At 33.8% G+C, this 128,467-nt stretch overlaps 4 protein-coding genes across 5 annotated transcripts; 1 reads left to right on the top strand and 3 right to left on the bottom strand.

The window, feature by feature from the left end:
* Positions 1-1,841: 1,841 nt before the first annotated feature.
* LOC124537067 lies at positions 1,842-5,370 on the bottom strand. Its single transcript, XM_047113780.1, has 4 exons — positions 5,253-5,370; positions 4,383-4,578; positions 3,264-3,481; positions 1,842-2,577 (listed from the first exon to the last, which is right to left on the bottom strand). Exons 1-4 carry the CDS (start codon positions 5,368-5,370, stop codon positions 1,868-1,870), a joined length of 1,242 nt encoding a protein of 413 aa, XP_046969736.1. The 3' UTR covers positions 1,842-1,867.
* A 5,779-nt stretch (positions 5,371-11,149) lies between these two features.
* On the top strand, positions 11,150-13,599 carry LOC124537065. Its single transcript, XM_047113778.1, has 4 exons — positions 11,150-11,270; positions 12,014-12,206; positions 12,588-12,805; positions 12,888-13,599. The coding sequence occupies exons 1-4, from the start codon at positions 11,150-11,152 to the stop codon at positions 13,586-13,588; spliced, it is 1,233 nt and encodes a 410-aa protein (XP_046969734.1). The 3' UTR covers positions 13,589-13,599.
* Positions 13,600-18,943: 5,344 nt separating this feature from the next.
* Positions 18,944-22,869, bottom strand: LOC124537064. Its single transcript, XM_047113777.1, has 4 exons — positions 22,749-22,869; positions 21,570-21,762; positions 20,048-20,265; positions 18,944-19,644 (listed from the first exon to the last, which is right to left on the bottom strand). Exons 1-4 carry the CDS (start codon positions 22,867-22,869, stop codon positions 18,944-18,946), a joined length of 1,233 nt encoding a protein of 410 aa, XP_046969733.1.
* Positions 22,870-27,257: 4,388 nt separating this feature from the next.
* On the bottom strand, positions 27,258-89,731 carry LOC124536634 (Ig-like and fibronectin type-III domain-containing protein 2). Of its 2 annotated transcripts, none has more exons than XM_047113159.1 (27): positions 89,669-89,731; positions 73,298-73,364; positions 46,490-46,741; positions 45,735-45,881; positions 44,718-44,934; positions 44,195-44,367; positions 43,576-43,909; positions 42,143-42,296; positions 41,442-41,602; positions 40,884-41,097; positions 40,631-40,756; positions 39,985-40,165; positions 38,862-38,996; positions 38,283-38,461; positions 37,657-37,795; positions 36,850-36,985; positions 36,380-36,581; positions 35,946-36,051; positions 35,609-35,749; positions 34,200-34,378; positions 32,533-32,700; positions 30,210-30,333; positions 29,815-30,016; positions 29,297-29,469; positions 28,888-29,060; positions 28,719-28,802; positions 27,258-28,638 (listed from the first exon to the last, which is right to left on the bottom strand). In XM_047113159.1, exons 2-27 carry the CDS (start codon positions 73,362-73,364, stop codon positions 28,447-28,449), a joined length of 4,359 nt encoding a protein of 1,452 aa, XP_046969115.1. In that variant the 5' UTR covers positions 89,669-89,731; the 3' UTR covers positions 27,258-28,446. The 2 variants fall into 2 exon arrangements, with proteins under 2 accessions (XP_046969115.1, XP_046969114.1); XM_047113158.1 differs by having other exon boundaries at positions 41,442-41,608; positions 89,669-89,729.
* Positions 89,732-128,467: the final 38,736 nt, after the last annotated feature.

Genomic DNA, 128,467 nt, shown 5'->3' with positions numbered 1-128,467 from the left:
AAGACTGCATCGAAATTGTCAAGAGGAAGCTACAGACACACAACATGCCTATTGAATATGCAGAGCTGTTACATCACTGCCTCACATCTGGTTATTTATTGTGGAATGATGAATTCTATGTACAAGTTGACGGGGTAGCCATGGGTTCTCCAGTATCCCCCGTGGTCGCCGATTTGTTCATGGAAGACCTGGAGGAGAGGGCTCTTCGCTCCGGACCTATAACACCTAGGTTTTACAAACGGTACGTAGATGACACTTTCACAATATTACCTAGTGATCTGACATCTGCATTTTTAGTACATCTTAATTCTATAAACAATAACATTCAATTTACTATGGAATTAGAGGCAAATAATTCTTTAGCTTTCCTTGACATCCTTATTGTCAGGAATCCTGACAATACATTAAGTCACACAGTTTATAGGAAACCCACACACACCAACAAATACCTCAATGGTGACTCGCACCACCACCCTAGCCAGTTAGCTACCGTTGGCAAATCTTTGTTTCAGAGAGCCCACCATCTCTGCGATGCTGAACACCTAGAGGACGAGCTACGTCAGGTCAAGCTTGCACTCCACCAGAACAAGCTGCCCGTGCCTCGCCAGCATCGCAGAAGCCGTATCAAGCCACCCACAGTTGAGCGACAACCTGCATTTCTACCATATGTGAAGGGAGTTACAGACAGGATTGGCAACATCTTGAAGCGAGCTTCAATTAAAACCGTGTACAAGCCTCATAAGAAAGTGAGCCAGTTCTTGAGACCTATCAAGAGTAATATTCCCTTACAAACTGCAGGAGTATATAAACTCGAATGTGAGTGTGGTTTATCTTACATAGGCCAAACAAAGAGAAGTATCGGTACCAGGGTCAAGGAACATATAGGAGATGTCAAAAATAGGCGTTCTTCTAAGTCTGCAGTCTGTGAACATGCTCTGGATAAACCTAACCATTTTATCCGATTTGATAAACCACAGATCCTCGCTAGAGAACACAGATTCATTCCTAGAATGATACGCGAGGCTATTGAAATTCAAAAACATCCGAACTTCAATAGAGAAGATGGTTGGAGACTTTCTAACACCTGGGATCCACTTATTAAAAATTTGAAATCCCAAATCCAACAGACTGCAAGACCTAAAGATACAGTTAGTGCCTTCTGCGTGCAACCGGAACGTTACTCAAGATATCAATTGAGAAATCGTTGGCGGTAGTTGTTAATAATATTTCCTTTGTTCTTCAAATAGACGAATGTCATCTTAGTCTACCCGTGACCACGAACACTGCAAAGTGCTCGAAACGTCGGGATGTTTTAAAAATAATTAATATACGCGATTCATCCGTTATAATTAGTTTTATTTAAATGTGTAATAATCGCGAAAATTTAAGACAACATTATATTTGGATCATGTTTAGGACAAGGAAATAAAATAAACTGATGTACATATTTTTAATATTTGAAATTAATTGTTTTTCAAATAACATCATCAAAATATTTTTATTCAACTAAACTAGCAGGTACATAATTATTTTGCTATACAATATTTTATTTCATATTTAACTGTGCATATATACTATACTTTATTGCAAAATTTCAACATAATACTATCCATAATAATAATTTAGCTGTTTCTAATTCATGATTATTATTAGATATGCGATGAATGGTATGACGATCACTTTTTTATTTGTTTGTTGTCTTCTTCATCATTTTAACATGAGTCCATGTTGTTTTGGCAATTTAGACATTTTTTTAAAAATATTTATCAATCTTTTCTCTTCATAACCTTACAGTTGCTTTATGTACTTCTTCTGCGTGCTGTTTTGGGTTTAAGAATTAAATTAGAGGTTGTTTATGAGGTTGCTTTCAGTCAACAGTCGATTTCAGTGTCGTATAGAACGAGAACGTGGATTTGACTACGGACATTAGACAGACGAAGTCCAGCGTGGTCAATCCTCCGGCAGTCAGCTTTAGCGGTTTTTGTGCATTTTTTAGTATAAACAAAACAATTTTCATATTCGAATTATCGAAATTTTCCCATTTGCAACTGTATACAGCATTCTCGAAAACATTACTTGCGTTGATCATCTTTTGGCCGATTAAACAACTGACGAACAATTGAATGAATGTGTAAGGTAGTTCCATAAAAGTATTTTCTACTCGCCCCAGCAGTACCGCGACTATACCAATTATTATAAGACCAAATTCAACCGCCATGGTAACTCTGAATAGTCTCTCGAAGTCATTTAGAAGATTTATGTTAGTTGTATGAAAAGTTATAATTTGTTTTAAATGATCTGCTACGTGTTCATTGATAATCTTCGTTCTCAAATAATCTTTTTGTGTCTTGGAAATCATCAATATTGATTGGTCAGTGTCATTATAATGTTTTTCAGCATCATCCCAAACGCTCAGTATTTCCCCGCTGAGCGCAAGCATCTGAGCTTCGATATATCCGATTACTATTATAATAAACGCACTAACATCTGCTAATGTGTAATTACATACCAAGACTATTAATAATTCTGCGATCAGTATGATTTCGTAGTTAGGAGTTTCGAACATGGGCTCCAGACCTGTTAAAAAATGTTGCCATTTATAAAATTGTTTATTTACAAGTTAAAAATTACACAATTGAAGATGGTGTAAATATTTATTTTGAATTGAGAAGCTTACAAGAAAATATCACAGGCGGAAGCTTTGATAAACCTGACCCTAGATAGTTTTGCTCAAAGGCAACGACCGATCTGTTATTGAACCGTCAAATATGAATACTTTGAATTTGGGCGGTTAGGTTTGCTCAAAGCTCTTCCGCCTAACTGAAATGGTTTTGCATAAAGGCGACTCAACCCATCAGTTATTCAACCGCCAAATATCAATACTTTGAATCTGGACAATTTGAACTCCACAAATATATTCAAGAGCGATTGTATAATATATTCAGCCGTCTACAAAATTGGATACTCTTTCTACATCGATAATAATAATTATCGATCATCATTAGAGTAATACTGCACGTTATGGCGTAAATAAAAATAACCATTTCCAACAGTAACAATGTATATGGGCATAAGTGTTAACTATTAGATGACCACTTAATATATATTTTATTTTTTATTTTAGAGGGGGCAAACGAGTAGGAATCTCATCTGATGGAAAGTGTAACCACCACCCATGGACACTGCAACAACGGGGGTATTGCAGGTGCGTTGCTGGCCTTTAAATGTCTTAAAAAAATTGGGCGTATTGTTGAAAATCTTACCATACACAACAAACAAGTCTTCTGGAAAATGTCTTCCCGGTAGTACTAAAGGCAGCGCAGCGTACGATATGGCAAGTGTTACGAAGAACGTCCACGTCAGCATGACTCTTTTTTTAATCTTAAGGAGACTCTTTTGCAGATTGTCATACAAACGACTTCCTGGTGTAACTTTCCTGTCACATTCCAGATATCTTTGGACTATATCTTGCACGCTTTTTCTAAAATAATAGAATGTTATGATAGATGGATAAAATAAATCAAGTTGATATGTTCAAGATCTAAATATAGAGATAAGAAAGCAAGGCTAGAATTGTCACGCGAATATGTCTCTTGTTTAATGTAAGATTAGATATTGAAGGGGATTTTCAAACCTTCCGTCGTCTTTAAAGTGTGGCATTGTATAATGAGTTATATAATAGAACTTAAAGTTTAAATGTCAACACCAACGAATGGCATTGTTTGTTGTACTGTGCGCTAGTTATTTTTCGCTGTACAGTTATCATATCGCACATCTGCTTTTATTGAAAAACAAAATAAATACAAATGTTTTGTCAAAAGCAGTTAACTTTGGATTAAGAGAAAGAATAGAGAGTAAAAATATTTTAAGCAGAAATGTTACATGACTGTATCTGAAAAGGATGAGGACCCCAAAAATTATAAAATTTGTATAATCTATAATAATCTTTTCTGCCCAGAGGATCGGAATTGCGATTCAACGGGGAAATGCCCATTCCACGTGGTCAAGATTTATACAGTAACTAGTTTTAGTTCACATTTGTATATATTTAAGCATTTAATGTTATTAATTCTTATGTTAATAAATGATCATTAATGTATGGTCTCTGATGCGCATTGTCATCAGAATTGAAGATAATAACTTTTCAGATGTCAGAACCAACGGATCAACAAATGAATGTGACCATATTTATGTATGTCAAATAAACTGTACCAGACTAAAAATTTTAGTGGTGTTCTCGTTAGTGCTTAATTTTAATTTAGTAAAGAGTAATTTTACTAATGATTATAACGGTTTTCAAAACTTTTCCGATTCCATTGCGATCCAAGTTAGTCCGAACCGAACCGTTGCAATAAATAGAACATTATTTAGACTAGAATTACTTGTAAATTGTCATGAATATAAACTTTGTGATGCAAGTCTCGCTGACAGTTCCGAGCGAGAAGACCACAGCTGCCGCTGTGAAGTCACCGGTCTGCCTGCAGCGGATGAAGACGAACCAGAACATGGAGAATATGTATATGTAGATAAAGCAGACCGCAGTTACAATCACCACTATGTAGCTCACGAATGATATACCTTGAACAATAATATTCTGGATTGAAAGGCGGTTGTTAAAGAGTTAGTTCTTATGGTACTAAAGTATTGTAGTTTCTTATGCTTTTTCAAATGTATAAGAAAAATACAAGACTACAAGTCACAACACTTCAACATCAGTTCTAATTAAACAATACTGTTGTTTATCCGGAACTTATTCGATCTATTTCGGGTCTATTTTCAAAAAACGAATAGCGGAAATTAAAAAGAATACGTTATAATCTATATTATATTTGTGGCTTTTGTTTGGTTAACATCGCATCTTATAACATCTCGAATTATTTTTAATGGTAGCGGTATGAGAACAGTTTGATCATGATCAGTTTGATATGAAGAACATCTTGCCTATACGCACTTTCTTTTACATTCATTCTATGGCCTCCTGTCTTGGTAGCAGTTCTTCCAAATAGTCTATTTCTTCCATTAATAATATTTTTAAGGATTTGTTGTGAATTAAGTATAATTTGAAATAAATTGCTATTTATTATATTGTAACACATAAATATTGTAATTTTTATTAATTTATGTTCTTCTAGCAAAGGCTTTCTGGAAGACAACACTTCTAAGCGCCGATTTTTTAGTATTATACTAAAATTTATACTTTATTTCATAAAGGTTTTTTTCATATGATGTCTGAACAATATACCACGACTTACGTTTACTATCGTTCTTATGGATGTTGATGGTTACGAGGCGTAGGAAAAATGCGACATTCGAAAACATCGTCGGCAGGTCGCAATGCTTCAGTCCAAATTCGCCGAGAGTGAATTTCATCTTTCTAAAACTTCTATATTTTAATTGGATTTAGAAATAATCTTCGTTAACTTTAATTAGTTAGTCAAATACATATAGATAATGTTCATTATTTGGTCATGACTTGGTATAGTCTTTACGGTTGTGTCTGAAATGACACAATATGTAGTTGCTCCAATTGCCCCAAGTCAACCATTAGCGATGTTTAATTATTTCATGTTAAATTGCTTCGTCCAATCATATGAATGTTATATTAGACATTTAAAAATAATTCATATAAAAATAACGGCGGATCGAAGCTATATTTACTGGATAAAACCAGTGAGGAAGATTCATAATTGTATGGTCTTAAAATATATTACATATCAAGAGCCTTGAAAGGTAAATTACACTTTATTACAAAATATTTTTATAACAATTGAAAAAATATTATCCTTAGTTTGACGACTCATAAGCCTCTTTTTATCCCACTTAAATCTGATTTATTTTATAATAATAGTAAATGAGACCTGTCAAATATTATTAGTACATTTCTAATTGAAATAAATACAGGTGGTAATTAATATGAAGAGCTAGTAGTGTAGTAAAATTATATGAAAAGGCTATGAAATTTAACACAATGATTCTGATTATTACGAAGTTCAATCACATATTTTCCACAGTCCTCTAGATTCAACGGAACTATTGCCACTGATTTTAAAAACAGATAAATGTTTGTTTGAATAACTGGTGACATGCGACCGGAGAGCCTTTAGTGACGATAAAATGTAGGAAGATTAAAAATAATTCTGATTTTTTCAATAAAAGCTTTTTATCGGAATAAATATAAATAGAAACGGATTTACAAATAAATATCAACCTAGGTGGTTTTTTGACGATGTAGTATTTGGTATAAATAAATTAAAAAAAATGGTAACTTTCTGATTGTCTTCTATCGTGAACACTCATAATTTTATATATCCGACAAATGTCAATTTAATGATTTTTAGAACATTTTTTTAAAGTATGAGCTCTGTCTGTCTGTCTTTTCATCTTTAAATCACTTTTTCGAATTTGATAAATTTTGCTTTTAAGCAAGCTTGAAGCCCAAGGTAGGACAAAGGTTTCTTTTTTACACCTAAAGCTTCTGCAATTCCGAGCAAAACCGAGGGCGAATCTAATATTATATGTATAAGCTAGCGAATTTGAATTTGAGGCGACGTTAAATGATATAGTAATAGTTTATATCGTGACTCCGTTTTCTAAGATAGTATAAATTTATTTATTTGGAATTATAAGTTATATAAACATAACATTCTTATAAACAAAACAGAATGCCTTTTTAAATACACGAAGAGGGAAAACTATTCTAATGTTCTATTTGAAAGTGAGGCCATATTTGTTTTGTAGTGACGTCATAATTAAAGTAGTATTTGATCGTGAATTTGAAAACGTACTATTTGTTCGACTGGTAATAAAGTCATTCGTCTTGTCATCGTCCTGTCGCTGATATTATAGTGAGTCAGTTAGTCAGTTTGCAATACTAGATAATAGTAAATATGTAAAAGTCTGTTTGTTACGTTTTCGCGTAATAACTACTTAATAGATTGACATTATATTTTTGGGTACTTGTTGAGAGTACGGAGGACGACTTAAGTACTACGAGTACATCCGATAACGGTGTCAGTCACGGTGATAGAGAAATAACTTAGCAGTAAATACAGCGTATTAGTGCCGTGAGGAATGGTCAGACTTATGCGTTGGTGATCACGTATAATCGGGTGGCCTTAAGTGTCAACGCTTGGTGATCCATGTGGGCTGTTTGGTGAATCACTATCGGGACTGTTTGTTGTCATTAATGGGACTGATTGGTGATCCTTGCTGTTAGCTGTCTGATAAATCATCATTGAGGCCGGTTGGTGAACCTTGCTGTGGGCTGTCTAATGAGTCATCATTATACAAATAGTCATAGGATAATACAAATTTCCAGCTTCTAGATATAGGGCTGTTACTGAGATTCTTTTATCTAAAAATCCAATAAGTTTTAATCGGCCTGATCTGGAGCTAAAGTCTCGAGATCTGCTGCCTTATATCTTGCCCAATGTATGTATGTATGTATGTAGTCCAACGAGACAATGTAATTCCGTCAGAATCTCCTGTGAAAATGGCTTAAATTAACTGTGAAAATGGCAATGCAGTCACCGTACTTAAAAAAATAAATTAAAGATAAGATCATATCTTGAAGAGATTCTTTAGAGCGTATACGAGAAATAAGAAATGCTCTCTGCATTTCTTAAAATAAACGTACAGCTGAAGACAAATTATGCGAGGAAGTATATTTTTATCATATATTTCATTTCATATTCGCATGAAATATTTTACATTGAAATACGTATATTTTTGAAGATTTTAATTTCAAGTTCTTTAAATAGTTGAAACGAAGAATGACATAGATTAATTTATAATAATTGCTTGTATTATACAAACAAAAAGAGTACACAATAGGGCATTTATCGTGCAGCGTTATTATGAAACCCTACAGACTTAATTATATTTGTGAATTTTTTTTTCTTTCGTTCCATTTAGTTTATATGTTAAAGATAAAACTGACATAAGTCGAATACAAATGTAACAACATTCGTGCAATAAATTAAGCTGGTATATAATTTCTAATATAGTATTAAAATTAGAAATGGAAAAATATTTTATTGAGACATAAATATGGCTTAAAACCTATTGCCAAGGGTCTGGGTATCAAACAAAATGTAGACCGCACTTGCCTTTACAAAGATTAAATGTACGAAATTTTCGCAAATATGAAATTCAATAGAAGCAAACATGTAAGTATGCATATGTATGTATGTGTGCATTGGTCGTGTATGCTTAACACACATTGAAGTTAAATGATGTTTGTCCATTTCTATAACATTTCAGGTCACACGGTATTTGTTAAAAGCTGTTGGACCTGTTGTAGAGGGTGACTCTTTGTAAGAATATCATTAATATTTTGAACCTAACTTTACATTTACATTCATCATATCATTAATTGCTTAATGATGATTTTTCGAGTATTATTTGCCAAATCCGATAAGGCTTTTGTTATTGAGTTTTTTTTTATAGCATAGGGAGGCAAAACTTATGCCTATGCCTATGTGGGCGTATTGATGGTCAGTGACCATCAACTTCCAAAGACTATAAGAAATATTAGCCATTATCTACACTGCCAATGTGCCACCAACAATGGAACAGTTGGAAACCAAGATGTTACGTCTTTTGTGCCTGTAGTGACACTGGATCATTCGCCCTTTTAATTTGAGCACAATAACACTAAGTGTAGCTTGGTGGTAGAACATCTGACGAGTCAATGGTCCCCAGAAATGATTTTAAAAACCCCTTACCGATAAAAGGAATCCATGAAATATATAATAAAAGTCATTAATTATTTACTTTCTGCCAAGCTGCTCCAATGAGGTTTGGTGAATTGGCTTTAGCGTGTGGACATTAAAAAGTAAGTTATGATAAGTATTTAAAATTATATGATCTCAGTTTGACAGCTTTTTGTTCTGGTTACTTTTACCGAGCAAACTGCACTAATATTATAGTCAAGAAATGTATACGCAAGCATAGAAGCATTTATTCCTTCCATATCATAATCCGATGTAACAGCATCCTCACCCTGAAAGAGTTTAAACGCATGATAAAGTAAATAAAAAATATAAAGGCTCTACCTGCCTCCCGAAGCAAAGGAGTATAAACTGCCACCTACATACTTCCAAGCTCTAAGATAAATGAATAATGCCATATAGAGCAAAACCCAATATTTTCTGATATCATATACAACCTTATTTGGATAGCTATCCACTTGATCAATTAGGTTTATTTATATTAAATATAGAGTATTTCTAATCTGAATATTTCTCATCTGTGGTGAGGAATTTAAAAAAAAACCTTCACTATTTATTCATCATAACGTCGATTTTTCTTTAAAAATCGTTGCCATCAAGTGCTATAAGTCCTATAAAATCATGATTATTAGAATAATTAGTAATTGAATAAAAGCAATGACTAATTATGCAGTAAAATATATAGAGGCATAGCGTGTGAATCAAATATACGCTTCTTATTATTATAATAATACATAGCAACAAGGTGTTATAGAATATGTCACCCATATGTCTAAATCAAAATCAAATCAAAATATACTTTATTCAAGTGGGCTTTTACAAGCACTTTTCGATTGTCATTTAACAACGATATTGAGACCACGATGTCTTACCCATTACTTCTCCTTCATGTCTTCTGCCCTGAATACAAACGGCAGTGTTTATCAATTTCTATACAAATTATTTAAAATTTAATAAAACAACCATATTTGTATAATCAAAACATAGGGATGTTTTCCGTCCGGATTGGTACTGCCAAAGATATATTTTGTATGTAGGTCAGTTAGAAGACTGAATGAGCCAGGGGATGAATAGAATGGTTGACATTGCTCACAGCGCTAATATTAATAATCGATGGCGACTTGCTATCAGGTGATCATACCATTCTGCAAATACTATAGAAATTAATTACTAGAGTAATACAAATGAAACGTTTTTGGAGATACGACAAAGACATCCTGAAACAAAATGTAATCTGTATTTTTTTAAATGTTCAAAAATAATCACAGTGCATAGCGAAATACTTATCAAAATTGTAATAAGAGAAACAGGTTCAATAGTATCTGCACCATTTTTCCGTTAAAATACAAAGGTATTTCACTCAAAACTTTATTAAGTCGAAAATTATTAATAAATCGTATTATTCCTTAAAATAACCCTATAAGAAAAAAACTCCTGTATTTATGCTCGAGTTCCATCAAAGGACTGATTCAGCGCAAATTTTGAATAACAGCGTTGCAAATGCGTTGATTTGAAAAGAGCAACTACGCGAGTTTCTCGTGTCTACTCGTTGGAGGCTGCTTTCCAAGGCAGTATTCAGTATTGACGATTCAATTACGCTTATTTGTGAAATTCACTTGAATAAAATACATTTGATTTGATATTCTATATCTTACTTGTATTTAGGTAGAAGCACTGAACGTCTAGAGATGTAGCTAACTCAGCAAACTTGCTTCCAAAAGCGGATTGTGATCAGATGCAAATAAAACCACGATTAAACTTTAGTAAACTTTAATTATAACGTATCCAAGAAAGAATCAAGGCGACAGATACAAATAGTCGGTCTATTTAAAAAAAATGTTTTCTAATATTCAATTAATATTTCTGTCTCTCGATTGACCTCATATTTAATTCCTCATAAGTATTCAACGGTCGAATACACAGTTTTGCATAACTCGTTTCATTATTATAAGTGTTACGTCATTCAATCGTAATTAATCCTTTTACATTATCTATCAGGTATCGATTAATACTATACTATTGAATTTCAGCTGCTTCTCTTTCATAAATTATAAATAAATCAGGTAGCTAAAAAATAAAACAAACAATAATAGGACCTTTTCATGTTTTAGAAAAAGGAAAGATTTGGATCTACTTATAACCGGTAAAAACCGCTTCGATCCGCCATTATATGAACTAGTTGATTTCAAGATTTTATACCATTATTATCCATATGATTATCTTAATATATAATACTTAACACTATAATTAAATACTAAATAATTAAACACCATCATTTAAGTATAGGAAATCGGCCGCCTTATACATAATGTATGTGTCGCAAAGCGATGCCATTTATTGGAGAACCATTAAGGAAATCATTTAAATTATAGTTAATGATAAATATTTCTTAATTAAGTTTGAATTTTAGGGGTGCAATGATGAAGCTCTCTCTCGGGAAGTTTGGGCTGCAGCATTGCGATCTGCCGACAATGTTTTCCAATGTCGCAGCTTTACTTCGCCTCATCACCATCAACATCAGCCATCGCTACAGCAAACGTAAGTTGTCCGCTTGTCACAATAAAATGGAAGATCGTAGGAGATAATCTTCCATAACATCTTATTACTCAAAAATACGGATATTAGTTGGTAGTTTTGCTTTTGGCGGACGAGCATATGGGCCACCTGATGGTAAGTGGTCACCATCACCCATAGACAAAGACGCTGTAAGAAATATTAACTATTCCTTACATCGTCAAATTGCCACCAACCTTGGGAACTAAGATGTTATGTCCCTTGTGCCTGTAGTTACACTGGCTCACTCACCCTTCAAACCGGAACACAACAATACTGAGTTGGCGGTAGAATAACTGGTGAGTGGGCGGTACCTACCCAGACGGGCTTGCACAAAGCCCTACCACCAAGAAAAGGTAGGTCTTTGTGCAAGCCCGTCTAGTTAGCTACCCTCACTCACCAGATATTCTACCGCCATACAACAGTACTTATTATTGTTGTGTTCCAGTTTGAAGGGTGAGTGAGCCAGTGTAAAAGGTACATTGAAATATTTTAGTTCCCATGGTAAGTCGCATTGATTTGCGACATTGGACATTTGACATAAAGAATGGATAATATTTCTTACACCGCCATTGTCTATAGGCGAAGGTGACCACTAAACATCAGGAAGCCTAATTGCTTGTCCACCATCGTGTACCAATAAAATAAGTGAATAAATCAGAAAAGGAGAATTAAAGTTTGAAAATTGTTAATTTTTGTTACTGATTGTTATTTTATTTCCTTTGCAGGTATTCCTTTGATCTTCTATGTAACGACTTTTATCGTGATATCCACTTACTTCTATGCTTATATCTTCTCTATGGTCTGGTTGGTGATCTTCCGTTACGGTAAAGCTAATATAGAGGCGGCATCAGTGGCCCTTGCGTTCGGCACGTGCAATGTTACTACCGTCACTAAGTTCGTTTACATGAAGCTCTATGCGTAAGTCCATAGCTGTTTAGTGATGATATATAAACCAATAAAATTTTGGATTGCATTTATTCTAAATTCAAATACAGAGGTGGTTGTATCGTAATCAGATCTTAATGCAATCTTAAATAACTTACTTTGATTAGTTACTAGTTATCGTCGAGACTTCGTTAGTGATTTATGGTGGTATATTGGTCATGTTTTAGACAAAAGGTAACTTATATGATCTTTCTTGGAGTTCAAATTTGCTTTATACTAAATTTCATCAATTCGGTTCATTGGTTTAGTCGTGAACGAGCGACAGACAAACAAAGCTACTTCCACATTTATAATATTAGTATAGATTTTAGAAACAAATAAAATGAGATATAATGACATATTTAATGAATACAGGAAAGAAATAGAGAACTTCGTTGATAAGTATTTGCAATGCGACTCTCATGTCACACCGAACACGAGATTTGCTGACAACCTGCGCAAAAAGCTCAAAGTCGTCAAGAGGAGAGCAACAGTTATCTGGGTGCTTCTCGTTTCCGATGGTGTCATTTATCTCATGATCCCGTTTTTACTTCCTGGGAGGCAACTAACTGTTGACGTTTACATATTTTATGGTAAAAACTATGAGACTTGTTTTTTTAAATGCAGATAACATATCTAATCTATAATTATATTATGGCGTTTTCTTTTTCTCAGGTCTAGAACCCATGTTGGAAACACCCAATTACGAAATAGCAAACGTTGTCATGATTTTGGGCATTGGTTTTGCAGTTTACACAATGGTCAGTGTAGCGGTATACATAATAGTTATCGTTGGTTACAACGAGGCACAATTGCATGCCCTCAGCGAAGAACTACTACACATATGGGACGACAGTCAATACTTCTTCAATAAAATCAGAAATAGAATAACTGATGAACACGAATTACACACTCAGAGTCAAGTAATGAACGAATTTATCAGAATATCTCTTAAAAATATTACGAAATTTCACATCGCAAATATAAATCTTATACGTGAATTGGACTACGATATGAGACCTATTCTAGCATTCGAATACAGTATTAAAGTAATATCAATAATAGCTGGTCTACTTGGTGGTCTAGAGAATACGTTCCTCCAATTACCGTATATGATCGTACAAATATTTATGGACTGCTTGTCTGGACAGCGGTTGATAGATGCGTGTGACCATTTTGAGAAATCTGTGTATTCGTGCCAATGGGAAAAATTCAACTCAAGCAATCAAAGAACTGTACGTCTCATGTTGATGATGTCACAGAAAACTCTGATGCTGTCCGCTGGTGGTGTTGCGAAATTGAATTTTAACTTCTTGATGAATATACTGAAGTCAACGTATTCTATATATACGACGTTGAAATCAACAGTAAACTAATTGTTATATAATTGAATTCCATCCATTCGATACAATGGATTGTTTTTTGTTTCGTTTATTGTATTGAAAATATAAATATATAAGTATATAAATATTTTTTCCGATGGACATTCAGTGGAGTACTAATTTTCTTTTTTAAAAAAATCCTACAAGGACTTAATAGGTTGGGGAAAAAGTTTCTTCGTATTTTATATGAAAATTCAAAAAGTTTTTTTTATAGTTTATTTACATTTGACTAATGTATGTAGGTGCCATTTTGTTCCATAACTTTTTGCCATCTTGTTGGTAGTGACATGATTCCATTGCTGTAAAAATTTTGGGGCTTCTGATCGAAAAACTGCGACAAGTGGTTTTGGCAGTCCTCTCGTGATGTTAACCTGACACTGCCTAAGGAATTCTGCAGAGACAATCTGAAGGTGCAAGGTCAGGACTATACGGCGGATGCATTAATTCCTCCCAGCCAAACTCTCGTAATTTTTGTTGAGTGGCTAAAGATGTGTGAGGTCTAGCGTTGTCATGGTGAAAAACCACACCCCTTCTGTTGATCAATTCTGGCCGCTTTCTCTCAATTTCTTGCTTCAATCTCATCAATTGTTCGCAATACAGTTCTGAATCGATGGTCCTGCCGGGCGGTAACAGCTCATAATGAATGATGCCCTTCCAATCCCACCATACACACAGCATTACCTTGTTGCGAGTTAATCCGGGTTTTGCCACAGTCTGTGAAGCTTGACTGGCCTTTGACCACGATCTTTTTCGCACGTTCTTGTCGTATGTGAACCACATTTCATCACCAGTTATCAGCTTCTTCAAAAATGGTTCGGTTTCATTACGTCGTAATAAAGTACACGGTTCATTAGGTTTCTTTCAGTGAGTTCATGAGGCACCCATATATCGAGCTTTTTTGTGTACCCAGCTTTATTCAAATGAGTCAAAACCGTTTTGTGGTCAATTGCCAGTTCTTCAGCTACATCGTAACTACTAATATGCCGATCTTGCTCCACTTTTTCAAAAATGGCATCAATTTTGTCCGTAACGACCAGAGCGAGATGCATCTTTGATATCAAAATTTCCGGCTTGAAAACGCTTAAACCAAACTTGCGCTACTCTCACAGATACTGCATTAGGTCCATAAACATCACAAATTTTTTTCGCGGCTTGAGTTGCATTTTTACCTTTTTTATAGTAAAATTTTAAAATGTATCTATATGTATAAGTATAATGTATATATATGTATAAATTTCTTCTTTAGATTCACTCATTTTAACAACAACAAAAACAAATGAAAATCACACAAATTCCTAATTTAAATTTTGGAAGTGCCTTCTTTAAAATTAAAACTTTTTAATGATACCAAAACCAGCCAGATACAAATGGTATAGCCAAAGAGATTTTATTACAAGTTCATACATACTATATGCGAAAAGACTTTTTCCCCAACCTAATATAATTGTGTTTTAATTTCTTTAGAAAATACTTCTGAAAAACTATTTAAATTAGGTTATCATGCTAATTAATTATAATACAATTTACAGACTCAGGGTAAAATTGTTAACTTTTTCTCAAAATTGTTTAGAAATATTTAAATAACTTTTGAAAAAACAGGATAGGCCGAATAATAAAACTGCAATTTCAATTTAAAGACCGCTTTAGTAGTATGACAACCATTTTGTCACCTAGTTTAAGTGTCGAAAATGATGAAATGCACAAGAAGCATAGCACAGAAGTTCCTTTGAAGAACACCAGGCTGCAAATTAAAAAATAAGTTTCCTCAGGAGCAGTTCTAATGGGCTTTCCACCGTTTGATATTTTAGTGGATATGGATATATCAGCACTTACGCATCCTTCGTCAGAACGATGCAAGCGCGACCCTTCCCAGTGCGCTCGAGGCGTTGAAGCAGTGGGAAAAATAGTAGGGCTACTATTTAACTTAACCTCAAATTACTTTATTCAATAAAGAATTACTAATTGACGGCGAAATGAAACAGTACCACCGGTTTGGAAAAGAAAACACCCTGACCTGAGAAAAACCGGCGAAATAAACTCAGCGGGAAACACATTTTTTTGTCTATTTTATTATATACACAATATAATACGTTACTAGAGCTATCCCTCTGTTTTTAAACAATACCAAATTTTGATTAATCTAGTAAGGAAAGTGTGTGAGCTCTTGATATTGTAGAAGCTGTAATGCGATGTCCCTAAAACACCTCCCTAATTTCCACTGACTTATTGTCAATAAGTCAGTGGAAATTAGGGAGATGTTTTTCTTTTTTTATGAAAAAGGCGAATGAGCAATTCGAGCACCTGATGGTAAGTAGGCACCACCACCCATAGACATTAATGCCTTAAGAAATTTTAACCGATCCACAAACATGGCCAATGTACCATTCTTGAAGACTAATGCTGTGTCCCTACTTGTAGTGACACGGCTCACTCACCCCTAAGACCCAAACACACTTGTCTTGGTACCTACTTGGTGGTAAGTAAATTATCGACTTTCCTTCATTTATGGACATGATCTGCTCTCTTTTTAAGCAATCTTTATTATAGATAACCTTGATAATGATTATGTTGATATAAGGTTCACGTTAAGAGTCGAGATGGCTCAGTGGTAAGATCGCGTGCATCTTAACCGATGATTGCGGGTTCAAACCCAAGCAAGCACCGCTGATTCATGTGCTTAATTTGTCTTTGTAATTCATCTCGTGCTCAGCGGTGAAGGAAAACCTCGTGAGGAAACCTGCATGTGACATGCATTGGAACAGTGTGGTGGAATATGTTCCAAACCTTCTCCTCAAAGGGAGAGGAGGCCTTTAGCCCAGCAGTGGGAATTTACAGGCTGTTCTTGTGATATAAGGTTGAATATATTTTACGACGAGCGTATTTTATATAACCCTGACATTTTATTTTATATTTATGATAGAAAATAAGTCATAATTTACTAGCATAGCACTACTACCTACCATATTACTAACTACCATAATTATTCAAGAATCAATTGATTCTTGAATAATTGTAGTTAAGGTATTAAACGTAAAAGGGCTTATAATTGCAAATGAAATTAAATACCTATTATAATATAACGAATTATGCAAAATTGTATTCCATGAATTATTTATAAGCAAAAGATATTTTTTATATTATAATAATAAGATTCACAATCAATCAAAAAATATTGATATCACTACACTATTATATACACTATACTATATATTGAAAAAGTACAGGCATAAGGAAAGCTAGCGAAAAAAAATGTAGGGATTTTTTTCTTGTAATTATTCGTATATTACATGTATTGAACCGGATTATAAGTTGGAGGTGACAGCTTCTTTCTTAAACCGCATTATCATCCAAGTAGTTAGGGATGTAACCCAAAAATAGGCAAATAATATTAACATGAATACATGATACTAAATATGTATGTAATAATATGGTATTTTACTATGTTTTAAAAAGTACTTCAAAATGTTGGTTTTCTTAATAAAAACAACCAAAAAATATTTTTCAGCAAAATGAACACGTATCCTTTGCCAAAAAATTAAACTAAATATTAAATCTTTTGCAATCCTGCAAAATTGACAGTCATTTTTGTGACGTCACAATGATAAAAACAACAGTGGTGTATGTACGACTCTCAATAATTGTCAACAGCTATAAATATTGAGGAGCTGAGATGGCCCAGTGGTTAGAACGCGTGCATCTTAATATATATGTGCCTAATTTGTGTTTACAATTCATCTCGTACTCGGCGCTGAAGGTAAACATCGTGACGAAACCTTCATGTGAATAATTTCATCGATACCACATGTGCATTCCACCAATCAACATTGGAACAGCGTGATGGAATGTTAGAAAAATTCTCTCCGTAATGGGAGACGAGGCCTTAGCCCAGCAGTGGGAAATTTACAGGCTATTACTTTATTTTACTACAAACATTTAGTGATTTTGGGAAAATAGGAATATACAAATACTACCATTAAAACTTAAGAAAAGTTGTTTATCAAAATGTCAGATGATGCTGAAATGACCGTTTTTGCCAGTCTTAAGTCAAATTATAGCAGTTTGCGTTTACACACTAAAATTACTTTTAATTTAAATTAATAAAATAATGCGCTTTTATGTCACAAAATCAAAATATTTAAATATATTTCTTTATTAATAATTTATTTTTGACTACCTACAAAAGTACACTATTGGTTTATCGATTAAAAAATGCAAAGTTTGCCCTACATAATTTGAGTAAAAAGGCAGACAATATAAAATCCACTCCACTCACTTGGTGGTAGGGCTTTGTGCAACCGTCCGTCTGGGTAGGTACCACCAGTGTTGGGCATTAATCAAGTAATTGTCAATTATCTTATTAATTGACTAAAAAAGTAATTGCAATTAAATTAATTACAATTAAATTAATCGCAATTAAATTTTTAATTGCACCTTGCAATTAAATTAATTTGATTAACGTATGTCAATTGCAGCTTACAATTAAAATTATTGCAATTAACTTTTTTAGTTGTTTTATAAAACAATTAAAACTAACAATTAACTTTATATATCAAAATGAAATTAGTAAATATTTAGGAAAATTAAGCTACAAGTATTATAAATCAGACGAATAAAAATGTGGTCAAAGGCGCTAAGTTTTAAGCTTATTTTTTCTAAATGTCTCTTTCCACAGAAAAAAAGTGTCTATTTTTATATTATATAATATAAAGTTGCATTGATAAATATTTCTTCAGCGTAGGTATAAAACAAAAACATTTCAAGTCGTCGTCTTCGCTCAAGTCTTTATATTTTACAGCAGTATTTTTAATTGTTATTTTTAATTAAAATTAACAAAACAACTAAAAATTAATTAATTGTTAATTGTTACTAATACAGTTAACAATTAAATAATTGTTAGTTGTGATTTTCCACAATTACAATTGATTAATTGTTAACTGTAGTTTTGTAGATTAACAATTAACAATTAATTAATTGTTAATCTTTAATTGTTCCTGCAATTAAAATTTGCCCAACACTGGGTACCACCAACTCATCAGTTATTCTATCGCCAAATAACAGTACATAAACGGAGAGTGAGCCAGTGTAACTACAGGCACAAGGGACATAACATCTTAGTTCCCAAGGTTGGTGGCACATTGACGATGTAAGGAATAGTTAATATTTCTTAAAGCGTCATTGTCTATGGGTGATGGCGACCACTTACCATCAGGTGGCCCGTATGCTCGTCCGCCAACCTATACCATAAAAAAAATCAATAAAAGAAATTAATAAAAAAACCCGTGTACAAAATCTATATTTTTATTTAATCGTAGTATTTTTGTTGCTACTATTACATTACATATGTGATCATTAGACAATCGATTTCAATGTCGTGTAAGTAGAATAAGTTGACTTTAGTATATTCATCAAACAAACGAAATTTAACTTAAGGACTCCACCAGCTGATAGCGTCAGAGTTTTCTGTGACATCATTAACATCAGAAGGACAGTTCTTTGATTGGTTCTGTTGAAGTTCTCCCATTTACAAGAATATATGGTTTTCTCGAACTGGTTGCACGCATCAATCAACCTCTGCCCAGACACACAGTCCATTGCTATTTGAACGAACGTATATGGTAGTTGCAGATATGTCTTGTCCAGACCACCAAGCAGTTCAGCTATTATACAAATGCCATTAATAAAATATTCAGTAGCTATTATAGGCCTTATTTCGTGATCGAATTCATGCTGAAGACTAATATTTTCAATGTGAAACCTTATGATATCTTTTAGACGAATTTCAATGAAGTCGTTCATTATTTTTTTCTGGATGTCAATATCGTGTACGTTATCAGTTATTCTATGTTTTATATGATTGTAAAAGTTCTGACTATCATCCCATATTGTAATTAATTCTTCACTAAGTGTGTACATTTGTGCTTCGTTGTAGCCTACGATAACTATGACATATACCGCACCACTGACCATTGTGTAGACCGCAAACGCAACGCTTATAGTCGAGGCCGTTGTTGCTATTTCGTAATTGGGAGTCTCCAACATGGGTTCTAGACCTAAGAAAATATACATAAATTTTATAATGTGGTCAAACAAAGCACAGTTAATAAATTTAGAGTAGTTATAACATCAACATGTAGATTTCCCACAGCTGAGTTAAGGCCTCCTCTCCCTTTGAGGAAAAAGTTTTGGAATATATCCCACCACGCCCTTTCAATGCGGTAGAAAACACATGTGGCAGAATTTCGTTGAAATTAGACACATCTAGGTTTCTTTCACCGCCGAGTACGAGATGAATTGTAAACACAAATCAAGCACATGGATATCCAGCGGTGCTTGCCTGTGAACCCGCAATCATCGGCTAAAATTCACGTGTTCTAACCACTGGGTCATCTCGGATCTCAGTTATAAAGTAATTTAAATTTAAATATGCTTAAGATAGTATACAAATGTTTTTACCATAAATTATGAAGAATTCAACGGTAAAGAGTCTTCCAGGAATTAGAAATGGAATCAAGATGTAGATGGACGCATCGGAGATGAGAAATAACCAAATGACAGTGGCTCGTCTCTTAATAACTCTGAGGTTCTTTCGTAAGTTCTTGGCGAATCTTGTGCCGGGGATTACTCGTGAGTCACATTTTAAAAATCGTTCGACAGTGTTGCAAACTTCTTTCCTGTATTCATTATAAATAAAAAAAAAAAATGATTTTGTTACATTGTATAATTTGTTTTAAAATATTATATATTTTAAATTATTTTTAGAAATATTTTTTTTTTTAAATAAAGGGCAAGCTTAAATCATTTATTGATTTGTAAATGGAATTATTTTTTAAAACTACCTACATATTCAAAAAATAAAATTTTAAATGAAAGTCATCACAGAAGTCATTTAAAAACTTTAGATTTTTCTAGAAATAACTACTTGACAATACTTAAGCGAGCTACGTAGTACGTATTATACATATACATATTATATAAACTTTATTTAGATATGATATACGTATGTAACATGTATAAAACCCAAAGTAAAGTATTTCGACACATGACTGAAATGTGACACAATTGTGTGACACTTGTGTTTCCAACAAAATTTTGTAGTTGGATGTTATTGCCGACTTTCGACAGTTCTTCTCAGGTCAGGGTATATTCTTTTCCGAGCCGGTAGTATTGTTTAATGTGATAATCAATAAGTAAGTTTAATGCTTCTATATTAAATAAAGGAATTTGATTTTGAGTTTATACCTAGTTCTCATTTTCATACAACAACAAATCTCAGAGGTTTATGGTAAGACGTCATGGGGTCAGGAGACCAGTAGAGTTGCGAGGAGGCACTAATTGACTGCACGTCGGGAATTTAAAAGTTGCGGTGGCCGACCAGCAAGCTCAAGCCGGCCCCGTTGCCCAGGGTTCACCACGAGGGAATGACTGATATGCACCCCAGCAAAACGGAGTTTATAATTTCAGAAGAAGCTACTTTAACTGCCGCCAATAAAATCGAGCGGGTATTCTAGTCTCAGGTTAAGAATGAGGTGGAAACTTAATCTTTATGCAAATCAGTGCTCACGCACAAATAACTAATACCACAGAGAACAATATTTGACGCCAATATCACATTTAACCGCGGCTGACCATAATTGTCAACTTCAACTCCATGGAAATTTATGGGATTTCATCAATGTAAAGAAATACTAAGGCGAATTACAGATAAATAGCCGAATAATCTCATAACCGTTCTCAGGACGCCCACAAAATACTGTGAACTTGATTGAAAACTACAAATACTTTATTCCTTATTATTGTGCAAATCGAATGATATACGTTAATTTACGGTTTGTTATCTTTATTCCTACTTCGATTGGAATAATTGGTTATATTTGCTTAGGCTAAAATAAGGCTACTAAGGTACATTGATCGTTGAATTATATTCCTTCAGTAGTTTTTAAGAGTTTCTCTTTCTACTAAACTAGCATGAACTTACGCACAAAATTTCATGTAGCCGAACTTAGTCATGCAAGTTATACTGCACGTGCAAAACGCAAGGGCCCCAGATGCCGCCTCAATGTTTGATTTACCATAGCGGAAGAAGACCAGCCAGAGCATGGAAAACACGTAGGCATACAAGTAGGTCAATACCACGATTGTGGTAATCAAGTAGAAAACCAATGGAATACCTGAAAAAAGTACAGATAAGTATTATAATTTGAACTTACTCCATGATTTCTATTCATCTCTCAATACAATGGAACATTTAAACCTTTCAACCTCCCGTGTAGTAGCAAGGGTCTACATTCCAGTTGGTGTTGGGGCTATGTGTAGGCTTGTTGGGATAGGTACCTACTAGTCAGAATGATCTAATGTCCTGAATAATCTAATATCATACTTCTATCAAACAAAATTACTAGAATCATTAGGTTCCAGTTTGAAAGTTGACCAGCGTGACTTCAGGCGTAAGAGACATAACGTCTTAGAGCCCAATTAATAGCGCATTAGCGATGTAAGAAATACTTAATATTTCTTACAGCACCAGTGTCTATGGGTGTTGGTGACCACAAACAATCAGGTGACCCAAACGTCTACTACCTACCTCATAAAAAAATTAAATCAGGCAATGTTAAAAAACAAAAGTCTAAGTGAAAGTCGTCTAAACTTTTTCAAAAAAACAAATAAATTCATGTCCTTGTTAGTTAAGCTGCTGCCAGTAATGCTGAAAATTTACCAGTATAATTATTTTTAGTAAGATTTAGAGATATCAAGGATTTTAAAACTATTAGACAATAATAAAATCTCTGCAACAACTTCCAGTGAAACCAGCCAGTGATGTAATGTGAGTTAGGATGAGCCTTTTTTTTCTCGCTGGAAAAACGCATTACGCGCTTCCCCCACGTGATGACAAAAATTCTCCGGGGGTATGACTCCCCGGAGCCCTGAACGCCGAGTGCGCCCAAGCACACCGGGTTTACCCACTAAAAAACAAGCGTCACGCTGTCCGTCTTTCGGCGGGCGCCACGGGATCGCTTACGCATCCTGCCGTGACGGAGATAGGATGAGCCTAAGCTTCTGTGAATGTTTTACACCAATATTTACAAATAAAATTGGAAGATTTTGTGTCAATTATTCAATCATTGCTGTGTATTATTATAGTTAAGCCAGGACTTACGTTTTTTGTTCTTCTTGTCGATATTGACGGTTACAAATCGTAATAAAACAGCCATATTAGAAAACATCGTCGGTAGGTCGCAATGATTGAGTCCAAACTTGCCGAGAGAGAGCTTCATCATTCCTTAGTTCATTTATCAAATATTCTCAAGTGGGTTTAACTCTAGTTAAATTAAAATGTACTGCAATATTGACAAATAATTGTTTTTCGATTTATGGTACTTCAAATCGTGTATTTCTTATTCAATTACTTTGTACATTGTGACATTTTGTAATATTTGAAATAATAATGGAGTAATAATGGAAAAGACCATACCTTGAAATATTAACGCAATATGTTCATATAAATGACGATTTTAATCTATATTTCTTCTGTTTGTACGTATGTCCCCTTGCTTTAATGGTCAGTTATGAGATTTAAACAGCAATGAAGGTTTGGTTGGTAATATCTAGATAGTAACAGCCTGTAAATTTCCCACTGCTGGGCCTCCACTCCCATTAAGGAGAGGGTTTGGAACATATTCCACCACCCTGTTTTAATGCGGGTTGGTGGAATACATATCTGGTAGAATTTCGATAAAATTAGACACATGCAGTTTCCTTGCGATGTTTTCTTTCACCGCTGAGCATGAGATGAATTGTCAACACAAATTAAGCACATTTATATAGTGGTGCTTGCCTGGGTTTAAACCCGAAATCATTGGTTAAGATAGAAGCACGCATTATTACCACTGGGCCGTCTGCGCTCTAATATAATAAATATATAGATATCAGATTCATAATGATTTCCTATTAAAGATTGCATATTTTTGTCATGTGATTTATGATAACGAGAGAATAGTTGTCGGAGATTATTAGTATAGTTTTAATTGAAGATCTTTCAAAGTGGCTGTTATTATTATAAAGACTATATAATTGCGGTTGAAATTACACTAAATTAATAACAGAAGTAATGCGCTCATCAAGGGTTAGAATTATCGACGATTGGATATTGGTTTGCAAATTTGACTATTACGCATTTTGGATACTCAATGTAAGTTATGATGTCGAAGAATACTACAAACTGCACCCATTTTGCACTTACCGGCGCTATGCGTACTTTGTCCCCCGTATAAACATCGCCGGGGGTAGGTGTTGTCTCTGTACTCCGGGAACTTCTCTAACTTGGAGGCCGAAAACTGTAGGCCAATCGTCGACACAGTAGCATATGCTACGGTTAGCAAGCGATGCCCGTAAAAATACGTAGTGGGTACGGTCAGTTTTTTGTGGATATTCCGGTGCTGGCGAGCCCTACGTACCATAACTTTACGAGAGGGAAACGCGTAAGAGAGTTTTTCCAGCTAAAAATAAAACGCAAACTGTTTGCTCAGAAATGGCGACCTTAGGGCTATGTGGAATATGATACTAAATCGAAAAAAAAAACAAACAAGATTATTCCAAATTTTAAATCGTGTACTAATTTAGAGTACCTAAGATATCGTTTGATACATTATTACTTATTTAACCTAAACCAACTAAAAATATTTGCAGTTTTGTTGGCTTGTTTGATTACTCGTTTTAGTAATAATATGACTAAATTAAATTCTGCTTTAGCTGATCTTTAGCTGATGTCATTGTAAGAATTCGCTAGATCTGTCGAAATATTATGGAACTGTGAAATATGGTTGCAATTTAACGTATTATTTTTCGCCATATCGTAATCTTAAGTGAATGTAATAGTTATAAAAATTACATTACACGTGTAATGTTATAAAAATTACATTACACGTGTAATGCAACCCATTTCAAATAAATTATTAATAAAAGTTTAGTTAAGGGTGTAGGTGACAACGTGACGTTAAATTCAAAAAAGTAACAAAAAGTATTAAAACGAGATAGAATAGTTTACAAAATAAACATTTATGATATTAGTATAGATAATATATTGTTCTCGTTTTAAACAAAGACATTTTTAACTAGAGGAACAAATTACACGAAAGAATTCGCAATTTAAAAAATACCATTCTTTCGACTCAAGCCGACATTTAAGATATGTCCTTTATTTATTCGTTTCAATTAGTTAAATAGTTCGCCGAATTTATATTTAGTGGGCATTTGAAGCAACTGAAATAAAAGTCTAAAAACTCGACGTAGAATTAGTTCGAGCAATGTTAATAAGTGTCAAATGAGATTCGAATAAAGTTCTACCATTAGCTTATTGTTTAGGGGTGAAGGCTCATTGGAATAGCGTCAGTGGTTGATCCGATCAGTCAGGATAGTCGTTACTTTATTCTTATTTTTTTTATCTTATATCTTGGCGGACGAGCATATGGGCCACCTGATGGTAAGTAGTCACCATCATCCATAGACAATGACGCTGTAAGAAATATGAACTATTCCTTACATCGTCAATGTGCCACCAACCTTGTGAACTAAGATGTTATGTCCCTTGTGCCTGTAGTTAGTTACACTGGCACACTCACCCTTCAAACCGGAAAACAACAATACTCATTACTGTTATTAGGCGGTAGAATAACTGATGAGTGGGTGGTACCTACCCAGACGGGCTTGCACAAAGCCCTACCACCAAGTAAACCGTTTGCGATAATTTTGACCACGATAACAGTTTTTAGACGCTGAGCATCATGTTGAATATTAAAAGGTACACAATACTTTATTTTGTATTATGGTGTACCGCTTACTAAAAAGTTTTTTTAGAATAATCTTTATTAAGTTTATTTTAAGATTTGTTGTGAACTTGGATGCGTTTGGGGTGTGGAAGGCACACTTAAGCATCTTAGCTTTCTAAAGTTCGTCGCTGAATAGCGGTGTGAAAGATCCAACATTTAACTTAAGGGCATATCCTGAGAAGATTCCCCTCTTAAGAAGGTAACCCTTCTTGTCTTTCATATATTTTTGGACGAAGTTATTTTACACTTGCAGTAGTATAATAGCAGAAGTTGTCTCATAAGGAACACTATTCCCCCTCCAGGCTATACTTTCCTCTCTCTCTCTATTTCTATTGTATACTGCTTTGATATAAAATTAATTAACCTTATACTTTGGCATTTATATAATTTATTTACACGTCATTTAGTAACAATTTCATATTTAGTCATTTATATATTTTCAAACATTGCTATTTTACTTCAATTAAAGTATATTTATAAAGCGTAGCTGGCTGATTTTGGATATCAACTTTTTAATTTACTTCAAATAATTTGTAACGCAGCAGTAATCTTGCTTGCTTACCTCTTTATTAAACGAAAACGCATGTTTAATTATTCTTATTTTATATGAACTTATTATTATTTTTTTGTTTAATAAATTCTGAAATACAATTATCGTTTGAATATCGAATTCAATATTTACACGAGCTCCATTTGCGCGCCCTTAGGTTCTTCAAATCAAATAGTTTACTGAACTTGTTGAAATTGGATTGGACTCTCGATGATAGTTTGCGCGCTTGTACGCGATTGTTCACGACTGTACGATTGTTTGCTCAAATTTACGATGAGTTTGAGTGTTTCGATGAGAGAACTTATTGATTTTCTACAATAGGGATTATTTGTACTGTTTGCATGCATTCGCGAAAATGTAAATTTTATTTATAATGAGATTTTTAGGTGGTAATTATACAAGCAAAAGTTACTTTGGTCTTTCACTGCCAAACTACTGATCCGAATTTGATGAAATTTCATATGAATCTAGGTTGAACTCAAAGGCAGGACAAAGTTTTTTTAACCTGACGCCCAAACCCAATAGAATAATAATATAGAGTTTTTTCCTGTTAAAACTGGCTTACGTCTGCGGATGAATTGGGGAGGTAATAGGTATTTTTTTAAATATATTTTAGGGATGCAAAGTAGGCTATACTCTAACTTAAGGCTTTAATCGATCTCTGTGTTAAATTTCATTCAGACCTGCTCCGCAGCTCTTGTGTGATTGATTAACAAACAACGACTCATTAAAAAACATAGTTTTTAAAGCATTTTTTAAATAAATAATTAAATAACATCACATACATTACTCCGATCCCAATGTAAGTAGCTAAAGCACTTATGGAAAATTTGAAGTAACGACAGTACCATAAACACCCAGACACAAGATGACATAGAAAACTAATGATAATCAACATCAACTCGGCCGGGAATCGAACCCGGGACCTTGGAGTGGCGTACCCATAAAAACCGGCGTACACACCAATCGACCACGGAGGTCGCCAAAGTGGTCGTTTTCAAATGTCAAATATTTATATCAAGCGCGATTAACAAGGGCTAGCAATGCTTTGCAGTTGAGCGTAGGCTTGTAAGGAAATCTGATAAGTGGGTTGTACTTCTGCAGACGTATATTAAACCCTTCCATCATGTAGTAGTGGGTATGAACTTAATAATAAGTAGCAACAAGTCAAATGAAACAAGTTGGTTTCTTAAATATTTTTTTTTATTAATATTATTTACAAATCTAATCACATCCGTCTTTTATCTAAATTACTTTAATAGAATAGGAAGAAGTTCCTAATAAAAACTACTGATCACATTCTCCTCTGAGCAAATTTTAAACGATATCTTACTTCGTATGTTTTTATTCAAATTTTCTATCAAAATAAATGATATTTTATTTAATAAATGAACCGAAGGTGCTTTTATGTTATTATTATTAGCTACTCCTGTTTTAAGTTACGTTACTTGGAGGAGTTAATAATAATAATAAAAATATTTTAAAAGGTTAAGCGACATCTATTAGAGATTCATTAAATTAAAATTGTCATTAATGGATAACAGATGGCGCTAAAAATATTTGGTATGTTTAACGGTTATTGTCATTTAAAAACATACGCAGTATGAAAGTAAACTATTCCGAAACATATAAAACGTGTGTTTAATTTCCGTATACAACAAAATAATTATAAAAATCTATTCTTTTAGGTACTAAAAAGTTTATAAGGATAATTATTATTCCTTCAAGAATCGAATGTATGTACATTTCATTATTTGCAGTTTCTATTTAAAATTTTGATATCATTATATATAAACAATAATTCGTTATTCTTACTTAGGTACTTATGGAATGTTTATGTACAATTAGTCATACTTTTACATACCAAACAGTAACTAAGTCTAACCTACTGTATTGTTCGAAGGCACATTTTTTTTATAGAAAATTTCTAAATTACTTCTTCAAAACTGACGCTACGTAACACTAAATACAATCATTTCGCCAAATACCACAACCGAGACGAACAAGAACGGCTGTGGTATTCGGCAAATACAATATTTACATGATTTTTTTTTGGTTTACATCACATTAAGTAAGGTAGGTATTGAAAATATATTTATCTACACTCCGCTCAGACACGCCTTAATCTCACAATGTCTAATGTATTGCTCCTATCCCGTACCCGCAAAATTCCTACAAATATATTTGGTGGTCACTGATAAAGTTCCGTTTCGACGTGCGAGCGGGAGGACGCCAGCGTGACGTCACGCCGGGTATACTCTAAGACTCTACGCACATAACACCACGCATGAGCGTCTGTCTATCAACTGTTGTCGAAATCGTTACTGGAAACCGAGGTCCAGTCCTCACTCTCGCCAAACGGGAGCGAGAAGCAGGAGTTCGGGCTGGGCGGGAGCGGGACGCGTGGCGGGGCCGCTCGGCGAGGGCGCCACCCGCGGCGTGAGGCGCGGCGAGCGGAGCGGCGAGCGGCGCGCCGCGGGCTATGGCTTGAGGCGCTTGAAGCCCGCGCCGTCGTGTCCGAGCTTCAGCTCCTCGTACAGCGACGGGTCCACCTCCCGCGCCGCCGCCAGCGTGCTCCCGGGGTTCTGCGTCTCCTGTCTCCACGCGGCGCTGTTCGAGATGCCGTTTGCGATGCCATTTTCACCGTTAGCCGTGCCGTTTGGCATTGTGCCCTGTGAATGAAAATATGTTCATTTTATTGATAAGCCAAAGGCTCTCCAAAAGAATTGCAAAAAAAGTCCTAATGTATTACATTGACGGCATTATCAGGATTTGGCTCTCGTAGGTAGCTTGGATTTTCGAACGCGACTCCACCCTGAGCTTTTAGTCTAAGATTCTGAAAAACAAAACAAAATTGTGTTAAATATTGAAACACATTTAAAACTACTCAAAATTATTTAAAGTTGTGATGGTTTTAATACCTTTCTATGTCTATAATACAATCCTGCAGCTAGCAGGATAGCGGCTACTAGTATACAGGCTACAGCTACGCCAACAGCTGAAGCTGTTCCAGAAGTTGACACTGGAGCCGCGGCAGCAGCGGTTTCCTGACCAGCTGTTGTAAACATTATCGGCTGGCTGAGGGATGATGTACCTGGTGATGGAAAAAAGATTGAACTCGTCAGTGTTTCTTCTCTTGTCGTAAGATATGGGAGAAAATCTGAGAAACATTACAATTCCAGTCAGTCTTTGTAGAAATTTTCTAATTGTGCAAAATCTCTCAAATCGCATTAAAATAATTTCAAAATATCAGCCAGAAATTCTCGCATTAGATTTCTGGTGCATCTATATATTTTATTTCCATTTTTTTAATCAAACGTATCTACTTACCGACATCGTTTGCTGCTTTCACTACGCATTCATATCTGACATCATCCTGTAGTCCAGTGAGAACAACACTTGTCTCGCTGGTATCCAACTTTTCTGGTACCTTAGCACCATACGCTCTCCAGAACACCCGGTACAAGTAGACCGTGTCAGGGTTCTTGCGCGGAGGCTCCCAGCTGTTGATAACACAGGCTTGTTAATTAAAATTATAATATATAATTTAGTAATTCTTTAGGCTTTAAGAACTCTAAATTTTCGCCGATACAATAGTGTTGAAAAGTTATTTAAATGTTGGCATAACTAATCTCTCCCACAAAATATATGCTTCGATATTTTTGCCCTCGGAATATTATTGATATACGTAAGCGGATCATTGGGGATTGCTTATTCTAATTTTATAGTTGAAGTACTATATCTATAATATAATATACTATATCGAGATGGAGAACCTCTGTGGACGCCCTCTGCCCCATCTAGGGGTCATAGGACTTTAAGTCAAAGTCAAGTCACTATAAAAGTACCTTAAGAGAACAGCGTTAGGTGTTGGTGCAGCATGTGCTTTCAAGTTCCTTGGTGGTCCAGGCATCTTAGCTCCAGAGTCCCTGAAGCAAGCTAGAGCTCGCCTCGCGTGCTGGAGAGCGCAGGTTCTGGAGACCGGTCCACCACGACAGAGTTCCAGGCAGTTACGCGGAACGCCCCAAGATGCGCAGCAGCTTCTGTGATCTGGAAATGTATATATGTATTTATATTATTAATATTTTTTTTATTTAATGGTTTATCGTTCCAAATTGACTCGATAGACCTTTATTTTAAAAGGTAACAAGTACGCATTTGTGTTTGATGTTAAAGGAACTCTATTTGTGCTCAATATAATGTTTATTTTGGTCTACTCTTAAAGTTGACATTTATTTTTTACCCGATCCATCTGCAGCACATTTCATGAGCTTGTCGAAGTCATTCATGCACTCAGGTCGGTCCATGATGTTGTCCATGTCTAAGTGGAAGCTGCATGCGTCGATGCACGCTGATGATACGTTCATCTATAAAAATGGTTAAGACACTTGAGTTTTGGTCAATTTTATAGTTTAGCATTTATTTATATTCGATAAGAAGACAACAGTTGTAGATTTCAACCGAATATAAATAGATTTAGAATAGAATTGGAAAGTCTTCACTAATAAACTTATATAATTTATTTAATATATTGCGTTATAAACTTACATCGAAACTAATGTTAGTAATATAAAAAAGCCCGTCTGGGTAGGTACCACCCACTTATCAGTTATTCTACCCCTAAATGACAGTACTCAGTATTGTTGTGTTGCGGTTTCAAGGGTGAGTGAGCCAGTGTAACAACAGGCACAAGGGACATAATATCTTAATTCCCAAGGTTGGTGGCACATTGACGATGTAAGGAATTGTTAATATTTATTACAGCGGCATTGTCTACGAGTAATAGTGACCACTTACCATCAGGTGGCCCATAAGGTCGTCCACCAAGCTAAACTATAAAAAAATCATTTTATATTACTCCATATCCTTTCCTATCCACGATTCGTCCATTCGAATTGTTCAGCTGTTATTTCAATATACCTAATCGCCTTAATTTTTTTTATATACCTTTTAGTTCGTTAGGGCTTTTTGGAATTAGTAAAATCAACAGAACATATTTTTATCTTTTTGTCATTCAGATATATTAAAATGTACCGTTTATTTTATTTCAAAACAAATTATCACAACTTAAAGTTTACCAGTTTACTTACATATTTAACATCCCAGGTTACTTCAATTAATATTATTAGTTCTAAGGATCTTTTTTAAATGGTTTTGCGGTCAAATTGGCCGTCTGATATTATTTCGCTGTATGATATATTAACTATTTCTGATATCGCCTAATGGCGGTTACGTTTGGAACCTAAGTCTATCCCTAGTGCATAACACATTCATTTCAAACCGAAACATTACAATACTAAGTAATGTTGGTGGTAGAATATTTGATAAATGGGTAGCTTGCGCTTCTAAATAATAAATAAAAAGTTTTATTTTACTGACGACCTCCGTGGTCGAGTAGTATGTACACCGGTTTTTGTACGTCACTCCGGAGTTGGATTATCAGCCGAGTTAATGTAGAAAAATTTAATAAGTTTTCTATGTTGTCTTAGTTGCGGGTGTTTTTGGTATCGTCGTTATTTCTGATTTTCCATAACACGAGTGCTTTAGCTACTTACATTGGGATCGGAGTAATGTATGTGATGTTGTCTAATATTAATTTAATTTATATTATTTATAAATTTAATTGGTATAGAATACCTAAAAATAAAATTCCAAAATTAGTACCGTATAATATACAACGAAAAGTTATCGAAGCAATTTCTAAGTTGTGAAGTTCGAAGCAATGTCATCCTTTCAAGTGTATCGTCTGTTGCCCGTCTGACGAGCCAGACTTTGTTTTAGGTCGCTTTCATTAAAATTAAGTAGCGTTATTGTTCGATAATTTAATTCCTGCCTGCCAAGTGCTCCATTTGTTTTGATAGCCGATGTTATTGTATTTAGTCTCGAAATTCTGGCATTTATAAGCGATAATTAATTTAGGTCGGTGATTTTAAAGTTTTTGGTTTGAAGGCATTGTTTTATTGAAATTGAATCATCAGACGTTATGATATTGTATATTTGTTTTTTGGAATGATACGAATATTAATTATAACTAGTTGCGCCTGCGAAATTGTACGCGTCTGAATTAAAAAGAAAATATTATTATAGCATAAGTTACTCCTTATTATATCAGTTATATAACAGTGAAAGTCCCGTTAAAATGAATCCAGTAGTTCCAGAGATTAACCGGAACAAAAAGAAAGACAGACAAAAATCGTAAAAAAATATATTTTGGTATATGTACCGTGTATACATACATATGCATTGAGTAAAAAAGAGCTATTTTAATATTACAAACAGACACTCCAATTTTATTATATGTATAGAAGATCACCTCACGTGACAAAAAAGACCAATGAATTCTAAGCCATAATTTTGCTCATGGACATTTTACAGTACTATGTTTACTTGTATAAACAGAATCTTCCTGATTGGTCTAAAATCCACTTTGGGTACTGTCGTCGGGCCTATAATGTCCCTCTTATAATAATTGTTTGTTCCATTTATGCATAATAGGGGGTGGATATACCTGTTTAAATCTTATATAAATCTGAAATATGAATATTTTTCGTATGGGCTGCACTTACCTGAGTACAGCACTCAGTGACGTTGTGGTGAGGGTTGCTGGTCCTCAGCCGCACGGACACTGGGCGTAAAGTCTTCCCGAAGGCGTTCTCAGCGTGACAGAAATAATCTCCCTCATCAGCTTCTGTTATCTTCTTGATTATCAGCCGCATCGTGTATTTAGTCTGTTCCTGTTCAAAGTATAATTTATGTATCATATGTGTGTATTTAATTAATTACTTAAAGAAATTAATTATTCAAAAGTATACTATATATACTTTCAGTAACATTTATCTTTCAAAGTACCGATTCAGATGTGTCTGTAAAAGGGTATACTTTAACATAAAAATATATAATGTAAAAATGATAAATTAATTTGTTTTTTTTTTTTTAGGAATTACGTGTCGCCCGTGAAATGTCATCATCGTTAGGAGTTAGGCATAAAAAGTAGCAGGTTATTGTTCTCACGATGTTTGCCTTCACCGACGAGTACGAGATTAATTATAAATACAAATTAAGTACATGGAATTTCAGCAATCATTGTCGCACACAGGATTTGAACCCACAATTATCTTTTAAAATGCACGCATTCCAACCCCTCAGTGATCGCGACTTCAGAAATGTCAGTTTAGATAGAGGTCTCCATATTGATTCTAAAATCCGTTGAGTAGTTTTTGTCTCTCAGATATGTAGGGATGAAAATATTTTTATCTTTATTAAAAACCCTATAGCGGTCCAAAGTGCCTTGACCTTCTGTAGAGTTGATAGAGCAAGTTTAGTTTTGAGGAGAGTCGCTCTAGGTTGCTACTTAGCTTCAACAATAGCCCGTGAATTGCTCTCGAGAAATCTCGCGAAAGCTCGTCTCAGTTTGTATAAGCTTTCGCATTTATTTATAAATGAATCAACTTGTCCTTGGATTTCTTTTAAACAAATTTGAGATTTCGCCGAGAGATTTCGCTTTGTCAGACATTATATCCAACTGAGATCTACTTTAATTAAAGTTCTTTCATTTTATCGTAATGTTGATGCCACAAGTATGCATAAATAAAGAGAGGAATATTCGCTTAACGTTCTACTCAAAAGGAGAGAAGGTCTTAGCCCAGCAGTAAAAGTAGTAAAAAGTAAAGTAACAGCCTGTAAATTTCCCACTGCTGAGATAAGGCCTCCTCTTCCATTAAGGAGAGGGTTTTTGGAACATATTCCACCACGCTGTTCCAATGCGGGTTGGTGGAATGCACATGTGGCAGAATTTCGATGAAATTAGACACATGCAGTTTTTCTCACTATGTTTTCCTTCAACGCTGAACACGAGATGAATTATATTTATTATTATTAATTCGCCTGGACTTGAACCCGCAATCATCGGTTAGGATGGACGGGTTCTAACCACTGGGTTATCTCAGCCCAGCAGTGGATCAGGATAAATTTTGATTTTGCGTACGAAAATACTTATTTGTGAAAATACTAATGATAAAAATAATAATATATTAATCACGTTCAAAAGATGTCTATTTCCGTGACGTCTTTAATTAAAAATCGCTAATGAATAGCGCATTTCCTATAATTAACCATAATTATCGACATCATTACGGTATGCCATAATTATTAATTCATTAAAATATAAATATATAATTTTGCACGACTCATGATACGCAGCAGAATGTTTTACGATCGATAAAAAAATTCTTACCTCGGGATCAGAAATTAATTGAATAGAGTAATTAGGTCCATCAATCACAGGCGTCCGACCATTGGGGTCTCTCCAGAACGCAATCGTGGGCTTAGGGAGAGCCTCAACCCTGCATTCCAAGATCACGGAGTCACCAGCGGCCGCCATTGTGATTCCCGACGCTTGGATTGTCGGTATATCTAAAGTATTACAACAATATAATATAGATAATTGTTTGGATGTCTTTAACGAAATAGGAATACTCCTTGTTGCGTCACAATATATTTACAATAACGTTATGTATATTCATAGTTATATTGATCACTTTGATAAAATCTGTGATAATCGATAATCTATGCGCATAAGAAGTAAATTCTTTTTGGGGCAAGGAATTCGTTTATAATAAAATTCCATGGAATTTTTTAACTTTGCCGTTTCATAAATTTAATTCATTTGTAAAAAAATACATTGGTAAAGATGTCATATTATTCATTACAAGTATATGCAGACGATAAAAAAGCTTGGAATTAATACTTGTGGATTTCCAGGCAGGATAAATTACATACATATAAAATTGTAATTGATTAACATGACTGTATTTTTAAATGTTGAAAAAGAGTAACTACTGAGTTTCTTGCCGTTTCTTCTCAGTAGAATCTAATTTCCGAACCGGTGGTACCTTTACTTAATTTTTAAATGACGACTCAAAAGTGCTTGTGAAAGCCTATTTGAGTAAAGTATATTTTGATTTTGATTGTTTATGCATTACTATAATGATATTAATTTGTATAATGGCAATAGGTAAGAGGGGAAAGGGGGAAGGGAGGAGATACGCGGATTCCAGTATTCGAGATAAAAGCATTTCATCAAACGCAATGAAAATCCGGATATACGCGTATCAAAGGGCGAGCGGATAACAAAACATTTGTTCACAAAAAGCGACAGCAGATCGAGCCGCTTTTCGGATCGCATATTAGTTGCGACGTTAAAACGATAACTATTAAGTAATTACTTTTAGTTTCATGTTACAATAATGTTATAGATTAATCAGATATTCTAACGTGAAATAGCCATACTAAGTATTTTTTGTTCTATGTATTTGAAGGTGCAGAAACTCACAGAATTCCTCATAACATATACGTAGCATGCCCTTATAAGGCGCATTAGTTCTAATATTGGAGGCACTTCACTGATGTAAAGGAACTACTATTTGTGATGTATAACTACTTGCCATTGTACCCATATTTATTGGAAAACAAACGATGAACATATAAAAAACAAATATAAGAAAATCATAAATCAATTAAGTTTAAAATAAAAACAAAAACAGAAAGTAGGAAAACAAGTGAGTTAATTTGTTAGACTGCCTACCTATTTTTATTTTAGGTCAATAGGAGTGTAAGGCTTGGTGACAAATAAGGAATTCTTACGTGATATGTTGATCTTTCTAGAAGCCTGCATGGGTGTTCCGTAGCCGTTGTCTGCATAGCAGGAGATGAGGTCCATGTCTCTGGTCACATTGTGGACCACAGTCACCATGTGACGTGTTACTTCTTGACGTACGAGGCGACCTGGAAGTTATCAAATCCTTTTAGAACGTATGTTTTGATGTCAATTTTGTTTTGTTTTTGGGCCATATGCGCACCAAAACTGAACAAATATCTGCCAAAGCCAAACTGCCAATAAGCTGGTAGTATGTGCCTTTTTGTTATTGGCCAAGCTGAATTTTCTTTAAATAACTTTGGTACTATGACATCTTGTACTTACCAGAAATGTACAAGGAGATGGTCGGTGTCGGAGTTCCCATCGCAATACAGAGTATTGTCATGCTGGTACCTTCTACCACCAAATTTACCGGGTTTATTGTGGGTGGCTGTTGGAAGAATATATATTTTTAATTAGTTATGTAACGATATATTGGCAAAAATAAACTCATTAGTAAAGTAAAGTAAAGAAATAGCCTAATAAATGGGCTAATAGCCTCCTCTCCCATTAAGGAGAGGGTTTGGAATATATTCCACCACGCTCTTCGCGAGCACGAGATGAATTATAAACATAAATTCAGCACATGAATATTCTGTGGTGCTTGCCTGGGTTTGTAGCCGCAATAATCGGAGATGCATAAATATAGAGATAAGATGTACGCGTTCTAACCCCTGGGCCGTCTCTGCAATATTAATATAAGTGTAAAAATAATATACCTCGACAAAAGCAGGGTATGCGGGATCAGTCCACGCCAGTAAAGTCTCAGAAGGCAGCGAGTCTCCAGCGTCCGAGTGAGCCTTCACCCAGGCCACGTACTGCGTGTTCGGTGTCAACTTCTCCAGAGTATGTCCCGTTACTGTCGTAGCAATCTTTGTGACATTTCCCTGATTGTTCTGACCTGGCATCTTGTAGTATAATCTAGATAGAAAAAAGATATTGCATTATAGAATATAAAATAAACCTGTGATTTAAGGAACTTTATTAGCAGACCGCGGTTGCGCTTGCGTTTTAGGGTATTGGTTGTCATGTGTGAAGCAAAAAGTAGTCTTTGTCCTTTCTTGTAGTTCAAGTTTGCTTCATATAAAAATTTCATCAAATTCGGGTCAGCGGTTTGGTCGTGAAAGAGCTACAGATAGATAGATAAAGTTACTATATTTCTATGTTTTTTATAAATATAATTACTCACGTATAAGATATCTTTTCATCGGGCAGAGAGAACTGCGGCGGCTGCCAGCTCAGCGCCAGCCACGTGGCAGAGTGGGACGATACCGACAGCGAGTGTGGGGGGGACGGGATACCAGACACCTCCTTGTTATCTTTGTCTATTTGAAATTTCATTCATTAAAACCTAATTTATCTTAAAAAGGTAAATAATTTAATTGATCAATTACTATATTCAATAAACATTCAACGACCTACATGGTCGAATTGTGTGTACACCGGTTTTCATGGGTATGCCACTCTGAGGTTTCGGATTCGATTCCAGGCCGAGTTAATGTAAAATGTCTGGGTATTTGTGGTACCGTTGTCATTCCCATAACACCACCTGTGTTATGGGAATGACGACGTTAGCTATTTACATTGGGATCAGAGTAAAGTATGTGAAGTTATTTCCCTTTCACATAACAACAACAGCCTGTAAATTCCCACTGCTGGGCTAAAGGCCTCCTCTCCCTTTGAGGAGAAGGTTTTGGATCCACGCTGTTCCAATGCGGGTTGGTGGAATGCACATGTGGCAGAATTTCTATGAAATTTGTCACATGCAGGTTTCCTCGCGATGTTTTCCTTTGCCGCTGAGCACGAGATGAATTATAAAAACAAATTAAGCACATTAAACAGCGGTGCTTGCCTGGGTTTGAACCCGCAATCATCGGTTAAGATGCACGCGTTTTAACCACTGGGCCATCTCGACTATTATACCCTTTCACATGATTTTTTCAAAATAAGTAGTTACTCATTTGTATGCATTACAAATATATTTATTACAACTTACCACCATCGGTGATGTTGATGAGTAACATGCTGGATGGTAGCGAAGTGCCGTGTTCATTCACCGCTACCACGAAGAGATGGTAGGTGCTGTTCACTTCCAGGCCTTCAATACGAGCCATCGTTTGTGTCACGTTCATTTGCTGTATCAAATTATGTATGAAATTATATATTAATACTGTATGATTATTGATTAATTAGGTGTCCAGGTTGGTCAGTAGCCTATCTTTTTAGAGTTTAGGGACGCTTTGTAGCAAATTTCAAAAAATCTAATTCATTGCTTTGCTCTTGCCCTTTCATGAAAGGGCAAAATAAATAACTTTCGCATTTATACTATTAGTATAGTTTCCAGTTTAATTGGTGCAAAATGTTATCTATGCTTCAAATAATTCGACCCAGGGAAATAGAAGAGACGTTTTCGTATAAAACACAATAAATTCTTTTAAATTCTATTTGAAAGTATTTCCGAGAGCTCAGAACACTTTACATTTCTCCTTTACAAAATAGTAAACAGTATTATAACCCTATGAATAAAATTACGTGAAAACGTTGCGTCGCTGCGTTGAAGAATAGCACTCCACCAAAGTGACTTTCGTGTCTACAATATTAGTAGGATCCTATATGACTTACATTATCCAATTGCACGCTATTGTAGTAGTAGGGTTGCGTGTTATTGCCAACTTTCTGCCAGTGCACGGTATATGATGTGGTGTTAGCGCCATCTGTTGGTGCTGTCCAGTCCAGGAACAGCTTGTCGTGAGACACAACAGCGTGGACCTCACGCGGTGGGCCAGGGAGAAAACCAGTACCTATTGTAATTGATGTTTTGTTTAATAAGACACAACCCATATACCTATAAGATTTTTTGGAAAAAATAATTCGGTTATTATATCCACTTTGGGCATCACCATAAATAATTGGGTACATTATTACCGTACTATGCTATTTGACTTTAATCCAATTATATCCAAGACTATTCAATTTATATTTTAAATACATATAAGAAAGATTTTCAAGCCCCAAAACCCTTCCTGTCTTATTAGATGTGGATAAAATTAAACTTAATGCGCTGGAAACTATTGATGTATTAAGTTAACAATAATAATTTGTCAACATTTAAAGCATATTTGATAAATAATTAAGATCTATTGTAAAAAGAAGTATTAGTGATTGTAAGGATTAAGTTAGCGGACGAGCTGGGCAACTCACCCTCCTCGAAGCACTGCACGATGTTCCCGACGTAGGCGATGCAGGTGTAGAACAGGCCGCTGTAGGCGCCCGCGCACGCGCCGCGACACGCCGCCGGCACGCCGCGCCGCGCACAGCACGTCTCGTGGTTGCGCCCTGCGACACGCAGGAGTCCCATTCAGTATTTAGCCAGATTAAGTTTATTAGCCAGGTGAAGTTTAGATTATTCCTTTAATCAATATACAACAACAGCCTGTCAATTCCCACTGCTGGGCTAAAGGCCTCCTCTCCCTTTGAGGAGAAGGTTTGGAACATATTCCACCACGCTGTTCCAATGCGGGTTGGTGGAATACAAGATGTGGCAGAATTTCTATGAAATTTGTCACATGCAGGTTTCCTCACGATGTTTTCCTTCACCGCTGAGCACGAGATGAATTATAAAGACAAATTGAGCACATGAAACAGCGGTGCTTGCCTGGGTTTGAACCCGCAATCATCGGTTAAGATGCACGCGTTCTAACCACTGGGCCATCTCGACTCTCAATATGCATATATAATATAAATTATTTCATGTTATGTATGAATGTCACAGAACTTTGCTTTTCTTTAAGAAAAAGTTTTGAAGCTAATTCTAGCTTGCTTCAATGTTTGTTTTCAAATGTACATGTGGTAAACTTTCACGCGCCATATTCAAGATTCCTTATAATGTTTTCCTTCAACCTCGATCGCGAGATGAATTATAAACACAAATCAATCACATTTATTTCCTCAATGCTAGAAGAGTTCGAACTTTCAACAACAACAACAACAGCCTGTAAATTCCCACTGCTGGGCTCTCCTTTTGAGGAGGAGGTTTTGGAACATATTCCACCACGCTGTTCCAATGCGGGTTGGTGGAAAACACATGTGGCAGAATTTCTATGAAATTTGTCACATGCAGGTTTCCTCACGATGTTTTCCTTCACCGCTGAGCACGAGATGAATTATAAAGACAAATTGAGCACGTGAAACAGCGGTGCTTGCCTGGGTTTGAACCTGCAATCATTGGTTAAGATGCACGCGTTCTAACCACCGGGCCACCTCGACTCAAATTTCCGTGGTCTTTTTTTTATTTGAACACGATAGTACCAAAATCATTTCTCACCTCCAGCACCACATCTCACGAGTTTGTTGAACTCCTGTTCACAGAGCGGCGCGAGGGTCCTCAGGTCGGACATCTTGGCGTCGTACGAGCAGAGCGGCATGCACACAGTAGACAGCTGCACTCTCTCACAGCACGCGGTTATGTTGTATGCGTTTGCATTCTCTTCTTCTTCTTCAATAACCTTAATTGGGTGATATTGAACATGGTTGAACATTAATTAAATCCTTTAATATATTTGTTTATTATATTTTTTGGAGAACGTAGAAAGTTTGGAATATTTGTTCAATCACGTGACTTGATCTCTCAAGTGTTAATGATGCTCATTATAGTTAATGTTTGTTAATGAATACAAGGCTATTTATTCTTTAAAAAATAATGTATTTTATCGAAAAGAGTGTTTTTTTAGTGATACCTACAACCTTGCACCTTGAATGGCCATACTAGTTCCGTGCAAGGTACAAATAACGATTGCATTAATTGGAGGTTCTTTCAAAGAAAAGGAGATCATTTTATATTTCATTAAATCGATTTTTTCTAAATCCAGTCGGATTTAGAAAAAATCGATTTAATGAAAAAAGAGAAGAAAAAGTATTATTACTTGAAAGATTGAAATCGGTTAAAATTGTTTTATGCTATTTAATCTTACTTGACTTTGTGTCCTAAATATAAGTCTTGGTGAAGCTTCACCAACTCCATGCTCGTTGACTGCCTCCACAAAGATCTCGTAATCCGCGTTCGATTCCAGATCTTCCAGGATAAATGGAGATTGAACCTATGAGAGATGATTAATAATTATAATTCAACTTTAGACTTTTTAATATTGTGCGTATGTTTACCAAAAAATCAATTTAAAAATACCAATGTTTTTGTCGAAGAAATAAGATGAGTAACAAGTTTACCTTTCCCAAAATTCTGTAATCCTCTTCTGATGACAACGACTTGTATTGCAAGTTGTAATACTGTACAGTATCCGCCAGCGCCGCTGGTGGTGCCCAGTGTACCACAGCGTAGTCGGTGTCGATGTTAGTCAGGTGGAGACGAGATGGTGGTCCCGGGAGGACGCCGTAACCTTGCAGCAGACAGTTGGTGTAGGAGTTCATGAAGCGAAGGCATCTGTCAAAATTATCTTTCATGAAAAAAATAACTAATATGAAGTTCTTTTTAAGACCTCCGTGGTCGATTAGCGTGTACACAAGTCTTTGCAACTCCAAGTTCCTGGGTTCAATTCTCGCCCGAGTCATTGTAGAAAAAGTTCATTAGTTTTCTATGTTATCTTTGGTGGTGGTACTGTCGTTATTTCTGATTATACATAACACAAGCTTTAGCTACTTACTTTGGGATCAGAGAATTGTATGTCATGTTGTTCAATGTTTATTTATGTATTGATATGAACACTTAAAGAACTTCGAGTAGTTTCTTCTTACAGAATAGTTTTCAGGTTATAAAATGTAACTCACTTGAAATGATTAAAGTCCAAAGTCGTGATGTTGCCACTGCATAATGGCAAACAGGATTCTGGGAGGCCTCTTGACCGACAACAGGGAGTATGGTCCAAGCCGTTGGCGAGGCAGCCGAAGGTTGTGCCGGCCCAGGGTGCACAGATCATCAAGTCTGTCACCTGCAACTGGTGATTAGAACGCCGTTCTCTGGGTGATTGTGCATTAGTCACAAATGGGTGGGGATGGAAGTGGATTTGATATCGTAAATGTCATTAATTTTCTGAACGAAGTGCAAGTGTTTTTGAGAATACATGTATGTGAAAAATGTATGTAAAAATTAAACAATCTATTGAAAATGGCATGGATGATTTTGGAATTTATGACAAATTAACAATGTAATAAGATTGTCTTAAATTGTCTTAAATTTTCGCGATTATTACACATTTAAATAAAACTAATTATAACGGATGAATCGCGTATATTAATTATTTTTAAACATCCCGACGTTTCGAGCACTTTGCAGTGTTCGTGGTCACGGGTAGACTGACAGAAACGTCGGGATGTTTAAAAATAATTAATATACGCGATTCATCCGTTATAATTAGTTTTATTTAAATGTAATAAGATTCAGATTCATTTGCTTTTGATTTTGATTTTGATGATGTAATTATGGAAGTGGTTTGAGAAACACATATAATTAAAGACAATAGTAAACTTACCCCTATTTCAAAGGTTTTCGTTGGATCACAAAGCTTATCAACACAGCCATAGTGGTTAACACCAGCGTTTATACAGCAACTCCTCACATCAGGAAGTTTAGGTGCTGATGCTACTTCAGTTGTTCTCATCTTTCCAGGAGTCAATGTTAATGATCTGATAAAAATCATTAAATTGGTTTGTAAACAACAACAACAGCCTGTAAATTTCCTACTGCTAGGCTAAGGCCTCCTTTTTCTTTGAGGAGAAGGTTTGGAACATATTCCACCACATTGTTTCACTTCCACAAACATATTAGTTTGTATACCAAGAGCCTTATCATCTGAGCAGAGTTTATCTTAATTAGGTGTTTATTTAATAGCCGTCCTGATAAATTGGTTTGGAGTTTAAATAATCTTATTTTCCTACATCTATGTGTAAGTAAACTGATTGACTACACACTCATAAATAAATATTTTTGGTCACATAGATTACGCTTACATAGACAGCTGATTTTTGTTATGGTATAGGTTGGCGGACGACCATATGGGCCACCTGATGGTAAGTGGTCACCATCACCCATAGACAATGACGCTATAAGAAATATTAACTATTCCGTACATCGTCAATGTGCCACCAACCTTGGGAACTAAGATGTTATGTCCCTTGTGCCTGTAGTTACAGGCTTACAGGCTTACAGGCATTTCAGTTTGAAGGGTGGAACACAACAATACTGAGTACTGCTATTTGGCGGTAGAGTAACTATTCTTAGTATAAACTACTATTAGTTCTATATCATTATAAATTCCAGTAATCCTCAAAGCTTGAAGATTACAATCGAAACCATTTCAATAATTTCTAAACAGGAATCTACAGAATGTATTCGCTCATGACTCAAAGGATTCTTTTGTCTGTATGCAAAACACAAAAGACTCAGTTGGATTGCGAGGGAAAGGCTACTTTACCATTTGTTCCTGATATTGTAATAAATGTTTTGTTTTTGAATAATTATTATGTAACATGCTGATATTATTTTTTCTGTGCAATTTTTTTTAGTGATACGAAAATGATAAATATATAAAGTCAGTAGTCGCCCGCAGCTTTTTTCAAGATTATCATGTGTTAGGTTATATTAGTAGAAAAGTAGCCTATGTCTTTTCTTGCAGTTCAAGTTTGCTTCATACCAAATTTCATCAAATTCGGTTCAGCGGTTTGAGCATGAAAGAGCGACAGACTGACAGACTGAGTTACTTTAACATTTATAATATTAATATTGAATATATATAGATCAACAAATGATTATTAACCTAACCAAATAATGATCACCAATATGCTTTTGATTAAGAGACCAGGATTGAAGAGCGACCTAAATTGGTTTTCATTCGTGCATAAATCTTAAGATTTTGCTTGTTGGAGCAAAATATCAATTATGAAAAGCATAGAATTATAAATTCACCTGATTCCGTAACTCGGGAGACTGGAACCATGAATATTGTATGAAGTGACCGTGACCTCGTACATTGTAAACGGCAGCAAGTCGTTCAACACCAGGAATGTTTTATTCGATGGTACTTTATATGTAAATGACTGTATCATTTTGTTGGAAACATTTTTTAACGAACTCTCAGAGGGATCTATCAAATGGGCATCAAATGATCGCAAAGTTGTCACGTTTACGATGTATTCGGTAACTGATTCTGCGTTCTCTGTTGGTGGGCTCCATGATACGTTTAACTGTTTCTCATTAAGAGGTTCAACTTCGACGTCTTCTGGTGGGCTTGGGAGTAGTTCTGAAAAACAAATGAACAGCATAATAACAGTAAGAGGACAATGTAATATTAAGAATGGTTTGTTTACATTCAAATGGAAAAAGATTTATGTAGGGAAGCTTTTTAAATTTTTATTTGACTAAAACTTTTTTTTAAGTATTTTTTACACAGAATTTTTTTTTATTTATGTCCCTAAATTAATGCTATCGAAACTATTAATTCACCCCTATAATTATTATCAGAACTTATAAGTGAGTCGAGCTACTTAGAAGTGATGGCCTATTTGTAAATAAGTGATGTGTTTACCGATGCCTTCGACAATGCAAGCTAAAGTTTTCTCCATGGATGCAGCACAGGAGTAATGGGTCTTAATATTATCAGTCACAGGCGAGTACTCTCCTCGACATACATCTTGACAAATATCAGGTATGTGCTCCTGAATGCAGCAGGGCACGTGGTTGCGACCATCTGCCATACACCTATGAAAAACATATCAAATATATATTGTCTTCATGTATATAATCGCTCTCTGGGTACATTGGGTCATTACTAGAGAATGGAAAATAAGTTACCATGTTTGTTTGTGCTAAGTTAAGTACAAAACTGTTAGTTAAGGACGTTGTTAATTAAAAGTTCAATAAGCTACTTTAAATTAAGAACAAATTTAAAAAAAAAAACAAAATATATTTATAAACATAGGATGCATTTATGACATTATTATTTCATCATCTCATTAGTTGTTGATTTTATTTTAAGTCATAATATTGAGCCTCAATTCAACAGAAATTGCTACTCCTGATTTGCTGAATATTTGCTTATGTCAACTTACTTAACAATAGCAGGGAAATCCGCCTGACAAGCCTCCGGATCCTGACCAGGTCCGTCCAAGATACTCTGAATGCTGCAGTATCCCAAACAACTCTTTGTCACATTCGCAGAGACACAGCAATCCGTGTAATTATGGGCGAGAGCCATTGTGGGCACATTGGCAGAATAGCTGTCGGTCACATTTTGATTTTCTGGCGGAGTCAGCCCTCGTGATATCACTGCAAATAGTAAATATGGTAGATCGTCGACTATACATCAAAATCAAATGTGAAGTCGTGTCGTTTCTCAGTGATACCCTCATAATGCCGGGAAAGTCAATTAAGTTTTATTTGGGCAAAGTATCCGTTTCTACATTAAAATTTCACTTTGCCGTTTCATTAGTTCAATCATATGTAATCATTTGTAAAAAATACTTTGGTAAAGAAGGCAAAGTGCTTGTAAAAGTCTACTTGAATAAAGTATATTTGGATTTTTGAAATACCCCTGACATTTTAAAGAGAAGGTTTGGATATTATTCCACTGAGTTACTTTAGAACGAATATATATATTACCAGACAAAGAACTGTATATGTCACATGCAAGTTTTCTCACAACGCTTTCCTTCAACGCTACTTACAAGATCAAATATAAATACGAATTTAAGCATGCGATATATCAGTGGATTTGATATGAATTGAATTTTAAGCCGCGCTTGGTTAAGATTCAACCGTATTTGTCCTGGAATATAGTCGGCTCAAATATATATATGGTTTTGGAGCGAAAGGAAACCTGGTTGGGATATGATTTTGGAACAATTGATGTAGCAAAATTGATAATTGAAATGCTTTACAACCAACCTATTGTTCGTTTTATTTGTATTTATTCTATTTACAAATTAGTTCTGTCAAATGTAAATTTATTTGAAGGTAAAATAGTTTTGGGCGAAATTTAATCAACATTTTATGTTTATACATGAAAACGTTGATTAAATACTGTTCTATTTGTTTATATAATGAAATATCACTTTAACAATACATACCAGTTAATTTATGAAAGCTTCTGACTGGTGGTTCAGTGTTCAGTTCACACATGTAGAGGCCTGCGTCTGATGGTTTGACTGACTTTATGACAAGAGCCCAGACGTCACCGCCTTTCATGATACCCGGTCCCTGAAGAGGTTCTTCCGCTGTTCAAACAAAGGGTTTACCTTTGTTGAAATACTAAGTGTAAAGAGATTTTTTCTCGTACTTTAAAATTTTGGATGAATTTATTTGAGATTTTTTTAATTTTCTGAAGAAACTCGATCTCTGCTTTCGATTATATAGACAATTCAAGAAGTGTAAGTTACATTATATTAGTAAGAGGACGACCAGATAAACGATGGATGGATTGTGTGAAAGACGATATGGTTAAAAAGACAGACGTCTGACAGAGAAGTATGGAAGGAGAAGACATGCTGCGCCGATCCCAAATAAAATTGGGATAGGGACAGGAGGATGATGATGTAAGAAATGTAAATTATTGAGATTTAATATGTCCTGTTCTAAGTGACTGTAATTAGATGGCTTAAACCCTCCTTCTAATTATTTTTACAAGTGGGTATTCTTATATCCTGTTCCATTACTCTATCACCAATAACTAAGAAGAAGGTGAAACTAAATTGAATCTGTCTAATTTTGTGAGAACAGCTGAATGGAACTTGAAAAATCACCCTTGAATTTAAATTCAATTTAATTACTTTGTTTTTGTGATGGGATCAGAGGCAAAAGATAAACATGTATTCAATTTACTTACAATCATCATGTAAAACTGTAACTCTTTCATCTCGAGTCACTCTTACGCCACCAGCTGTTAGAACTTGGAGATCTCTTGCCCTTTTCCACAGAACCGGTTTTCCTCTTGCTCCCAGGACCACGCAGGTAAGTAAGGCGTCCTCCCCACTCTTCACGGCCACGCCGCCCGCTGGTGCACGCATCCAGGCTTCTTTGGGCTCTTCATCCTCTTGATTTGCTGAACTGCTTGCTGTTTCAACGGTGTCTTTGATTCCTAGAACAATAATTATATTTTGGTGACCTTTTAAAAGAATAAAACGTTTATTCGCTCGTAAGTTAAAGAAAACTAAATAGGTATACCATAAGCAATTAGATTCCCTTTAAGAAGCTAATTTACTATTACTTATTTAATAGCGAAATTCCGAGACTACATTTCCTTCAAAATGTGAATATAATTCATAACATTTATTCAGATATATTCAGATTCTGATTAGTATTAAATATGTTCAGGGCTATAAGTGGAGGGTGAAACAAATGAAATTTATAAATTAAATCTATTAGACATCGACCATCAAAATTATTTCTCGTTGTAATTTAATTTACGTCAAAATGAAATTCCTTATTTTCATATCAACCTTCTAATAATTTGTAATAAATTTATAACGAATATTGAACAGACAGAGGTGGATACATTGACCACCCTAAGAATGAGGCTTCTTATAGATTTGTTGATGAAACTATTCACAGTTTTGAAATAAGAAGTTATAGTATTATTATTGACTACTGTAAGGAAAGAAATATATTAACGTGTATTGGTTTTTCAATTTCATATACATTATTGTTTTAAATAGTAACGAGTATACACGTATATAGCCTATTATAATGCAAGCCGGAAAAAGATAAACAAGCCATAGATTTATGTATTGTACGCGATTTGTTATTAACTCAGCTGTATTATACAATAAGAGATTATGATTAATATATGTTTTACTGAGCCGAGATGGCCCAGTAGTTGGAACGCGTGCATCTTAATCGATGATTTCGGGTTCAAACCCAGGCAAGCACCATTATATATATATGTGCTTTTTTATGGTATAGGTTGGCGGACGAGCATATGGGCCACCTGATGGTAAGTGGTGACCATCGCCAATAGACAATGACGCTGTAAGAAATATTAACTGTTCCTTACATCGTTAATGTGCCACCAACCTGGGGAACTAAGATGTTATGTCCCTTGTGACTGTAGTTAAACTGGCTCACTCACCATTCAGACCGGAACACAACAATACTGAGTACTGTTATTTGGCGGTAGAATAACTGATGAGTGGGTGGTACCTACCCAGACGGGCTTGCACAAAGCCTACCACCAGGTAGATTGCTTAATTTGTGTTTATAAATCATCTCGTGCTCGGCGGTGAAGGAAAACATCGTGAGGAAACCTGCATATGTCTAATTTCATCGAAATTCTGCCACATGTGCATTCCACCAACCCGCATTGGAAGAGCGTGGTGGAATATGTTCCAAACCCTCTCCAATAAAGGGGAGGCCTTAGCTCAGCAGTGGTATATTAACGGGCTGTTACTTAACTAAACCACTTATTTCCACTTTAAATTAACTACGAGCAACATTTCTCTCAAATCGATATTGAATATCATAGATTAATCAAGTTATCGACCAATAATATCGCGGCAATTTGTAGTCAGATGTTGTTTATTTCGCTTTTTTCCTGTTATGGTCGGAACTCGGAATAGAGTATACACAGCAACATCATACAAGCTTATAAACGCCTTAATTTGAGAAATAGCACATTTGATGAACGCTTTGAAGAGTTAAACATTAATTAAAATACCGCTGTTTGATAGACATCTGCTCTCCCATTAAGTAAGGTTGTCTCATTAAGCACGTTAATTATTTTATTTGTACCATTTTGTTGTAAAACGTTAAATTTGTATTAGATTATAGTTTTAACCCGCATTGCAACAGCGTGGTGGAATATGTTCCAAACCTTCTCCTTAAAATAGGGTGTTGATCAGTGGGAAATTTATAGGCTGTTGTTGTCGTTGTTGTTGTTGTTGATATAGTTTTGTATTGCAGACGAGAAGCGTCTGTTGTATTTTATATAGATTAGAGATCAGAAATTCACACAATCGATAGAATTCATTTGTTTTTAAATATTTTAAAAAATATTAAATATTCATTAACGAATGAATTTGGAAACATATGGACCCAGTTCTAAAATGTATTAAAGCATTAAATATTTATAGGCGAGTGAGTTGTAAGGTATCAAACTTTAGGGCGGGAGGCTTAAAAAGCAATTCTAACCTACAAGCACACCTCTGATAAAAAGGTCATCTCCTCCCTTCGTGGTCGTTTCGCGAATATAAATGTGAAGATACTCTCGGTCTGCGGTCAGATTGTAACCGGATTAACCTTTTTATAAAGGTATGGCTGGAATAAAATTAAAATTAAACAATCACAAGATTGGTTGAATGTAAGATCGCATTTTGCTTGTTTTAACAATACCTTAAAACCGACGATGACTTTTTAAAAATGGAACTTTTTCAAAATAAACAACTATGACGTTTAATTAACTCGCTCTCATTGGTCGAGATCTTCAATAATCTGTGAATGTGTAATTCATTGTGGACTGGCTTAATAGCGTTTTGATTGTTTGTGAAGCTGTAATCAAGACTTGAGAAGCAAAATTAGAGTACATACAAGTAAAGTGGAATAGTGTTGTATTATATCTATAGATACAATAATCAAGAACACTATAAATATTTCGCCGATTTTAAATATGGTTTAAAACGATATAGACTTGACGATTGGACTATGTAGGTTTCAATTATTTGAATGAATATTTACGAACGAGATTTGTTGATTTGTATAAACATTTTTACGAAAGTAAACTTGAAATATATGTATGTTAAACTTCCAGTTTCTGAAACATTGATTAAAGACAGATTAACTTATTTATTGGCAAACAATAATTGAAATTGATATGATAATGAGGTGATATTGAGGTGATAATGATATAAATGACCTTTTTGTTGAGACTAAAGACAGTACAACTGTCTTTAGTTTGTCTTTTGTGAGTTTTCATATAAAAATGCTGCAAGTTACCGCTTACAGTCGCACCCCACCATAGTCTTCATTTACATTCAGTGGAGACCCGCGCTTGACAGGCTCTGGATAAAGGAATCGACGCAAATTGAGCGTCCGATTCCACCACGTATCCCGAATGAATCAGTTTGTATGATAACAGCCAGCTTTTTTTTATGATTCGCCCAAAATTGACTGATATTGCTTCTAAATTCAATATTCGTATGCGATTTCTCTGAGTGATTGATTCGATAAGCGTTGAGTCCCGAAATTATTGGTGACGTTCGTAGTTTTTACGAATATCTAGAAATAATATGATGTCATGGGTTTATTCATGAGCGAATGGCGTAGTTTAATCTAATTACGATAAGTCTTAATGTGTAATGTTTGATAGCAAAGCTTTCCCGAATTATGATATATTTTTATGAAATATTATTATAATGATTTTATGTGAAAATGCGGTACTCATAGCATTGGTACAAGGAACAAACACAAACTTGTTACTCCTGTTACTTGACTGTATAGAGTCAGTAACTCCTTTGTGGGGTAATGTATACGGTTTTACAACAGGATCCCTGACAGCGTTCAAAATGCCTCTGTTGCCAAATAAAAAAAAAATTAGGAACGCTTGTGTGCAAAAGGTTATTATACAATTAATGAGTTTATTGCCGATAGCACACCTTGGGAATGAAACGATCGCCTCCTGGCTATTTCATTTCATATTAAATTGTTTATATAATATATGAGACACAAAAAAAACCGCCGAGTTTCTTTCGCCGGTTCTTCTCAGGTCAGGGTATTTTCACTCCTGAACCGGTGGTACTGTTTCAATTGACCATCAATAAGTTTTTCTTTATTGAATAAAGTAGTTTGAGTTTGAGTTTTCGTATATTTTTGTTTCAAGATTTTACTATCAAGTCTACATAATAGTTTTATTTAGTGATTAGTTAATTTATTATAGGCCGTTGATGATGGTGATAGTTAATTTATTCTAGGTAATGAATAAAAGGGTTTCAAAAGAGGTTTGCGTGTATTTATTAATTACTCAATTTTCGAGATTCGTTTATGGGCAAGGTTTATTGGTTGGGATGGTCTTTTTGGTTTGTATGGGTAAAAATAAACTTCAATTTTCGATACAATTATACCTAACCTTTTATTTCTTTGGATATATATTGTCAGCAGTAAATTAAAAAAGACTCTGTTTTGTTATATAAGAAAAACTCTTTATTTTTCAACCGACTTCCAATAGGAGGAGGAGGTTATCAATTCGTCCGTATGTTTTTTTTTTTTTTTCTTTTTTTTTTTTTTTATGTTTGTTACCTCATAACTTTCTACTGGGTGGACCGATTTTGATAATTTTTTTTTGTTTGAAAGGTAGTGCTTCCCGTGGGGTCCCATTTTTTTTTTATTTTTTTCCGATGATGGTATCCGTATGAAAACGACATAAGTCTTAAATTTGCATTATGTATATGCGCGACAAATAGGTGAATAACTCAAAATCACGTTAACCAATTTTGATGATTCTTTTTTTATTATAAAGGATATACTTTAAGGGTAGATTGGCGAAAGTTTGGTAAGGTTCTGAGCACAGGATCCATGACAAATTAAGGGAACGGGAGCGAACGCAACAATTCTGAGGAGCACGTTAGCGATACTCGGTCGAATCTTTTATGTATAGGTTATTTGGATATTTGAGTCACCTTCCGTAATGTGGTTATGTTTATGTAATTATCATAGTCGAATATTATAATCAACTAGCTACCCACCCCGGCTTCGCACGGGTGCAATACTGATACTAAATATACTACAGAATTTGTTTATTTACGACATCACATCGCAAACTTCTAAAATTATCAGTGTTCCTTTACTATATTGTTCATGTATTATATACACAAACCTCCCCTTGAATCACACTATCTTTTAAAAAAAACCGCATCAAAATCCGTTGCGTAGATTTAAAGATATAGGGACAGAGAAAGCTACTTTGTTTTATACTATGTAGTGATGGAGCTCCTATACGGCTCGCAGTTAGGGTGCGATATGGGGCAGAATTTCTTACTATCTTTAATCAAATTTTGTGTATATGATGTGATGTCATATGATGTACGAAATATAGTTGGTCTTTTTCAAAGTTTTTTTGCTGAGTTCGATTACAGCTCTTTCGAGGGATCCTTGTAGTTTACGCCGCGTGACGTATTAAATCCGCATTTTCGAAAGTCTATTTTTGCTTTATTCGCAAGTTTCCTTTGAAATTGTCCTCGAAGTAGTTTCTGACTCATATAAACGGAACGCTTAATCTATCCATATTAAAAAAAATTAGTTAGTCAACATCAGCTTCACTTAAAATCAAAAAATAAATAAAATTTTAACAAAAAGAAAAACCGACTTCAAACAAAACACTTTTTTAAAACAAATGAATATGCACGAAAAAGTAATAAAAATAATTGCGTATTCAACATATTTTTTAGAGTCTTCCTAAGTTAAATGAAATGAAAAATATTAGACTACTTAAAAGTCGATTAACGATTATATCATGTAGTTATAATTATTGTTATATTTGGAGTCGGTGTCAGCCAATAAAACCCTACAGTATATCTATGAAAAAACAATACGAGAATACTTTAACAAATATGTTTTTTACAAATTACCTTTTACACAATAATATACTGGATCAATCAAGGGGCTCGTATCGCTTTTTTCTTTTGATTGTTGGGGCAAGGGCACCGTGGCTGACACCGGCTCCAAATATACCAATAACTATAACTACATGATATAATCGTTAATCGACTTTTAAGTAGTCTAATATTTATCATTTCATTTAACTTAGGAAGACTCTAAAAAATATGTTGAATACGCAATTATTTGTATTACTTTTTCGTGCATATTCATTTGTTTTAAAAAAGTGTTTTGTTTGAAGTCGGTTTTTCTTTTTGTTAAAATTTTATTTATTCATTTGACATTTAATTGAATTTAGATCCATAAGCGTTGAGTATGAGCTGAGATGGCCTAGTGATTAGAACGCGTGCATTTTAACCGATGATTGCGGGTTCAAGCCCAGACAAGCACCACTATATATATGTCTTTAATTTGTGTTTATAATTCATCTGAAGGAAAACATTGTGAGGAAACCTGCATGTGTCTAATTTAATCAAAATCTGTCACATGTGCATTCCACCATTTGGAACAGCGTGGTGGAATATGTTCCAAACCCTCTCCTTAATGGAAGAGGAGGCATTATATCAGCAGTGGGAAAGGTACAGGTTGTTACTTTACTTTTACTACTTTTACTTTAAGCGTTGGAAGGTTTTCCTTTTGTTGACTTCCTGAAATAAATTTAAAGTACTACTAAGTTGAAAAGCAACTTGAGTTACAAATATATTCATTAATAGAAATCGCTCCGTGTTACCAATTATGCCAAAGATGAATTTATTTGGAAAGATGAAAATGTATGAAATAGTTTTTCGAAAAAGAAACCTAATATCCCCAAGGGGATACGTGGAGGGTGGACCGTATCACGATATGCAAGGTGGTGAAATTGCACATTGAGAAAGCGTAACATTCAGTTTTGATTCTTACTGCATTCGCAATAAAAGTTACAATGCAATGTCAACATTTAGACATGTACACTGTAAATGAAAGACAGATGAGAGCGCAGTGAAAGATCATACGAAAAATACATCCTCCGCTAAGATACACACAGCCTTTAATGATGTCCAGCACAATGTAGAATCGTGCCTTCAAAGATTTAACTGTGAATCTTGTGGCTGTAGTTCCCGTATTCCTGTGTTTGAACTCCGGTTTGGGCTAGCCTTTAGGCTAAAAGGATGTTTTTGCTTAGAAAATCTTACTAGCCTTTACTCTCCGTAGTCTTGAATCTCTTCTGTTCGTTTCGAATTTGTTATTCAATCGTATTAGAAGATTAAACGAAATAAAGATACCGTTTTTTTTTTATTTCAATCCATATTTATTTGTTAGTATAATCAAATATCATGAAATTTATTTACATAAGAATTATTAACATTAAATAAAAAATTAAATATATACAAATGTGAATTGAAGTTAGTTTTATTTAATAATAAATTTTCAATAATTGTATAAACTGATGTTTAAATATTTATTAAATATTTTTTGGCCGTCCCATAAAAAACTCACATTTTTAATAAGTTTTGTTTTATAAGTGCATATTTGCCTGAATTAAGTATCTACTGAACTAGAAGATTCTCTGAACTAACTTGACATGTGTTTAAAATGGGGGAAAGGCATCTCATTTCACGAGCTCTCAGATGCGTGAATTTAAGCTTCTCTACAAATTTTTTTTGAGATTATTTTAACCTTATTTAATTTTTCATCTGAAAATTAATATTCGACTAATAGATATCGATTACTGGTTGTCACCCGCGGTTTTGTTAGCGTTTTAGGGGTTTGGTTGTCATTTGTTAGGCAAAAAACAAGTAGCTTCTTTGGAGTTGAAATCTGCTTCATACAAAATTTCATAAAATTCGATTCAACGAACAGATGTACAGAGTTACTTTCACATAAATAATATTAGTATAGTTTGATGATCAACATTCTCTCAAAATATTGTATTATACCAATGGAGGGCTGAGGGCCTGGTGACATTATTTGACACTAGTTATCGTAAGTATGAGTCGAGATGGCCCAGTGGGTAGAACGCGTGCATCTTAACCGATGATTGCGGGTTCAAACCCAGGTGAGCACCGCTGATTCATATGCTTAATTTGTCTTTATAATTCATCTCGTGCTCAGCGATGAAGGAAAACATCGTGACGAAAACTGCATGTGACAAATTTCATAGAAATTCTGCCACATGTGTATTCCACCAACCCGCATTGGAACAGCGTGGTGGAATATGTTCCAAACCTTCTCCTCAAAGGGAGAGGAGGCCTTCAGCCCAGCAGTGGGAATTGACAGGCTGTTGTTGTTGTTGTTGTTCTCGCAAGTATAAAAAAATATCTTCTATGGAAAAAAATAATCATTCATTTGTTTATTCCTTGTCGATTTAAAGTACATTACCCATAAAAGTGAGGCGAAGGGGAAGCTACTTTACTAACTATTAAAAGTAGTTAGAAATATATACTAGAATGTATAGTGATGTTACGATTGTTTTTTAGTTGTTATCAATCGTAATCTATACTACTATTATAAATATGTGTGTCATTTGTATAAAGTATCTAATCATAATAATAATAAATAAATAATTAATAATTCAAAAACCTCTTTATTTTAAATAGTCTATTTATTGAGAAAAATTTGATTATATGGTGTCAAGATTTACAGAGTCGGGGCGATGACGTTTAACGAAGACTAAACTGCGCGGTTGTAAATGAATGCAATAAATAAAAATTTTAACAAAAAGAAAAACCGACTTCAAACAAACTCTATTTTAAAACAAATGAATATGCACTAAAAATTAATAAAAATAATTGCGTATTTAACATATTTTTTAGAGTCCTCCTAAGTAAAGTGAAATGAAAAGTATTAGACTACATAAAAGTCGATTTACGATTATATAACGTAGTTATAGTTATTGTTATATTTGGAGTAAAGTAAAATGCATTTTTATTTATTTGTTTTTGAATATATTAAATATTATTTTCAAGTTTCGTTAGTAAATAACCATTTTTAAACTCATAACATACACTGATTACAATAATAGACAATATTTTTCGCATTGTCAAATAGCCTATTTTAATCAGGCTATTGACCTGAAGCAATTAAAATTGATCGTATTACATCAAAGTAATACAAAAGCGGTGGAAATATTAATTTATCTGAACAATAATTTATATTAAATAAATTATAAATAATGTTTCGAAACGGTATTAAGCTCTTTATAAATTTCGTTAAATCAATAAATTAATAATACCTTCTAACATTTTATTTGAAAAGTAACTGTACCCGCGACCTTGTACGTGTTTGAATTTAACAAAAAAACATTTATTATAGCCTAAGTTACTCCCTATTATTTCTGTTATCTGCCAGTGAAAGTCCCGTCAAAATTGGTCCAGATGTTCTAGAGATAAGCCGGAACAAACAGACAGACAGACAAAAATTGTAAAAAATATTATTTTGGTATATGTACCGTGTATACATACATATGCATTGAGTAAAAAAGGCTATTTTAATATTACAAACAGACACACCAATTTCATTTTATGTATAGGTTACGTAAACGTCAATGTAATATCATTCGAAAGTATATAAGGAAAATTTTCAAATAGAAATCTTTGTGAAATAAGAGTAACACAACGTCGTCGTGAATTGAAAAATTGGAAAATTCTCAGCCTGCACGTGAGGCTATTGTGTAGCTCCAGTAGCTTGAAATGGAGCACTGGGCGTTGTTTCTTTGGCTTTCCACGTGTCTTGTTAAATTCTAGCCCAAATACTGAAATATCTCGTAATAAAAGGTACGATATGCCATTTATTATGAACTATCTTTTCTCGCGACTGCGTTTGTTCACGACACGTGTAATCGTTTTCCGATTTTCTTCTGAATTGACTTTTCTTTCTTCTGTACGTATAACAGTTAATACGTTGCAAAGATATACAGCATACCATTAATAGCTGTTTTAAATATAAAATAAGGATATATTGCTAAACTTAAAAGGTCTTAAGTGTTTTTGAAAGGAGGAAATTAAATTTCGTCAAAAGAGATGCATAGTTAGTGGTACTAGATAATATTTTAAATGAATATCTTGTCGATAGCGGAACACATACTATTGTACGATAATATATCTAAGAAGTAAGTGACCTATCTGGATGGGTTTTCACATAAAAGGTCTAACTGTCAATTCGCTACCAATAATATTTTAGTAAGAATATCTCGCTTACTCTTTGATACGGACAAATCTATTGGTGATGGAAAAATTGATTCTTGGATGTTATTCTATAACAGATGAAGGATATACTTTCTGTTTATATAGAACTAGTCATCGTCCCTAGTTTCTCCCGCGTTTTAGGGGTAGATCCAGTGTTAGTGAAGAAAAAGTAATCTTGAAGACATAAATAAAGGAATTTTGAAGTCTGTCTGCAATTTCGACACTTTGGAAAGTCATTTGGTATTTATTGGATACATTGCACGTTATACTCGTAAAGTTTAATTTTTGTGATGTTTCAATTCGTCCATTGTGAATTTAAATTGTAGTATGAATACTACCATATCAATATAAGTATATATTTAATTACTTTATTTATTTCTGTATCTGTCACAGCATAAAACTTGATGGTTTTAAGAGGTGGTAAGGTTCAATTGAATAGCGCTACGAGGAGCTTTAAGGCTGTCAACATTTTTACAGGATTTATCCATTTTTTGAGCCGTAGTCCAGGAAAAATATAAATCAATATTTTCAAGCTTCTATTTTTCACATCAGTTATTATACACATATAATTTAACAATTATGATTTTCTTTTATTATTGAGAAAATGAAAATATGATATACATTTAATATAATTCATACAGTCTCGGTTTTCATGAAACCCATATTACGTTCGTCGGTTGACAAAAAAGCCTTAATGGAGGCTCCGGGTTTTTCAACTTAAGCGGATTTCAGTTAAGCGGGGTTATTAAAACTTGGAATGCGTTCAAACGGTCCTACATATTGAAATAGAAATATACTTTTTTGGGGGTATACCATTTTTGGTTCAATCTAATACCTTTTAGTGTTATTATATCTTAAGTGGGAACTCATTGTGGGTTTTTAAATGCTAGTATCCCACGGACAAACATTTCAAATTGCATTTACGAGGTTGTAAGGCAAACGTGCAAAAGTCTCTTGATGCTTAGTTCAGTTTTATCCAAATAGATTAAGCATTAATGCTTGAAGACTGTAGTTGTAGAAGAAACGCCGCCGACCAGCTTTTTTGTTTAAATTCGTTCCCAGCGGTTCAGGTAATTCGCTTCCATCAAGTTTTAGTCTCAGCTAGATATTGGCAATCTCCGTTAAAGGTTAAGAGTATCTACATTATTATATTGCTCGTATTAATTACATCTGTGTTCTGAACACAGATGCCCGTGTGGAAAGGAGGTAGACTCTTTCGGTTTACATGGTCTCTCTTGCCTAAGGAGTTCAGGTAGGCTTTTCCGCCACGGTTCTCTTAATGACATAATAAAAAGGGCTCTTGCCACCATCGACGTTCCTGCTCTTACTGAGCCTCGTGGAATTAGTCGTGATGATGGTAAGAGACCTGATGGATTAACATTGGTTCCCTGGGAACGAGGTCGGGCCCTTGTGTGGGACGCTACATGTGTTGACACGTTGGCTCCATCTCATATCCGAGAAACAATGTTAAGAGCCGGTGCCGCCGCGGAAAAAGCTGAAGCCAAAAAAATAACTAAATATTCGTGTATTATATCTAATTACTTTTTTTGTTCCATTTGCTGTCGAAACGCTTGGCCCTTGGAGTAGTGGTGCAAAAAGCTTCATCAAAAGTATAACACCTCGCCTCATTGCCTCCACTGGTGACAGGAGGGTTGGTTCGTTTTTTGCCCAGAGGATCGGAATTGCGATTCAAAGGGGAAATGCTGCTAGCATTCTTGCCACCATTCCACGCGGTCAAGATTTATACAGTAACTAGTTTTAGTTCATATTTGTATATAAATATATTTAAGCATTTAATGTTGTAAAAACAATTAATAAATCTAGAAATACATTTATGAAAAAAAAAAAAAAAATTACAGCTTAATGCTTAATTTATATTATTTCATTTGTTTAACTATCAAATAAGAATTTTTATCTAGGTAGAATGTACCTTCCGAACCGGTGGTAGCTTCACTGACACTGCAAAAGTACTTGTAAAGCCTACTTGAATAAAGTAAATTTTGTCTTTTTTTATAACCTTCATACTCTATACTATGTCATTAATTCGACTCATAATTAAATTAAATAATTCTGCACTTCAGTAAAACCTCTTTTCAGAGTTCCATGTTCACTTAATTAAAAATAAAGTATATCATAAATAGAATTAAATAAATTCACCACATTCATAACGAGTACTGACAATACAAAAACTTGGTAACGTCTTGCTTGAAAAGTCTCTCGAGTGATACAATTTTAATGTACTTTTAAGAACGTTTTAAAACATAATAACACATCGAACGACTTCCATCCTTATTACAACACAGTTAAGTCCATATTAAAAAGCGTTACAAGAAACACATTATGTAAAAATGTCTCTGAAACATCAATTCTAAAGTATAATATTGTTTGATCTGGGTAAAGCTCGCATAAATATTTATCGTAGGACGAGACCGCAAGGGTCAAAGGTGCTGTTTAATGGAGTCCATGGAGGTCTGACCTAGATAAAAAGCGTTGTTGGACACTGAACTCATTAACATTAAAACAACAATACTGTCATGATCTTTAATCTAAAGAGAAGAAAACGAATAGAAAAAAAAGAAACGATAGGCATTATCGTTAAAGATTAGGTATCAGAGATAAAGTATTGTGTAATATTTTTTTCACCGTGTTTAATTTTTTTTTTCATAATTGCCATCATCTCTAAAGCTTTATCCTAGTCCACCTGGATAGGTACCATCAACCCGTCAGAAAATGTACCATCAAGCGGCTTACATAGAATAATTATGTTCCGGTTTGAAGGGTGAGGGTGTTACTACAGACACGAGTGATATAGCATCTTAGTTACGAAGGTTGGTGGCGCATTGGAGTTGTAAGGAGCGTTTAATATTTTTTAAACCTCTTAACATCAGGCAAATTTGCTGTCCATCCACCTATAAAAATCTAGTTGTTGCGTTTTCGGGTTTGATTATTGGGTTATTATATATGGTTTGGATAAAACTTTCGATATTTTTCGAACGCGTCGACTTGTCGTCCCATCGAAATACAAAAGCGATTAGATAATTTATACTTATTTGCACCACGGTTTGTGAAGTATAATATTCTGCGTTGTTTTAGATAAGAATATGTGATGTGTCCGAAGCATTAAGGTAACATTATGAGGTAACATTCAGTCCAGCAAAGGAAGGAATAGTCATCTTTTTGATACGTATTAAAACAGGTTTCCTTTCCCTTACGCTTGTTCACACACACTCCAATAGTTTTTCACAGATATAGTATCTATAAGGCAGCAGATGTCGCGGTTCAAGTCCGAGGTCGGGCTGTTAAAAAAAATAAGGATTCTTTCGAAAAATTGTGCCTGCACTTAAGCTCTTTCGGGTCGTGTTGGATTTGCCTTTCCTTTGCTATTATGCCGGGATGGTATAAAGAGTTAATAGCGTTGGCAAATCTTCTTACAGATTGGCCACTGTTGGCAAAATTGGTCGGGAGGATATCTTCATTATACATTCCATAATGTAGTGAGAGTAGAAAATTAGGCTATCTAATTGGACGAATTGGGCCAATGTTGGACTAAGGTTAAGATGGAGATTTGGACCTTATTCCGCCATGCAGCTTTCGTGTTTATTGTACGACATGAACTTTACTATTTTAAATCATATTCAAAAAACCATGTTATGCTTAATTTATACATATAGACTGAAATCAACTCAGTTACTTCTGAAAACTTTAATTTAATATTAATAAATCTGAGAAGAAATATTTTTTAAACTTCAAACTTTGTTAAGCATGTTTAGTAAAACGATTATATCTCTTTGTCTTCCAAATCGAAAGAACAATACTAAGCATTAATTAATTAATCATTGTTTACATTTATATTTAAAGACGCGTACTTATAAACTTTTAAGCAAGCACAAAGTGCCTTATATCAGCATGTTATAGGGAGCGCAAGTGATAGCCGTTTTAAAGTAAATTAATCTGTTATATAAATCACTTCGCGAATAGTACAAGGGCGGACTGCGAATTTCATGAACTCGCGAGAAGCGTGCTCCACTCCCATTACTCCTGATATTGCAGCGTGACAAGGAATTTCATTTTGTGTGTCACGCGTTAATATGTATCGTTCAAATTGCGTGACACAAAGCAACAGCATACATACCTTAACGGTGTCAAAGTAAGGAAGATGTTTTTGAGAGTAAAACCTCCTTTGGCGCAACTACTTTAAAATTCTTAGTAAATGTGCTTGCTTGGTAGAACCTTCTATATTTTTAAGAGTAGGTTTGGAGGTTGTTGTATCACGCTACTCTTGAGATGAATTATAAACATATCTTAAGTACCTGGAAGTTTAATGGTATTTGAGTTTGAACACACAATCTGTGGTTAAGATTTACGTATTATAACAAATGGCCAGCTCGGTTTGGCAATTTTTTTTTAGGTATTTTTAGGGGCCTTTATAGGTAGCCTATATGGCGACCTCATACATACTAAATACAATCGTAAGACTAAATCAGTTACTAAAAAAATAATTAATTTTAATTGCTAAAATACATGGTTTACTTAGAATATAATTAAAACACCAATATTAAAAAAAAATAGTTCATATTTTAGTGTGTCTCCCATCGGCTTATTAATAAATTTAAAAAGTATATAATCTGACCCGCCTACCGAAATGCGCGCGTATTAAATTTTTATCGAATAACTTTATTATTAATTTATATTCATGACATTTTTTGATGATTAAAATTTTTAATTATTAGTCCCCACTTAGGAAGGTTTATATGCTGTTTCTTTAAAAATCAAAATCATTTTATCTTTCATAGTAAATTGCAACATTTGGCGCAAAAATTATGATTTTTTTTTGATATTTTAATGTCAAATAGTACTTATACATTCGTTCAGTTAGAATGGGAGTTTATTGAAAACAATTTCATTTTATTTACGTTTTTCTTTTTTTGTTATAAAGCCGTAGTATTGGTTTCTAGACGGTCATATTTTCTGCTTCTATGGTTGGAGCTTCGAGCTTCCACAGTAATATATACATATACCTTGCTTTTCAACAAATACTCACACGCTTAATTACATAAACTAGTATTGCGTATTGATATGACTTATTTATAAACAGTTTTTTTTTTTATTATAAACGAAAAATGTTAATTAATGTTACGGTAAAAAATTGTCGTTCCAAATTTAAACAAACAAAACAAAGTGTATACAAGCACATTTATAATTACAGTGACAAATGAATTCGAATACTTCTCATAAATAATTCTTTTGTATACGTGTACCAAATTGTGTCGTATTTTTTTTTAATTACTTTCATAGTATCGCATGTATGAAGTCTATACACGAACAAGTCGCTTTGTTGAGTGCGAGGCGCGCCAAGTTTAATAACGTTCGGTAAATTACAGTCGCCTCTCGAACTATGTAAGCATACACTGTCAACATAATTACACGATGCTCGCTGAATTAAAACCCACATCAGTTCAATTTCGTTTTACACTAAGATATGTTACTTTTGATACATAATTACTGTTTCATGTAAACTCTATTTATTAACATGTAAATAGATAATTAATAATATGACTCGGTGTTACAAAAACACTCACACATTCATACTCTATTCCAACCATAAAAGTCAAATAAACAATAACAACAATAACAACAGTCTGTAAATTTCCCACTGCTGGGCTAAGGTCTCTTCCCTTTGAGGAGAAGGTTTTGAATTTTGAAAGGTTTAATATTGAAATTAGTCACATGATATATTAGATAGACGCAGCTAAATCATACAAGCTTATAAACGCCTTAATTTGAGGAATGGCACATTTGACGAACGCTTTGCAGAGTTAAACATTAATTAAAATACCCCGCTCTTTGATAAACATGTTCTTCCATTAGGTAAGGTTGTCTCATTCAGCACGTTAAATATTTTATGGGTATTTTATTTTTTAGGCTATATCACATACATTACTCTAATCCCAATGTAAGTAGCTAAAGCACTTGTGTTATGGAAAATCAGAAGCAACGACGGTACCACAAACATCCAGACCTAAGACAATATAGAAAACTAATGAAACATTTCTCCATGGATTCGGCCGGGAATCGAACCCGGGACCTCAGAGTGGCGTACCCATGAAAAGTTAAATAAAATATATATATATATATCTCGGCTCTTTTAAATATATATATATAATATATATATTTAAAAGAGCCGAGATGGCCCAGTGGTTAGAACACGAGCATCTTAACCGATGATAGCGGGAACAAACCCAGACAAACACCGCTGAATATTCTTATGCTGAATTTGTGTTTATAATTCATCTCGAACTCGGCGGTGAAGGAAAACATCGTGAGGAAACCTGCATGTGTCTAATTTCATCAAAATTGTGCCACTTGTGCATTCCACCAACCCGCATTGGAACAACGGTGTGGACAATGTTCCATAAACATTCTCCTCAATGGGAGAGGAGGCCTTTAGCCCAGCAGTGGGAATTTACAGGCTGTTACTTTTACTTTACTTAATTTACAAATAGCTAGCCGATCATAGAATAATAAGAAAACTGTGTCACGTAAAATATTGAAACTATCGCAGTATCCTCTGCAAATCTTTTCGGAATTCCGTAATATTAAATTTACTATATGTAGATTGAAGTTATAAGCTCCTGGAAAGCCGAATTTTATTAATTTCTCCCTGGCGGTAACTATCACATGCGTGCATACATAGTATATGTAGATATTTCGTGTATAAGTCCTGAAAAACTTCTGAATAATAGATATCATAGCATATTAGAATAAATGCAAAAAACATATGTTTTTTATGGTTTAGTTTGGCGGATGAGCATATGGGCCACCTGATGGTAAGTGGTCACCATCACCCATAGACAACACCCCAAGATTTAGGGGAGGTAGATTTTGGGGGGCATTTATCTAATAATTTGCAAATTCCAAATATTGATTTCATTTTAATTTCAGTAAACAGTCTTGAGTTATAAATTTGACAATTAACTATCTTGTATAGTACTATTGGACTTATTATTGTTTGCCGTGTAATCGCCGTTGCTGAAATTTAGATGAAATACATTATTAAGATTTACAACGACGAATAATCAGACATGGTTTACATGTTTGTACACGACATCTTATCGAATATTGTAGGTTAAAACCCGGGAAGACTACTAAACAAAATCAAAATAAATTTTATTCAAGGAGGCATTTAAAAATACCTTTGAATCGTCATTTAACAAACCATATTAAGTGAAACTACCATCGTTTTGGAATGCAGGTTCTGTTGAGAAGAACAAGAATAATACTGACTGTATTATTCTTGTTCTTCTCAACTGTTAGTTAAATATAATTTACATGTGTATATTATACATCTTACATAAAGTCAACAAGTATTAGGTCCACCCTTTTTAATATATATATAATCTTGTAATGACTAATGTATTTTTTATAAATAATATGAATTTATGAAACGGCAAAGTTAAAAAGATCTAATAAAGCATGTGCTTAATTTGTGTTTATAAAATTGATCTCGTTTTTGGCTTTAAAGGAAAACATTGTTAGGAAACTTATGTTGTGTGTTTAATATTTTAAGAGTGAGGAATGTTAGAGTTATTATTTTTTTACACATTTTATAACTATAATTTATTAGAATAATTTAATTAATGATATGTCGATTGACTATTTTTAGAATATTTTGTAATGTAATATTTAAATTTTTAACGATTAATGCTGGCCGAGTGTCTGATACTGGCCGGTAAGGAAAATAAATGTCATAAGAATCGAACGCGATGGCAATGTTTGGATAGAATGTGGATCATTCTTGAATAATGAAAACGATAGATTAGACTAGATGCATAATTTGAAACACCGATTAGTGTGAAACCAACGTTAGCAAAATATATCTGGATTTAAGAAGAATATTGTTTGTTTATAATTCGTGACCATCCCAAGAGGAAGTTTCATCCTTCTTCCTTTTCTTTAGTGTAAGCTGTATATACATATATGATCTATTTGTTAGGTGATTATATATTTAGCATTACGTAAAAGAGACACCGTAACCGTTCAATCCATTAATTAATATCATATAATCCACTACATGTTAATTACTCTCCAATTATCCGTTAATGATTTAATAGAACTCCCCGAGGAGTTTTGAGTAAGGGTTCTTATGCAAACTATATTAGCATACAATATCTAATGCTAAGTAAAAATCTATATAGTTATTTAATATACATACATAGTATTGTATTGGGCTGTCTCGAAGGGTTAGTAAGCTTATGTAATTACTGTTTGTACGTATGAATAATCCTTTTTAAATATAAGTACATAATAAATAAGTATTTTTTAGAGTTTTTATTAAACTCTTTTTATAAATTGATTGGATTTTTAGATTTAGAAGTTCTACGAGGTTCAAGTTTGGGTCCGTTTTTTATTTTTAAAATATTCAATTCTACTTACATACATTTGAATTATAATAAAATAATTTGTGCTAGCTAAAGGCGCGACATTTATAAAGAAAAACCTATAGGACACAATAGACTATATCTTTTCCGGGACTCATGCTATCTCTTTTTTTTACCAAATTTCATCAAAATCATTTCAGCGGGTTAAGCGCGAAGAGTTTAAAGCCTTCTAAATCTTAATCATTCTAAAAATTAATTTAATTGACATTTATATAATTTTTGACTATAATTTTGCTGTTCTAGAAATATAATCATCTCAACTTTGTTTCAATAATCTATCAAAATATGTATCCGATTATCGCTTTGTTTGAATTAATAGCAATTTTATGAACAAAAGGTAAATTTATAATGGCAGGTTTTCAATTTTATAAATTCAATAGCCCTTTTCCGAGCAAGATTTTCTCGGAAATCCCGGAAACAATGTTGCTTTTAAAGTTTACTTTAATAATTAGAGGATAAGAAAGCTTAAAATTAGTGTATGTTGATTTTCCTGTAGAATATTTAAATTACATTAAGTATTCATATTTACATAATAAATTTTCCTGGGTATTTTTTACACTGAAAGTCATATAATTAATATGCAAATCTTTCAAAGATTGAATTAAGAAAATTAATGCTAGAAACACTTGGTAGTAGAACTCTAACATTAAGAAATTTGAGTGTCTATAATTATTATGATAAGATTTATAATTTAAATTGTTCAATATAAATACATTTATTATTACAGTAAATATGGAATCCAAATGAATAATGAACCCTTTGAATTTACTTTTAAGTAAAAATTGTATACTCATCGTTATTCAAAATTATTATGACAGTAAATTTTTTAGTTGCAAATTTGGGCAGACTGCTGGACTATCATGGGTTTAATTTGTGTTTATAACTGATCTTATATTCAGCATTAAAGGAAAACATTGTGAGGAAACTTATATATTGTATCTTTATAACATAACATAACATTTAAAGTATATTCAAATTGTTACTTTGTATATTCCGTCGAGAAAAGTCGAGATCGGAAGTAATATGATCACGCTTTCAAATGCTAATTTTCACTTGAATATTAGACAGTACTACATACTGCATGTTTCACTCGTGATACAACGATATCTATTTTTATGTTTTAAGTTATTTATTCAAGTGGGCTGTCAAATGGGCCACATGACGATAATTCTTCACCTTTGCCCATAGACATTAGTACTTTAAGAAATATTAACTATTCTTTACAGCGCCAATGTATAATGTTACCTCATATGTGTCTGTATTTAAACTAGTATATAAAATTTCAGTTGTCTATTAAACATATTGAGAGTGTTAGGAATTGAGATTGAGACTGTGTTTATAAATCATCTTGCAGTCGGTCGTAAAGGAAAACGTAAGGAAACCTGCACGTGTCCAATGAAATTGGCATATTTACCTTAGCAATACTTTATCATTCTTTCATTCTCCTCTTTTCAGAAAAGACGACTATGCAATACACGAGGTTGACCTGTCTGTTTGCCTTTTCATATTTTAAAAATTAAAAAGAAGGTTTTATTTAATAAAGATAAAATCTATGTTATTATGTTGGCAGCACTTAATAAAGCCACAGAAAATAGTTCTTATAAATCTTTTCTAAAGAAATACTTAAGTCTGAGGACTGATACTCAAGTTTAAACATGAAAGAAATTCGTGTGATAAATTTTAATTGGACAGTCTTAAGAGTCCTCTAAGTTAGTCCCTTTGATGTTTCATTAAACTGCAAGATAAGAAAAAAAAATGTATCAGATTTAAAGCACACACGTACAATTCTAAAGACTTTTAAAAGAGGTTCTATAAATGTAAAACATTGTAGAAAAGTATTAAAAAAACATCGTAAATGGAATATACTTTTCTAGACACGATTGTTTGAATAATGAAAAGCGTGGAGTTATTATGCGTTGATTTTCAATTAGAATATAAAATTGATTGTGGTTTTTGTAACATATTTATTAAAGAAATAATTATTTAAATGGAGTGGTTTGAACGCGTGCATCTTTACCGATGATTTCGGGTTCAAACCCAGGCAAGCACCACTACATATATATGCTTAATTTGTGTTTATAACTAATTTCGTGTTCGGCGGTGAAGGAAAACATTGTGAAGAAAGTGTCTAATTTCATCAAAATTCTACTAATTGTGCATTCCACTAACCCATTGGAATAGCGTGGTGGAATATGTTCCAAAACCTCTCCTTAATGGGAGAGGAGACCTTAGCTCAACAGTGGGAAATTTACAAGCTGTTACTGTTAACTGTTTACTGACATTAGAAATTATACGTGGAAATCATGACTGCGTGGAATGATCCCCCTTAATTTTAGCCGCATTCTCCGTTTAATCGCAATTCGCTTCTCTCTCCATCAATAAGCCCTACCTTCTAAAACGTAATCTATATTAAATAAAAATTAAATCGAACTATGTGAAAAACTATGTATAAAATCTCTTTAATATGAATGTTACTCTGAAGTAAGGCTTTATTCGTAGTCTGGTCACAAAAGTCACACTTTAACTTCGATATTTCTGAGTGGTTGCCTTCTCTGATAAGAAATGAAAGATTTCTCTCATAAAGCAAGACTTCTTCGTTTCTTGTACGCAACACACAGTCGTTAAGAATGAGGACGACAAATTATTAATACAAAACAATGATAACATTTTCAAGCTATCATAATTTAAACGATATCAAAGGTAACAAAAACTTCAGTAAGAAAAAAGAAGTTAGAGATTATCATCATATTTACATAGTATAAAACAAAGTCACTTTTTCTGTCCCTATGTATGTACGCTTCAATCTTTAAAACTACGCAACAGGTTTTAATGAGGTTTTTTTAATAGATAGAGTGATTCGAGAGGAAGGTTTTTGTATATAATACAGAAACAATATAGTTAATTAACACTGATAATTTTAAAAGTTTCTCATGTAATGTCGTTAATAAACAAATTCTGTAGTATATTTAATAACAGTATTGCACCCGTGCGAAGCCGTTACATAGTATAATACAAAGACGCTTAACGCTGTCCGTCTCTACGCATTCATTACGCATCGCATTTTAGTGCGATTATTTTTAATAAACAGTGATTCAAGAGGAAGGTTGAGAAGTATATATATATAATATACATAAACATGTAAAGAAACACTAATTATTTTAGAAGTTTCTAATATGGCGTCGTAAGCAAATACATTTTTGTAGAATATACGGGGTTAACAAGATTTTTGACCACAAGAAATAAGTGAGTCTTAACTTAAATATATAGGATAAAAACATATATTTTGTTAATCTATTTGTATTAGTTTATCGTAGCAAACACCACATAAGTTGCTGACAATCCACGATCGTGTTTCTGAATTGTTCTCACAAAGTAGGTGATTTGTTCGAACTAGATAAAAAAAATTTAAGCTTCCTCTTCCACTGAGGAAAAGTTTAGGAGTTTTTTTTACCACAATGCATGGAGAATTTAATTGAAATTAGGTACATGTTCCTTTCTATCGAGCACGAGATAAATTACAAACACGAATTACATGACAATTAAGTGGCGTTTGTTTGAACTAACAATCATCAGTTACTGTGCTTACGTTCACATCTCTGGGACTCGGCTCGTATTATTAAATAAAAAAAATTATGATTATTCTGAACGACGGTATGTCAGTTCGCTTGAAGAATAGATCCATTAAGTTTATTTGCGGACATTTCCCGGACTTTGGGTCGGGTATAGGATGATGCATTGTCCATACTCACATTAAGTCTAGATATAATAGTAGTATTATGAGTTTAGTTAAAATTTATTGAGAATATATTGATTTTCTTTATTAATATTATTATTCAAACATTACACAACGAGGGGTTCGTTGTGTAATGTTTGTATTTATGATTTTTAGATCAGAGTCGCCGATTGAGAGCTCAGTACTGAGACCCATCTAAGAAATGTGGAGAGCTACCTCATCATGGCCTTAAGCTTATACGACTAAAGTTCTTGACAGTAAAACATGAAGTATGTCAGTAAAATGTGTAAATACAACACATTATTTGCTGGACGAGAGACTTCATAAAATAATTCAAAATTCGACCTTCAATAATTTCAAAGATACACTATCTAGGTGCACAGAAGATATTATCGGAGGCAGTTTGTGCAAAAAACGCATTCTCTGTTTTCATCAACATAAAAATCTTATACGACCAAAATGATGATTTATATCAATTAAAACATTCCGGCTAGTAACAATAAGCTTCTTTGAGAGTCAGAGATCAAAAGAGAATTGTCAAAGTATCCTCAATATCTATCCTAGATCAAAGAGCGCATCTCTAGGAAAGCCGAAAGATCAGAACACGATCGTAAAATGTCAAAGTGTTACGCGAAAATGAATATAAATATTATAGCATTTGAAGTATTTATGGATCAATATAGCGTATAACGTTTTACGTTTTACAGTGAAATACGACATGAGTAAATTGCTGATATTTGACCGTTGAAGACTTGACTCTTTTTTGATTCTTAATTCTTTATTGACCTCTCTTAAATATTGTCCTGATTGATTTTTGGTCACGGCGGTCAATCTCAAGTCTCTCAACTACACAGGATATAGTAGGTATGTATTGTGCAACTGTGTGTGCCCAAACACAGGATCTATCTTATAATCTCTAGAATAATCTGTTTTCTAAAGCACCCGAAGTGTATTCTTGCGACCGAAAATTTCTCGATCTAAAAAGTCAAACTTCTATCGACCTGGGGTTTGAACCCGGATCATCGGAATCTGTTTTATTGTTATCTCGTTTGAATTAACCTTTGCAAGTTCACTAGACCTTCGTTCACGATCAGTAAAGCTATAATCGTCGCTAGTAATTATATCGTCTTAAAGCCCCTCCATAAATGACACCTAAATCTGACCCCGAATAATCGTGAAATGGCCCGGCACGGGATGATGTCCCATTATCTCGAATGGGTGATATTCTCGAAGTATTCAAGATGAGTTTTAGTGCTGCTTAACGATAATTATTGTCTTGGTTGAAGAAATGAAACTTGATTGGCTCTTAAGTGTTATTAAAATATAAATTTATGAAGTAGTCCTCACGAATTTGTTCATCTCGTTCCTTTGTAATATTTCTTGGGGCGAAATTATTTAAAAAAAAATCTTTAAATTACCAGATTCCCTATTAAGGCAACGCCTCTTCTGTTTAAGAAGACAGTATTTTTTTTCTAAACGGTAAGAGGGCTGGATAATGGTCCAACTAATGGTGAGTGGTCACCACAATATACATTAGTGGTGTCAGAAATTTTAACAATTACTTATATCTACAATGCACCACCAACACTGGGAACTAACTTAACATGTTCCATATGTTTTTAGTAGCGTTGGCTCACTCACTGTTCAAACGGGAATACAACAATGCAACCAAAACAAAGTATTGCCGTTTGGGGGTAAAATATATTATCATGAGGTGGTACTCAGTTGAGCTCGCATAAGGCTCTACAATCAACAATACAAAAACTTGTAGTATGTTTTTGGAGGCGGTGCTCCTCATCACTCAACGTAACTTCGTCGTATGCGATCACATTCCTTCATGTTAATACAAGTTTAACTAAACTCTTGTTTATTTGAATTTATTTTAAAAGTAGTTGTCGCCCGCGGTTTTGCTCGCGTTTTAGGCAAAAACTTAGCCTATGTCCTTTTTTGGAGTTCAAGTTTGTTTCACGCCAAATTTTATCAAATTTGAGTCATTGGTTTCGTCGTAGTAAGAGTCGAGATGGCCCAGTGGTTCAAACGCGTGCATCTTAACCGGTGGTTGCGGGTTCAAACCCAGGCAAGCCCCGCTGTTTCATGTGCTTAATTTGTGTTTATAATTCATCTCGTGCTCAGCGGAGAAGGAAAACATCGTGAGGATACCTGCATGTGACAAATTTCATAGATATTCTGCCACATGTGCATTCCACCAACCTGCATTGGAACAGCGCGTTGGATTATGTTCCAAACCTTCTCCTCAAGCGGAGAGGATGCCTTTAGCCCAGCAGTGGGAATTTACAGCCTGTTGTTGAGTCATTGGTTTCGTTGTGAAAGAGCGACGGACAGAGTTTCATTCACATTTATAATATTAAGTATAGATAGTATGGATATACAAAGTAACATATTTTAAAATATAGTCCCGAGTCAAAACTTTAATATGTGAAATCAATTACTAAAGATAACCAGTAACAAGTTAATCAAGTTACACGCTGCTTAACATAAACTAAACTGCCACACTTTTAATGTAAGTTAAACCGGCCTCTATTACTTGACATTTAGGGCTATAATGGCGTGTGATAAATTAAGGGGAAAGGGGTGAAGAAGATTAATTTAACTATAATGGGAATCCTCCGAGCGTTCAGTTTGTAGGTGCTTAAGTAAAGTTTATTATTAAATTAATTTGTTGCTCATGTTATGTAGACGTCGTACGCGTTTCAATTTATATATCTACTACTGGCGACAAAACTTATATTTAGATGATAACTATATCCGAGTTTACAGTGGAATTCTACTTTTAAATAAAACTAATTATAACGGATGAATCGCGTATATTAATTATTTTTAAACATCCCGACGTTTCGAGCACTTTGCAGTGTTCGTGGTCACGGGTAGACTAAGATGACATTTGTCTATTTGAAGAACAAAGGAAATATTATTAACAACTACCGCCAACGATTTCTCAATTGATATCTTGAGTAACGTTCCGGTTGCACGCAGAAGGCACTAACTGTATCTTTAGGTCTTGCAGTCTGTTGGATTTGGGATTTTAAATTTTTAATAAGTGGATCCCAGGTGTTAGAAAGTCTCCAACCATCTTCTCTATTGAAGTTCGGATGTTTTTGAATTTCAATAGCCTCGCGTATCATTCTAGGAATGAATCTGTGTTCTCTAGCGAGGATCTGTGGTTTATCAAATCGGATAAAATGGTTAGGTTTATCCAGAGCATGTTCACAGACTGCAGACTTAGAAGAACGCCTATTTTTGACATCTCCTATATGTTCCTTGACCCTGGTACCGATGCTTCTCTTTGTTTGGCCTATGTAAGATAAACCACACTCACATTCGAGTTTATATACTCCTGCAGTTTGTAAAGGGATATTACTCTTGATAGGTCTCAAGAACTGGCTCACTTTCTTATGAGGCTTGTAAACGGTTTTAATCGAAGCTCGCTTCAAGATGTTGCCAATCCTGTCTGTAACTAGTTAAAACTAAAAGTGAGCCAGTTCTTGAGACCTATCAAGAGTAATATCCCTTTACAAACTGCAGGAGTATATAAACTCGAATGTGAGTGTGGTTTATCTTACATAGGCCAAACAAAGAGAAGCATCGGTACCAGGGTCAAGGAACATATAGGAGATGTCAAAAATAGGCGTTCTTCTAAGTCTGCAGTCTGTGAACATGCTCTGGATAAACCTAACCATTTTATCCGATTTGATAAACCACAGATCCTCGCTAGAGAACACAGATTCATTCCTAGAATGATACGCGAGGCTATTGAAATTCAAAAACATCCGAACTTCAATAGAGAAGATGGTTGGAGACTTTCTAACACCTGGGATCCACTTATTAAAAATTTAAAATCCCAAATCCAACAGACTGCAAGACCTAAAGATACAGTTAGTGCCTTCTGCGTGCAACCGGAACGTTACTCAAGATATCAATTGAGAAATCGTTGGCGGTAGTTGTTAATAATATTTCCTTTGTTCTTCAAATAGACAAATGTCATCTTAGTCTACCCGTGACCACGAACACTGCAAAGTGCTCGAAACGTCGGGATGTTTAAAAATAATTAATATACGCGATTCATCCGTTATAATTAGTTTTATTTAAATGTGTAATAATCGCGAAAATTTAAGACAGGAATTCTACTTTTTATCTATTTATAAATAGCGGTAGCTTTATTCCAGTTTATCAGTTATCATACCGCCAGTCAGTCATATTGTTGTGTTACGGTTTGCGAGCCAGAACTACAGGTAATAGCGACATAACATCTAAGTTCGCAAGATTGGTATATTGGTAATGTAAGGCTTATAAATAAATTTTAAAAAATCATCACAGTGATCATATCAGCAGACGGTATGTAATCTCACACACTTACACTGTTCTCCTCGTTTATTATCAACTCCCCATGTAATTTTTAATAACATCCTATTTTATTTATCAGTTTTGTAATTAAATGTTACTCGACTCAACAAACGCTTACCAATGATCTCTGAATGAAATTACTTAAGAAAATAAATGGAGAGGTATTTATTTTTTTAAATACAAAGACTATTAATACTTTCATTATAGAAAGTATTGCTAGATTAAAAAATAATCTGTCAGATTAAGTGACGGCATATGTCAATTAGTTGGAAAAAACAGCTGAGAAATATACGTAACGTCGATAAAGCATACAATAATTACGAACGTCATTATTTTGTTAGTTAAATAATCCTTACCTTCAGATTGGGCGAGTGTCAACGCGAACAGCGTCACAACCGCCAAAGAGTACGTTAGTGCTCTCATCTGAAACAGAAATACGTCAGTTAAATAAACAAATAAACGACACAGATAAAATAAAATAAAATCTATGTCTTGTAATTATTTATAAAGTTTATACAAATACAGATCCAGTTTTTAAGTTGTTAAATGACGATTCAAAAGCGCTTTTAAAAGTCTACTTGATTAACGTATATTTTGATTTCGATTTTCAATATTCTACTAATATTATAAATGCGACATAACTCCATCAACAACAACAACAGCCTGTTAATTTCCCACTGCGCTGGCAAATGGGCTAAAGCCTCCTCTTCCCTTTAGGAGAAGGTTTGAAACTTTTTCCACCACGCTGTTCCAAAGGTTGGTGAATTACACATGTGGCAGAATTTCTATGAAATTAGACACATGCAGGTTGCCTCACGATGTTTTCCTTCACCGCCGAGTACGAGATGAATTATAAATACAAATTAAGCACATGAATATTCAGTGGTGCTTGCTTGGGCTTGAACCCGCAATTATCAGTCAAGATGCACGCGTTCTAACCGCTGAGCCACCTCGGCTCATCAAAATCAAAATATACTTTATTCAAGTGGGATTTTACAAGCACTTTTGAATCGTCATTTAACAATTAAGTGAAGCTACCACCGGTTCGGAAAGTAGATTTTACCGTGAAGAACCGGCACGAAAGCCAGTAGTTTACTCTTTTTCAACATTAAAAAAAATACAGTCATGTTAGTTAATACAATTATTTAAATTATCATCTCCATCTGTTACCTTCTAACGCTTTAACCACTTAACCGATTTAGATGAAATTTTCTATGGAGATAATTTGAGTCTCGGTGAAGAACTTAAGCCATTTTTGAGAAATGGTTTGTGTGCTACAAAGAAAATTTTAAATTCCTTGCGAGTAAAACGCAACACCAACAAAATGGAAAATTTAAGCAAATACAGATACATTTCAGGTTTTTAAATTTTCAAACACTGTTTCTTAAACGTATTCTTAACAATAGAAAACCTCATTTTTGACTCGTACAAAAAAAAAAGAAATAAAACTATTACTTTTAAAAAGAATATTCTTTGACGTTGCAAAAATTTCAACCAATTACCAGAGTAGGACTTAAAAAAGGAAACGTACATTTTAATGGGCTTTTTAAAGTCGAGTATTTAATTCAGTCACTAGATGGCGCTAGGAGCACATAATTACATCCGCCATGATTGCGGCTGACGGTATTTTAAACTATTTTTTTTTTGTTGGAAATCGCACTGAAAAAGTAAGTACATGACCCGTACTGAAATATCAAATTGACAATTCAACTTGGTGGAAAATGTTTCAAATTTCGCTGAATTCTTTGGACTGATTTTTTTGCTCGCCGCATTTTGAATAGTGGACTTAATATTGAATGTTTTAACTCCATTACAGTTTGACCTCTGTCATTTTTAGTGGGTTAAAACTATAATATGCACGTGCAACACAATTCAATTGGTTCAGCGCAGATCAATGCTGGATTGTTATTCTATTCTCTTCAGCACATCAAATCGCCTTATCATGCAATTTCTTGAGCTAAATAAGGGTTTATTGATTGCAACACAGCACATCACTCTATACTATAAACCCAAGTCTATGTATGCTTAAATCTTTTAAACTACGCAACGGATTTTGATGCGGTTTTTTTAATAGATAGAGTGATTTGAGATTAAGGTTTTTATATATAATACATGGACAATCTAGTAAAGAAACACTGATAATTTTAGAAGTTTCTATTGTGATGTCATATCATTGCACCTGTGCGGAGCCGGGGCGGGTAGCTAGTTCTAAGAATAATTCTGACATTGTGGATTAGAAATATTTCTTTTATGCGTTACATTTTATGCAGCGCTTTAAATTATCTATCGTCTGTTGATACGATGGTAAATATAATTGGTATTAACCTATTTCTGATCTGATAAAGTAAAGTAAAGTAAAGTAACAGCCTGTAAATTTCCCACTGCTGGGCTAAGGCCTCCTCTTCCATTAACCGGGTTTGGAGGGAGGGTTTGGAACATACTCCACCACGCTGTTTCAATGCGGGTTGGTGAAACGCACATGTAGCAGAATTTCGATAAAATTAGATACATGCAGGTTTTCTCACGATGTTTTCCTTCACCGCCGAGCACGAGATGATTTATAAACACAAAGTAAGCACATATGTATATAGTGGTGCTTGCCTGGGTTTGAGCCCGCAATCATGGGTTAAGATGCACGCGTTCTAACCACTGGGCCATCTCTGATCTGATATTGCTCTTAAAAGAACAAAAAACCTGCTGCATTCAAATCTCTGTCACTTGATACGAGAAATATTTAATCAAGGATCTTGTTGTTAACTCAAATGACTAAGAAAGAAATTGCTAAAATGATTTGAGATAAAGGAATCTTTACTAATGAAAAATAAAAAAGTCCCAAAGGAACAACTATTTAATTAACCCAAATAATACAAAATAGATTTTCTTACAATTGTTGCTTAATACAAATGTGATTCCTACTAGATGAACGAACGAAGTACGACTTATTTAAATTACTAGTAGTCGACAACGGCTTCAATCGCGTTTAAGGGTGTTGATTATCACGTGTTAGCCAAAAAAGTAGCCTATGTCCTTTTCTTTGGAGTTCATTTTTGCTTCATAGCAAATTTCATGAAATTCGGTTCAGCGGTTTGTGTTTGAAGGATCGATGGACTGACAGAGTTACTTTCACATTTATAACATAAACTAAAATTGTCTTTTATTTTGCATAACTACTTGAAAATGGGCTCTCTGATTGTAAGCATTCTTCATTTATAGATATTGACGTTACAAGAAATATTAACCAACTTTGGCCAATCAACATTGGGAATTAAGTTACGCCTGTATGTCTGTATGAATACAGGCACAAACTCATAAGTGTAAATCACTTTTCAGAATCTATACACAACATACTAAGTATTACCTTGCAATTTTTGAAAATAGTGTTTATTTTAAATAAAGAACGATCGCATTTTTTATTAAATTATTAGTCGATATATCTATTAAAACTCAATGAAACGAAATCGTCAAAATCGCTAAAACCCCAATGAGACGTTTCCTTATAATTGGTGAAAGTTTCGGGACTGAATTTTACGATGTCAATTTGAAAGGCAATTAATATCTATATAAATTAAGAAGTTTAATTGCCTTCAGCGCCCGTAATAGGCAATTTATGAAAGTTCGTACGAAAAAAAAAACAATGTTCAAGGTAGAATTTGACTGGAAAAGTCACTAATACACCGTACAATTTATTTGTTGGTGTTTAGTTTTATTCTGCTATGTAATTTGATGATTGGCTGATTGGCTGCGTAAAAAAATGGTGTTTTGGTATTGGCTCTTTATTCAACAGTTCACTTTTGAATGGCTATTGGTTATCATTTTTGGAAGTTGATTGAGTAACATTTTTTTTATGGAATAGGTTGGCGGACAAGCATATGGACTACCTGATGGAAAGTCGTTACCGTCACCCATAGACAAAGAATTTGTAAAAAATATTAATTATTCCTTACATCGTCAATGTGCCTCCAACCTTGAGATTTAAGATGTTATGTCCCTTGTGCCTGTAGTTACACTTGCTTACTCACCCTTCAAACCGGAATACAACAATACTGAGTACTGTTATTTGGCGGTAGAATAACTGATGAGTGGGTGGTACCTACCCCGACGGGCTTGCACAAAGCCCTACCACCAAGTATACTTATAGTACACATGAGTGAATGTTTTGACGACCTATTTTAAGATGTTATAATAAATTACCAGATATAATAACAAATATTACATATACTGACTGTAAGGCCAACTTCGTTTGAGCAATGTTCGTACTAAGATCTTCCCCTTAAAATTGAAATTTCCAAAAACTCCTTTTTAGTATGAGATCTTGTGATGAGTGTTATTTTGCCTTGATGTTCTGACATATAATTTAAGCAAGAAGCCCAATGTAATGCACTGTAATTTTTTGTTGTAAATGTGCGATACGTGAAATGTCCTCGATTGTACTTGGATGACTATGCTTAAAACTTGCCGAATCCGGCAACAACAACATAAAGTAGCAACTCAAACTGTAAATGATAAAGGATACGGGACGGGTCGCATACGGAACAAATAAAGTAATTCAACATATATACTAATAAACCAACGGATATTGTGCTTGTATCTACGTACCAAAATTGTGTGAAACCTGGGAATTATTAGTGCTGTAGTAGTTAGTGTTTGCAGTTTGGAAAGCAGGTAAGTTAATGTTTGTATGTTGCAGGTATATGGGGGCTAACATCTTGGTTCCCAAGGTCGGTGGTCCAATCACTAATGCGGAAACATTTATCCTTCTTCATGCTTCCAAAGTATGGTTAATTTTTCTTACAGTACCACTGTCTATGGGTAGTGGCGATCTTACCTTTCGGCTCATAGACCAGTTTCTAACAACTGCTACTTTAATTTTAAAACTTTTTCTATTTAGAAAATATTTAGAATTTACTAAAATGTACAAAAAAAATCAAAGATTAGATATAGTTAGGTTATATACGTATTTAACAATTGTTTTATTTTTCTATGTATGTTTTTAGGTATTGTATATAATGTCATGTATTGTATACACATCGAATAGCGTCGCTTAGTAAAAAATATTAGGTTCTTAACTGCTAATTAAGCTCTGCGACGTTGACTTTGACTTGCCTTTGTACACGCTTAATTTAATGACAAGGCAACCAGTGCTCGGTATACTAGTTAAAATGCTTTATTAAGGGGTGAGTTACAGAAGCGATGATTTGCTCAAAAAACCTTCACAACATTATATGTGGTGGTAGGGCTTCGTGCAAGCCCGCCTGGGTAGGTACCACCCACTCATCAGATATTCTACCGCTAAACAATAGAACGCAGTATTGTTGTGTTTCGGTTTGAAGGGTGAGTGAGCCAGTGTAACTACAGGCACAAGGGACATAGCATCTTAGTTCCGAAGGTTGGTAGCGCATTGATGATGTAAGGAATAGTTATTATTTCTTACATCGTCATTGTCTATAGGTGATGTTGACCACTTACCATCAGGTGGCCCATATGCTCGTGTCACAACCTATTCGATAAAAAATGTGCCATCTTTAATGGTATGTAGATGTCTTTAAAGGATTAAATAGATATTATTAAAATATATAAAAAAAACATAGCGAACACAATGAGACTACTACTAGAGAAGCATCCAATTTACCAAAACATCATTACGATATCTGTAAAAGAAAAGATATATTTGGAAGTATAATTATTTCATTTTGTTAATTTTACCATTCGAACGGAGTGGAAAAATTAAAATTGACGTGCGTCCGCTATCGTCGGCGTAAGCAACGAATATCACGCTTATTAAAAAGAGTCGCTGGATATTAAAACAAATATGAAATGAACATATATATAAATATATCTGCGTATGTCCGAAAGTTCATTAATATGGAATGTAAATTGACAGCGGAAGGTAAATATGTAAATGGCGTACTCGATGAAGTGGTATCAGATGTTCGTGTCAGTCGATTACAAAAGGGACTAGGATAAATTAAACCGACTTCAAAATTAGGAACAGCTACTGAACTAGAAATAAAAAAAAACATCTATGAAACTAACCGACAGCTTTTAGTGACTCACACTGTTCCCAAAGTTGAATTGTACCTTAGATTAAAAATGATCATCTCAATACGTCTTCTACTTTTTGGAAAATTGTGTACAAACATATAAAATTAAGGACACGTGCTTGGAAGCCTCATTGGATCATCGTTCTTAAATATAATTAAATGCTAACAATGCTACATACATACATATCGAACTGATAATCTTCTTTTATTTAGAAGTGGGTGAAAAAACTGCCTGTAAATGACCCAATTAGGTAAGGGTCTGTTTTTGTTTTTCTTGAAGACAAGTTTTAGAGGTGATTCTACTACGATGATCTCTGCTGGTGATGGTGTTGGTGGAGTATGTGGAAGATTCTCAAGTAACATCAGCAGATTTTTTCAATGTTTACCTTGTCGTGCACATTATAAAATGAAAACAAAAATTAGTAGCATGAAAACTCAATGATGCTCGCTCATGTTCGAACCCAACATTTTTGGTACATTTTCATCGCCAAGCGACCCTATTTAGAACTGACATGTTCCGGCTATGGCCTGTACTAAAAGTCAATCACGATAAAAACATATTTCATTAATGTTATTTATGAATGTAATGATTGCATAATTTATTCTGATTTACTCAGGTACTTTCAGATTGGAAATAAGTGGAATTAACCTAAATGAACGGGAATAGCAGCGTGACTAAAATAAACCATTTCAGTTAAATCTATCCGTTTGATCTCGCCGGTGGATTGAATAATTAATTCCATCATATCGTGCACTTTCGCAAAGTAATCATGAAATTAAAAAAAAAAACGGGTTTCAGCTGTTTTAATTCTTAACCATCTAGCTCGTAAAGCTGTAGCTGTAAGCTCTGTGAATAATGATAGGTTTTGGTTTAATGAAAATGTTTTATTTTTAGAATTATTCCAAAACTAGGAATTTACTCGAATTACGTCATTTGTGACGTCACCAGATCATCGGCGTTTGATTATGTAGTTGCTTACAAAGTAGATGATTATCCTTAGCCAAATGTAAACCTAGAAATCACGGCCGATAGTAAGCATCCGTAATCATTATCCATGGCTGCCGTATTGATGGAGTCAAAGTTTGGGCGTATACCTTTATTTACACCAACAAAAGTTCAATTTTGGTTGTAAGAGTATTAAATTTTAATACCAGTCAAGAGAATATAATGAAGATTCATATGTTAAACAAATCCTCTTTAAAATATCTTAAAAAAAATCATCAAAAACTGTCGTATGTAGTGTAAATTTCTTTAGGCGTTACTAAATTTTTAGAATTAACGCCATTAGTCTCAAATTTACAGAAGCTGAATAGTTGAGGCGTTAAAAACTCCGCAAAGAAGAAAAAAAATGATAATAACACATGTTTTTAATGTACTTTCAAGCTAAAAAAAATTGTGACATGAAGGCTGGTTCGTTTTTTGCCCAGAGGATCGGAATTGCGATTCAACGGGGAAATGCTGCTAGCACTCTTGCCACCAATCCACGCGGTCAAGATTCATACAGTAACTAGTTGTAGTTCATATTTGTATACAGGGTTATTTGTAAAACATTAACAACCTCGCAGGGCTAGATTGAGAACATCATAAACAACAACTTTTGTTTTATGACTTTTCATAACTCATTAATTTTTACTTTCATACAAAATTAAAAATATTAAAATTGATTTCTCTAATGTTAAAAACTCTATACGGCAATGAAAAAAAAAACAGTTAAAATAGTCTGATTTTAGCTCCACCCACAAAATGGGCGGAGTTAACACGCTTGACTTGACGTAATTAACGCTTTGATGCGCCGTCGCAGTCTTACGCTTTGATGTGCCCGCGCAACGTGCTCTTATTGCTAATTTCAGTTTACAGTCCGTTGATTTCAGTTAATAAGTTCACTATGCCATATTCCAATATCGAATATACTGAAATGGTTCGCATTTTAGCGAAATGCGATGACAACGTTTCAGAAGCATGTCGTCAATATGCGATTAAATTTCCAAATGTGCCTACTCCAAGCCGCGTGACAATGCTAGCTGCCACACAGCGATTACGCGATTACGGCCAATTCCGTTCTCCTTTAAGAGATAGTGGTCGTCCGCCAAGGCGCACAGTTCAAGAGGAAGAAGACATCATGGAGTTCTTCGAAGCCAATCCAGCAGCGAGCACCAACGATGCAGCCCGGCGGTTTAATGTATCGCAATACTTCGCATGGAGTGTTGTACACAATGAAGGGAAATATCCCTTTCACCTTCTTCGCGTCCAAGAATTAAACGAACCCGATAAACCCGCGCGAGTTGCGTTTTGTAACTGGGTGCTAAACGAGAGGCCAACTATTTTATGGACTGACGAAGCAACATTTGGCAGAGTCGGTTTGTTCAATTCTCGCAATGAGCATTTGTGGTGCCATGAAAATCCACACAAAACTAGACCACATCATTTTCAACACCGATTTAGCGTCAATGTGTGGGCAGGAATTGTAAATTCAACTTTACTAGGCCCTGTCTTTTTGGAGCGACTCAATGGAGAAACATACCTACGTTTCCTCACTGAAACACTACCAGATTTAGAGGAAGATATACCCCTCGCTGATTTACGTGTTATGTATTATCAACATGACGGAGCGCCAGCGCATAATGCTCGCGAAGTCCGGAATTTTTTAAATAACAATTTTCCTGGTCATTGGATTGGGCGCGGCGGACCTCGTGCCTGGCCCGCTAGGTCGCCGGATATCACGCCATTAGATTTTTATTTATGGGGACACGTCAAAACATTGGTGTATAGTGGACGTGAAATCACAAGCCGTGAAATGTTAGTGGAGAAAATCACTTGGGCTTTCGACCAGGTTAAGTCAAACTCACAAGTGCTATCGAGAGTGAATGAACAATTAATTTTTAGGTGTGGATTATGTGTAGGTTGTGAAGGTGACTACATAGAACAATATGTGCGGAATACACACAGACATCCCCGGGATTTAACCCTTAGAGGTACAATAGAATAAAATTTAATTTAAAATAAGCATCATTGTATAGGTTCACCAATACATTAACATAATTTCATTGTATGTTTCACATTCCTAAGCAAATATAAAAGCAAGCAAGTCAGTATCAATTAAGCGTTCAAACAGACAAGTCATTCTCATTACCTAAACGCGATACTCACAAACTAGCTGGTCTCCATAAAACTATTAATTCTAAATGGTGTGTGGTTCCAAACCCATACTATCATTTTATTATGTTTTTGTTTTATTTTTAATTTGTTAAAACAAAATCAATGAGCTAAAACTTAAGTTTGTCTTTTAACTTGAGAAGAATCTTTATACCCAGATCCTAATTCCATCGTGAAATCAGTTTAACAGAGTTAAGATCATATTTTTTAAGTTAATTGTATAATTCATATTTGCATTTTTTTTTGTAAATGAGGCAGTCAGAATAATAAAAATATTGCCCTTAGGTTTTTTTGTATAAAGTTTGTTCATAATAAATTGTAAAAAAAAACAATTGAATGTAAAATTTAACAAGAATGTAATAATATTAAGCATAAAAATTAAAGCTTATTAAATTAAGGTCTGTTTTTTGTTTAAAAAAAAATTATTTCAGTTCTTAATTTATTATACAAAAATATTATTATAACAAATTAGATGAAGAAAGGAATAAAAGATATTGAGTCATATTAATACAGTTACTAAATACCATAGGGACATACAATACCAAGATTAATAAAAAACAAGGCCTTTTGTGTATAATAAAATAATTTTATTATTCTTATGATTGATGTTCAATTGAGATTTTCCTCTGAAAATTTGCAGGAAGGTTTGATAGTTTCCTGGTCTAGCTCGCTTGAGGTACCCAATCCCAGCTGGTCTGATCAGCTCTTTGCCAGCATGGTTGATATACAACTTTTGATAAGTTGTCTACCTGTAGAGATTATGAGACTTATTAAAGAACAGAAGTTTACTGGATAGAAAATACAATCCATTCTGAAATATGTATTGTGGAATTCATAAAACAAACATTTCATCAGAGGCGTTGGATTGAATTCTAATTGCAATATTAGCAATACCAAAAAGTTACATATGCAAAATAAAAATAGTTTTATTTAAATGAGGACTTTACTTTCACATTTTAAATCTAAGCAAATACATCTGCTGCTATTCAATTCCAAACTAAAAGAAAATAAATAGTTAAATTACATGCTTAATAATTTAGTTAATTTTTTTGTCTTATCAATTCAAAAATAACATTATTAATTTATGCTTCCTCTAAGAATTTAATTTTACTTTGTATTAGTAATGTAAACTTATTTTACTAAAAGAAAGGAATACCAATAACAACCATAGGAAATAACAATAAAGAAAGCTGTTGAGCACAAAGATGAGCTTTCTCTTCAATATTTTTGTCAAGAGAATAGAAATTGTATGACATTTATAAAATTTTAAATAGATTGGTTTATTTAAAATTGTTTAAGGGAGATCAACAAGGTCTTGTACACATCTGTACAGAGGTGCAAAGTAACAGACAACATTTAATCTTGAATCACAAAATACGCAAAATTTTACATAGGTAACTTAGGTATAAAGAATGAATTAAATTTTCCACACTTTAATATTAAAAAATATCCCAACAAAAGATTACATTAAAAAATGTAAAACATAGCAGAGAAATAAACATACTTACTATTTAATTTCCTTTTAATTGTCTTATGGTGGAAAGAACTAAACTTTCAATTTGCAATGGTCAGTAGCAATGTCGCAAAATAGTAGTCCAACTAAAAGTAAGTTGCAAAAACTGTTAAATCTAAAACTAATGATTCATAAAACAAACTCGTAAAACAAGACCGAAAAGTTGCAAAAAAATTGTAAACAAATACATAAATGTCACATTGCAGGGTTTAATTTTAATTTATCTTGATTGGATATAGGCAATGATACTAGACCATACAGCCTTGTCTTTACAGTAAGATTCTGATAGATGGATAGAAAAGATACCTACTATTTTGAAACTGAAAAATAATTTGTTTTGATAAAACTTATTTGTTTTTATTCTATTGTTGAATGTAAATTAATAACACTGACTCCTTTCTTCCCAAAAAAAAAATTTTAAAATGCACTTCTAATTCTTGGTTCTGGTAGCCGGAATTTCAAGTTGATGGCCTGTTTTTAATGTTTAATAGATTCGTGTGTCATATTACTTTATAGAAATAGTTAAATGTTGAATACATTAGTCATACACGTAAATTACGTACCTAGGCATCTAAACATGCCGTGTGCCTAAACAAAACGATTTAACCTTTTATCATTTTAATACGGTCAGTTTTATGCTTTGATAAGTAGGAGTATGAAGGCGTTGTGGTTTACCTATGTACCTACATAATGAGTCACGATTAATATTATTACGGCTTTTGATGGATAGGCCGGCCAGATCAAATGTTGACAAGTTTTTAATTTATTGTGATTATCGGATTTTAGTTATTGTTCGATTAAATAACTCATTAGTTTACCTTGAATAAGATAAATTAAAGTAAAGTAATAGTAGTACAAGCAGTTTTACTAAAAAAAAGATTAGGTATTGATAATAATCATATTGTCTTTTGTTCATAAATAATTAAATAGGTACCTTATTTTAACTTAGATTGTTAAAATTGAGAAATATTTATTTTCTTGTTCGTAATTAACTTTCATTTAGCTTTATAGCTTTTTTTAAACGACTTAAAATTGCGGTTTTTAATTTGTCGGGACTTTTTTATGTAGGTAGGTATGTTACGGAATCTCAAAGACGGTTTGACCGATTATGAAAATTCTTTTTTATTTCAAAGTATACTTAACAGTCGGTCTCATTATCAGGAGTCGAGGATCCTATTATCAGATAGGATCCGGGAGATTAGGTACATAGTTTAAGAAAAGGTATAAAATAATAATTAACTTTACTACGTTATACGAATACCAAATAACTAAATAATCTTTTGCAAATTAATTAGTCAAGTGTTTAAATTGGAACATGAGACTGAACATCACTTTTTGCTCGGCACTTCAGAGTAAAAATTTCCGGGAATCCTAATTCCGGACGTAAACATAAAATACAAACATTCACACTATGATAAACATTCGTCATCGTAGCCACGAGAGGAACAAAATCTGTTACATCCTGCAAACATTTGCGCGTCGCTGTGTCAGTTAAACTGATAATACGAAGACGTATAGCGAAGCGTGTGGGCGGCGCGAAACCCTTCTACGCGCTTTCCGAAAACCGCTGGCCAATAGCGAGCCAGTCACGTGATTACGTTGAGGGTTTTTACTATTATTATTAAATATGAATGACGCAACACGGAAGGATATTGAAATGTTAGAGAGTGCAACAAAAACTTGGAAATGTTTTTTTGGAAAAAATATTTAGTTTTGTTCAAGGTCATAAAACAAAAGTTGTTATTTATGATGTTCTTAATCTAGCCCTGCGAGGTTGTTAATGTTTTACAAATAACCCTGTATATTTAAGCATTTAAGGCTGAAAAATGGGTTAGCCACTTAGCCACTTACCATGCGGCTAAATAATACAATGCACGTTTTGAAGGGCGACAAATTAGAAATTCTGTACTGTATGTATATTAATTTTATTTTCATTCACTTCCTTCCTCGAATTCCTTACTGGGTCTTGTGTTTAATTATTCATAACACCGTAAAATATTCCAACGAAGGCTGAAAACTTTGAACAGGAAACGTTCGATTGTTTTGTTACAAGGATATTTAATAACTCTGACTTCATGGAAAAATATTGTTACTACTTTTAGAATCAGATTAAACATGGCCAGCGTTTTCCGTGGCTTCATTTTACCGTGAAATGTCCAAAATTGTTAAAAAGCATTCTAAATTTATGAGTTTCACCGTTTTACACATACGTAACTGTATGTAAATAAATTTCTTACTCATATTATGTCAATAATTTTAGATTGTTGACTGCGAACTACGACAGTAAGAAAATAAGGAGGGCGTATACTAGTGTGCTTGGCTGAGATATAGACTGTTGAGACAGAAAATCTGCCGAAAATACGTTATAACTATCAACATTGAATAAATATAAACTATATTACTGAGCACTATTCATGAAAGAAAATCAATAATAATCATTAATTTACGCTTATTATGTATTTTAATTGATGTAAGGCTTTTGTTTCTAGTTAATATTATGTCCATAGCTTTACAAACATATTAATTTTACCTTGCAAAATAATTAATGATCAACGATATATCGTATATAATTATATTGACTTCATTCAAATTGAATCGATCACTGTAGTTTTGTTCCGATCAAGTCTTTCATTGTCCATAATAGTTGTTCAGCAGTATTTTTAGAAGATACAATCAACAACCATAAAGTAAAACATTTACTGGTTCTAAAAAGTACATTTATCTTTAAAATCGTCATTCAAAAATAAATCTTGAGTAATTGTAATTAATATCTTTTTTGTATGTCTTTTATGTACTCTTTTGATAGAATTGTGATAGAACCTCATTGGTCTACTAATCGTGCGCCTGCCAAGATTGCTGAGCTCAAATGTTTGTCCTTCAATATGACGCTTTTCATTTTGTCCGTGCGGATTAAAAACGGGTAGCTAGTCTTTATCAATGTTGTAAATGCTAAAGTAAGCTGTCTGTTGCTAATTGATATTAATTATTATTGGTCAACGAATGATCTGCATGATATTGATAAAGAATCCAATATTCGGCTCCAAGATGTCTTTGCAAAGTGGAAAACTTGGTGTTACTAATTTATTTTTAGTTCTCGTGTTGATACAGTGCTAGAGAATTATCAATTTTGTTGTAAACATACATGATATTATTGAAAACGTACCAAGTATCTAACTCGGAGTATATAGTTTCAAGGTTAATAGTTTTAATAGCTCGTTTTTCTAGAATTCATTTAGCTCAAAGTTATCCATCTTATATTATAAATGCGAAAGTATCTTCTGCACCTTAATAAATTTAAAATGTAGTAACGACCACACAAACATTTATGAAATTTTGGACTTAGGGGTCTAAAGACAGTCCTTATTTAAATCACGGTCATAATTACCATTAAGGTCATTATCCTTTAAAACAATATTGAACTCTTAAATCATTAATATTTCGATATCACGTTTGGTACATAAGGTGAAATACAACCATGTCCTTTATTTAAATCCTCTTCCATAAACTGCAAAGGCTTTGTGCAAGCACGTTTGTGTAGATACCACGCTCATTAATTATTCCACCGCAAAACAGGAATCCGGCTGTATTCTAGGTTGACGAGTCAGTGGGCCGGTGTAATTAAAGGCCAAGTCATAGATGACCGACATATCTAATGGACTAATTGTTGTTATTTTAGATTTGTTATCATTACAGAGTATACAACAAAGTCGCTTGCTGTCTGTCCCTATGTATGCTTCGATCTTTAGCTGGCACGTTTAAGGTTTATACATATTTATATTAAATGGAAAACATCTTTCGGGGACTTTCAATCCATTTTCACAAATACACATACTGAGGGGCTGGAGGATGAACCTTTCTCAGAATAATATAGGCTAGAAATATCTCTTTAAGTGTTCCTAGAAATTATTTGACATGGTGCCATTTTCACTATAAGATTCTCAATGTCGCACCCTTCGATAGTAGAGTAAACTTCATTCAGATCAAGTTCGGCATTTCACTTATTATCGGATTCCTTCTGCAAACGTGCAGCTTGTGGTAATTCTTCCTGTTAGGTCTTCCCGAAGCGCTATAATGTAAAAATCTTCAAACAATGAGCTTATGCTTTCTTTCAAGGGCGATTCCATCGGCAACTCCTCTTATGTTGTAGGTACTTTTCTTATATTGTACTTTGATGGCAGGGTTTTGTGGTGACCACCCAATCATTTCATATTCTACCGCCAAATAGCAAAACTAGGTTGTGTTCCGGTTTGGGAAGGGTCAGTGAGCTAGTGTAAGAGGCACAAGATATGTAACATTTTAGTTTCCAAGATTGTTACCGCATTGGTGATTGGTGATATAAAGAATGGCTATTAATTCTTACTGCGCCCACTTGTAATTATAAGAACTGTCTACCTGTACCTGTTACTTATGTACCTGTTACTATATGATGTTTCAATGGGGAACTGTGTCTAACCATTATGTAGCCTGATCCTTTGACATCTAATAGTATAAATGTACTCACTGTGAAGGTTTCACAGGATTCCAGCTTTTCCAAAGCCGGTATCGATAGCTATTTTTGTAATATATTTCCGCCATATTGTGGTCTCGTGATAAGTATTTACGTTTTATTCATATATTGGAATTCAAAGGGTAAATACTGCATTGTTTTTCCATGCGGTTTGAATCTGTATAATTATATTTAAATTTTGATTCGTATGCTTATTATTTTCTATAATGATTTTGTTGTATATACTATTTTGTTTAAATACGTTAAGCCTTCGTGTGTTTGTGACGATGGAATCTAGTTGTCTTACGACTTATTTGTTTAGGATGAATACGATTGAGAATTTACGAGACATTAAATAACGCAATCAATAGCGCAATTGTATACGACGCTTCCTAGCGTTGGAAATTTTCGCAGGTTCGATCTTGACTGCTCGTGTTATTGTTGTCTAGGGCTATAGAGCTAAGTGGAGTTGTAAATAGCTGTATTAGTAATTCTTTAAAATAGGTTATTATTAATATAATTAATAATAAAATCCTTTAGGAGTATCGTAAGCAACCAAATAAATTAATTATTGACATACTAGATGAACCCGCGGCTTTATTCCTAAATTCATGAAATTTTATAGCACATAAACCTTTACACCAATTTTATCCCCTCGAGGGGTGAAATAAAATAAAAAAGTAGCCGCGTCCTTCCCAGCATCTTAAACAACCAACACACTAAATTTTATTGAAATCCATTCCGCGCTTTACGCTTTAAGAGGTAACAGATAGAGCCACTTTTGCGATTATAATATTAATAGGAATTCTATATTTAAAAAAACTAGAGCCGAGGTAGCACAATGGTAAGAAGGCGTTCTTCCTAACTAATGGTTGCGCCTTCGACTCCAGTAACTACGGAAATTTTAAGTGCTTAATTTGTGTTCCGTGACCAAGGTTATCATAGTGAGGAAACCTGCATATCAAATTCGTCTAACTTCAATTAAATTCTGCCGCATTAGTGTATTGGAACAGTATTGTGTTATAAGGTCCATATCTCCTTGGCCTAGTAGCAAATATTAGTAGACATATTTTTATAAATAGTCTATTTTTAAGTAGTTTGTAGAGAATTGCGCAAACTAGGTACTTATCAGTTATAGTACTCAATAGCAATACTTTATGTTGCTTTGTCCGCTTTGAAGGTCGAGTGGGTCAGTGTAATTGCTAGCACAAGCATAACTCTCTTTTCAGCTTTTTTCTAAAACAAGTATTTTCCCTTAGCCTGTCACAGATTCCAAATGCATACGATTTAAATCATAATTTCCTAAATATTAATCCTTTTACTATAATTTCTTGGGTAGGTTTTTATCGCTACTTTCTGAGGTAGGTATTTATATACATATATTTTGTCAAATTAACTTTTGTTTTTTAAATTGAAAATTTTGCCAACGTTCACCATACCATTAGAACCTTGCTGAGTGCAAAGGTCATATTTGAATAAACTTCTGACTTATAAGGTGTGTACGATCAATACAATATGCTTTGACTAAATTACCTTTAGATTGAGGGTCTACACCCGGTCCGCCGTGAATTCACTGGCTCCTTGCATACGAAATCTGTAACAAAGTTATTACTTATTTAGAACTGCATTATATGCTAACATTGCTGCTTCCTAAATTTCCTAGAAAATTCATACAGTATTAAAAGCTGGTAAAGTGTAATTTAAACAACCGCATCACTAATATATTCATAGGTATTCTGTGAAATTGTAGAATAAATTTATTGAATAATTAATTAAATGTAAAATAATATAAACAAATGAAATTTATTCTGTCATATGTGTATTCCACCAACTCGCATTGGGACAGCAGCAGTGGAATATGTTCCAAACCTTCTCCTCATAGGGACATGAGGCCTTAGCCCAGCAGTGGGTTTACAAGCTGTTGTTGAAATGAAATGGAAAATACTGCTAGCCTTCTTGCTACCATTCCACGCGGTCGAGATTTATACAGTAACTAGTTTTAGTTCATATTTGTATATATTTAAGCATTTAATGTTATTAATTCTTATGTTATTAAAATAGTTGACATATAAAATAAAATATATCATGGGTAACTCTGATCCCAATTTAACTAGCTATAGCGCTTGTGTTATCGTTACCAATATAACATAGAAAATTAATGAAATTTTTACTACATCGATTTATCAGGGCATCGAACTCGGGACCTCTGAGTGGCGTACCCATGAAAACCGTTGTACACACAACTCAACCACGGTCGCATTCGGAGTCATATTATTGTAGTCTCTTGGTTCAAATCCATCATAAGAGTAAGTATCATTCACATTACATACATTTTATGAATTGTTCGGAGCGGAAAGTTTAATTGAGGTGAGTACGACAGCGTCACTTGACCTAAAAAATATATTTACACGTGTTTTAACTCTGAAGCTTGTGAAGATTAAAAAATTCTTAGATACGTTTTTATTAACAGACTTAAAATAAGAAGGTTTTTCTCAAATTGGAGTAGCGTGGTGGAATATGCTCGTAGTCTTCTCCTCAAAGGAAGTGGATGCCTTAGCCCAGCAGTGGGAAATTTACAGGATGTTATTATACTGTACCGGTAGGCAGTCAGTTTTGAACCCACGATCATAGATTAAAATGTCAATGATCTAACCTTTGGGCATCTCAGCTCAACATTCAATAAGCTAACCGCACCTACATTCAATTCGAAGGGAAAGTAACATCCGCGTTCGCCTCAGGGCCGAAGTGACCGATAAAGGGTTACCAATATATTTCTAGCCCTTTTTCACGCTTAAGTTTACGATACGAGGGACGTTGTTAACCCAAGACGATTGTTATGGTTACTTGAAACGGGTTCTCCTTTTGCTTTTTTAATAATGACGCAAGCTCGCTTTCAGTGTAGTCTTTGACATGAAAGGGGTCGCTTTTTTGACTATTTTTGACGGAATGCTAATGTCATGTTGACTGTTTAATATATCTTGACTAGCGACGCGCCCCGGTTTCGGCTTTTAATATAAATTATAAAAAAGTAAAGTAAAAAGTAAAGTAACAGCCTGTATATTTCCCACTGCGGAGATAAGGCCTCCTCTTCTATTAACCAGGTTTGGAACTAGCACGCTGTTCCAATGCGGGTTGGTGGAATGTATATGTGGCAGAATTTTGATATATAGTGATGCTTGCCTGGGTTTGAACCCGCAATCATGGGTTAAGATGCACGCATTCTAACCACTGGGCCATCTCAGCTCAGCATAATATAAATTATAACCTATGTTATTTGGATGTAACATCACATAGTATAAAACAAAGTCGCTCACCGCTGTCTGTCCGTCTGTATGCTTAGATCTTTAAAATTATACAACGGATTTTGATGCGGTTTTATTTTGATAAGGTGTATAATTGTATATGTATATTACAGGCACAACATAGAAGAGAAACACTGACAGTTTTAGACGTGCAAAGCCTGGGCTAGTAAACTATATTACTGTAATATTTCATCTTAATCCGTTCAGTTTCTCGTGAAAGAGTAACAAACATACATCCATCCTCACATACTTTCGCATTTATAATATTAGTAGGATGTTTTAAATCATACCAAAAAGCTGAGAAATTGTTCTATAACAATAAAAAATCTATTCTACCCTGAAGGCCCTACCTAATAAACAATATTTTTATTACAAGTTTCAGTTTGATTTGTTAGCAAGCTACTAATAAAAAAATCAAAATCAAATCAAAACTTTATTCAAGTAGGCTTTTACAAGCACTTCTGAATCGTCACTTTACAATTAAGTGAGCCATCGGTTCGGAAAGTAGATACTACTAAGAAGAACCGGCAAGAAACTCAGTAGTTACTCTTTTTCAACGTTTAAAAAATACAAAGTCATGTTAGTTAATACAATTATTTAAATAAATATATAATATAGCTTAGAAGTCAACAGGTATTATATCCTAAGTAATATTATAAAGGCAATACCAATATTAAGGCAAAAATACTGAATACTGTAATTCAATAATTTAGGTTATACATCCGAATAATTACATAGGCTATAATTTATAAACGATATTCTGTAGATAAATCCCCAAAAATTAACTCGTAAAACGCGAGCGAAATCACGAACGCAAGCTAGTTGAAAATGTAACACGAACTTATAACCTCTCGCAAATGAATTCTGGCGAACTGTTTACTGAAATCTCCTATCAAAAGATAGTGTATCTTGTTATGTAACTTCCGAACATCCGAAGACAAGCCGAAGACAATACCGCAAGTCCAAAACTTGTATCGTATTGATGTAATGTTCAGCGGGGTGTGAATGGCGTGGGATGGGTTCACTCCGCGCCAGCGACATTCCGATATGGATTGCAGTTCTTCTAAGTAATTTAGTTTAGTTCAGATATGTCATATGAAAACGAATGGTTAAGCATTCCGAAGTTATTTAGTGCTTGTATGTATATTTATTTAGTAGATTTTTTGTGGTAGGTGGACTGATAAATGGGCCACTTGATGATGGATAGACATCACCGGGCATACCGGCTTTGAGAAATGTTAATCGTATTCAGATCATACCTATGAGTCGACTGATGAGTAGACCATACTGTTACACACGCGTAAAATCAGTGTAATTTCTTCTCTTTTCATTGCTATTATAACACTTAAAAATTAAAGCATTCACAGTTTTATTTCTTATAGTAATGTAAACATTGTAAAATACTATAATAAAACCTTTTTAAAGACAATACTTTGCGAGAAATGTCAAATACAATAAAAATGACAGAATATTTTCTCTCACTCTTTTTAGCGCGTGTAAGTGAGATGGAAATATGAATTGTGTGGTAGTCTTTTTCGAGTAGCTCGTCGGTTATCATGGTTTTAACGCAAACGAGTAATGTCAAACTCATACTATCGAATTCAAATACTTCGTAAACGTGTTCGAATAGACGATACGTTATTAACGCAAGAAGCATCGAAACTCGTACTAGGGGTACAGTGTGTTCTTGAAAACGAAGCAGGATTAGATAAGACAGACTTCGTGTTATGCTGCTTTATGTAGATTGAAGATTTTGAATTCGATTTTCAAATGAGCAGTTCATGAGATATTTCCCAATCGAAAACGTCAAATGTTATGAAATCCGCACTGCATAAACATCTATAACTATTCAATCTACACATGAAATTCTTCTAAAGTTTAAATACGCTTCATACGATCAAAGAATATTTTACTCGACTCCCCGTTTCATCGTTCTAATGCAATAACAACTTAAAAAGAGTTCTATCTTGATGTAATAAAGTTCAAAATGGGTGGTAGCTTCTTGCTCTTTATTGTATAACTGTATTCCGTTTTGAATCGTAAGAGAGGGTATATTTCTAGATATATGGAGATTTAAGTTTATATCTTCTATAGTGGTAGGGCTTTGCGCAAGCCTATAGGTACCACCCACACATTCTACGGCCAAGAATGTTGTGTTATGGTTTGAAGAGTAGGTGAGCCAGAGTAAAAAGAGGCACTTGAGCTATACATTTACCAAGATTGTTGGTGCATTGGTTATGTTAGTAATGTGAACCGTTACGGCGTCAATATTGGCAGTGGTGACCAGCAACCGTCAGCTCGTCCTATCTGTCCGCCTATCGATCCGAAAAACCAGTATAATACAGTATAATCAGTTAAGTATTTATAATTTGACGACCTCCGTGGTCGAGTGGTGTGTACACCGGTTTTCAAGGGTACGCCACTCCGAGGTCCCGGGTTCGATTCCCGGCCGAGTCGATATAGATTATCATTAGTTTTCTATGTTGCCTTGGGTCTGGGTGTTTGTGGTAACTTCGTTACTTCTGATTTCCGTAATACAAGTGCTTTAACTACTTACATTGGGATCAGAGTAATCTATGTGATGTTGTCTCATATTTATTTATTATTTATTATAATTTCGTGATGCAAAAAACGCAAAAATATACATTCATAATACATATTGCCAATATGTTGTTCTGCATTACAAATAAAATATTCGGAGAATGCATAAATCATGGGTGATCTTTTTTTCATTTTATTGCCTGCATTACTTTCACGTGGCTTGAATTTTAATTGATTTTAATTCATATATTTCTGGTGAAGCCACACTTATGCTACTAATTAAATTTCAGTTTAGAATAAATTCTATCCATTCATTAAACAATGATTAGCAATATTTGCATTACGGTCGTTCTGATGGTTCAGTGAACTCGACCACAAGCGATCAGACATTGATTCGATCATTGATTCGATGTCCAATGAAGACAGCTCAATTTTGGGCGTTTGACGAATGATGACTGACGTTTTATTGACCACGAGATGGAGAGCAGAACGATATTCGCGATATTTACACTTGCGTTAGTACTTCAGTACTAAAATTACTAACCTCAAATACATGAATTTGTACGCATTTAATGTTGCCTTAAATTTTCGCGATTATTATACATTTAAATAAAACTAGTTATAACGGATTTTAATCGCGTATATTCAATATTTTGGACATCCCGACGTTTCGAGCACTTTACAGCGTTCGTGGTCACGGGTAGAGTCACGGTTCAGTCTAGACGTTACGTGAGTTTTATTTAATTGTACGCATTTGATTATTTTTATTACATTTCCTATTTTAAAGTTCTCTAGAATAGACCTTACCCTAACCTAGTCTTCTGAAGAACTGACAAATATTATGTTTACTGATTCAAGCCAATAATAATTAAAAATCGAATCAAAATCTTTGTTAAAGTAGCACTTCAGAGTCGACAAGTGGCTTTTGAATTAAAAGCGACGAAGAACCGGCGAGAAATTCAGTACTTACTCTTTTAATAACAGAATATGTCATGAAGGAACATTTTTTTTTTCATCTTGCCTAGATATCAATAAATACTTAGTCTACGCTTTTTATCTTGTATTAAGTTATATGCCTAATTTATAATTTTTTTTTTAACTTGAGATATATAATTTTTTTTAAGAGGCCAAAATAATATCGGGAGGGGCAGCGGACGTGCTGCGAAAGCGATCCCGCAGCCTCTCCGTTTCCGTGCTGATGGTGGCCCTCGTAGGGTTATTAGTGAGTACAATCTCACCTAACTCGACATCCCCCAGGAGTCGGGTATCTATGAAGATTTTTCTTGCGTTAAGAAAAGGGCCAAAATAAAATAACAGCGGAGCTTTATTACAAAACAAGAACAGTGCCCCAAGAAGTACTAACTTTGCTTACTTAACTATGTATGTTACATTACTAACATTCACTTATTATATTTAGTATCAGTATTGCACACGTGCGAAGCCGGGGCGGTTCGCCGGTTATCATGGTAAATAGCAAACCGATATAACAGGTACTTTCTCATTTATAACATGAGAAAGATATCATTTTAACAATAATATTTCTTAGGTAAACCTAAACATTATTTAAATTAATCCATTTGTTTTTTTCAGACCTGAGATATTACTTCCAGTTTAGGTGACATTTTAAATATAATGATTCAATTTTGCGTAATGGCTTTCAGTTGAGCGAAACGAATTGATTAATATGTAAAAGGTTTAATATTAAACGGAGATTTTGACGTTTATATAATTAGAAACATTAATATTTGTATCCGTTCTTTATTAAATGTTTCCAAAATATTATGCATAATCTATACGTATAATAAAATTGGAATGTCTATTTGTAATATTAAAATAGCCCTTTTTTACTCAATGCATATGTATCTATACTCGGTAGAGTCAGAGTAAGAAAACCTTCGTCAGTTTTCAATTTCATTCCTTTATCAAGGCGTAAACTCTTAGTACCTTTTGAAACTAAAGCACTAAACTGACAACTGCACATAAAATTAAACTTACACAGTATGATAACTTGGTTCAAAATAGTGTAACATCTTTAGATTACGTCTAGTTTTATGTCAACATGAAATCTTTTTAATGGCGTAATTAGTCGTTACAAATTTAAATTAGATACGATATCTTCTACTGAATTGTCAAAATATGTCTGTCAGTGTCATATATTCTCTATCGGCAAAGCAGATTATCGCTCACACTGAGCGCATGAAAATAGATCTTAAGGTGACGAACCTTTTCTTACCCCGACTGTACATATACCAAAATAACATTTTTTATATTTTTTCTCGGTCTGTCTGTCTGTTTGTTCCGGCTAATCTCTGGAACGGTTGGACCGATTTTGACGGGACTTTCACTGGCAGATAACTGATATAATAAGGAGTAACTGAAGCTACAATTTTTTTTTTGTTATATTCAAAGGCATAAAAGGTCGCGGGCACAGCTACTAGTTCAACATTTTGGAAAAGTGTTTCCAAAAATAGAGTATTTGCGAAACAAATAGAATTCAGGCCGTAAAGTTTTACGAGCACGATTTGAATAAATGATTCTGAATTAGATCTGGGAGCGGATCGCTCTATTGTTTCTGGTTTTATGGAAACGTTATGGGTAGGAATTCATATACTATGATTGTTGACTGTTATTGTTCTGCGAAGATTGGAATTTTAGTTTATTTTGGATTGATCTCGCGGGTGGTATTTTGTGGTGTAATTTGTTAGGGACTATAATTAAATTACTTGTTCAAATACTCCATATTTAGCGTAGGAACTCCATACAATAAATAAAGTATAACAATGTATTTCAAATCACTTTATATTTATGAAGTTATGTATTTGGGTAGATTTATTTTTGGAACAATATAAAAAACAAAAAAAAAATTGATACGATAATAGCCGTGGAACGGCTGTTCTAAAGTGTGTCCATAGTAAAGTAAAGTAACAGCCCGTAAAATTCCCATTAAGGAGAGGGTTTGGAACATATTCCCCACGCTGTTCCAATGGTGGTGGCATACACATGTGGCAGAATTTCTATGAAATTAGACACGTGCAGTTTTCCTCAGGATGTTTTCTTTCACTGCCGAGTACGAGATGAATTATAAACACAAATTAAGCACATATATAGTGGTGCTTGCCTGGGTTTGAACTCGAAATCATCGGTTAAGATGCACGCGTTCTAACCACTGGGCCATCTCAGCTCAATGTCTATAAATTAGACGATCTAGCCTAGAACAACAGCTCACAAGTTGTTTAAATAAAATAAACCTAACCGAACCCGCACGTAACTCGAACTCGTTCTATAGGAATATAAAAATGGGTTAACATCCTGCGTACTAAGCCCTTTACGTAAGACTTTAAAGGTTTTTATCCACTACACGCTAAGAGGTATATGGATGAAGATCTTTATAGATATATAGTTCAACTTTTGATTCCAATCCTAATAACTCACTTTGGCGTGGCGATAGAATGCACTCTGATCCTTAACAGATAAATTCTTGGTTTGATATTGAGGTAATTAAGAAGAAATACTACTTTAATTTTAAAACATTGAAACACGAATTGTGGGCCATCGGAGACCAATGGAAAGTGGTCACCACTTCCTGTAGACACTGTTGCCGTGTGTAGTTTTATCGATGTTATGTTCCTTGTTTACACTGGATCACCTACTCTTCAAACTGAAACAAAACATTTCTCTATCGTTGTTTGGCGGTAGAATTTATGATGAGTGGGTGGTGCCCAAATGTGTACATGGGTGAACACTTATTTTAAAGTGTTTCATAAAAGTGATCGTAAAAGTGTACTTAATTTAAGTAATATTTTTATTTATTCAGACAGCGGTTAAGCATAAAGTAGTAACTCTATCGAAAACAATGGAATAATTTGACAACCTCCGTGGTCGAGTGGTGTGTATACCGGTTTTCATGGGTACGCCTCACTCACTCACTCGTTCGATTCCAGGCCGAGTCGATGTAGAAAGTTTACTAATTTTCTATGTTGTCTTGGGTTTGGTGTTTGTGGTACCGTCGTTACTTCTGATTTTCCATATCACAAGTGCTTTAACTACTTACATTGGGATCAGGGTAATGTATGTGATGTGTCCAATATTTATTTATTATAACCAAGTGCAAGAGACTCATCTCCATGTCATCCTCCTGCCCTTATCCCAATTTTATTTGGGGTCGGCGCAGCATGTCTTGTCCTTCCATACTTCTCTGTCAGACGTCATCTCACAAGTAACATCTTTCTAACCATATCATCTTTCACACAATCCATCCATCGTTTCCTTGGTCGTTCTCTACCTCTATATCCATTCACATCCATGCTCAAGGCCTTCTAAAAACTAAAGAACAAAATCTAAATAAAATAGAGACTAAAGAATGAAATCGTTTAATATAATAAACTTATTTCAAAAGTTAAATGAATATTATCTTAACGCAAGTAACATTCATATTTTTTTATTCTAATCATTAAAGCTGTCCGTCAATCTTAACATTTAACGTTTAAAAAGATTTTAATCAAAGCGACGGAACTCAATTTTCCCGTAAGATATTCTTTAGTGGATTTATTTGAGTGGACTTGTTGGCCCTCGAAGGGAGCGACTCTCGACGTCGAGGGAATAGCGGCTCATACATTTCATTGTAAATGTTTTGCGTATTTATAGCATACTAGTTGTTGCCCGAGGCTTTTCTCGCGTTTTAGGGTAAAAGTAGCATATGTCCTTCCTTAGAGTTTATGTTTGCTTAACAATAAGTTTCATCAAATTCGGTTCATTGGTTTGGTCGTGAAATCAGTAATAATCATTGTATATGCACTAGAAGTAAGGATAAGCTTATAACGCAAAGTTTCCGAGTCCTCAAAGTCAATAAATCTTTCTTGGGGCAAGGTATCCGATTCTATAGTAAAATTCCGCACACATTTTTAACTTTGCCGTTTCGTAAATTCAAATCTTTTATAAAAAATACATTGATAAGAAAAGTCGTATTATTTGATACAAGATTTTGTAGATGATAAAAAGGCGTGGAATTAATACCCGTTGACGTCCAGACAGGATATATTAATTTAAATAATTGTATTAACTAACACGACTGTATTTTTTTAAATGTTGAAAAAGACAACCATTACCGATAGATGACGACTTGCGCCCACGAAGTGAGCCAGTGTAACTAAAGGCACAAGGGACATAACAACTTAGCTTCCAAGGTTGTTGGCGCATTGGTGATAAAAGGAATGGTTAATGTTTCTTACAGCGCCATTGTCTGTGGGTGGTGACCACTTACCATCTGGTGGCTTATATGCTCGTCCGCCAACCAATAGCATAATGTGTACATATGAAAAAGCGAAATTCCAATCACAGATTAATCATGATATATCGAAAACTATAGAACCTACAAATTTAAAATTTGGCAGGTAGGTTCCTTATAGGGTGTAGACATCCATGACATAACATAAGTAGAGTAAGCAAGGATTTTACGAAACAACACCCATGAGGGGGTGAAACGGCGTTTCAAAGTTTGTGTTTCATAAATCTCGCGGATTTAGCCGCAACTAGTATGTGATCTATTTTAACTTAACATTAAAACTTTTTAAAACCGTTATGCCTCGGTACCGAACAGTTTTACGATTAAAATAATGAATGACAATTTGTTACGCCAAATAATAAATGCGAACGATTACATAATCGAGAAACATGTTATGTACAGTCAGAGTAGGAAAACCTTCGTCAGTTTTCAAATTCATTCCTTTATCAAATCGTAAACTCTTAGTACCTTTTGAAACTAAAGCACTAAACTAACAACTGCATATAAAATTAAACTTACACAGTATGATAACTTGGTTCAAAATAGTGTAACATCTTTGGACTACGTCTAGTTTTATATCATCATGAAATCTTTTTAATGGCGTGATTACAAATTAAAATTAGATATGATATCTTCTACTGATTTGTCAAAATATGATGAGTGTATTATCGTTCATACTGAGCACGCGAAAATAGATCTTAAGGTGACGAACCTTTTCTTACTCTGACTGTACAAAGCTCACAATTGTGTTTGTCGTGCAGTAATTTCCCTTCTACAATCCAGAGACAACAAGATTTTGCAATATTTCTCTCTTAAGAATCAGTAGCATTTCTATGAGAACTCTAAATTGTTGAATCCTCGAAACTATGCGAGCGTTAAGTGCCAAAAAGGTGCATGCGAAATTGAATACAATGACTATAATATTTAAAGGAAATAGGTTACAAAACAGCGTATCGCTGTAGTCAGTTTAGACAGTTGGAAATGGGTCGAGCATCAATTGTCATTGTAGTGTCTTATAAAATAGCGTTGTTATTCCTTGTTAATCGAAATTAGATTTCAATTATTATGTACCTCATGGTATAGTAGAAACGACAACAACAACAACAGCCTGTAAATTCCCACTGCTGGGCTAAAGGCCTCCTCTCCCTTTAAGGAGAAGGTTTGGAACATATTCCACCACGCTGTTCCATTGCGGGTTGGTGGAGTGCACATGTGGCAGAATTTCAATGAAATTTGTCACATGCAGGTTTCCTCACGATATTTCCTTCAACGCTGAGCACGAGATGAATTATAAAGACAAATTAAGCACATGAATCAGCGGTGCTTGCCTGGGTTTGAACCCGCAATCGTCGGTTAAGATGCACGCGTTCTAACCACTGGGCCATCTCGTCCTCATAGTAGATAAAAAACTGGGAATTTAAGATCGCCTGTTCGAAATCGTAAGGCAAATACGGCTGATTTGTAGTATTCTACTTAATTGTCTTTATAATACACTAGCTGTGCCCGCGATCTTGTCCATTTTAGAATTAAACAAAAAAAATTACTGTAGCCTAAGATACCCCCTTTCATATCAGTTTTCTGCCAGTGAAAGTCCCGTCAAAATCGGTCCAGCGGTTCCAGAGATTAGCCGGAACAAATAGACAGACAGACAAAAATTGTAAAAAAATATATTGGAATACATGTACCGTGTATACATATGCACTGAGTAAAAAAGGGCTATTTTAATATTACAAACAGACACTCAGATTTTATTATATGTATAGATATCGGTAACGATTAATCTGGTGTAGCAATGGTGGAAGAAATACTCCTTAAGGCAGAAGGCTTTTCCGGATATGGGAAATTCGGGTTTCTTTTTTTCTACTTTTCGGCTGTCATGAAGTTCCGATCCTTCTATTTGGTAATTGAATTTGAGGTCGAAGTAAATCTTAGTTTGTGACGAGGGTCGCGTGCGGATAGCAGTTCCGAAGTTAACTTGATCCGAAGATTAGGTGGATGCTGTTTCACTTATCAGGATTATGATAAATATGAGTTACTTGTCACGTGCATCTTGTTTTGTAATTGGCTTAGTTCCAAATGTGACCATTATTATTATATCAACATTTATTTATTTAATGCTTTGTATTGTAATATTATATTATACTTTATATTAAAGTATTTCATTTAATTATTTGGTGGTAGGGCTTTGTGCAAACCCGCCTGGTTAGGTACCACCCACTCATCAGATATTCTACCGCTAAACAACAGTACGCAGTATTGTTGTGTTCCGGTTTGAAGGGCGAGTGATCCAATAGCCAATAGCCTTAGTTCCCAAGGTTGGTGGCGCATTGACGATGTAAGGAATAGTTAATATTTATTACAGCGTCATTGTCTATAGGTGACATGGTGATGGTGACCTCTTACCATCAGGTGGTGGGCCACCTGATGGTAAGAGGCTCGTCCGCCAAACTATTCCATAAAAAAAGAGAATACCAGCGTCAGATTTTTGGAACCCAGCTTGGAATTTGAATGTTATACCTATTTAGGACACGATTACCATATACTATTATATACTTTGTTTCTATAATTCTATATAATGTATTTTGTTTATTATATTCGTATGGTTTTTTAAGGAATAGATGCAATTATTTTTAAGGATAGGTACTTAATAAAATTAACTGAGCGTTAAGCACGTAGCAGCCCGTAAGGCCTAAGGGGTAAGCCAACTATTAATTGCTAGGCAACTTGTGCACCCTTAAGCTAAGGAGATTTTATTTAATAAATATTGTTTAGAAAATACGTTTAATGACAGAATATTTATACAGTGTTATAATAAAAAAAGGGAGTGTTATTGTCGTATGTGCCTTGCTAATAAGCAACATTGCTTCGGAAAATTTATTGATAACGTCTATCAGCCAACTCAATTCGACGCGCCCTCATTGGTCAAATTTAAATAGCGCGCGGTTTACCGGCTTCCTGTTACACACTTCCGTTTCATTTCACGAAGTCATTCTCCCTGGTTGTGGGAAAGTGAGACGGAAGATATTTGCCGTGACGGCATACTAGTCAGTCAAGGCGAACCAATAGATTGTTTTTCAACATTTGTAGTCAATAGTTTAATTCTCAAGAATAATATTTTTAATAGTCAATAAAGTCAAATTAAAACACGAAAACCTTCCACATTTATTAATTTTTAATTTACATACAATGTTCCTAAATAGTTTCTTAGATTCTTTTGTAAGAACTTTTTGATTGACCGATAAAATACTCATTTGAAGTCGCAAGTGATTTCTTTTGTCTATTGTCAAAATACTTTTATGACTTGTAAAATTATTACTCTATATTTAGGTATCTAATCTAATATTAATTGAGCATGGATGTGGATGGATATAGAGGTAGAGGACGACCGAAAAAACGATGGATTGTGTGATAAGATATGGTTAGAAAGAATGTTACTTGTGAGATGACGTCTGACAGAGAAGTATGGAAGGAGAAAACATGCTGCATCGATTCCAAATAAAATTGGGATAAGGGCAGGAGGAATATGATGATTTAGGTATCTAATCGTTGTATAAAAGCGTTACCTTAAATTTGAATTGATATCTTAAACGCCTAACTGCTGTAGATTGAATTGAATTGATATATCTTAAACGTCCAACTCCTGAAAATTGAATTAATATAATTGTTTAAAACGAAGTAAAACGCGTGTTATATCTAGAGCCATCATTTTCGAGCGTCAGAGACAAAGACTTCCAACCGAGTGAAAAATTTTATGTTGAAACAATTGCGTCGAAACATATATTTTTAAAAGCAAGACAAATGCAGTTGGCTACACGCCAAAACTTCGCCTTAAGGCTTTTTAATACAATTTTAGCGATGGAAATATTAATATTTTACATTGACATAATACAGGATTTGTGTCTTTGTTCCATTATAATGGATTTTATTTATTTTTTTAAAACTCGAATTTGTGGCAAGAAATTATTTAATAGCCATTTATTGTAAATAATTTTATATGGCAACTTTTTTTTTTAATCTACTTTCATATTAATTCATAAATTAAGAACTAATCGTCTATAATGATCGTTTAGTTATCTTAGATTTAAAACCAGAGATGACTCAGTGGTCAGAAAAACTGGGTCGAAAAGGAAATCACAAGTTATTTTCGGTTTAAAAAAAAAAAAAAAAACTAAAAACCTTTTAAGGTGCGCTTTTTTGATAATTGCTCATGTTTTTTACAGCGTCGAAAAAAATCTCGTAAAAATATCTAAAATATGCCCTTAACTTATGTTTGACCAGTACGTTCTTTTAAGCTAATTAATAAAAAATAATAAATTAAAACCACAAACATAACAACACTATATAAATATAAAAGGAACTCATTTAAAACCGATTAAGCTAGAACCCGTTTGAAATTTGAAATTCCGATTGGAATAGACAACAGGAATCGATGGCGGGAAACAGAACAAGATGGCCGCCATTGTAATGAAAAAAACAAAAGAGTCAATCCTGAACGTTCTAGCTATAAAAAGGATTCACAATAGGGACAGAAAGGGAGCCCAGTAATCAGGGCTACGGGAAAAACAATGAAGACGTTAGAAATGACAGCGTGAGGAGGATTTATGGCTATTGGTCGTCTATTTATCGATTATATCGTGATTTATACGATCTCTTTGTTGTGTTTTTTCTAGTGATGTGTTAAAAGTTATCGATTCTTTTTTGTGATATATATCATACTATTAAGTTAACAATTGTGACAATATGAAAATAATATAATCTTTTTTTATTTTGTACTAGTCTACAAGTGACATTAGCATCGAAAAAAAATATATATTTAAATATTTCTTACATAGCCAATGTACACCGATTAAACTTGAGTCTCCTTTGTGTTTGTATTTATAATGCCTAGATCTCACTTCAAACTAGAAATACAAAATACGATATTATTGCAAGCTAATTGAGATACTTTTCTAAACGGCCCAAATATCACCATGTAAATTTTCAGAGTAGAATCATCGCTAATAAATAAAACCTTTTTTGTTTAACTGCCTTCTTTGTTTGAAATAAGAGTGTAATATATATTAAAAACTGATTTCAAAATATTAATTGAAGTTTGTCGTTGACAGTTCGAATGGCGAAAATTTAATACCTAGATTCTCCAAACACCGCAAGAAATGGCCGTTAACTTTATTTATAGAAGTTACGAGCCAAACGCTCAATAGTTTGCCTTTATTTACCTGGGGATAAATCTCAATACTCTGTTATGCTCTATAAAAGCATTCATCCACGATTAAACGAAGATTGATTCTGAAATAAATAAAAGGGAAGCAGAGGACCGAGAACCTGGCGCGCTCTGGGGGATGACCAGCAGTGGAAAGCATTAGGCTGATGATGATGAAAGTAAAATTGTTTCATCTCAATTCGTATATTAATAATAATTTGTATTGTATCAAATATTATTAATTCCAGAAGGATCAAAAAGTTTTGTCATGTTTCGTATTTGGAGTGTAGATTCTGCTGAGATTGACCAGAAATAAAATCAGAAGTTACACTTTTCCATAATTTTATGGGCACTCAATTTTAATGTAACGTTTTTCCGACCATTTTATTTGAATTTTGTCTTATTTTATCTCGCTGATAAAATTGTCCCACTACGTAAGTGGGATTCCCCGGGATCCAAGACATCCAGCCTAAGTACACGGAAATATTCACTAAAAAACCACCCATACCCTCTTTGTCTCTTAGGCATATCCGGCGTTCAAGATATCGCTTTCGCGTGCTATTATGACAAGGTTAATAGCCTTAATGAGGTTGTAATTAAACACCTAAAAGTAACACCGAATTAGGCTTAGTGCAGACGAGAGCAATTATTATCTTTTTTTCTTAATCGAAACCTTATGCCTCTGGGCTTATAAATTAGTGCCAATAAAATATATTCTGGATGTTATATTTGAAAGGTTTTTTATTCCAGTTCCATATTAACCTTCTGATTATTAAACGATCTTTAGGTCTTTGACATGGAATTTATATTATCTGTTAAAGTATCTCACGGTCTCGACTTTATAGTTTTTTTTTTTTAAGTGTGGTCGTGGCGCTTGTGTTTACTATACACTTTATTATTATATTTTAGCTTGAAGATCATTCTAATACAAAATAATTGCAATCTAATTATAAGATATGTTTATATTATAGTTTCTTGATTATTATATTATTTCAATAAACGTTCAGTTTACATACTTTTACATCTATTTATTTTAGACATTATCAAGGACACTCTTTTATTTAAAAAATCTGCTAAAAATTATATATTATTGTCAAATCAAGCCAGGTCTAATCAAAGAATATCAACTAAGAATTTGCAACTTGTGATGTAATATTTTTTTAATTTTATTTTTATACTTAAATTATTATTAATACCATTATTTGATTGTATAAAAGCAAGTATGTCACAAAATCTTTTTGTTATAATATTTTGTCTGTGGCTTCAAGAAAGTTTATTTTATATTATTATATTTAACATGATAACTAATTTTAAAGTTAAATTTTATTTCTAGTATTGCCTATTGCATTTGTGCTAAAAGAAATTGATTCATTTTGATTAGAATTCAAAACATATATAGGATCGTATTGTTTTCACTGATTGCAGGCTGGTTCATTTAACGCTTAGAGAATCGGAATTGCGATCCATAGAAAAATGCTGCTTGCATTCTATCCACTCCAAGCGGACATGATTTGAACAGCAGATATATTTAATTTTGATTTTGTATTATTAAAATTATTTAAATACTCAATACCAATTTTAATTGACCTCAAATAAATTATTAAAACATTTTCAGCAAAAAGCGCTGAATTAGCAGCAGTATTTAAACTTTATCTGTTATATTACACTTTCTATATCTATTTATTTCCTTTACCTTAAGACTGCCTGGAAGAGATCGCTGCTTTAGCGATAACACCGCCTTTGTGCATCTTTCTTAAACGTGACTAAGCGATGTGTTTACTGGTGTACAATAAAGCTTATTTTGATTTGATTTGTCTATAAAACCGAATACCACAGTCATAATTCTTGAAAAAATTCTGAGCACACTTTCATTCCACATTTTCGAAGATGAATTTGGAAACAATTTTAGTGCTTAGTTTATAAGACCACCTGTTAAGACCTACCAGTTTAGGCTGTTTTTGAGAACTGTATTACAGTCAGTCATTTAAAAATTTTATCAAATATACATAAATCATCGTAAAATAACATAGCAATGGAATTATGTCGATCGTAAAATGCCATCACTGTGCCATTACACAATGTATTGTATTAACATCATTCCTCGTGCCCGATACGACTGGGTCAAGAATAACCTGCTCATAGTGTTTGCACTTTGAATCGTAAACAATAACGGTGTTTGTAACCTACCTAGATCGATATTACCTTCGTTATAATGTATTAGTAATAAATTTTGACACAGTTACATTTGGGGACGTAACTTTGATTTGGGGTTATTTCATATTCTTTGATTTCTTTTAAAGTTTAACTCAATTTATTTTTAATGTATCGTTTTTATAATATGTACAGCCTGTAAATTTTCCACTTCTGGGAGAAGTCCTTTTGAGTAGTCAGGAGCTTATTCTACCAAGTTGTTCTATTGTGGGTTGGTGGATTTATACGTGTGGCAAGAATTTCGTTGAAATTAGGCATATGCAGATTTCCTCATGATGTTTTTCTACCGAGCACGAGACGAATCATAGTCTGAGTTTGAACCCGCAATTATCGGTTAAGGTGTACGCGTTCTAACTAGTGGGGAATTTGAGCTGCGTGTATCGTGTCTTGTTTTAAATTATATATAATCGAAACTGTTGAGCTAGCAGGAATAGTGGTAAATTGTTTCCAAAACGTAATATAACAGTTTTATTGCTTTCACTGATTACTAGCTAGTAAGGTAACATTCTGTTGTATCGAATCCCTACACAACTCTCTTTAGAGGTGAATATGTGTTTGGCGAGTAGGTTTTTACGAGTACTTTTGAATCGCCATTTAACAAACTATGCAGATTTTACCGAGAACTAACGGCAAGAAACTTAGTTGTTTACTGGTTTTATTCTTTTTTTCTTACATAAATACAGGTCTGATTGACTTGGTTTAAAAAAGTTACTAACTATATAAGGTTACTTCTTTAGTGGTAAATATCCTAGTATCTTAGTATAGTATCCTAGTATCCTAGTAAGCATCTAATAGGATTTTTAAATTGATTTTAAGCGTATGTAAGTTGCCTGTACGAAGTCAGTCACGCTGTTCCATTGCGGGTTGGTGGAATGCACATGTGGCAGAATTTCGCTGAAATTAGACACATGCAGGTTTCCTCACTATGTTTTTTTTCACCGCCGAGCACGAGATGAATTATAAACACAAATTAAGCATATATATATAGTGGTGCTTGTCTGGGTTTGAACCCGCAATCATAGGTTAAGATGCGCGCGTTCTACCCACTGAGCCATCTCAGCTACTATAGTACACATACAAAAACATTATTTATGCCTTCAATAATAGTAAGATAGAGATAGAAAACCAAATCCAAGCAGCTATCATCATAACAGAAGTGTCATAACTTTTAATTTGTACTGGGATACGACCCCAAGACCTCAGGATGTACAGCCTTATAAAGCAACAACTACACAAGCGAGGCAATTAGCATTGATATCACAATCATACTAAGTGAAGGTCGACTGCTTTATAAGCAAGCTATTAGCAATTAATGTTTTATTATTGGTCCGTCATTATTGTTCGCTATAGACACGATCGTCATTAAAATGCAGATAAATAAAATTCACATCAGTGTCACGTACATTGGTCTTTTCGGAGAGATTTTCAATTTAGAATAACTTGGTGGTAGTGCTTTGTGCAAGCCCGTCTGGGTTGGTACCACCCACTCATCAGTTATTATAACGCCAAATAACAGTACTCAGTATTGTTGTGTTCCGGTTTGAATGGTGAGTGAACCAGTGTAACTACAGGCATAAGGGACATAACATCTTAGTTCCCAAAGTTGGTGGCACATTGACGATGTAAGGAATAGTTAATATTTCTTACAGCTTCATTGTCTATTGTTTATGGGTGACCACTTACCATCGGGTGGCCTATAAGCTCGTCCGCCAACCTATACCGTAAAAAATCATAATATGTATTGAAGTTTTACTTATTTAGGCGCGGGTGAAACAGCTATGACGTCACGAATTGTCACCTCAAAGTATAGCTAAATATGTATAGCTATGTATTTAACTAACAATCTGGTCTTTATACGGGTACAAAACAAAGCAATATTTTTATAGGAGACGACACAATTACAAGAAGTATTAAAACAAAAAACAAAAAAGGAAACAAAACATTAAAAGGAAATTTGGTAATGATAGTAACAGTGTCCCAAATAGGTGTACCATTCAACCTCCAAGTTGGGTTCCAATAAGCCAACCTTGATTCTCAATGGTACCAATAAGGGTACACTATATATTTTTCGATTGTATCCTTGGTGGATAAATTTACCTCATGACCGGCAATTCTCCCGCATTGGAGCAGCGTGGTGGAATATGGTCCAAACGTGATCATTCATCAAAGGGAGAGGAGGCCTTAGCCCAGCATTGGGAAATTTACAGCCTGTTAACGTTCTAATGTTTATGATTCAAAGCTTACTAGAGTTTTTTTTTTAATAATGAATATTTTGATACATAATTTATTTTGTTTACAAAAACAAAATCAACTTGATTATCCTTCTAATTAATTCAATGTGACTCCCCGTGAGGTCAATTAACTGAACGAGATCCGAATTGGAAGTAAACAATCGGTTTTGACCTTTGGATACAACTAGTTTGACTAGAACGGTCAAAGAACTGCGTATTGATTGGATCTGCATAATAAAATATGCAAATTTGCACCAATAAAATACTGGACTAGCCATCCTCACACGGTAAAAAATGAAATAAATTTAGTGTATTTAATTTGAAATAACTTTGCTCATATGTAAGGGATGTGTTTGATTATAATTTAAAATTGAATTAAAATATAATCTTGATTTAAAAACAAGTGCCTTGTAATATTGTATATTTAATGATACCATTACAATGAGCTCAAACACGATAGCACTGCTGTAAGTTGGCGTAAGATTTTAAATAATGCTGTGGGATCAGATCATTGAAGGCACAAAATTGGTTATCAAACTTAGGAGCATCGATGGTACAAACACCAGAGGTTTTTCATCGGGGATTAAATTGACATATTCCATTTTTGAAACTTTATATTTTTCTAAATTTGGTGTCCTTAAATTATATGAAAACACAGTCTATATTCTCTAGTGCTATATAAGGGTTTAGCGGAAATATTATTTTGAAAAACAGGAGTCAGACTCAGCAGCCATCACAATTATCATTTCGCAGTTACCGTGATGCCAAATATGATGAAATACATAAACCGTTTTTAGAAATATTTAATACCAAATAATATTGAAAATCCGAGAAAACACAAGTTAAGTCAGAATTCTTCATAAAATTAAATAATGTATAAGTAACAACAAACCAACCAACAGCTGGTTAAAGCCTAAAGTGTTCTCTCTCGTGTAGGGTTTGGAATTTATTCCAACTTAATCCAAGAGATATTTGATAGGCTTATTCATATGACAGAATTCCAGAGAAACGAATTCTTAAAACCAATTAAGCACATTTAAGCTCAGATTTGCTCACACAGGTTTCAACCCGCCATCATTTGGACCACTTTGCCTCTAATACTCCATGGAGGTTTTACATTAACGTAATAACACTGTGTTCTACCTCCAAGGTCAACGCATATTGACCTATTGTAGCCTTATACACAAATAACAGTACTACACTTTGTTATGCAAACTCAGTGTACTTGTGCCAATAACCTTTTCAAATAGACCTCATCTCTGTACTTTGGATCTGAGAAATGGGCGTGGCCTAAATAAGGTGGCCTTGAATTGCAGTTATTGAGGAAAAAATATAATTAGAGAAATTTCGAACTGGGATAAAAGGGGTCGATGTTTTTTAGTAGGCCAATTTAAAATGGGGCGATGCAATACTCTACTTATTCTAAAGAAGCTTGGGCATTGGGGTGGTATAGATAGTTATTCAACTATTGACAGTTAAGACTGCACATCAATATAACGGCCTGACGGCCTCCGTGGTCGTGGTTTTCATAGGTACGCCACTCCGTGGCCCCGGGTTCGGTCCCGGCCGAGTCGATATAGAAAATTCATTAGTTTTCTATGTTGTCTTGGGTCTGGGTGTTTGTGATACCGTCGTTACTTCTGATGTTCCATAACACAAGTGCTCAAAAAAATAATTTTATTTTGAGTTTTGAAGCAATTTTTCAATTAATTAAATTTTTATTATATTTTAATTCGAGTTTATGTTTATGCCAACAATTGTAATATCCTTCTAAATTATGGTGAGGTTTGGTTAATCTGCCTGGTTAGGCACCATTCACTGATCAGATATTCTAACGCCAAATAGAAGCACTTAGTATTGTTGTGCTGTTGTGCATAACTACTACTCACTACAATCTGATCTTAGCTTCAAAAGTTGGTCACGATATAAGGAATGGTTAATATTCCTTACAGCGCCATTGTGCATGAGCGCTGATGACGTACCACCAGGTGACTCTTTTACCTATACGTCTATCTGTATTTTAAATACGTACATATACATATATATCCAATATAAATAACTTTTTTATATAAATTTGGAAATATAAAAATGATATAAATTTTCAACCAATACTGAAAATATTTAATAAACTTAAAAGCAATAAAAATATATTTAAGTAAATTACCATTAATTCGATATAGCTATTTAAATCCGTAATATAATATTGCTAAATTTTAGGCATATCTGAGTAAACAGTTACATCGCGTACAATTTCATAAATCGGATGCGTTTATAATAATTTGGATATCAATTACATTTTAAACGTCATTCATTGGAAATTAAAATCATTCGTGCATGATATGATAGAAAAAGTAAACACAGATATTATTGACATATATGAGACTAGCGAAACACGTCAAAAGTAACTTAAAGTCGCGGGCACAGATAGTTATAAATAAAATTGCTGATCAAGCAACGTTAAAGTTAGAACAACAACAAGAGCCTGTAAAATCCCACTGCTGGGCTATAGGCCTCCTCTCCCTTTGATTAGAAGGTTTGAAACATATTTGCCATGCTGTTCCAATGCGAGTTGATGGAATACACATGTGGCAGAATTTATATGAAATTTGACTCATGCAGGTTTTCTCACGATGTTTTCCTTCACCACTGAGTACGAGATGAATTATAAACACAAATTAAGCATTGAAATAAAACTAGTTATAACGGATTTGAATCGTGTATATTAATTATTTTTAACATCCCGACGTTTCGAGCCCTTTGCAGCGTACAAATTAAGCACATGAATATTCAGCGGTGCTTGCCTGAGTTCGAACCCGCAATCATCGGTAAAGATGCACGCGTTCTAACCTCTGGGCCATCTCGGCTCAAAGTTGGAACACGTTCGGTAAAATAAAAAATATATAAAATTATAAATGCTGTCGCAGAATGAATGTCATAGAATGCAGAAAACTTATGCACGGCCGTGAGGTCAGGGTCACGAGCTGACTCATAATGTCGAGTGTGAACAAATATACCTGCCTGCTTTTTTTACTTATATATCTTTGATAATGTATCATATTGATAGTCGTTTGTATTAGGCATTTATATGATGATAATAAATAACAACAACATGCATGTTTCTTACATGACATCTTTAACACTGTCACATACAACAACAACAACAACAACAACAACTTACTGTTGCGTCGCAATATATTTACAACAATATCATGTATATTCACAGTAACATTGATCACTTTGATAAAATCAGTGATAATCATTGTATATGCACTAGAAGTAAGGATAAACTTATAACGCCAAGTTTCCGACTCCGCAAAGTCAATAGATCCTTCTTGGGGCAAGGTATCCGTTTCTATAATAAAATTCCGCAGAAATTTTTAACTTTGCCGTTTAGTAAATTCAAATCGTTTGTTAAAAATACATTGGTAGAAAAAGCATACTATTCGATACAAGATTTTGTAGATGATAAAAAAGCGTGGAGTTAATACCTGTTGACTTCCAAGCAGGATACATTAATTGAAATAATTGTATTTAATTAACATGACGTTGTATTTTTTAAATGTTAAAAAAGAGTAACTACTGAATTTCTTGCCGGTTCTTCTCGGTAGAATCTACTTTCCGAACCGGTGGTAGCTTCACTTAATTGTAAAATGACGATTCAAAAGTGCTTATAAAAGCCTACTTGAATAAAGTTTATTTTGATTTTGATTTTTTTTGAACAGCCTGTAAATTCCCACTGTTGGGCTAAAGGCCTCCTATCCCTTTGATGAGAAGGTTTGGAACATATTCCACCACGCTGTTCCAATGCGGGTTGGTGGAATACTGTCACTGTCACATAACTGTTTCTTGCATGACATTTTTAACACTGTCACATAACGATGCAATAATGCCTTTATGAGCCAACTTAAATAAATAATATTTTGATTTTGTTAAATAGCAATACTTATTAAGAGTACGGTTTGGGTTGAATGAGCAAGTGTAAATAAAGAGGCAAGGAACTTGCTGGGTAACGAAAATTTGAGGTGAATTGACGATGTAAGGAATGGGGAATATTTCTCACGCTGATGATGTTTTGGGCAGTGGTGACCTACCAACCAATTATCTACCGCTTAGCTATAATATAATAAAATATACAACACACTTAGTAGAGAGCTTTTGTTGATGCTACTTTGGTGATTTAAGGAAAGAAGAATATTTCATTAAAGTGACAATATTTTTGGGCATCAGGTAACCTATTTATTGCTCCACATAAATATTGTAAAATATGTATACATGTCACTTAAAATGGACATTAAATGTGTCATACTTACATAGACTTATATGCTTACATTGACTGCGTTGTTATAAGCGTCTGTGTCTGTTTACCCTTCATACCGGAAACCACAAACGCAAAGCTCGTCGCTTGGGGTTTGCATATTTTATAGTAAAGGTATGATCTGTAGGCGAACTGATTTCTAACAATTAATAAATTATTGTATTGCATATATACTAATATGTTGATAAGATCCAAGATATTTTAGAACACGTAAATCTTATCTAAGCGTTTTGGGTTCGAACTCGACGAAGAATTCGTGGATTTTCATGTACATAATCTGGTAGTCGATGGAAATGTAACGAGAAAACTATTTATATAGGAATGGAATTCATTTAATTGGAGAAATCCTGTTCAAATTTTTAAATACATTAGACGAATATTATGTCAGTGTATTACGTAGGAAAATCTGCCAAAAATTACTGAGTTTCCTTTGCCGGTTCTTCTGAGACCAGGGTACTTTATTAAGTCATAGGTATGCGTTCAGGCAAATGTGATTACCTCCGCCTATAAACATGGACGTTGTAAAAAATTATCTCAATTTCTTATGTCATATCAATGCGCCACCAAACTTTGCAGCTAATGTAATGTTATGTCTCTTGTGTAGTTACACTGACTCACTCACCCTTCAACCCGAAACACAATTATAACATGATAAGTTTTGCTGACTAATTGGCTTAGCTTCAGAATATCTGAACCAATTGAAGTTTAATGTGAAAATTAATGTCAAATAATGCTTTTATAATGAATGAAGGATTTTTAATTTTTAACTTTGTTATTCATATACACGTCTTAATATCTCGTATTCATCGGTATATATTTGTACGAATTTCATAGCAGCTATACGGGTCACTGAGCATTTCTTTTCAACTTCTTTGCACGAACCTTTTAATTAAAAACCTAGTATAAAAGTGCATTCGTGAAGGCTTTTTATGGATTATAGGGGTGCTCAAAAGAATTTCAGTTCTATATGAATGGGTTATGGTCTAGTTTTAAATGTATGTGTTTTTCACACCTCAGACTAGTGGTGTAATGGATTCGTTTTATTGTTCGAATTCACTCGATAGCGTTTCCGAAAAGCGGTTTTAAATTTTAGGATATTTTAAAGATACCTATATCGAAAATTCACGATCTGAGTCTATATTTTTATTCCATTCTTCGGCTTATCTTTTATTCTGACAATCATCATTCTGGACTTTCATTTTAAATTCAATTTCATGGTATATTACCTAGATGGTGATCTAGGTAGATGCCCTTCCCCTTGAGAGTTCTCGGGAAGCATCGTCCAGTTCTTTCATATTGCTTCATCATCACACCACATACTCCAAGTTATTCGTCATAGAACCATAGTAATATTTTTAAATTATTGAGTAAAAAACTAAAGAACAAAACAAAAACTGTTCTGCGCCATATTGATGTACTTTTTATTTGGTTACTTTAGATACTAATTACTTGGTGGTAGGGCTTTGTGCAAGCCCGTCTGGGTAGGTACCACCCACTCATCAGTTATTCTACGGCCAAATAACAATACTCCGTATTGTTGTGTTCCGGTTTGAAGGATGAGTGAGCCAGTGTAACTACAGCACAAGGGACATAACATCTTAGTTCCCAAGGTTAGTGGCCCATTGACGATGTAAGGTAATAATATATCTTACAGTGTCATTGTCTATGGGTGATGGTGACCACTTTCCATCAGGTGGCCCATATGCTCGTCCGCCAACCTATAACATAGTATATATATATATATATATATATATATATATATATATATATATATATATATATATATATTGATGTATTAATCATAATCATCCACTGACCAGTCATTGACGATTTGTTGGTTTGGTTTGTTGCTAAAAACAAATTAGGTTGTTACACCACTAAAAATTTTACCTGGGATAAAGGAATCTTTTTCCCAACATTAGGATACATTAGGTATATTCTGACTGTTGTCGTTTTTGTGCGTTAAACCTTTATTTAATATATGATAGTCAGTGCGTTATTATAAAACATTTTTGTGACGTCATCATCGTGCGTTGCGCGTCATTGAAGTAGCATTATGCGTTACGGAAGCATTTTTTCATTGCTAGTTTGATGAACGAATTTCCGTGTTGGATTGTGTTAAAATATTTTTTTGTATTTAGTTTTTTTTTTTATTACAGATTAATTTAAGTCTTACGTACTTTGAGTAAAGTTTAATTTGTATTGTATTTGAATAATATACCTAAGGAAATTGCTAGAGAATAGTAATTAGTAGAAGTAATTGTTTTTCTAAGTTGAATTTAGAAGTATACTGAAATATGAAGATTCAGAAGTGATTATCGAGCCTACTTTTTATGTGATGGGAGGCAACACCAGGGGGCTTGCAGGTGCGTTGCCGGTCTTTAAGGAGTCGTGTTGGTTCGGAAAGACCGCCGGCGGAAGTTGGTTTCACGGAGTGGCTGTGTGAGGCAGAAAATGTAACAAAAATCGCGCTGTTAAGGATTGCTGAGTTTACTAGTCCAATATAAAAACATTTGGAAATAATACAAAATATCATTTATAAGTATGTTTTAGTAGGGACAATAGATCTCGAGGGATCAGAATCAGGATCGAATCTATGGCTTTTTACAGCACTGGGCGCCCCATAAACCTTTGGCCTTGTGCCTTTAAAACCAGCAAATTGTCCCAAAAAGTATAAATAAACAGAAAGAAATTGTATTATTCTCACAAATGAAGTTGCAAAGATATTCGCAGAGTCAGAAAAAAAAATTAGATTCATAAGATTGTATTTCAACGAAAAATAAACGATATTATACAATCGAAAAAGTTTTGGTCAAAAAGTCTTGTTCTAATTGGATGGGAGTTTTATTTGAATTTTCGTAAAGTTATGTTATTTTACATTTAAGTGCAAATTAAGTGTATCTGAGTTATAAATGAGGCGACGTCTTTTCTTGTAATGCCTCACTGAAAAATCTTTTCCAACAATATACATGTATTTATACCAGAAATGATGGGATTCAAGATTTGACGACCTCCGTGGTCAAATATTGTGTAAACCTCCGAGGTCCCGGATTCGTTTTCCAGCCGATTCGTTGTAGAAAAAGTGCATTTGTTTTATATATTGTCTTGGGTCGTTATTCTGATTATCTATAACACAAGCGATTTAGCTACTTACATTGTGATCAGAATAATCTACCTATATGATCTTGTTCAAATGTATATGATGTTTGTTTATTTAAAATAACATTTTTCTTATCCCTTAATCTAAATTTTGTAAGACCCCTTTGACACCCGTATGAAGTCGGTTCATCTTCATCAACAGCCTTTTTTCATCCACTGCTGGACATAGGCCTCTCCAATAGCACGCCACTCATCACAGTGGGTCAAAACTATTAAAAATAAAAGTTAAAATAAAAATTAAAAATAACACGCTCATGAAACATTTAAATCTAAATACCTTTCAATTCCCAACAATTATTATGGTATTTCGACCCCTAGTTATCAAAATACAGCATATTGTTTACACATAATTATTTCGGTTACCAGAGAGTTACAAATTTATAGACAGCTCAAATCGAAATGACATGTTTGGTTAATATTATTGGAATTTGGTGGGCATATTAATCGTAAATAGCAATAATTAATGAATGTCGCTGCTAGTCAAAAACATGAAGCAAAATTTCATTTGATACTATTGTGCATAATATATTTACTATGTTTTCTTATATAGCTGAACATGAAATTAATTGTAAACATAAAGTTAATTGGAAACTTAATCCAATTGTGGCACTTACATGGGTTTTTTACGCCGTTGCAGTTGAGCGAACTGAGGAAAATCGTCACGTCAAAAAAAAAACTTACGGCGCAGTTTATCTCTCTTTCTATTTCGCTCTGTCTCTTTCTTTCCTAGACGATTATTTAAATATAGTTTTCATTCTAGTTTTAATTCACTAATGAGATTTTTAATAATAATTATATCGTTGCCATATTATTATTCTCAAACGTTTTTAATTTACTTTATTGCGTTTGTTATTTAATACATAATTTATAGTAAAACTGCATTTCAGCATTATATCCACGGACATATTTTGTTAATTAACTAATTAATAATGTTATCGTTCATTGTTATATTTTATAAAATTATATAATATAATAAAGCCAATTGATCTTTGATATAAGAAGATTACATAACAAGAGACTCGGTTCATCCCGTTGTTTGTATAAAGTTTCGGTTTTAACCGCAGCTGCCTTTGTCCGAAACTCGACATGCCCGTGACAGTTTGACAGACAGACGGACAGACGGAACAACACGAAACCTTCGACTGGGAAGTGCTAAAGGCGCGGACACATACGCGACACAATATCTACTTCACTAAGTATGGTATCACAAATTTAAATGACTATTTAAGGATTCAACTGAAAAACACTAAGATTATTTTTTGTTTATTGCTCTAAAAACATTTAGAATAGGCATTAAATTAATACAAAAAAAATAACACCTGCGACATTATTTAAAATAAGAGTCAAGAACGTTTTATGGTAATCATTTAATTGTTAATTGACGATTCAAAAGTGCTTGTAAAAGCCCACTTGAATAATATAATAATATTTTGATTTTATAACTTAATCAAAATAATCGTATTTGCATAAATATATACACATTTACATATGACATACACACATATATATGACATTTTGTAATAAATATAATTTAGAACTTCTTAGGATTGTAGTACTAAACAAAAATAATTAGGGAGAAGAATTTTATTTTTTTCGTTAAATCAGTTGGATCCAATGTTACATCTAAAATTTAGACAATTATTCTCGAGCTATTTTAAAGTTAATTGATATAGAAAATACAAACCGCAAGCAATACAAAACATCCAGAAAAAGTTGTTACAGTTCATTGTTATTTATTATTCATTAAAACTAGCGCTTTAAGCGCTTGAATTCGCATCTGAATAAAATTATAGATAAACTCCATAACCCAGAGCCGGTATTGTCTCGGAGAAAGAAACTTCGGTCTTAATAGTTTAAACGGTCTCGTTAATTTCTACAGCGGCTTTGTAATTGCTCTGAAGATACAGACGGATTAAGACCGAATGGTTTTAGGAGCGCCATTTATTATTTTGTATTATAAAACAGTTATGTTAGGCTTTGAATTAGAATTGAAAAAAATTCAAACAAGCCAGAAATGTGATGCGACTGAAAGTTTGTATAATGAGTTAGTTATACCTGCCCCTGACTCCAAAACCACCTTACAGGAGTCTAAAATTAAACATGCACCCATGAGTTCACATAATAAGATAAAAAAATATATAAAATTAAATAAATTCATCCGTAAAACAAAAAAAAACATTAATAACTATCAATACATATGCAAAATGAGAAAAGACCGGTCACATTTAATTAATAAAGTAAAATCATCAAATAATAAATTGCAGAATAATAAAATAATATATGAAAATGACATTGAACAACTGCAATTAGAAATTTCTAGCCTACAAAGATCTTTAGATTTTGTTAATAAAAAATATGAATTGGCTCAAAAACAGATAGAGGAACATATACACACAGCCAACAATCTTCTTGAGCTATGCACCTCCAACTTAGAAAAATTTGAATCCTTATCGAATAAATGTAACTGTATGCATACTCAGGAAAATGAGTTGGTTCCTCCTAATAGTAATAATACCAAAGTATCACCTATCAAATTGAGTCAATGTGCACCAGGGATCCATAACCATAATAAACTGGGGTTAGAAGTAAATAAAGATGTTATTGTAGTATCGGATAAGTTAGGACAGGGCTTTGGCTCAATAATTAAAAGTGAAATAAAAAATGTATTTAACACATGCTCACCCGGGGCAACCTATCAATACCAAATAAATAAAATAAATTCTATGCATCTGGGTTCTAATAATGTAGTAGTATTTATGCATGGTGACAGTTTGTCTCTAAACAAAAAGAGTTTAATGAAGGATATTAAATTATTAATTGAAATCCAAAATAAAAAGAAATGCAAATTTATAATTAGTTTATTTCCATATTCACATACCTTGACAGATGCACAGAATTTACATATTTATGACTTAAACTTATGTCTATATAATTTGAATCGACATTGCAGTAATGATTTAATGTTATTTGACATTAATAAATTCATTCATAGATTTAAGTGGACAGAGGATACTATGTACCTACCAATGAAATCGAAAAGACAAATTGCTAACCTAATTGCCTACAATATCAAAAATTATTTTACAAGTAATGTTACCAAGGATCATATGTATAATAAAAATAATAATTTAATTTATATTAACACCGACAAAATTAAAAATACTCAAATTAATAGTTTAAACTAAATAAAACGACAACATCTGCGCCCTCTTACTTAAATATTATACATCAAAATATACACCTATATACCTATGCCCTATAGGTGGCAAAGATCATGAAATAGAATTATTTTTATATTTAATATTTCAAACTTTAAATTGTCAAGTGCGTTCGTAAGAGGGAGTGCTATTCGTGGTGGCTCATTAATATTAGTACGGAATGATATCGTTTGTAAATCTCGAAAAGATATTGTGGCCCTCTCTATCGAACGTACTATCGAACTATCCTGCGTGGAATTTCCACAGTACATTATAGTCTGCGTGTACCGGCCCCCATCGGGAGATTATTATTTGTTTGAAACCACTATGGAGGACATTCTTAAAAAGCTATGTAAAACTAATAAATATATAATTATATGTGGGGACTTTAACGTCGACTTACTTAAAGAAACTACGTTAAGTGTTCGGTTGGTCGCCTTGTTTATGTCATTTAATTTAACTCATAGAGTTAATGAACCGACGCGAATAACCGACGGCACTTCTACGTGTATTGATAATGTGTTCTGTGACTGTGAAATATATGAAGTATCAATTATAAATAATTCAACTTCTGACCATTGTGGTCAGAAGTTTTCATTAAAACACAAAGAAATAAATCATTTAAAAAAAATAACATACAGGCCAATAACGGCTAACAAATTACATTGTTTTAAAGATATTGTGGCGTATAAATTGTCTAATCTAGATCTTACGACACAGGATCCAAATGAGCTTTATAATTCATTTTTTGAAGTAATACTAAAAGAATTTAACAATATATTTAAAATGAAATCATGTTATAGTAACACAAAATTAAAGTTTAGTGACTGGGCTACTGTTGGTATTTATAAAAGTACAAATAAATTATACGACTTATATGATATGAGGCGGTGGAATCGAAGCGTAGCCTTTTTAGAATACGTCATTAAATATTCCAAAATTTTTAAAACAGTATGCATTTCTGCTAAGTCCTTATATTTAAAGAAAAAAATCCTGAATTCTGATAATAGAATTAAAGCCACATGGGATGTTATTAGTAGTGTTAGTGGAAAACCCAAAAAGGAAATGATACCAATAGAATTGGCCTATTTCAATACTCCCATCCTTAAGTAAAATCTTCGAAAAAATTATTTTAAATCAACTTCTCGTCCATTTCGGTACAAATGCTATTTTTCATGGTGAGCAATTCGGTTTTAGAAGAGGTCGCTCGACAACTGATGCGGGAATTGCGCTTCTCAAACATATTTACGATGCTTGGGAGAAATCACAGAACGCTATTGGAGTATTCTGTGATTTATCTAAAGCATTCGATTGTGTAGAACACGAAACGCTTCTTTATAAGCTCAAATATTACGGTGTTAAAGGTAAAGCTCTTGATCTCATCGCTTCATATTTAAGTCAAAGAATCCAGCAAGTTTTCATTAATGGAATAAAGTCTTCTGGATCTACGTTAAAAATGGGAGTTCCACAAGGTTCAATTTTGGGTCCCTTTCTATTCCTAATATATATAAATGATCTTCCTTTCTATGTTAAGGGTATTTGTGATATAGTGTTGTTTGCTGACGATACTTCGCTGATTTTTAAGGTTGACAGGAAAAAAAATGACTATGACGATGTGAACGGTGCATTATCACAGATACACAATTGGTTTACGGTAAATAATTTAGTTTTGAATGCTCAAAAAACAAAATGTGTAGTTTTTACCCTACCTAATGTTAGCAAGCAAAATTATAATATATCTTTAAATGGTGACCGTCTTGTAAGTAGCTGATACTACGGTGTTTTTAGGAATAGAATTGGATTCCAGACTTCAGTGGACTTCTCATTTATCATCCCTAACAGGAAGACTCAGCTCCGCAACATACGCGGTTAGAAAAGTTAGACAACTAACTGATATTGATACCGCTCGTTTAGTTTATTTTGGTTATTTTCACAGTATTATGTCATATGGCATATTACTTTGGGGTAACGCTGCAGATATTGAATCTGTCTTTATTTTACAAAAGAGAGCAATTCGGTTTATTTATAATCTTGGAGCTAGAGACTCTCTTCGGGATGTTTTTAACAGAGTAGGAATACTTACTGTTGCGTCGCAATATATTTACAACAATATCATGTATATTCACAGTAACATTGATCACTTTGATAAAATCAGTGATAATCATTGTATATGCACTAGAAGTAAGGATAAACTTATAACGCCAAGTTTCCGACTCCGCAAAGTCAATGGAACCTTCTTGGGGCAAGGTATCCGTTTCTATAATAAAATTCCGCAGAAATTTTTAACTTTGCCGTTTAGTAAATTCAAATCGTTTGTTAAAAATACATTGGTAGAAAAAGCATACTATTCGATACAAGATTTTGTAGATGATAAAAAACCGTGGAGTTAATACCTGTTGACTTCCAAGCAGGATACATTAATTGAAATAATTGTATTTAATTAACATGAGGCTGTATTTTTTAAATGTTAAAAAAGAGTAACTACTGAGTTTCTTGCCGGTTCTTCTCGGTAGAATCTACTTTCCGAACCGGTGGTAGCTTCACTTAATTGTAAAATGACGATTCAAAAGTGCTTATAAAAGCCTACTTGAATAAAGTTTATTTTGATTTTGATTTTGATTTGAACGTGACTTTGAATGTGTAATTTTTTTTAATTTAACTTCGGATACGATGAGTGCATTTTCAAGGTCGGTTAATAAGCTAAGTTTGAAATAAGTTTTAAATGATTGACGCAAAAAGGTTTTACTGTGATGTAAGAGCGGTAATATTGAGGACTTAAGCATTAATGAATAAAAAAAATCTACGAAATCATGACTGCGTCTAATGGAGGCAGTAATGTCAGATCAAATCAATATCAGCAATAATCTAATGAAACTCAATTACGATTCTCTAGACGATAAATTATATAGAAATATGAAAAGGTGATATATTATATGTTTAAGATAAGAGAATTATTTATATTTAGTCCCAAAATATATACAACAACAAATAAAAAAACAACAGCCTGTAAATTTCCCAATGTGCTAAGGTCTCCTCTCCCTTTAAGGAGATGGTTCGGAACATATTCCATCATGCTGTTCCAATGCGGGTTGGTGGAATACACAAGAGGCAGAATTTCTATGAAACTAGACACATGTAGGTTTCCTCACGATGTTTTTCTTCACCATCGAAAATGAGATGAATTATAAGCACAAATTAGGCACATATATAGTGGTGCTTGCCTGGGTTTGACCCGAACCCGAAATCATCAGTTAAGATCCATCTCAGCTCATATAATAATAAAGTAATAAGTAGGTAAAATATTTAAAAATATCTAATCATAAAAAATTAAAGTATGTCTCTAAGTGGAGTTGAGACACTCTCTTTCGCGTCTAAGTTAAGTTTTAAATATAGAACGCTGCAGTTATATTTGACCTTGAAACGATACCCTAATTGCCGCTAAAATCATTTAAAAATTTGAATTAAAAAAAAATTGAAATAAATGACTTAAATTATTTTATTTCACTAGTTGATTTTTTAATTTGATTCTGATTCCGTTCTTTAAAAATATATAAAGTATTTAAATTTACCTTTAAAACAATAACATAACATGCTTATGCCTTTTGATTTATTTCCTTGCAAAATATTATTATTTGTAAAACGTATCTCATATAGCACAAGACATAATTTTATCCGTATAAAAAAAAAATATAATGTCAAGTCCATTGATTTGAATACTCATAACGACTTGTCTTTAAAAATGTAAAATATTGTATATTATCCGTGCAATTGAAAACACTGGTGACAAAAAGGACATACTAATTTACATAAAATAAATATTTTTCATCTGTATTATGTACTGTCATCGCACTGTCATTGTATTAAAAAAAAAACAAATCTCACAGCTCAATAATAATGTCAAGTTCGTTTAAAACGACTGTACATACGAGTTGCCATATAGATTATTTAATCTGTGTCGTAAAAGGCATTGGCGGGAACAGTGACATATTATTTTACATAACTAACGTCTATTCTGAGCCAACTAAAGTGGAGGTATTTGTAGCCTTGCACATTGTGAAAATAAATTGCGCATAGATATTTTTTTTTTTATAAAAAAGGTAAAACTGTCTGATTTATAAAAAGAAAACTGTTCAAGATAAATTTCGGGAATAATTTTAAGAAGTTGCCATATCATTGGAGACAAAATTTGTTTTTGTCATGATCATATAATATGATACAAAGTAATGCGTATTTAATTTAATTAAAAACAAATAGAGCATATAAAACTAGAGAGCGTATGGTTTCATTATTTAAAAAAAAAAGAAGAATTTTCATCGCATTTATTTCATCGAAGGTAAAAGTAGTAATACAATGTTGAATGGAGAGGAATCTCTAAATGTTGTTAGGTATTAATACTGCAAGTATTTGCTTTGCAGAAAACATTTCTTGCTAATTCTTGTCTGCGGTTTCTACGATAGATACCAGTCAAGAATGATCTTCAAATTGTTTGTTATTCGCATTCTAAGGTTTAACCACCATCAAATAGTATCTACATAAAACCAAACAGATAAAGAAATGCCAAATATTCTTTTCTTATAGGCATCACTTATATTAGAAGTTATTTTTTATGAAATTAAGTTAGAGTTTTATTTCTATTTATAATTTTATTTTGTGAATAAATTCAAGATCGTCGGCAAACTTTAAAAAAAAATGTGAGAAAAGATTGGATATATAAATAAAAAATCAATAGAGTTTACAAGACGACATTCTGTGGTACGCCCGAATTAAAAAAAAAAATTGAACAGGCACAGAGTAGAAAATATTGTGAACCATTGACAAGTTAGAAAAAATGTTTACTTATGAATGTAGGCAGTCAATTATGAATTAAATATACTCTATATAACTGTGACATAAAAGTATACCTATTGGTTATGATTTCTTTATCCATTCTTCCTTCGTCCGAAAGTATCAGTAATTAAATTAATTGATCGTTCTTGTCATGAAAATAATAAATATAAAATGTGTCAAGTTCGTTTGTTCAGACTGTAAACAAACAAGTGGCCATTTAAGATTCTAAAGATGTTCTATTTAATCTGTGTCATTGAAGGCATTGGCGGGAACAATGACGTGACATGTGTGTGACAGATTGACAATGGCGCAAGGTCGCTGCGGAGTTGTCTAATTATAAGCAAACAATTGGCCGAACATCTGTTGTTTATTTTTCTATCATTGTTCTATATAAGTTAGTGCTAATTTTGCCATTGGAATAAATTAACATAAAATTAGATTTAGTATTTGTAATTATTTTCGTAAAAATTAGTTTTTTTTTTAAATTGTTAATCCTGCTTGGCATTGGCGACACATTATTCAGCTGTTGTTTATGTTCAGTATAGCAACTTATGTATGTTATACAGAGTACATAAAATCTTTAAACTTTAACACCATAAACAATTTACGTTGTGCAATTGTCAATATTTTTATGAGAATTTTAAAGCAGTTTTTATTAATCTGTAATTTTATTAATTCTTATGTGTAATACTTACAATGGCTTTAAATTAAGGAACACCACAATCTGAAACAGAAATAAATATATTAAGCGTTATGTAAGTTTTGAGAAAATCAATAATCGTAAAAATATCTTTAAATATTTAAATTCTTAATAGTATTAACATAGGCAATCTTTGCGTCTCTGATCTTTGATTGAAGATTTTTTTTTTTATGGAATAGGTGGCAAACGAGCAGGAGGCTCACCTGATGGAAAGTGACTACCACCGCCCATCAATGATAGATCAATGACATTTTCTTTAACCGTGTCTATGGTAGATTGTCTTGTCATTTAATAAGAACACATCTCTTCAATATTAAAAAAAAATGTCTTTGATACCATTTAGATAGATATATACAAATATAAAATTAAAGAATAATAATATAAATATACATTATTATTCTTTAATTTTCTTTGTTTTCTAGATATGAAAAATATTAGGTATTTTATGAGTAATGTATTATTGAATTCTTTAGTTTTATTGTTGTATGACCTAATTAATCAAAACATAATAACGTCGACAGGTGTAGGTTAATCCACATTTTTTTACCAGTACATTACACAATAAACGGAATTCCGTAACAAAAACACATACAGACATACTTATAAGCTATAAGTAAGTTCAAATAAGGCTACTTGTTTACTGTACACAAAGTATAGCATCGCGATAAAAAACAAAAGAATAAAGTCTTGGAATACTATGCGATGCTAGGAATATTTCGAATATTTATATACATATTTCTTCTACTACTACACCTGCACTATATTTGTATTGCCAAGAGTAGAATTCTATACTAATAGTAGTTTTAAATGGCAAAAAACAAATATGTACGTATACTTAAACCCGGTATATCTTTCGATTGATCCAAACATTTTTTTAATGGAAGGAAGACTTCTCAACCTAGAATACTAATTAATGAAAATAATTAAAATAATCTTCTTCAATCAGAATACTGAGACTATTTACACTGTGATAGCAGATGGTGCTATCTTTCACATATTTCATTGTCAGGCAGCAGTACTAATATATTTGTATTCAGGTTTGAAGTGTGAATCCAGTGTTACTATCGGCACAAGAGATTTAACCTCTAAGTTTCCAAGGATGGTCAAATTGCTGATATAATGAATAATTAATATTTCTTGCAACTAATACCTAATAATACCTGTTGACTTCCAGACAGGATCCATTACATACATATAATTGTATTTTACTAATAGGATTGTATTTTTTAAATGTTGAAAAAGAGTAACTAAAAGAAGAAGAGTAACTAAAAAGAGTAACTGAGTTTCTCGCCGGTTCGTCTCGGTAGAATTTGTAGTAGCTTCACATAATTGTTAAATGACGATTCAAAAGTGCTCGTAAAAGCCCACTTGAATAAAGTTTATTTTGATTTTGATTTTACAGTGCCAACATTTTTGATCACTGGTGATGGACTTACGAATTGGCCCATTTGCCAAAACAGCTATGACATCAAAACATTACTAACAAACACAATATGAGTTTTGAGCTATCATTATACGAAACCTTTAAAACGATAGCTTCTTTAAATCTTATTTTAACGTTCCTATTCAATATTTAGTTTCAAGATCTATCGTTTTAAATAGCGTTTTTAATGTTATGATAGGTGAACGGCCAGGCTTATATCGACCTAATCAATATTGTGGGTACTATGAGGTAGCGCTAATGAATAGCGATCAGATTGCGTCACTGCACGTGTGTGGTATCAATAACTTAAGTGTACTTAGTAAATTACTTCAATATACAAGTCTCTTACTTGAGAAATTAAGATAGACTTGATTTGAATTTAAGTTAGATTGCATACGTACGTATAGTACGACACTACTTAGATGCAGCATCAGCAAAATTCGAAAAAATCGATAACATCCGAATTAAGTACATTATCCCAAATTATCAATATTTATTTCTTATGTGAGACGACATGGCCCAGTGGTTAGAACGCGTGCATCTTAACCGATGATTGCGGGTTCAAATCCAGGCAAGCACCACTATATATATGTGCTTAATTTGTGATTATAAATCGTGCTCGTCGGTGAAGGAAAACATCATATGTTTCAAACCCTCTCCTTAATCGAAGAGGAGGCCGTATCCCAGCAATGAGAAATTTACAGGCTGTTACTTTACTTTTACTATTTCAATATAATCTTTACACAAAAGTAATAACTTGTTATATCTATATGAAATAATATTTTCATCAATTTGACAGGTCGATTTACATGCACGTGCTTTCTCGGGTTAAAATGACGCGAGAATCTATAGCGATGAATAGCGTGGAATGGCGCGATAGAGAACTATTTTGGTTTTATTGAAATTGCCGATACTACATCTAAGTTGTGTCGTACTATATGATGTGTGTTGTCTCCAATTCTTTCTAAGAAAATCATTGCAAGATACTTAATTATTGTAAATAATAGTTTTAACGTTTTACCCAAATTTTATACGTATGTGTACATAGATATAAGGAACTATGATAGTATTGTTCTTAATACATATGTAGTTGAGGTATTATTAGGTTATCTTATTATTATAAATCACATTATTTATGAATAAGAATACACGAAATGGCACTCGAGAAAAAAATAAATAATATATAAATCATGCAGAATTATAAACAATAATTTACGTCTTTTAGTTACTGTACTATCTCGACTAGTTGTAAACATATAATTTCAGATATTTAATATGTTTACAACACTTTTGTTAAAAAAACACAGTCAAAATATTCTATATACAAGTAGGCTTATGGAGGCACTTTTGAATAACATACAGTTAAATGTAAATCAAGCTGGCCCAGTGATTAGAACGCGTGCATCAAAACCGACGATTGCGGGCTCAAACTCAGGCAAGCACCACTATGTATATATATATATATATATATATATAATTCATCTCGTTCTCGGCGGTGAAGGAAAACATCGTAAGGAAACCTGCATGCGTCTAATTTCATCGAAAAAAGCGTGGTGGAATTTGTTCTAAACCCTCTCCTTATTGGAAGAGGAGTCCTTATCCCAGCAGTGGGAAAAGTACAGGCTGTTACTTTTACTTTCCTGAATGTAAATCGACACACAAGAACCGGCAAGTAACCAAGTTACTCTTTTCTACCATTTTAGTTTTAGAGCATCTTAATAAAATACATATAGATTTATGTATATCCTGCCTGTTATATCAAGTATTTACATAATATCTATTCCATAATATAATACTTTAGTGTATTACGATGTTTTTATATAATTGTGTCCTGTGAGACTATGTTACATATAAAAACAGAAAGTCCAGTTAGTGAATCAATTACTTAATCATTTTTACTTTCTTTTATTATGTAAACTTATGTCATTGTATTGATAATTATTTA

Source organism: Vanessa cardui, chromosome 17 (genome assembly GCF_905220365.1).
Source record: "Vanessa cardui chromosome 17, ilVanCard2.1, whole genome shotgun sequence".
Classification (NCBI taxonomy): domain Eukaryota; kingdom Metazoa; phylum Arthropoda; class Insecta; order Lepidoptera; family Nymphalidae; genus Vanessa; species Vanessa cardui.
Note: the sequence above shows the minus strand (reverse complement) of the source record. Positions and strands in the feature narration are given on the sequence as shown.

Coding starts and splice junctions, on each gene's coding strand:
- LOC124536634 (XM_047113158.1), bottom strand. CDS start 73,364: ATGAGAGCACTAACGTACTCTTTGGCGGTTGTGACGCTGTTCGCGTTG. Junction 41,098..41,441: donor TTGGACTTTAATCATTTCAA/GTGAGTTACATT, acceptor TAATTTTGACAG/ATGCCTTCGCTTCATGAACT. Junction 34,379..35,608: donor TAGAAAGATCAACATATCAC/GTAAGAATTCCT, acceptor GTAATACTTTAG/ATATACCGACAATCCAAGCG.
- LOC124537064 (XM_047113777.1), bottom strand. CDS start 22,869: ATGATGAAGCTCTCTCTCGGCAAGTTTGGACTCAATCATTGCGACCTA. Junction 20,266..21,569: donor GGCTACATGAAATTTTGTGC/GTAAGTTCATGC, acceptor TAATGAATACAG/GAAAGAAGTTTGCAACACTG. Junction 19,645..20,047: donor TGAATTCTTCATAATTTATG/GTAAAAACATTT, acceptor ATATTTTCTTAG/GTCTAGAACCCATGTTGGAG.
- LOC124537067 (XM_047113780.1), bottom strand. CDS start 5,370: ATGAAATTCACTCTCGGCGAATTTGGACTGAAGCATTGCGACCTGCCG. Junction 3,482..4,382: donor ATATTCATGACAATTTACAA/GTAATTCTAGTC, acceptor CTATTATTTTAG/AAAAAGCGTGCAAGATATAG. Junction 2,578..3,263: donor AGACTTGTTTGTTGTGTATG/GTAAGATTTTCA, acceptor ATTTTTTAACAG/GTCTGGAGCCCATGTTCGAA.
- LOC124537065 (XM_047113778.1), top strand. CDS start 11,150: ATGATGAAGCTCTCTCTCGGGAAGTTTGGGCTGCAGCATTGCGATCTG. Junction 11,271..12,013: donor CAGCCATCGCTACAGCAAAC/GTAAGTTGTCCG, acceptor TTTCCTTTGCAG/GTATTCCTTTGATCTTCTAT. Junction 12,207..12,587: donor GTTTACATGAAGCTCTATGC/GTAAGTCCATAG, acceptor TAATGAATACAG/GAAAGAAATAGAGAACTTCG.